The 102,207-nt window shown below is 39.0% G+C and overlaps 1 protein-coding gene across 2 annotated transcripts; it reads left to right on the plus strand.

Moving 5' to 3' along the window:
- The first annotated feature begins 9,825 nt into the window (after positions 1-9,825).
- Positions 9,826-75,117, plus strand: LOC150075831 (DNA primase small subunit-like). Of its 2 annotated transcripts, XM_090387428.1 has the most exons (10): positions 9,826-10,204; positions 18,323-18,480; positions 24,991-25,165; positions 26,402-26,538; positions 36,582-36,643; positions 44,499-44,611; positions 48,473-48,570; positions 60,119-60,321; positions 72,634-72,881; positions 75,019-75,117. In XM_090387428.1, exons 1-9 carry the CDS (start codon positions 10,003-10,005, stop codon positions 72,863-72,865), a joined length of 1,380 nt encoding a protein of 459 aa, XP_090243554.1. In that variant the 5' UTR covers positions 9,826-10,002; the 3' UTR covers positions 72,866-72,881; positions 75,019-75,117. The 2 variants fall into 2 exon arrangements, with proteins under 2 accessions (XP_090243554.1, XP_090243555.1); XM_090387429.1 differs by lacking the exons at positions 60,119-60,321; positions 75,019-75,117 and having other exon boundaries at positions 72,634-72,747.
- Positions 75,118-102,207: the final 27,090 nt, after the last annotated feature.

A 102,207-nucleotide genomic window follows, 5' to 3' on the forward strand; every position in this document is an offset into this window, starting at 1 on the left:
TAATTTATTAGTTCTTTCTCTTTTTTTCACTATGTATCTATATATAATTTTTATTTTATTTTATTTTACTTCTTTTTTCTTTTCTTTTTTAATACTGTTTTATTTTATTTTTATTTTATTTAATTTATTTACTTTTTTTAAAAAAATTTCTGCTCTTATCTATAAATTTTTATCTAAGTTTATTTTATTTTACTCTTTTTTCTTTTTTTCTATTTTTTTAACTTATTTATTTATTTATTTTATTTTTAAATTATGATTTTATTGATTTTTTTTTTCTCTATGCTGGTACCCTAAGTTTGGGTAGCTGTGGGTACAGGATTTGCTGGCACCCACTGGTATAGCACAATCTGCATTGGGTGCTGGACTTCGGCCTCTTGAGGGCAGGCAAAGATTGTAATGGTCTATCGCCACTTGGCTAAGGACATATCTAGTTGTGCCCCACCTCCTCGTGGTGTAGACGGGCACTGGGCATGCTTTCCAGGAGATCGTCTGCCCGGTGGCAAAGAGGCCAGAAACAACTAAACAAGAACACAATATACACAAACATAACACTACACGTTTCTGGCCACTCTACAGAGTTTTGTATCATCACAGAGTAACATGGCTGACATGAACTTATGTTCCTGGAGATGCTGTACAGAAGATACTATACATGTCTACACGATCACGAACGAAAATCCGGTTCAGATCGCTTGGACTCTTCATGTGCTCTTTACTGCCAATGCCTGGTGGCGATCTGTACCGGGCACCCTTGCCTAGTACCGTTACTCCCTTTCCCATGGTAGGAAGGAGGAGGAGACAGTCTTGTCTCCTTTCCTCCCCGGCCAACCCTTATTCTTCTCCTGGTGGGGCTCGGGCCTGCCTCAGTGAACATCCTGGGGTCGCCTTCTCTATCGTCTTCATATTTCTGTCTTTCCCCCAAGCCTTCAGGCTCCCCCCCCTTACTCTGCCTAATACGCCAGCGTATAACCCCACACTGCGAAAATTTAATTTCGTCCAAATTAAACCATATAAATCTCAATTGGCTTTTCTAATTCCAGCGCTCACCCTTACCGAGTTTTTTTTTTTTTTTTAGGCCCTAGTCACTGAAATCTCAGGAAACTAGGTGGCAGGGCCTGCCAGAGTGAAATTTCAAACTACAGTCTACCTGGTCTGCCTCCAAGAGGCAAAGTGTGGGCAACGTTACGCCTCAGTAGGGGTCCAGCGGCTAAACGGCCAGATGAAAAACGATATACACAACACTACACATATACAAAATCCACACACTTTTAAATCTCTGGCCTTCCAAGTGAACTGTACACCTACAATGAAATCAACAGGGAGATAGGGGAGAGACCCCTGGTGCTCCTAGATATCAATACACTTTACACTTTACTCCCAATCGCTCTTCTCTCTGTACTAAGCAAAGTCTTCGAGCAGCTCCTACGTCAAAGGATAGAAACCTACTACAACCCAGCACAGCTTCCTGCACAGAACCAATTGGATTTAGGAAAGACTGATCCAACACTGACACACTTGAAAGAATCATCACCGCAGCTGAAAACTGCCAAAGAAAATACCTTATCGTCGTTTCAGTTGATTTTGTGGGCCGTTCGACACCCTCTGGTGGCCGAGCGTTCTTGCCTGACTGAGGCGATCAAATCTTCGCATGAACCTGTACAACTGCCTGCAGAGTTATCTCACCGAGAAAGGAGTGATGATCCAGGCACCTTACTCTAGAGTTGAAAGACAGATCCACAGATGATGCCTGCAGGGCTCTGTGCTTGGACTGCTCCTTTGGAACTATGTATTGGATGAATTCCTCTCCATGTACCTTTGGGAGCGTCCGGGCACTGGCTTTTGCTGACAACCTAACCCTGATCTTGGAAGCTGACTCAAGGGCTCAGATGGAAACAACTGCAAATGTAGCCGTATCCGTCCTTCAGGAATGGACCAGAAAGCACCACTTGCCAATCTCTCCAACCAAGACTCAATCCATTCTCCTCAAAGGATACCTAACACCCACAAGGCCTGCACAAATTAAAATTAACAACAAAACCATAAAACTGGTCATGGAACTAAAGCACCTGGGAATCATTCTCAATAGTAAACTATCTTTCCTACCACATCTAAACTGCATCCAAACAAAGATGAAGAAATACATAGCAATGGTGGTGAGGATCGTTCGCGGGACTAGGGCCTAAAGTGGCACACTCTCGCCCTCCTCTACAAAACAGTCTTCATTCCAGCAGCTACATACGCCTCAGGTGTGTGGTTTAACAAGGTGACAAAAGCAGCAAATATCAGGACACTCAATGTTATTCACCGACCAGTTCTTCTTACCATGACGCGAGCTTGTAACACCGTCTCCACCCACGCCCTGCAGGTGACCACAGGGGCCTTGCCTCTTGACCTGAAGGTGGTACGCATAGGCATGCTGTATCAGCTTCGACGAGGAAAGAGCATGACATACAGGGACCACATCACAGACCCCGCTGGGAATCGATCTGCAGAAAAGAAGCGACTGCAAAACTACGTCCAATCCGTATGGCAACAACTTTGGATGGAGTCCACAAAAGGGGGGATAACTCACAAGTTCATTCCAGACTTAAAAACAACGTATCCAAAATTGCCTTCGTGGTTCTTCCCGGGACTCTATTCCACTTACTTATTAACAGGACACGGTGCCATACGCAGCAAGCTAACAACACTTGGAACAGCCAACAATCCAATTTGCGCATGTGGATCACAGGAGACCTGGGATCACCTGATGTATGACTGCCGACTCTATGAGGACCTCCAGGGTCTATTGATCACCGAGCTACAGTTTATCCCTAAAGACAGATAGCACCACATCCTAGCGAGTGACATCACCTACAAAGCATTCTCCAAATATGCCCAAAGTCCCTTCACAAGAAGACTGACCTTACTGCAACCACCAAACCCATCTGAATAGACAGCAACCCCTACCATGAAAACTACAGTGCAACAAACCCAAGCAGCAACGGCTTGTTGTCTGGACTGAGGCATCTGACCACAGTAGGATAGGATGATGCTCTCACGAAAATAAGAGCAAACCAGTTTAAGACATACCCATCCCCAGATGCGATTCAAAATCGGATGCGACTGACCACAGAAAGCAACGAAGCCTGGAGTGAACTCCACTTTCCCGACAAGTCATCATGAAATAGGACTAACTGAAACACGACTACTGAACGACCAACAGATCCAGCCAGTAAACTCCACCTCCCGGACAAGAGTGATGAAAACGCGAAAAACGCTGGACCTGACTACCACTTGCAAGGACTACACCCAAGACAGCATGGACAGGACCTGAGTCTCATGAATGACAACTACCTGATCGGACATCTGTGGAGGCTAGACGGATACTATCGGATCTGACAGTGCAGCTGTGCTGCAAAGCGTCTTATTGGCGATCTAAATCGAGCTCCCTGTCTCGATTTACTTTATACCCTCCTCTCCAGCGGGGGAAGACGGTTCTCCATCTTCTCCCCTCCCTGCCACCCCTCCCCATTCTAACACCCGCCATGGATTTCAACTGGAAGAACTAATCATCTAGGATTCTCAGGTGAATTTTTAAAATCTTCTGTATGATAGATTTAAAGAAATCAATGATTGAAATATTTACATATGTAATCGTGCATTTGCTATGGCTGCCATTACATACATTTCTAGGGCGATGATATAGACCACTGTTTACAGCTGCGTTAATTAATTAACTACTTGTTGCTGGTTATACATACTACAATGATATATTATAATGCCTATGTTATCTACCACAGTGTGTCAATTGATTAATTGCAATGATTATGATTTGTTAACTGCTCTTGTACACACGTCGCGATTACAAGCGACTGCCGTTACATTTAATCGCGAAATACTAGCTTAAATAATAACAAATACTGACTTAAGTACATTTACTGAAGTCCATAAATGTTTTAAGACTCATGCCCTATCATATTACTATGTCTTTGTTTACTTTTCAAGCCATCCCTCCACACCACATGGCCGATATTGTGTACACAGAGTAGTGCAATCACAATTTGTGTGCAATTTTATCTCTCCGTTCTCCTAGTGAGGTCGAAAAAGTGGCAGTAGGATATTACTGGAAAGAGGCAGCATTCCTCAATTACAGGCAGCCAAACCGAGTTTTCCAAACCCACTATTTGTACACAAACGGACGTGGGGAAACTCCAACAAAAATGCCAAAAAAGTGTGCACAACAACCGTAGGGAAAGAAATGTACTTATCTCAGTGGAAAAAGAATCTAATAATGAAGGAAATGCACGGAAAACTACCAACAATCCAGCACCAAAGGAGTATGAGCCTCTGGGTGCAATCTCACCAGAAGAACTCTCTATAACACCGGAGGACGTAAGAGCTAAACTTGAAAAATCACAGGAGCCTTCTATCCAACTAGTGGTCATTTTATGTAAAGAGTTCTCGGCAAGGGCACAAGAACAAAAAGACACCAAAATAAAAGATGCGGAGGACCCAGAAGAAGTTCATACAGCTGATGAGACTTCTCTTGATACCTCCACAATAGACCTCGTCATTACTCTTAGGGGCAATCTCCTTGAAACTATGAAAAAAGGTTCTCAAATCACAGAGAAACTGATATCAGACATAGCAGAAATATGGAGCCACCTGAAAAGGCTTCTACTAGAAACAGCGATAGAGAAGAAGAAGCTAAAGACGGCCCTCCAAGAGAAAAAAGTACAACCAAGAGCTATACAGAAAAATACCAGGAAGCAAAAGCAGAAGAGGAAGGGAAAGCGACTCAATCAGTCAAACCAGAGAACTCCCCAGACAGCACCACTGACACTCCATGCCCATAACACGGAGGCCATGCTCACTGCTTGACACCAACGATTATCCACATTAACCCACACACACATACAAGAAATGGATGACTTCCCAAAATTCATTTCATGGATGTACTGGATGCCCGAATAGGCAGAGCAACCCACCTATAACAGAAAAAAATGACGAGCTGGAATATACCTGACTCAGCCCTGCCTCCAAAACAACAATAGTTGTAAGATCACGTAACGAACCAAAAAAGCCACAAGACCACTCAGGCTCCCAAGTAGCAGTCCTTGACTTAACTGATGCAACCAAAGAAACAGAGTCAAAATATACCTTAGATCCCATCTTGCTTGAGGGCACTGCCCTAGAGCAGATGTTGACCTTCAGAACACAGCTCGAGGATTTAATGAAGGAATCCTGTAACAGCATCACCACCATCCTCCGTAGAGACATTGTGATCCTTTGGAACAAATTAGAAACACTCCTACTAAATACTCACGTAGAGTCCGAAAAGAATGCCTCCAAGCTTGAAGCATTCCTTGAAGGTAGGGGCAACCAAATGCCATAGCACGCCCCTACCTATGCAGACATGCTGAGGACCGATAAACAGCCCACTGCGACAACTAAACAAGTCCCAAATAAGAAACCACCAACTAAGCAACCACACGTAGTGGTACTTCGCCCGCTTGACACCAGTGTTCACCAGTCTAGTGAAGGGGTTGAAAACCAAGTTATGACTAATTTGCGAGAAGAATTTAAAACAACCAGAATTAAAGCAATACGTAAGACAAGAAATATAGGTCTTGTTATTGAGACGGAGTCCAAGGAGGAGGCTGAGAGAATCAAACAGAATCCAATGATCCCCACACTCGGCCTAACAGCTGAGCCCCCTAAAACCAGAGGACCCTCCATAATAATCTTTGACCTGGACAGGGATATTATTATAGAACAACTCACTCAGGAGATATATCAACGCAACTTTCTAAACTACCTACCCAACCATAATAATTAGAAACTCATAACACCAAAATCCTCAACTAAGTCCAAAACTGGAAACTCCTACAACTGGGCTGTTGAACTGGCACTGAGCGCATAGCAGTTTCTTAATATGCAGTCAAGAATTTACATCAACTGGGGCAGCCACCCCTTTCGTGAGCACGTGGCTCTACCCAAGTGCTTTAAATGTTGCAGATTTGGGAACACATCCCACACCTGTGGTCAGGCTGTCTCAACGTGTGGCCACTGCTCAGAGAAAGGGCACAATTATAACACCTATCCAAACAAAGCTCAGCAGCCCGACTGTGTGAACTACAAAACCTTGAAGATGGACAGTGCGCATTCAATCCGGGACAACAATTTCCCAGTTTATCAAAAAGCCAGGAGTTACTACCAAACAAGAACCGACTATGGCTCCACACCCTGAAGGATTCAATGCAACTGTGATCAAAATCTTCCAAGTCAACGCACAGCGGGCACGAGTTGTGCCTGACAAAGTTCGGCTAAAAGCGGATGAAGAAAACTCAGATCTCATTATACTTCAGGAACCATATACCCACATGCGCCGGGTCAGGGGGTACCCATTAAGATATAAAATTATTCAGTCGGACGATGACACCCCATGGGCTGCCATTGCAGTCCAAAATGCAAACCTCATGGCAACCAAGATTATCCAACTCTGTACAGGCAGTGTGTGTGGCCACATTATCAGTCCCATTGGAAACTTCTATGCGATCTCCATGTACTGCAGGCCGGGGGAGGACATTGATGCAGCCATCAGATACCTAGAATCTCTCCTGCAAATACTCCCAAATGAGAAGATCGTAGTGGGGGCCGATGTCAACTGTCGCTTCCCAGCTTGGCACAGCTCCACACCAGATAGACGAGGAACAAGAAATGGTCAGCAGCTGGAAGGGTTCCTTTTCAATACTCAATCGTCCAAATAATCTCCCAACATTCTGTAACACCCTGTGGGAGGCAATGATTGACATTTTTCTCTCGACCAGATCCTTCTCTGCCAAAATTACAGATTGGATGGTCTAAGATTCGTGGACCACATCGGACCACCGAGTCATCACATACCAACTGAACAGAAACCTTGCCTGGCAGTGCCCACCCAAACAGATAATACACAGATATGCAATCCAGAAAGCGAACTGGGAGCTCTTCAAGGCTCTGCTGACAATGGATGCAGCAACATTTACACCGGATTACTGCTCTCAAAGGGACCCAGATGAGCTCCAGCAGGAAGTCACAAAGATTTTCACAAATACGGCTGACAAAGCAATAAGGAAAAAGAATCCAATGCCTGGCGCAGTCCCTTGGTGTCAGGACTTGGCCCGTCTACGGCGAGAAACAATTTCAAAACGTAAGGCTTTCCAACAAGCGCGGCGTTCCTGGCCGGCGAATGAGGTGGAAGCCCTAAGAAACGTATACAGAGAGACCCGCAACACATACACAGTAAAGATAAGAGAATGCAAAAAACGCTCCTGGGAAATACTAGTGTCCACTACTGGTAATGACAACCCCTGGGTTAGTGTACAAAGTCACCACCAATAAGCTCCCCAGGGGGGGGAAGTAGTCACCACCAGTACCCCACAAGGTACCATGACTACTTCATGGGAGCAGACTGTCTGCAATATTCGAGACATCACCTTCCAGAAGCCTGCGGCCCCAGTCACAGAGGAGCAATTGCAACTCAATCTCCCAGACTGCTAGTGGAAATGGACATCGTTGAGATTAGAATTGAGACGACGTATATTTGTGAAATAAACTAGGCAGTGGTTGCGAGGTGTAGATCTTTTTGCAGGTGAGCTTACTCTATTAATCTGACAATTCATGGTGTATTCAATAGTAAGAAAAAGTGGGGGACATGCTGTATGAAGTAATGAAAATTTTGGATATGGCGTACACATGTTAAGAATATATCCAGATCCATGACGTAATGTGACCTCAACAATGTCCTCCGCATACACACTACTCGGACTCCCTCTAGTCACTACCTGGCAGAGTAGAGGTAGTAAGATTATACACTAGCCAATCCGGAAGTCTCCTAAAGAGTTACCAATAGGTTTGGTCTGGTGTACTAACTAGCGGCCGGCCTGCGAACTCCGTTTTAGAGCTGTACCCTCGAAATGTAATGAAGTTTGGATCTCACCACGATGTTCATCCTAAACTCAAAAGTCATCAGTCATACTGCATCATAGAAGGGATGGGGAAGGGTTGACCAGAACTTAGCTCTGGAGACTAAACATGGGTTCCACCACTTCAAGCCTCCAATAAGCAAAGTGGTGGTATTGCACCGGTTGATGAGTGTCATCTACCGCCTATTATTGCCTGTTAACACAGAGGGGCGGCATTCCTCCATATGGTGTGGATGCTACAACTCGACCCCTGCTTACGTAGGTTCACACCTGGGTGGTCACCGACAGTGTGCTTGTGCATGGAGGTTATACCCAGGATTACTAACAGCCCCCACCATCGTGAAGGTGCAGAGGATTTGGCTCTCACAGACGGTCCAGACTTCGTCGAAACTGGGTCCACTTGACTTGAATGTGAACCGAATATCAGTTCCATTAGCGTTTTACACTCCCAGGTAGCAAGTACAGCTTGTCTGGCATATTATTATTATTATTATTAGCCATATGGTGCAAGGAAGCCTGAGGCTTATGCTGCAAAAGACAAAAAAAAAAAAAAAAAAAATTCCCTAGTTACCCTGAGAGACAGACAGAGAGAGAGAGAGTGAGAGAAAGAGAAGTAGAAGGGAATCACCAAGAAAGAGAAGAATGATGATATTCAGCTCAGGACCCTGGGTACGCCAAGCCCATACTCACCAGATGTGAGCCCCCGGGGTTAGAGAAAGTCTGTGATAACCTCAAGGACCATGAAACTATGAGTGTACTCAGTCTGGGTGATCACCTTTCATCCCCCGCGGCAATGTGGTGGATCGTTTCTGAGGTCAGATGGCATCATCGACATATATCATTGGACTCTGCGGGCTCCTTGGCGATGTATTTTCTATACTTTATGGTGTTGATCACCTGATCTTGGATGGACAACATGATTCCTTTAGTCTCGGGGAACAGTGTCCCGCTTGTGAACCGTGGATTGGAAGCACTGTTATCGATTTGATCTCGATGGAGGTCATTGTAGTTTCTGCCATGGAGTGTGTTCTTTGCCCATCTTTCTAGCTTCGTTTCTTGTACCGTCTGGGCGGTAGGGGGCTCCTCGCTTAGGTTTGAGTGGAGTGTACCACTTATCTTTCTTCCTTATGGCCTGGTGGAGTGGTGCTGTATTGTTCTCAAAATAATCCTTCAGGTAAACTATCGCTGTTTTCTGTTTCTCTCTCAGGTCTATCAGTCCCCTTCCTCCTTCTTTCCGAGCTATTGTTAATCTCTCCACTGCTGACTTCAGTTGGTGTTGGCGGCTCTTGGTCATCATTGTCCTTGTCTTTCGCATGATATCCTCTAGCTCGAGGTATCGTGCAAAATAATAATAATAATAATAATCTTCTTATTATTATTATTATTATTATTATTAGCTATATGGCGCAAGGAAGCCTGTGGCTTATGCTGCACCAGCCAAAAACAAATTTCCGAATTGCCCCGAGAGAGAGAGAGAGAAAAGTAGAAGTGCATCACCAAAAAACGAGAAGAATGATGATATCCAACTGAGGACCCTGGGTTTGCCAAGCCCATACTCGCCAGATATGAGCCTCTGGAGTTCATTGAGAGTGTAATTAATTTTTGGAACAAGCTACCATCTGGGTATCGTGGAAGTGAGCCTTTGAATAAATTTAGATTTAATGAAGAATTAGAAGGGATGGAGAGATGAGATGGGTAGACTGTTTTTTTTTTTTTTTTTTTTGGCTGATGCTGCCTAAAATGTACAAACTGTATAATGCAATCAATATCCCTCCACTGTAAAGACGTCAAAATTTTACTACAATATGACCATTAGATGGCACTACAGTCGATTGAATTTTCTCAGGCGCGCCACTATAAGTGGTTAAATTATATTTGTCTGGTAATTTAAAGATTAATTTCTTACTGCTCTGTGTGGTGGTTTGCGTCGTGTGCCCTACAGCAGAACGTGTATTTAATTAGTTGTCTGATATGTCTGTAATCGAATAAATTATACACCAAGAACCTTTTAAAAACTCCTCTATAGGTCTCATTTTAGATTACGCCAATCAGTATGCTACATGTAATGAAGAGGGTCCTGGTGAAGAGATTCATCCGATGTATCCATGATGGGAACCTCAAAATGACTTCGGATAATCCTAGTTCAATTAAACATTCCGAGTATTCCCCAGAAACTTTGAATGATTTGCTTCCTGTATATTACAAACGCTTATTTCCTTATGATCTGTATTATAGATGGATGAGCTATGGAAATAGTACGTAGTTGAACAGCTTGGATTGTTTTTAACTGATGTTAGTTTGTATGGCATACTTCATTTGAACAATCATTAAACAAGACCAAAACTATTAATTCCTATAGTCGAAATTAACTATGGATAATTGCACAATATTATCTACTCACATTACTAGTTGAAACGAAATGAATAATTCAGTAGTAGTGTGCTCAGAGACCTAGTTAGGGTGTCAGGGTCTGCCTTCTGGCAGGAAATTCCGCAATGGGGGGGACTTCCGATCCCCCAACAAGTGCCTGTGCATTAATCTATCCCTGCATTTGCCTACTCATGCAGTCATACTTTGTATTCACTGCAAGTTGGAAACAGTATGAATAAATAAAGCATATGCAGACTCTCATACTACAGTCATTCATTTAGTTTCAAGTATTGGTGTGAGAAGAAAACAACCATAACTAAGTGTTCCTACACCTGTGCCAAAATAAAAATTTTAATGCCTCCCTCTCTCATAAATCTTTTAATATGAACATAAAAGATATTTTTGATATGTCTAAAGTCAATACGAATTTTTGCATATTCAGTAAAAGGTGTTTTAAGCGATTTGTTACATTTTAAAATGAGTGATTTTACCGAGCAACAAATTTGCTTCAAATTTTGTTGCTCAGTTTCAAATTAGGGAAAGTGCAATAGAAACAAACCCACAGAATGTCACAAACAGCTTTAAGAGAAGATGCTGTGTCACTCAGAGACTTTTAATTTTTTCACAAAATTTAAAGAGGACTGTTTGTCTGTTAAAGATGATCCTTGCTCTGACCATCCTTTAACTTCAAAAACCAGTGATTCAATCATGCATGATTGAATACTGAACCAGGAATGCTGTAAGCAATTTTAACAGCAATTGCACAGTGCTGTATGAAGACAATCACAAGAAGAGTGGGCATCAGGAAATTGCTACTTGCATTATGACAATGCCCCTATGCACTCAGTGCTTTCCATTCAAGAATTTCTTCTAAAGCACTCTTTTACTGTGGTTTCCCTATTCATCACACTCATTGGATTTAGCTTCCTGCAGATTGTTTCTGTTTTCCAGGCTCCTTGAAAAGTCTCAGATTTGAGACGACCGAGGAAATTATTTTGAATGTGACATGGAAATTATTTGACAGTTACAAAAAAAAACTTATCAGGAATGCTTCCAGAAGTTGCAAAAGTGTTCAAGTGGCCTCCTTGAAGGTATATACAGTGTCGAGGAGATTACTTCAAATTAAATCCAACCAAATAGCTAGTTAGTTTTTTATTTCCCAAATGTTAACAAAGGCCACAAACATTTTTTTTTTATCACACCTGATGTGTGTGTAATATTTTATATATAAATATATATGTATGTACTTAAATGTAGGATTTAAAAATAATATAATTTTATTTTTAAATCCTACATTTTTCACTCCTGGTTTTAATGTGATCAGCCTATGTCCCACTTGACCTATTCTTGTTACTGCTCTTGTGAAGAATATTTTCAAGAGAATCTGGCATTTTTAATTTTATGTTTATGTACAGTTTGAATCCTAAATGCGTAACACTTGGTATAATGCTATAATATATAGCATTTTAAAATTAATGGTTGAACTTTTTCACGGCTACCTGCTTGAAAGCTGTGAAAAAAAATAGGTTTTTGTTTTTGGTTGTTTTTATATGCACTCTACAATGGGGGAGGGGACTTCCTGCCAAAAATTAAGTTAATATTCTGTCAGAGAGAAAAGTTTTTCTTTATTAAAGAAAAATTAAATTTTTTGACAAAATTATGTTTAATGTATATCATATTCAATTCATTTTGATATTTTGCATCACATTAGACATTGATAATAGATACAGAAATGAGATTATTGTATTAATTCTGTATTTCAATTCTTTTCTTTCTTGGAATACAAAAAAACTAACAAATTTACTTCTTATTTATTAACTTTTTTTTTCTCCATCGACTGGTATTGAGAGCGACGCATACATATACCTATTGGATACTCTGACACTGCTTATATGCACCCTGCCTATCAAAGATGAAGTTAATGTTTTGGCAGAGAAAAATTTACATAGTAAAAGAGGTTACATAATGTGCTATATAAGCCAACATACTATGATCAAAAGATTGAATTCAGTAATGAATCTACAAACAACCAACTCACATTTCACCTGCTTGTCACTATACTTTGTGATTTTTTTTATTGAAAAATAAATAAAATATTTTTAATAAAAAATTAGTACCATAATCCACTATTTCGACTCAAGCAGGAGATATACTCCAGACTTACTTTTTTCAACGATTTTCATTAAAAATGAATAAAATGAGAAATGTTTATACCTAAGTTGCAGTAGATTCCTGTTTATCTGATGGCAGATTAACACATTCACTGCTTCCTTGTGCAGCACTGGATTTTTAATACACTTGGAGGAGGAGCCACCCAACTTTTAGAACATTTTCTTCCAATTTGACAGAAGAAAAAAAAATGGTTATATTTTTTAAATAAAATAAATAAATTATCTTTATTGCTACTGGGTATGCTACAAGTACTAGAAACAATAATACTCATCATGGCAACTTGGCAAGGAGTTTTACATTAAGGAAAAAAATGATACATGTGATTAAATTGGGAAATGGAAAAGTTATACAAAAATTAAAACATATATAAAAAATGAAATTATAAAGAGGGGAAAATTAACATCATAGCAAAAATCAAGAACAATTAAAACCAATGGCAGGGAAGTTGAATCAAAATCAAATCAGGGATTTTGATCACACAAACACAGATAAGAAACAATTGTTGCACCTCAAATGCACAGTGCAGTACAGATTGGGTGGCTGGTGTCAACATTTAGGTAATCTGGCACAGTTTAAGCCACAAGATTTGGAAGGAGTTTTTCCAATTGAACAGATGTGATCCATTCTAGCAGAATGCATGATATTTTAATCAATAGCCATTTTCTGCAGGTTAATCCCAGATGTTCGGGGCATTTATCATTTATGTGAACCTTTTTTACCATAATCATTAAATGCCTGATGATGTTTAACTCTGGAAGCCTGGGTACATTTAGCTGCTCAGCCACATCTGGTTCTCAATTGAGAGGGTCGGCAATGCTTTATTTGTGGCATTGTTTCACTCTCTCCAGCAAAAAAGTGATAAATCACTTCCAGAGGTATTCTGTGCACGCATCAAATCTCAGTTTCGGATCAAAATAGACACCAAGGTCCTTATGGTTGATGATCACTGGGATAGGAGTGCCACAAACTGATAGTTGAATTACTTTTGGTCACTGTTTAAGTGAATAAGTCATTATTGCAGATTTAGAAAAATTAACTGGAGACTGATTAATTTAGTCAGTCTCCAGTTAATGGATGGGAGATGGGAAGCATCTAACAAAAAAATAATATTAATAAAATACAATAAAAAATGTAAATAAAATAAAGAAAAATAATAAATTATATAAAAAAAAATGTTGAAAAGAGTGCAGAAAGAGAGAGAGATAAATTAGTGTGATGGGGGGAAAAGACAGATGAAAAAGTCAGAGGTGGACATAAAGCAAAGGCCACCAGAGGAGAAGAAGTGGCAATAGATCAGGATGAAATAAAAGATGGGTGGATCAAGACCCAGAAAACAGTGCTGTGAGTTGGGAGGAATCAGTGGAACCTGAATACTGCAGGGCCTTCCCACTGGTTGAGCGTAAATTAGGAGAAGGCAGGATAAGTAAGTCTGAGCAGGGTTAAGTCAGTGGAAAATAGGGAAGCTAGGATAAAGAGTAGTTTTGAGAGAGGAAGAACAGGCAGATGTGACAGAGTAGTTCTAAACAGGAGTGGTTTAGATCTGCATGATGGGAAAGATCCTGGGTAGTTGTTCTCAAGGGCAAACAATTAAAAAGATGCAGAAAGGATTACAGAATTACAGTGACTATAGGTAGGGAAGGGGGGTTAATTATGGAACGTATTGGAAAGGGGAGGGAGGGGGAATAGGTCCAGGAAGCTCAAATCACCAATGGTGAAAAGAGATGCTGGGGATAATTTTCTCTTGGATGGAGGAAGAGAAGTTGTGAGGTGGAGCAGTTGGGAAGTTAGGTTCGGTAAAAAGCAGTTGTGGGGGTGTTAAGGGTGGTTGGGAGAGAAGTAGATATCAGTCAGTGGGCAGCCCATCCCACCACAAAGTAAACAGATCAAAGTTAGAGGAACAATGTGGGGAAAGAACAGAGTGTAGAGTGTGTTTAGTGTCAAACAGCACCAGGGGTTTCTCCCATCTTCGCGTAGTATACATTGTGTGTGCGACACAGAACACTGTCAATGCCAGAGGTTTAAAAGTGTATGGATTTTATATATGTGTAGTGTCATGTACCGTTATTCCTCTGGTCATTTAGCCTTTGAGCCTCTAATGGGACCCAAAGTTGTCCACACTCTGCCCCATGGAGGCAGACCAGGTACACCAGTATTATAGTTATTTACTCTGGCAGGTCCTGCCACCTAATTTCCTGAGAGTTCAGTGGCAAGGACCTATAAAAAAAAGGGGGGAGGGAGGAAAAGAAATAGGTTTAGCTGAGATAATTAAAAATTGTGTTAATTAAGTTTTTGAGTGAGGGGTACGATTACTAGGGGTTGGTTTGAACACTAGTCATGTAAATTTTTGAGAGCAGGGAGGGAGACTGAAGGCTGGGGGGAAACAGACAAATATGGGGTCAATAGAGAAGGTGACCCCAAGGTGTCAGTGGGGCAGGCCCATGCCCCACCAGAGGGAAGGAGGGATCAGCAGGGGGAGGAGACAAAGAGACCATCAGCTCCCCCTGCTCGGAGAAAAGGGAAGAAAGGACCATGCAAGAGAGCATGGTTTTGAGAGCCAAGATGACCTTGAACATCAAAGCTGTGGCAAGTCTTAGTATTTCCTATTCAGTGTGTCCTGTCTGGTCCAAGAAATGTCACTCATGGGAACGGTGTCCCATCTTCCAGTTTGTCCTAGTCATGGTCTGAGTCTGGTTGCACTTGGGATGCCTGTCCCGTCCAGTTGTCACTTAAAATGTAGAGGGTACGTTCAGTGAGTCTGGTCTGGTTTTGGTGGTCACTCTTGGGACTGATGTCCTGTTCTTTGCGGTGATGATGACATAGTGATTGGTTGGTTTGCACTTTTGTTGTTACAGCCTCGTTCTTCCAGGGTGTGTGATTTCCTTGCAGCAGGTTGACCAGGGCTTGAGATTATATCTAAAGTGGATCCAGTAGGTTAGGATCAGCAGGTGGCAGAAGTGTCCGGTGTCTAGCAAACATCTTTTGAGCAAATTCAGAAAAGGCTGTGTAGGTGATTTCATCCTCCAGTAGGTAATGCTTCTGATTTGTAGGTATAAAATGGAGTTGGGTGACAAGTAAACCACGGAGATCTTTGTACAACTCGTACATAAGATGGTGACAGGACTCCAGGGAGCCACAGGCACACCTTGGGTCATCAATAAATCCCAGTAGATTGTTTGCAGCGGATTGCTCTGTGCCCTGTGAAGGGGTAGGTTGTATATAAGCCTGGGGAGAACCAGGACGGATACTGTGGATATGTAGTTTGTACACTTGCAGGAACATTCATGTAATTTCCCCCTTTGTGGAGTCTGTTCAGCGTTGTTGCCAGATGGTCATCAGATTGGTTTGTAGTCTCCTTTTCTCCATGGATCAGTTATTGGCAGGATCTGTGGTAAAGTTCATTCCACGCTGGTTCCACAGTTCAGATGGTAGAGCCCCCACAATCATCTGAAGCGCATGAGTTGACGCCATGTTACAGGCTCGTCTTATGATCAAAAGGATGTCTTTGGATTATGTCCAGTCTTCTCCGGTTCACTGCTGTTGAGGATTTACAGTACCAGCACCTGAGGCGTATGTGATGATCGGAATGAAGACTGCCTTGTAGAAGAGCGCAAGGGTGTGCCTCCCCAGTCCCGGCGAGTGACCCTGGCGACCATTGCTGTGTACTTTTTTATTTTTGCCTGGATGTTGTTGAGATGAGGGACAAATGATAAATTTCTATCCAGGATGACGCATAAGTATTTTAACTCAGTTTTCAGCCTGATCGTCCTGTCATAAATTTTTATTTGTGGTGGTCTTGTTGGAGTTAGATAGCCTTGTAACAATATGGACTGGGTTTTGGTCAGTGAGATAGTTAATTTGTGCTTCTCAGCCCACATTAGGAGGGTTCCTAGATATCTGTTAGCAAGGTTCTCCATCCGAGTCCTGGAGTTGGCTGTGAGGATCAAAGTGAGATCATCCACATAGGCCTGTGGATGGACGTTTCCAAAGTCCAAGCAAAGAAATTCGTCAAGGACATAATTCCACAAAAGTGGACCAAGAACAGAGCCTTGGGACGTCCATGATAAATTTGGCATTCCACACTGCAGTAGGGGGGCCTGTACTGCGATTTTTTGGTTATTCAGATAGTTTCTGGAGGCAGGTGAAGAGGTTACCTGGCAGGTTCGCTTCTCTCGTGCGAGGATGCTTGGCCACCATAAGGTGTTGAATGCCCACGCAAAATCTAATGAGATGACCAAAAGGTATTTCTGATCACAGTTTTCGGCCAGACCCAGGATATTCTCCAATGCATGGACGGTGGATCTCCCTGGCTTGAAACCGAATTGGTTTGGTGCATGGAGTTGTGCCTGGGTGTAGTGTGCCTCAATTCTTTCTCTAAGCATCTGTTCCATCACCTTGCTCAGGACAAAGAGGAGTGCAATCAGATGATAGGAGTTCGGTAGGTGTTGCGGCTTGGATGGGTTTTTTAATATGAGCTTAATGCTGGCCACCTTCCAGTTTGTTGGGAAGCAGCCAGAGCAGAGGCAGTGGTTATATAGATTCAGAAGCAGGTTTGGGGTGTACCTGCCACCTTCTTGACAATTTCTGGCTCTATCATGTCTATCCCCGGTGTTCTTCTGATTCTGATTTTGTTGACTGCAATTTGGAGTTCTAGGAAAATGAATGGTTCCTCTGTGTGGTTAGATTGATAGGTGTCGTTCCAGGGTGTCTTGGCCATCTAGGGTTTGGAAGGTGGCGTTGAGGATATTATTTATGGATTCCTGCTAGTTTTTGGCCATATTTCCCAGGGGTGTTTTTGTAGATGTCGTCACCTTTCCTCTGGGTAGTTTGTTGGTTGTAATCCTATATATGATACCCCATGGGTCAGTGTTTCCCACTGTGGAAACCAGGTGCTCCCAGGACAGCTTTTTCTGCTGCCTGATCATTGATAGTTGAATTGCAGTGTAGGCATTCCTGGCTTCCTGGTACTGTTGCTGATGATACTCAACCTCTGGGAGGAGCCAGGGCTGCCTGGCTCTTTGAAAAGCACGCCTCTTCTGGTTAGCCTGTCTTCTGAGGACTTCCAGCTCTCAGGACCACCACAGGACTGCACCCAGTCATGGAATATTTTTTGGGATTGTTTGGTTGGCTGCATTTTGATTATTGCTTCAGAAACAACTTGCTGGATCTGGGTTCTGGCTTTCTAGGTTATTGGTCAGTAGACTCTGTGCATTTGTAGTAATGGCTGTTTGAAGCTGTCCCAGTTGGCCTTTGTGGACTGCGTAACAGTGCAACTTTTGGTTGTTGGTTGGTATTCGGTGGATGGACCTCCGCATTTCAAAAGTGATGGCTCGGTGGTTTGGGGTGGTCCAGTCATCCTAGACCATCCAGTCAGTTATGTAGTTGGCAAAAGATCTCGTGGACATAGTGAAAGATCTCGTGGACATCCAGGGTGGACTCCCAGAGAGTTGAGGAAATTTCTGGCATTTACAGAGTACTTACAGAGTTTTCCTCACAAGAGTATTAAAGGCACAGTTGTGGGAAACCACCGGTGGCATCTCACCTCAAACACTATGTACGCTATATGAGAGAGGACAAATGATAGAGAATTTACTTGTTTGAAAGATTTAGATTTCAGGTTGGGACTATTTTTTTTAAGTGATTTTGGAATCTCATATATAAAAGGTTTGACTCTATTATAAGGCTAGAGTATGGCTGTTTAGAATGAAATGACGTCTGTAGCTGATAATGAATAAGATAAATGAGGTGCATATATCTGATAGATAAGATGTAATGTTGAACTGAAGCCACTGAAGGCCTTAATGTTGATCAGTTTTATCTTTTTTACTCATTAGTAAAGAAGAATTACTTCAGTCATCGAGAGTTTGTATTCACAGTAGAAGATAACGTGTATCGTCGTTACCGGTGTTTCACTGATCAGAATGAAATGGAGAGCAAAATTCAAGAGAAGTGCCCCAATAAGCTTCATATCGGAGCAGTGTATACTTCATCGGTATTTCTTTATATTTAATGTTGCTTTATGATAACCTGTTTGAATACACTTAAAAAATCTTTAGTTTTTATGCATTTTTTAGAATGTTAGCAGGTAACATAATATTAGCATTTTTATCAACATTTGTTGACAGTGAAGATTATTTTTATTCTGTGATTTATATATACTCTTTTTTATTTTGGTGTGAAGCAAGAATGTTTAGTATATGAATATAATCTAATTTCATTTAAATGTATAGCATTATATAGCAAGCTAGCATCTTCATCACCTCCCAAAATTAGGCTCATTTCTAAAATACAGTTGATTCTAGTTATTTGGGACACATCGGGACAAGTGCAGTTTGGCCCGATTAAGCGGCTGCCCCAATTATGCGAAGTTTCATGTAAATAGTTAAAAATATAGCTTTACGATTGATTTTTCTAAATGATCAAATCGCATTACGATGGACTCACCATGGTAAAGTACATTCACTATGCGATATATGTAGTAAGCGCCTGTCGTTATAATCATGTTTGTGAATTGAATTTTAATTCTATTAAAAAGTGATTATAATTAGCAAAAATAGGGGAATATTATCCACAGGCTATAAAAGTAAAGATATATTAAGTACAAATTTACACTTTATTGCCTTACCAATTAAAAAATTTAATGATACGTGAAAATCGGAAGAATATTTTCCGCAGGTTAACAAAATAAAAATAAATTTATTCTTACATGCCTAGCTTAATTAATATGTACTGTAATATGTATATACCAACTAGTTGATACACTGAGTGATCACTGAATTATAACCACCTACCTAATACTTCATAGGTCCTTTTGCCCTCAGTACAGCAGCTATCCAATATGGCATTGATTCAACAAGATGTCGGAAACGTTCAGGAGGTTTGGCCAACCAAGCTGTGTGTAATGCGGCCAGCAATGCAGGTATGGTGGTGATTGGTGTATCCAGACGCCTGATATAACTTTCCATAGTGTTCCATAAGTGCTCTATGGGATTGATATCGGCGGAGTTCGGAGGCCAATCGATATGCTAGAAGTCAGAACTGTGTTCCTCAAACCATTCCTGCACAACAAGTGCCTAATGGTTTGGCGCATTGTCATCTTGGAAGATACCATCACCATTTGGAAAAAAAAGTGTAACATTATTATTATTATTATTAGCCATATAGTGCAAGGAAGCCTTAGGCTTGTGCTGCACCAGCCAAAAAAAAAATTTTCTGAATTATCCTGAGAGAGAAAAAAAAATAGAAGGGAATCACCAAGAAAAAGAAGAATGATGATATCCAGCTCAGGACCCTGGGTGTGCCAAGCCCATACTCACCAGATGTGAGCCTCTGGGGTAAATAGCGGGGTGTACACAGTCAGCAAGCAGTTGATGATAGCGGAGACCAGTGATACGTTGTTCCACATGCACCAGGGGTCCAAGTTCCTGCCATTGAAACATGCTCCACACCATACAACCTCCTCCACCAGCCTGCACTTTTGATACCTTGCACGATGGATCAAGAGCCTTATGTTGTTGAACGCCAAATTTTTACACGACCATCCACGGTGTGGAGTAAATAACGTGACTCATCTGACCAGCACACCTTCTTCCAGTCTTCTAATGTCCAACTTGCATGCTCTCTTTTCACCAGGCGAGTCTTTTACGCCGATGAACCTTGGTTAGGAGAGGATGCTGTAGGCGTCGTCTGCTGGTATAGCCCATATATGCGAGCGTGCAATGCATGGTCATGACAGATATTGTTCCAGGTTGGCCCATGTTGTATTGGGTAGTCAACTCTTCACCAGTGCTGCACCTGTTCGCCTGTACAAGTTGTCGAACCCGGCGCTCAACCTCTAACATCAACCTTTCACTGACCTTTGCAGTTTTGTCATCGGGTCGTTGTTTGACCATTTTGATGCCAGTCCTGGTACACTTTAACTACTGTGGCTTTCGAAACACCCCACCAGTTCAGCTATTTGGGAAATCGAGGCACCAGCTCGTGATATATTGTATCATAGTGATACAATTTATTGGTAGAAATTTGGCTTACATTTTCAAATTCTGGCGAAGTCAGCTTGTGAATGGGACAATTGTCAATTAACAAAAGAATTTTTCATCTTTCTCATTTCGTCTTAGGGTCAATTTAAAAATGATAAATTTATTCTTTTAAGCTATAATACTCAAATGTTTCTGTGTGAAGCATAGCTGAGCCTATTCACAAAAGGCTTCACAAGTATAAAATGTGAAGTCTGGTGTCATACTACTCCAAGAGCATTTTAATTGTGATTTCCATAGCCACCGAACTTAAATGGAATTTTAAATTCAAAATACAGTGGATTCCGGTTATTTGGGCCACCCGTTAATTGGGGCAAATCTTAAAAGACAGAACCCAATTGAGAAAATAGCCTGGGTTTACTTTGCTTAATTGGGACAGCATGCCGTTTAATCGGGACAGGAGACTGCAGCACTGGAGATTACCCTACGATTGTCTGCGACCATACCACACGGTTCGGTTGGATTTCTGGAGGTCACAACCATAAAACAATTATCAGTCACCTGTTTATTGGGCTGTTCTGTTAGTGCAATCTATCGTCTGTGCGGGCAGCACGGTGGTATTGTTACCGTCCTCCACACACCGGGTGGAAAAAGCCCGGGTCCGAATCCCGTCGATGAAGTGAGGAAATTTAGTGGGCTTTTTTCACTCCATGGCTGAGTTAGTCAGTCTCAGACGTAGATAGCAAGATTTTTTCCCCAGAAACTGGGGTTTTTCGTCCAGCAAACAGACAAATCGACCATAGAACACACACAATTAACAGACATAAGACACAGCACGGCAGATGAATTTAATTATTCAGGTGGCCTAAATATAATAGTTTTTTTTTTTTTTTTTTAGTTTTTTTTTAGTGCAATCTATCATAAATTGTTAGTAAACTCGATATTATTGAATTTGCGATAATACCTACAGCTGGAATTCTGTGGGTTATTATGGTGAAATGTGTTTACACTTCCATGGAATCTTCAATCATATAAAAAAAATAATTTTCAGAATCTTCTCTTCATTCCTATTTTTAAAGCTTCGTAATTTGTGACTCCGTTCTCACTTGCGTGTATCATGTTATTTGCAATTTGTGTGTGCCATGTTCTTTGTTATTGATTGCTTATCTTTTTACTGTTTTAAATTTTCACCTCCATCCGCAAATGTCAATGAACAGAAATGTCAACTAGTTAGTGTGTACATGTTACAGTACGTATGAATTATTCCAATTATCACATATATTCTTCCGATTTTCACGTATCATTTAATTTTTTAATTGGCAAGGTAATAAAGGGTAAATTTGTGCTTAATATATCTTTAATTTTATAGCCTGTGGATAATATTCGTCCTATTTTCGCTAATTAGAATTGCTGTTTAATAGAATTAAAATTCAATTCACAAACGTCATCACAATGACCGGCGCTTACTACACATCGTATAGTGAACGGTACTTTACTATGGTGAGTTTGTTAGTTTGTTACTTGGTTTTTAGGAGCATTAGCAACTAAGGCCATATTGCTCCGGGATATGCGGTGGTCATTCCCTGACCTTTCCGCATCTTCCGTATTTGGTGGTGACGGGCTCGAACTCCGGTCTAATCAAGAAGCGTGTGCTACGCACTGCTGCTCCTTCCCACCTGGCTACGGAGGCGCCCACTATGGTGAGTCCATCATAACGTGATTTGATTGTACAGTGAACCAATTGTAAAGCAGGGTCCATTGTATTTTTAACTATTTATGTGAACCTTCGGATAATTGGGGCAGCCGCTTAATCGGGCCAAAATGCACTAGTCCTGATATGTCCCAAATAACCAGAATCGACTGTACTTCATGCCAGTGATGCTGAATTTAATAAAAATGAATAACAATCAAAAATTAACATTTTTTGACCTTTTGCTAAGAAACTCCAGTTTTCACCTTATAAAACAGAAAAACCAATCTTTAAACTTCTGTCAGGCACATCAAAAATTTAAGTCAATTTCAGCATATTAGTGTACAGAATTTATTAATCAGGAATTTTTTTTTTTTTTAAAAAAAAAAAAAACCAATAAATATCTGAAAAGGAAATTTTAAAAATTTATTCTTAATTCTGACACTATGTTGGATAATAAGATCAAGAAATATTTTAGAAACAGCTGCAATCTTGTTACCCCAAAAAAAAAAAAATATTTTGGACTGTGTTAAATTTCCTTATTTTAGGTCAAATTTTGGTTGAGAAGGTTTCTAGATAAAGAACTCGGCCCTTTCTAAATAACTGTTTCTGTGAACTGTGCAAGAATTGGCTTTTGGAATTGCCTTAGCCCTGAGTTAGGAGCACATGGTCAAAGAAACCCTAGACAATATTTCAGCAATTCATGCTCTTCATCTACTCCATCCACACAGCTGAAACTCCTAGTAGCTATTTTTGAAAATGTTTTCTTTGATTTCTCCCCAGAAAATTTCAGAAATCTCTGTTAATTATTGCACAATTACAAAAAATTTATAAATTAAGTTAAACCTAATTTATGAATTTTATATACATATGAATAATATATACTTAATATGTGAATTTTATACGCATATTAGCATTAGCATTAGCATTAGTAGAGGCATTTGATGCAAGAAAGCAAGCTTATGCAGCATCAGCCAAAAAAAAAAAAAAATAAATAAATAAAAAATAACCACTTCCACTTCACCCCCCTCTGTTCGTTCAAAATACCTGTCCAGCTGAGCCTTAAACTTATTTAGGCTATCAACTTCCACGACAAGGGATGGAAGTCTATTCCAGCAACCAACCACCCACTGGCTAAAGGCAAATTTCCTCACGTCTATCCTACATCTGTCTTTCCTCAATTTGAATTTATGCCCCTCTCAGGTGATTATTCTGAGCAAGAAGAAGAATCCCATCAGCATTGAGCATGCTCAAACCATTCAAGGCTTTATACACCTCTATCAGATCACCTCGCCGGTGCCTAGTCTCCAGACACTGTAATTTGCAAAACGTAAGCCTTTCTTCGTAAGAGCACCCCTTTGTTCCATTCACTAATCTTGTTGCCCTTCTCTGTACTCGTTCCAGCATCTCTACATCCTTCTTGAAATGAGGCCTCCAGACCTGTATACAGTACTCTAGGTGCGGTCTGACCATTGCCTTATACAAGGGAATAATCACCTCCTTATCCCTGCTAGAAAAATTCCTATATATCATCGACAATACACCATGAGCTACTCTTGCAGCTCGTCTGCACTGCTCAGGTATATATGGATAATATATACCTAATATATGAATTATACACACGTTTTGATTGAAATCTGTCATTTACAATTATTGAGCAAGCTGGCTTTACTGCTGTGTGTTTTCTCCCAATTGGTAATACTCTCTAACTTTATGGCATTGAAGTATTGTCTGGAATATTGATGCACGTGCTTCATGTTTCATGCAGAGGGTACTTCTGTTACTAATAAACTAACATCCAGTTGCATTTGTTGAAGCATGTGAGTTTTTCAGTTTGTATTTCACTTGCCAACAGGTATAAAGGGAATTTTAATTTCAAAAATTAATTTTAAATAAATTTTTTTAATATAAAAATATGGATTTTTCACAGTTGTGTTCAGAAAAGATTGAAAATAAAGGTGGCATCAAAAAAAGTGAACAATTTTTTGAATTATTTTTTGCTGATGTTTCAAATATGGGTGTATGGGGCCAATTTAGTGTGCTTAGAGGATGAACGATCCTTCTCACACCTGATGATGGGTTAAGGTAATTTTAAACTTCAGCAGCTGTGATATTATTTTATGCAGCAGTGTATCGAGGTTTTTTTTTAAATTTTTTTTTAAGGGTTGGTTTAGATTTTGAACTAGCTAATTTCACTGAAACACCATTCCTTGCATAATTTTTCCAATAATAATAACAAAAATATTAAGTGATTCAGGCAAGTTTGGGGTCACTTTTTTATTTAAAATCAGTATAGCATGTATAAAATGATCAGGATGTCTTTCAAAAGGTCTTGTAATATATCCTTCTCCCCAGTTCACTCCTTTCCTGCCCATTGTAACTATCAAAGAAAAGTCATAGTACAGAAAAGGAAATTTTTTGTTTCATGGTTACATTTAGTTCTTTAAGTATTTATCAATATAACACAAAATATATGCCAAAGAAAGATATGGATTGAGGTTAATGTTGGCTATTCCAATCCACCTTTACTAATGTTGTCCACATGATGTCAGTAAAGAGATTCCCAATTTTTGGAAACGCTATATAGCTGGTATATTGGACAAATTTTTATTAGACTTAAGTAGATATTTAGATGAATGCCATTCTGGAAAATTATCTCTTGGCTGATCCTCACTGAACATCTTCCTCGCAATTATAAAGAAGACTGCTTTTATTGTAATTAATTTACATAATATATACATTTTATGTGGCTTTCATAAATCATATAACATTATATCACCATTCAGTCATGTGCATACTTTTGATGATTCATTCAGTTGTGTATTTTTTTTTTCAGCCTCGTGAACGCCACACAAGTTCTGACTTTCAACCTTATGAAAGAGAATTGGTATTTGATATTGATATGACAGAATATGATGATGTACGAACATGTTGCAGAGGTGCTGAGATTTGTGAGAGTTGCTGGCCATTTATTGTTATTGCAGTAAAGGTTTTGGACAGGGCTTTAAGAGGTAAAAATATGCTGTTATTTCTTGAAATAGTTCATTTTAATCAAAGTATAAAAGTATTTTGATTTGCTGCTGTTAGAGAAAGGTGGGAGGTTACAATGGATGGGACACACACTCAAGTCCCCAGTATAGAGGGAAGCTCTAAATGGCAGTGGAGAAAAAAATTGTCAAATTTTAAAATTAGGAAACCAGATTTCATGTAGGCAGAAGCACACCTTTAATTTTTGGGGTGCCCACAAAAAGTTAAAATAGGTCCTATAATAATTTCTCTTATATTGGTAGGTTCCCTTTTGAGCAGTAAGGCTTCCCTCCCCCTTCTTATTTAGATGAACCACACATTGTAGAATTTTGCAGCCAACATACAGTGGTGTAACCTATCACCCTGCAAAATTAAAAAGAAAATGCATCCCAAGAAAATATAAGTAGCAGGGACCATATATCTGTGTAACTTTTCAATATTTTGTATAATATATATATATTTTACCATGACAAATATTAGTGAGGCATTACATTTATATCCTAATAACTCACAAAGCCTGGACAAATTTCATTCTGAAATAACAGATTTATGCAAATGAGTTCATGAGCCACCAAACCTGGTATATTAGTAATCCCTGCAAACATATCTTTCGTAAGGTGTATTATATCCGAATAGCAATAAAGGTGTGACATTAACTCCTCATGTTGAGAATGATACTGTTAATTAGCACTGATGGTTATCAGTTCCCATTTTTGCTTAGTGTCTGATATAAGCCCAGTGAGATTTTTGGGAGATAGGCTTCTGTAAATGACACCCTTCCCACCTAGAATATTCCAGCCACATTCTAGTGGATTAAGATCTAGAAACGTGTCTAGCAATTCCATACAGACTTTATTCTGCCTCTGAAGCTATATATTAACTAGGAGCGCTTCCGTAGCCAGGTGGGAAGGAGCACCAGTGCGTAGCACATGCTTCTTGATTAGACCGGCGTTCGAGCCCGTCACCACCAAATACGGAGTATGCGGGAAGGTCAGGGAATGACCACCGCACCGGAGCAATATGGCCTTAGTTGCTAATGCTCCTAAAAACCAAATAACAACATAACAACATAACATTAACTAGGAGAACTCTGTGAGCACATGTGCCATTATGCATTAAAAGCGATTTCCATATGCATATTTGTCAACAGGTCATGTAGTGTCAATTTATGAAATTAGCAATTTGGCTAGTATATTACAACTTTGATAACTTTTTTTTAGAGGATTATGGCTATGAACATCTACTTTGGGTGTATTCTGGAAGACGAGGAGTCCATTGCTGGGTATGCGATGAACGTGCTCGTAAATTATCACCTGCTGAAAGGCTTGCTGTTGTGATGTACCTTGGAATTGTAAGGGTAAGTAATTTAAAAATTTTATTATCATGAAATACTTCTAGAGGAAGAGATATGACTAAACAGATTTTTTTTTGAGATAAATAATTATGAAAGAAAAAAATCTATTAATAATTTTATTAGTATACTGTTGCTATCTGCAGTAGTTTTAATTCAGTCTGCACATAATATAAATCCTTACATATTTTAAAAATTTTACACTATCTGTATCCATTGTAAATCACATCCTAAATTCCCAGATACCATTTTGAACATTTACTAAACATTCATATTTAACAGATATTTATTCGTCATCATCAGCAGCCATTTTCAATCCACTGCAGGATGAAGGCCTCTCCAGAAACTTTCCAGTTCCTTCTGTTTTGTGCAACGGCCATCCATTTACTGCCCACGAACTCTTGAATTTCATCTGTCCATCTCCGTTATCGTCGTTCAGGTTTTCTTTTAGTTCCTCTTGGGTATCATTTGGTTATTTTCTTAGTCCATCTGTCATCATGTCTTCAAGCTATGTGTCCTGCCCAAGTTCATTTCAGTTCTTTAGTTTTGATAAGAATGTCCTTTACTTGTGTTTGCTGCCTAATCCATTTGTTTCTCTTCATATCCAACAGTCTGATTCCTAATATAATTCGTTCCATTCTTTGCTGTATAATTTTCACTTCTCTTCCATCCTTTTGGTGAGTGCCCAAGTTTCACTTCCATAAATCATGGTGGGGAGTATCCTTGTCGAACTCCTTTCTCCATTTTAAATTTGCTATTGTCTTTGCCTAGTCTAATAAAAGAGGTAGCTTTCTCATGTATTTACTTCAAAATCATAATGTATGGGATGTCTATGCCATGTCTTTCCAGTTCCCAAAACACTTTATGCTGTATGGAGTGAAATGCCTTTTCATAATCCACAAGTTGGTATTTTATATTCATTTTATATACATTTTATATTATATATACATTTTATATACATTTTATATTTTATATACACATATGCTTGCATGTATACCAATGCTAGAAGTATAGTAAATAAATTTGATGAATTTGAAGTGTTGGTCAAGACATCAAAGGTGGATATTGTTGGGATAGCAGAGACGTGGTGTCACACAGATATAAGGAATGCAGAACTGGAATTTGAGGAGTACAATGTGTACAGAAAGGATAGACAGGATAGGAAGGGAGGAGGTGTTATGCTGTTAATTAAGAAAAACATAAAAATCAAAAGAAGTGCACCAAGTTGATATAGATGAACAGTGCACTGTTGAGTCAGTTTGGTGTGACATAAGCACTGCGAAAGCAAAAATAAGAAGTAGGAGTGTGTTACAGGCCTAATGACTCGAATGAGTACAATGAACAATTGTACAGAGAAATAGTGGGCTAATAAATCAGAATGTCTTATAATGGGGGATTTTAACTTCCCAGATATTGACTGGAACTTCTGGGTTGGTCACTCACGCCCTAGTCAGAGTTTTGTGGATTTATTGGATGATTGTTTTCTGCAGCAGCATGTTCGAGAGCCAACCAGAGAGAGAGTAATACTCTTGATCTGGTTATCAGCAGTGATCATTCGTGTATTAAGAATTTGCAGATAAAGGAACCACTAGGTGGCAGTGATGACAGTGTTCTGATGTGGGATTTACTTAAAGATTTAATTACCATCAGGGGTAAAGGAAAGGGTTTTTGCTTCCGTAAAGGTGAATACAGTGGTCTCAGAAAGTTTTTAAATTCTGTACAGTGGGATCAACTGACGATGTTACGAACAGTAAATTCTAAGTGGGAAGCATTCAAGGAATTAATCGTGGATGCTACTAAAAGTTTCATATCTATTAAGAAATATTGTTCAAGGTTAAGGCCTAAATGGTTGTCAAATGAACTAATGAGACTCGTGTAAGACAAGAAAAATGCATGGGATGCATATAAATTATCAAGCGACTCAGAAGCCTATGGCAGATATAAGCTAGTCTGTAATCAGGTCACAAAGGAGGTTAGGCAGGCGAAGGCAGATTATGAGAAATCCTTGGCAAAAGATGCTAAGAAAAACAGCAAGAATTTCTTTACTTATATAAACTCTAAAAGGAAGGGGTTGAATCTGATTGATCCACTTGACATCGATGGTTCGACTATTGATGATCCTGCTCAGATAGCAAACAAACTGAATGAGTATTTTGCATCTACATTCACACATGAGTTGTTATTAAGGGAGGAAAATGCTAGAAGTTTATCAAACTGTAACAGGGTGCTTAATGATTTTGTAATAACTGAGTGCAAAATGGAGAAGAAATTGTTCAAATTAAACATAAAAAAGGCACCTGGGGTGGATGGGATCTATCTAATTATATTAAAGGAGGCATCAAAGAAAGTAAGCAAACCCTTAGCCATAATTATGAGAGCATCCTTGGACTCGGAGAAATTCCCCACGGACTGGAGATGTGCAAATGTATCCCCAATTCGCAAAGGGGATCTAAGTGTGACAAGAGTAATTACAGACCAGTTAGTGTAACTTCTGTTCCTAGTAAAATAATGGAGTGATTGATTAAAGATGCATTGTAGGATCATCTAGACAAGACTGCAGCAATAAGTTAGACACAGCATGGGTTTTTTGAGGGAAAGTCTTGTCTGAAAAATTTGATTGGATACTATGTTGTGGTTACAAAGGAATTAGATGCAAAAAATAATTTTGATATCATATACTTGGATTTCAGGAATGCTTTTGACACTGTAGCGCATGGAATATTACTGTACAAATCGGAGCAGTATGGTATTAAGGGTAAGTTGATACAATGGATAAAAGGGTGGTTGAGTGACAGAAGACAGAGATTGGTAATCAATGGACTCTGTTCTTCGTGGACTAATATTATTAGTGGAGTCCCACATGATTCGGTTTTGGGGCCACTGTTGTTTTGTATATTTATCAATGATATTGATGAAGGTATATCAGGCTTAGTGTTGAAGTTTGCAGACGATACAAAGGTTGGTAGGGTTGTTAATAACAGTGTGCTACTGCAACAGGATTTAGAAAATTTGGGCAGATGGTCTGAGAAGTGGCAACTGAAGTTTAACATTGGCAAATGAAAAGTACTGCATATGAGTAGCAGTAACCCAAGAGAAATGTACCAACAGTGTAGTACTAAACTTAGGATGGTAGAAAATGAAAAAGACCTGGGAGTGATTGTGCAGTCAGATATGAAGTTTCTGAGCAATGCAGACAGCCTGCCAGAGCAGGTCATGAGGTATTGTCAATGATATAATGGAATTTTCATAGCAAGGAAAAGGAGGTGATTATCCCTTTGTATAAGGCAATGGTCATGCCACACCTTGAGTACAGGATTGGAGGCCTCATTTTAGGAAGGATGTAGAGTTGCTTGAACGTGTACAGAGAAGGGCAACAAGATTGGTGAGGAGAACGAAGGGGTGAGCTTACCAAGAAAGGCTTAAGTTCTGCAAATTGCAGTGGCTGGAGGTTAGGTACCTGCGAGGTGAACTGATTGAGGTGTATATGGTCTTGAACGGACTGAGCACGCTGAATTCTGATGGGATTCTTCCACTTTCTCAGATTACGAAACTAAGGGGGCTTAAATTCATATTGAGGAAAGACAGTTGTACAATAGATGTGCAGAAATTTTCCTCTTGCCAGCAGGTGGTTAATTGTTGGAACAAACTTCCATCTGCCATTGTGGAAGTTGATAGCTTAAATAAATTCAAGGAAGAACTGGAAACTGGACAAACGTTTAGAGGGAATGGTTGTGTGAAATTGTTTTTTTTTTTTTTTTTTTTTGACTGATGCTACATAAACTCATACATTTGCTTTCTTGCGTCACATGCCTCTATTACTACCACTACTACTATCCATAGTTTTGAAATGATAGCACATTGCATTCCATTTTGCAGTTTGAGAAACTTTGCCATGTCACACAGCTTCAGCTTCTCAAATATCCACTACCAATTCCTTAAATGCTGATCTCCAGGTAGGGCAAGTTTTTTTTGTTTTTTTTTATGTAAACACCAAACACGAGAGGTATTAGAACCTATAGTACTTAGTACCGTGCTTCGGTTGGAAGTTGAGAATACGAAAGAAGATATTTGTTGACATTGGACTTGAACTTCTGTAGACTGTGATTTTCAGGAAATACATTTAAAGGAAGGTTGTTCTAGAAAATGCCAGTTCAATGAATAAACGAGGAAGATGAAAAGTTGGTTCTGTGAGTTTGAAGTTGGACAGTAAATGGATGTTGGCTGGTGGCGGCACATGTTCGGACCGTTTTGAAAGAGAAAGCGGGAATTATAGAAGCCAATTCAGAAGAACAGTGCCCATGGAAGTACCTGTAGAAGAGGCATGCAGCAGAAACAGTACGTCTATGAGAGAGCGAGCGAGTGGAGAGACTGTTAGAGATAAATCATTAATTAACCTAACTGCCCTCTTCTAAATGGAATCAAGAAGCCTGAGAGAGGTTTTGGGGCACCACTCCAGATGTGGGAACAATATTCCATGGCAGGGCGGATTTGCGATTTATACAGAGTGAGCAGCTATTTGGAAGAAAAGTAACGCCGAGAGCGAAAGAGAAAACCAAGTTTTTTAAATGCAGAGGAAGCAATATTTGTAATGTGCTTGTGCCAAGAGAGATTAGAAGTCAGGGTAATCCCCAAAAGAGATATATCATTCTGCCTAGAAATCGGAGTATCACTAAAGATAAGCATAGGAGCAGAAGAATCTTTTTTGCAAGATATAAGACAAGACTGAGTTTTAGAAGGATTGAAATCAACTTAGTTGATTTCAATCGTTGATCGCCAGTGATCAACGATCACTGGCGATCGTTGATCAGACGGAAGGTTTCTAGGTAGTTTAAGAGTTGGCGGTTAATTGATTTCTCCATTACTTTAGAAAGAGTAGAAGAAATTGCAATGGGACGATAATTGGATGGGAGGGATTTGTCACCCTTTTTAGAAACTGGCTGGATATGAGCAAATTTCCAAGCAGAAGGAAAAACACCTTTGGAATAAGAAAGTGAAAAAGGCGGCAAAGAATAGGAGTAAGTTCAGGAGCACAGGTTTTGAGAACAAGTGGAGAAATACCATCGGGACCTGGAGCTTTCTTAGCATCAAGATTCGTCAAAATGCTTCTGACATCCTTTTGATGGAAGACCACAGGAGGCATTGAATGGAGCGTGTTGGGAATGGTGGGATGTGTTTTACCAAGATCATTAATACATGAGTTGGACGAAAAATGGGATGCTAGCAGGTCAGCTTTATCCTTGGCTGAAGTGGCAACAGAACCATCTGGTTTGGACAGAGGTGGGAGCAGAGATGGGCAAAAGTTGCGGCCAATAGCTTTGGCAAGAGACCAGAATGCTCGGCTACCATTAGGGCAAGAAGCAAGTTTTCTACTCTTAGCCTGTTCAAACTCTAGTTTGTGATTAATAACTGCTTTACAATTGTTGCGAGCTTTGGTGTAGGCAGAAAATGAAACTGGAGAATTAGAAACAAGCCAATTACGATATGCAACATTCTTCTCTTGAACAGCCTTAGCACATTTATTGGAAAACCAAGGTTTAGATTTTAAAGTGGAGTGTGGGATAAACGATTCCATTCCTGCAAGAATAATTTCACTGACACGATCTGAGCAAACGTTGACATCAGAAGTTTTGAAACAGTAATCTGACCAAGGAAAAGAAGAAAAGAAGTCTTGCAGGTCATCCCATTTTGCATTCTTGTAATGCCAAACAACACGAGGTTGGGAATAGCCATGAGATAAAGGTTCCATTGGAGAAGAGACAATCACCAAGTTGTGATCTGAAGTGCCTAAAGGATCTCTCACTTCGACCGTGTACTTAGAAGGGTTGTTTGTGAGAAAAAGATCAAGCGTATTGGCTGTATGATTAGCATTATCTGGTATTCTTGTAGGTAAATGAACAATCTGTGCAAGGTCATTAGTAATTGCAAAAGCCTCAGCATCTCGACCAGCTGGGTCGGTGTGACTAGAAAACGGAAGCCAGCTGGAGTTGTGAACATTAAAATCACCAAGGAAAATTACCTCACTGTTAGGAAAGTTGGACTGGAGAAAGTCAAGTTGCAAAGAGAGGAAGTCAAAGAGGTCCAAGTGATTAGTGGAATTGGGAGAACAGTAGAGACAACAGATGAATTTGACACAATGAGGTAGAGAGATTTTAAGCCAGAGCAGATCAAAGAGAGTAGATTCCAAATTGCCAAGTCTCTGACAGGGAATATCAGAACGGACATAAGTACAAGTACCACCTTTGAGGCGAAAGGAATCATACAGGGAATAATTTGGGAATCTGAGATGAGCAGTAGTTGAATCAACCGATAACTGAGATTCTGTCAGAAAAAGTACATGGGGTTTGGCAGACTGCAAGTGGAAATGGACATCGTTGAGATTAGAATTGAGACCACGTATATTTGTGAAATGAATTAGGAAGTACTTGGAAGGTTTAGTTCTTTTTGCAGATAAGCTTGCTCTATTAGTTCGACAATTCACAGTGTATTCAATAGTAAGAAAAAGTGGGTGGGACATGCTGTATGAAGTAATGAAATTTTTGGATATGGCGTACATAGGGTAAGAATATACCCAGATCCTTGACATAACGTGGCCTCCACAATGCTCCCCGCATACACACTACTCGGACTCCCTCCAGTCACTATCTGGCAGAGTAGAGGTAACAAGATTATACACTAGCTGATCCGGAAGCCTCCTAGAGAGTTACCAATAGGCTTGGTCCGGTGTACTAACTAGCGGCCGGCCTGTGAACACCGTTTTAGAGCTGTACCCTCGAAATGTAAGGAATATTGGATCTCGCCACGACGTTCAACATGACCTCAAAAGTCATCAATCATACTGCATGATGGAAGAGATAGGAAATGGTTGACCAGAACTTAGCTCTAGAGACTAAACATGGGTTCCACCACTTCAAGCCTCCAATAAGCAAAGTGGTGGTATTGCACCGGTTGATGAGAGTCATCTACCACCTAGTACTGCCTGGTAATATAGAGGGGCGGCGTTCCTCCCTGTAGTGTGGGCGTCACACCTCGGCCCTGCTTACATTGGTTCACACCTGGGTGGTCACCCACCATGTACTTGTGCATGGAGGTTATACCCAGGATTACTAACAGTCCCACCATCGTGAAGGTGCAAGCAGAGGATTTGGCTGTCACAGACCGTACGGACTTCGGTGAATTTAGGTCCACTTGACTTGATTGTCACCTGAATATCAGTTCCATCAGCGTTTTAGACTCCCAGGTAGCAAGTGCAGCTTGTCTGGAAAATCTGAGAGAATGTCTGTGACAACCTCAAGGACCAAACCTCTTGCCACAATTTTTCAAACTTTTGAAACTGTGTCCTCATTTTGAGAGGTTGCCAGAAGAGGTCCCACATCTTGGGACATCATGAACATCATCACATCTGTATTTGAACTGCTTATACCATTCAAACACATTGGTATGACTTAACATTTCTTTACCATAAACAGTTTTTAACATTTCATACATTGCTGTTGCAGAATTTCCCAGTTTAAAGTAAAATTTGATATGCGCTCATTGCTCCATTGCAGGATCGTGAGATGGAACATTAATACTACTGATGAAACTGATTTTTACTTGCAACCTGTCAGCCTACTGGACAGTCTCTACCACCATTGGAGGAGGTTTGAACTACAACATGCCGCTTCTGTTTATATTCAAACTCATCAACCATGACTGCAGCTGCACCAGTCCAGGAACTTTATTGCCACACTGCATATATAAATTTGCAAGTGCTCATACCTTGCATTTCTGTGGACATATTGTTAGATAGAGATTTGGTTTTAGATGATGTCCTTAGTAAGCTTTTGACTACTGACAAAGCTTACTAAGCTGCATTTATCCACATTAATCTCTAAGCAGTTATCATTGTATTACACTTTTCATATATAAGTAGTTATCCAAAATATAGATAAAATTTTAATTGTTTGAAGTTATCTGTAAAAATGAAAATTTCATTTTTATTTTCAAATAAAATCCGTAAACTTTACTACTTTCGATTTTCAGTCATAAGGATAATTCTGCTCCCATTGAAAATCTACCAAGTACTCAGCATCAGTTTTCAGTAAGAAAAAACAATTTCTATAATTGAAAATTGAATCCAGTAAAGCTTATGAATTTTACTTGATTTCAACTTCTGTGTTAAAATATTTCCCTGTAATCCTATAGTACCATATTTACTTTCCTTTAGTAATAAAGGCAGATTATTGATGTAAAATATGATCAATAGTATACCTACTGAGGCAGTTTGTATGTATGGCATTATATTTTATTTTCTTTATATTTTTATGTTAAGATAGACAAGAACAGCATTTATTTGCTATTCTTGTCTGTCGGTACTACTCTTCTTACAAACCAAACTCTTATATTAGGGTCATCTGGTAATTTCTTACATATACCATGTGTATTGTGTGTAAATTGCGTGTGTTCTCTGGTCGATTTGCCTGTTTTGCTTTACGAAAAAACCCCAGTTTCTGGGGGGGGAACCTTGTTATCTATCCCTGAGACTGACTAACTCAGCCACAGAGTGAAAAAAGCCAATTAATGTTCCTTGCATCATCGATGGAATTCAAACCCGGGCCTTTTCCACCTGGTGTGGGGAGATTAGTGATGATACCACTATACCACCCATGCTCTTCTTACAGTAATAACATTTGATGTGATCCTTAAAAGGGTTACATTAAATGTTATTAGTTAAATTTATTTCAGTGATCAAAGATTTTATTGCTTTTTTAGTAATTTATATTTGAGACTAATTTTAATTTTCTCTCTATTCTCAAATGTTTGTTCTTACTTGACAGTGAATGCCTGGAAAAATACATCTTAAGCAATTGGAATCCACTATACAGTAAACCCCCGCTATTTGCGGGGGTTACGTTCCTGAGAAATGTCGCGAATACTGAGTTATGGCTCCCATAGTAATAAAGGGGTTCCGTTCCAAAGTATGAAATATATAAGAAAAACTAGTCTAAAATTTTGTCTATGTATGAATTATATGTACCTTCATAATATGACCATTAGAAATGCAAGCATATGGCATCGAAATGAAAATAAGAAACAATTTAATATTAAATGTAATATTTATTAGAAATTTCAAACAAATCTTTCAAACCAGCACCTTTGCTTGCTAGCAAAAGAAACATCCTGCCAGTGCTATCACCAGTTTTGCTAAAGTGTTGATAAAGGAGTTTTGCCTTTTCGCGAATGATGAGTGAACTTAACAGAATTTTATTTTGAGTTCGGTCTTCTATCCACAGATTTAAAGCCTTTTCCATTTTTTCTAATTTAACATCACGAGTTACAGAGCAAATTTTTGAAGCAATTAGCGTGTTTTCATGGACACTACGGCAGATTTTTTCTTCCGATTTCTTGATTGATCGTACTGTTGACTCATTGATTTTATAATGTTTTGCCACTGAGGAGACACTTTCACCATTAGAAATTTTGTCTGATAACTCAATTTTATTCACTAATGTCATCACCTTCACATTTCTTTTTTTATTCGTAGCCATATTTTTGTAGGGGTTAGAAAGAACTTGTCCACAATAAAGTCACTTTCTTCCGTTAACACACTCGAAAAAGTCTGTTTTACACTGCAAAACGGTAGATCTATCATTTTTTAAGCATATCAATTTATAAATTGATAAATTTATTCAATTTATAAACGTATAAATTAAAAGCAAACGACGAAACCTTCCATGACAAGCGCATAACACATACTGAACAAGGATTAGCGAGAAACATCCACGCTCGCGATTTTTTCACCCCTCTCCCCCCCACCCACTGAGCGCTGTTTTGACCGGGAAGATAATTTTAGCCACGCCCATGTTTTTTATGGCGGAAAATATTCACGGCGCTTAAAAATTCACATTTTTTTAGGTTTCATTTTATATTAAATCGGCGATCGCGAATACAGATACCGCGAATAGTGGGGGTTTACTGTACATACTTTAAGTTAAAATGAAATAAATGATTTTTTTTTTCCTAAGCTAATTTATTTATTATGATTGGTTTATTTTTTGTATTTTACATAGAGATCAAAGACTTATGTAAAAAAAAAAGTACATCTAACAGATGATATGCATCCCAGCATACAGTGAGTATCATCTGTTTTCTTTAGTTTTGTATGTAATATATCATTAGATATGAACTAAGTATTTCATATATAGAAGTTGAAAGACAAGGCACAGAGATGCATTAATGTTTATTGTAGATAACATTAGTCATGCATTCAAACTCTAAAGTTATTTCTTGATAAATATGACACATAGAGTAAAATTATAGCTCAGTGATGCAGAAACATCACCTGTTTATGTTCAGACAGCATTCTAACTACCCTTCATTACAACAAACATTTATACTAACACAAAGACATACAAGGTGTTTCAAAAGAATGCGCAAAAAATTCTGAAATGTATTCCAGGATCTAAAATCAGAAAACCTTACATAAACATGCTTGATTCTAAACAATTATGGAATTGTGGCATTTTGAATTTAATAAAAAAAAAAAAAAATGATTTTAGAGTTCTAATGGTAAATAATAAATAGATGCAAACCTAGTAAAATGTGTATGCCTAATATTTTTATCACTTTTTTAGTATTCAAAACTCCATACCCATTTTTAGTATATATAATTAACCATTTTATTTATTTATTATTGAGATATTTCAAGACAATATCATTCAAAATACAGAGGTACCTTTAAATAAAAAATAGCATTATCTCTCAGCTTAGTGTTTATATTCATTATCAGTTATGTTACTCCATCTGGTCCATCTGTAATCAGTATATATTGATATCACTCCCTATCTGGTTCATGTTATGAGATGATTTTTATTCTTAACAAAACTGTAAAGAACAATATGGAAAGAAAAAGACTGGATCATTCTATCATTGCAAGTGATGCAAGAAAGCAAGCTTATACAGCATCAGCCAAAAAAAAAAAAACAGTTAATCCATCTGTACCATCCAAGAATTTGTCTAGTTCTTCCTTGAATTTATTCAACCCAACCACTCCCACAACAACAGATGGAAGCCTGTTCCAATTCTGTCTATCTCTTGGCTATACCAGTCTCATACTCATAATGATAACTACTTAGAGAGAGAGAGAGAGAGAGAGAAAGATTTTTTCCTGTAGTTATTCCAGATTTTTCAGCCCACACAATATGTATATTAACCTGTGAATATACACTACTAAAGATATAATACATGACAAACTGTACAAAGTAGAGAACAGTTATAACTAACACACTATAGCCTGAGTAGTTGGCTCCTCCGTAGCCAGGTGGGCAGGAGCAGCAGTGCGTGGCACATGCTTCTTGATTAAATCGGGGTTCGAGCCCGTGACCACCATATACGGAGGATGCGGAAAGGTCAGGGAATGACTACTGCATATCTCTGGAGCAATGATCCTAAAAACCAAATAACAGCAACAACCTGAGTAGTTATAGACCAAAAATTATATAAAGGATATAGACTAATTTTCTATTGATACCACTGCATATCTATAATTACTAGTCACAACATCTTAAGTTTCCAACATTTGATATCACAATTTATCGTGGAACTTTTCACCATAAACCAGAAATGGAATTAGTTGATAAGAGAAAAAACAAAAACCAAGTCCCCCAAAAAATGGCAGACACTGACTTGCATTTGCTTTATTTACTTGATGCTAATGTGCTTTGTATTCTTTTAACCGAATCCATTTGTGTTGGTGTAACTATCGTATTTCCCCATGTATAAGACACACCTTAATTTTGGGGCCCGAAATTTGAAAAAAAATGTATTACATAAAGTTATTGAACTCAAGTTTTATTCATTTTTATTCATCATAAAATTCATACAACTCCTTATCACTCAAAACTCCCATCCATTAGCTTGTCCGATGACGAATCACTGTCTTCATATATTGCCTCGTCCTCAGTTCCATCTATGGCATTTGAAATGCCACACTTCTTAAATGACTTGACAATGATCTCAATCTTGATATTGTCCCAGGATCTTTTCACCCAGGTACAGACTTCTCCTATAGTTGGTTTCTTCACTCTTCCTGCTGGTGTCAAATTGTCCCCAGAAGACTTCATCCATTGGTTCCATTCGCCTCTCATGGCAGCTTTGAAGGGTTTGTTAATGCTGACATCAAGTGGTTGGAGCTGGGATGTCAAGGTATGACGGCAAGTTTTGTTTTTTGCTCTGCAGCAATCTTTGTATTTTTTGTTATGTGTGCCCTGAACTGATCCAGCACCAATAGGGCAGGTTTGCATAAGAGCCCACCTGGTCTCCTGCTCCAAACTTTCTCAAACCAGATCTTCATCTTATCCTGATCCATCCAACCCTTGTCATGAACGTGGGCAATCACTCCTCAAGGAATGTCTTCTTTTGGCATTGTTTTCATTTGAAAATCAGCATAGGAGGCAGCTTGGTTCCATCGGCACAACAAGCTAGAACAACTCTATAATGGCTCTTTTCATGTCCACTTGTCTTCACAGTTACAGTTTTCACCCCCTCTTATCAACAGTTCTGTTACTTGGTACATCAAATTGAAGGGGACTTCGTTCATATTTGCAATCTGTCCCAACTCAAACTGATGTGTCTTCCGACATTGAATGACAAAATGATGAAATTCAAGGACCTTCTGCTCATAGCTTTCAGGCATCTTTTGGGCAAGTCTGGTGTGTGTATGCATGCTTAGTCCATTCCGTTTCATGAACCTGAAACACCAATTGTGTCCTCCTTTGAAATCAGTAACTTCTTTTTCATTAGCAATTCTTGCCTCATGCTGAACCATCTTTGTGGACACAGGAATTCCAATTGCCCTTTGCTCTTCAATCCATATCTTCAATTCCCTCTCCAAATCAGCCCATTTTGCTGACTTGCCTCTTATGGCCTTCTTCTGCCATGCCGTTTTTCAGTAGGGTTTCTTCTTCCTGTAGCCAGTCTCGGATTGTTTTCTCAGTTGGAGGAGGGCCAAACTTACGTTCAGCAGCACGATTTCCATTCACTTTTGCAAACTGGATCACTTTTAACTTGAATTCAGCACTGTATGAAAATCTTTTCTGAGCCATTTCTGGGCAGAACCTAATATACCGGTAACAAGTGCGAAACAATGAGCGCAAAGACAACAAGCGCGAAAAAGTGGGAAATGCAAGTAAAAAAAATCTACAGCCACTGTATAAGATGCACCCAGTTTTTAGACCTCAAATTTTTCGAAAAAGGGTGCGTCTTATACATGGGGAAATACGGTATATACATTTGTATATAGTTACACACACACATACACGTGCACACACAAATTAATTACACATTTTCTTGACTTATTTTCACTTTGTTTTCTGTGTTGTCATTGCTATTTCATTACATTCTTTAATTGTATTGCTCTACTTAATTATTTTTAGTTTCAACTGTTCTGCAATTACTTTAGTATTTTAATGTATGTAAATAAAATTGCATTCTATTATTTTAACTTATTTTTAATTAGTATTAGTAGTGGCCAATAATGAAAGAAAGCAAGCAAGCTTATACAGCCTCAGCAAAAAAAAAAAAAAAAAAAAAAAGCCACGACAACTCCTATTTCACCTATCCATTCCCTCCAATAGTTTTCCTACTTCTTCTTTGAATTTATTTAAACAATCGTCTTCCACAACAACAGATGGAAGTTTGTTCCAACAATCAATCACCCGTGGCTAAAGGCAAACTTCGTCATGTGTGTGGCCTGAGAAAGAGGAAGATTCCATTCAAAGCCCTAAACACCTCAATCAGATCACCTTGCAAGTGCTTAATCTCTAGACTCTGCAATTTGCAGAACTGAAGCCTTTCTTGCTAAGAGCACCCTTTTGTTCTCTTCACCAATCTCATTGTCATTTCCTGTACTCCTTCCAGCAGCTCCACATCCTTCCTAAATGACACGTCCACACCTGTATGCGGTACTGAAGATGTCACCTGACCCTTGCCTTATACAATGGGATAATCACTTCCTTATTTCTGATAGCAAATTCATGTGTGTCATTGACAAAAACCCATGAGCTGGCCTGGCAGCCTGTCTGCATTGCTTTGAGAACTTCATATCTCACAATTACCCCCAGGTCTTTTCATTTTCCACTAACCTCAGTGCCCTGGTGAGTAGCACGGTTGGTAGGATCGCCGTTCATCCCCAAACCAGATAGAAAATACCTGAGTTCAAGTCCTATCGATGACTTGAACTCAGATTATAATGGATGCGCTATTGCAGATCCGACTGCAATAGCCAATTCTCTTGGGGAAACATTCTCTAACATCTCTGCAACATCTTCGTATTCCCCAGAGTTCCTGGTCCTGAAATATAAAATCGAAAAACAGGCACTTAACTTTAAATCTAAGAACCTTTATCCCTACAATGGGGATTTCACTATTCAGGAACTGAAAAGAGCCCTCGCTCTTTCCAAAGCAAGTGCCGTTGAACCAGATGGCATCCATTATGAAATGATTAAACATCTTTCACCAAAATCTATGGATTGTCTGCTCCTTCTGTATAACAGAATCTTTACTGAAGGGCAGTTTCCGGACTCCTGGCGAAAGGCAATCGTTCTTGCCTTTCCTAAGCCAGGAAAGGATCCAAAAGTCACCACCAATTATTGTCCTATTGCTCTGACTAGCTGTCTGTGCAAAATCCTGGAGAGAATGGTTAATTCTCGTTTAATATGGTATCTCGAATCAAATGACCTTCTCTCCAACATCCAGTGCGGCTTCCGAAGGAACCGGTCCACTTTGGACCATCTTATTAGATTGGAAGCATCCATCCGGGATGCTTTCCTAAAACGCGAACACTTGGTGTCAGTGTTCTTTGACATGGAAAAAGCGTATGACACAACTTGGAGATTTGGCATTTTAAAAGATTTACATAGCCTAGGCCTTAGAGGGCATCTCCCCCTTTTTTTATTCAAAACTTTTTAGCCAATCGATCGTTCCAAGTTCGTGTGGGATCCTCACTCTCTCGCTCCTTTAGCCAAGTGGAGGGAGTACCACAAGGATCAGTATTAAGTGTCACGCTTTTTACCATCAAAATAAATTCCATCACAGAACAACTTCCTCCAACTGTAAACAGTGCCCTCTATGTTGATGACTTTAGCATTTTTTGTCAGTCGTGCAACATGAGGGTTATTGAAAGACAACTGCAGAAAGCCATTGATAGTCTGAATTCCTGGGCACTTGCTAATGCCTTCAGGTTCTCGCCGGAGAAGACTGTTTGCGTACACTTTTGTCGCAAGCGTAATCTTCATCCTGAACCTGAATTAAGGCTCGAACAAAATGCTATTCCAGTAGCAGCGAACACAAAATTCTTGGGACTCATATTCGATAAAAAACTGACCTTTTTGGATCATATTCGTCAACTCTGCACAAAGTGCACAAGAGGCCTTAATATGCTCTGCTCGCTTTCCTCTTTATCTTGGGGTGCAGACCGACGCACCGTTCTACGGCTTTACCGTGCACTTGTGCGATCCAAATTAGATTATGGGTCCCAAGTATATTCTTCAGCCAGAGACAGTGCCCTTCGATGGCTGGACCCTGTCCATCATCAGGCTCTACGTATCGCTACTGGAGCATTTCGAACATCTCTTGTCCAGAGTTTATACGTCGAAGCAAACGAACCACTGTTATCGCTTCGACGTAAGCAGTTGTCTTTAAAGTATGCTTTAAAACTGAAATCCCTGCCAGACCATCCAACATGGCCATTCGTTTTTGAGCCACGATGGGAAAACTTGTACAATACTCGTAAGACTGCCAATCGTCCTTTTGGTATTCGTCTCCAAGAGCTACTCAATGAACTTAATATCAAGGTAGACAAGGTTGCCCAAACACCAAAGCAACCCTTTCCACCCTGGCATGCTCATCTCCCGGCATGTGACTTATCCCTTAGAAATTGGGCAAAGTCGGACACTCCATCATCAGTCTACCTGCAGCTTTATTCAGCACACCGAGCTGAACATTCTGACTTCGCGCCAGTTTACACAGATGGTTCGAAGTCGAAGTCATATGTGGGATCTGCTGCTGTCTGTAAAGACAGCACTACATCGGAGCAGATTCCCTCTGAATGCAGCATATTTACTGCAGAGCTGCACGCTATTGAGTTAGCTTTGGATCACATCAGTAAATGCCAATACCAACGGTTCATTTTATATTCTGACTCTCTCAGCGTGTTACAGGCTTTAATAACTGTAAGATATAATTCTCATCCAGTTCTGTCTAGCATTCAGCAGAGGATTCACTTTCTCCCTGAACGTGAATATGATATCCTCTTCTGCTGGATTCCCAGCCACATTGGGATTATGGGAAACGATTTGGCTGACACCGCAGCCAAATCAGCAATTCTCAGTAATAATCGCTGCCTGTCAGTCCCCTATACAGACTACAGGCAAATAATACACGGGAAAACACATTCCCAATGGCAGGATTCGTGGAATAGACAGACTGCAAATAAATTATATCAAATAAAGCCTGTAATTGAACCGTGGCAGTCTAGTCTGCGCAGGAATCGTAAGGAGGAAGTTGTTCTTGCCCGGACCCCGCATAGGACATAGTCATTTGACACATTCTTTTTTGCTGAGGGCTGATGACCCTCCTATGTGTGAGTCTTGTGGCACAATTTTATCAATTAGACACATTTTAATTGACTGTCCAGATTTTAGCAATATCCGTTTTACCGCTTTTAACCATCTGACTGAGCCTTATAACACTCAGTCAGATTTTATCTGACAATGACAATGTGTCTGCTGTTTTTAGCTATTTTAAATCAATAAAGGTTTTTACTTGTATTTAAAATTTATTTGTTGATGTAATTTCTTTATTGATTTATCATTTTTACATTTTATACCTTGACTTGGTGACCTTAATAATTAGGTCAGTAAAATTAAAAATTTTAAATATCATCTAGTTTTGGTGCATTATAGCCTTAGTTGCTAATGCGCCAATAAAAACCTAACAAACATCTTCTTATCTCTGCTAGTAAAATTCCTGTATATCATTGACAAAACTCCATGAGCTGTCCTAGCAGCCCTGTTTGCACTGCTCAGAAAACTTCATATCTTACTGCTCAGTTACCCCCAGATCTTTGTCTTTTTCAACTACCTGAGTGTACCACATGATTGGTACATTAATTTGGGATTACTCTACCTGTATGCAGTACGTTGCATTTGTCGATGTCAAACCTTTAGCTGCCATTTCTCAGCCCAACTGCCTAATTTTTTTATAGAACTTGTTGCACATACCTTCATACTGTCATTAACCACCCTGCCAACCTTTTTATAAATACAGAAAACAACAATGGGCCCAGCACCGAACCCTGGGGGGACTCCACTGATAACACTAGTCCGCAAAAAGCAGTTCATTGATATCCACTCTCTCTCTCTCTTCTCCCACTCAACCACTCCTTTATCATTAGTCGTAACTTTCGCTTAATGCCATGCTGGCCCCATTTGTACAGCAGCAGCCTTTTATGTGCAACAGTATCAAAACCTTTCTTAAAATCTAAGTATAAGATTTCGAAATTTTATTTTTCATCCAGTTCCTTTGTTACTAAATCATAGTATCCAGTCAAATTTGTCAGTCAAAATTGCCCTTTAACAAAATAAAATAAAAAAATATATATATTATATATAATTTTTCTTTGGCCTCTGTCTTGTTCTTGTTTATTTTACAAATGTTTGTTTTGTTTTTGTTTTTTTTTCTTTATTTTATGCACTGAAATATATGCCATTCATTGTGATACATTACTGTATTTGGCCTCTCTTATTCTAGTATATTTCATACAGAAAATAAATGTAGGAAAAAGTAAAATTTTATAATTTTCTTGTTTTGTTAAACAATATCCACTGAAAAATTGCTGCTTTTATATATTCTTGGAATATAACATTTCTAAATTTATATTTATCTTTTTTTTTATTAACTAATTCCCACTGTGTTCCTTTTGTTTTCAGAAAAGCTTGCCATATTATAGATGACCATTTTGAAGAATTAATGTTGAAAAAACAAAGATTTCTTGACACCACAGAACAGTATCGAAAAATCATAGCTCTCTGTGATGATTATGATATCCTTTTATATATTTATTACTGAGTTATTTTTCACCAAACTGTACTGGTGTGCAAAACTTAAGGACCAACACTGTTTCTAAAGGTTACAACCACAAAATCTTTACTTAAGGTACTCTTTACTGATGAGAGTAGATTCACTCTCAGCAGCGATTCTGGACGTCAGCTAATCTGGTGAGAGGTTTGCACACAGTATCACCCCACAAAAATCACTGAAAGGGATCAATATGGCGGTCTGGGGAGGATACTCCAGATACTGGAAGGCAGTACCGTAACCGGTGCCGGCTAGTGTACTGAAGTAATCCTTCCCCGTGTGCGCCAGTTCCAAGATGCCATTGGCCCGAATTCTTGATTATGAATGATAACGCCACACCCTATCACACTGCAGCTGTTGATGTGCTTTTGGAAAGTGAGGACATTGTTCGTATGGATTGGCCTGCCTGTTTCCTCCGATCTAAATCCCATCGAACACATATGGGACTCTCTGGGGAGATACCTAGCGGCACATCCACACTCACCAGAAAATGTTCAGCAGCTGAAGATGCCACTGACAGAGGAATGGACGATGTTACCGCAAGAACTTATCAGCAACATTGTTCTAAGTATGGACAGGCGATGCAAAGCCTGCATTGACATTAGGAGTGGCCATATCTCCTACTGAAGACCACCTCTTCCCTTTGTTTCATCTTTGGCAGTGATGTATCTGTATCATGGCAGCCAGTGCTATGTTGCCATTTTTGAATAAAGTCCCTCTGTACCATTTTGTTTCCATTGTTTTGTTGGTGTTGTTTCCTTCATCATTTCTGTACCTCACAAGGTTCCTTTGGTATGCTTTTCCCATCTCCAGGCCGCTCCTATGAGAAGCTACAGGTGAAAACCTGACTGGTCCTTAAATTTTGCACACCAGTGTAGGACCATGCTTTGTCACTTTGATATTATTTTTATTAAAATCATGTTTGGTATAAGTTTAATGAATAAATGAAATCCTTTGAAATGTTGAAATTACTGAAACTACATATAATTTAAGTGGAGAACTCATAGTAACTGCAAATGGAACAATCAAAGAAAATAACTGACCTTTAAAGAAAGCAAGTAGTACATTTTGTTGTTGTTGAGAGTTTGCTTAAAGAATCCAAACATCATTATCCAAATCTTTATATGCAGTATATCACTGTGGTAGAAGAAATCAGTCCTAGACTATCAGCCTTTCTTTTCCACTCCGTTTATTGTCTTCCATTCTTTCTGTTAAGTCAGGCTAGTTTCACTCAGGAAGTGTGATAGAATTTATAATATCCTTCGTATAGATCATTTAGATCCTGTATGTTTGAGCAATGCATGGTTTCAGAAAAAAAAATTTTGAAGCATAATGAGGAACCTTTTCGAATTCTTTGTATCTCTTAAAATGTATGGAGAAAAAGTTCTCTTATATGTTACCCCCACATCACACTGTCACTTTGGAATAGCTTTAGCTTTCTTCTGCACAGTGGCCTACAGTTTGTATGGCTACCTCCCAGTAATGGCTGTTGTGTTTGTTATCCGATCCTTCACTGTGAAAAATGGCGCAGATGTGGGAAACCACAGGTTGTGCCTGACCCTAATACTATGCACACTATGTGAAAAATGACTCGTATGGCCAAATATTGTTTTTTAAGAAGTCTTGCCAGTCCCTGACATTGAGCCATATTCTCCATTGGTAGCTTAGCCATCATGATACATTGCCATTTTCCACTAGTTTGGAGAAGTCTGGTTCAGTTCCCTCAATGGCTGGATAAATTTCTAAAGTCCTCTTCAGTTGAGGCTATAGTTTATCATAGCTGGATCGAATAGGCTTCCTCCATGAGATATTCTGAGTTTTTTTTGGCTCAAGCAGCATGCATATCAGCCAACAGACCTGCTTTTAAAGACAACTACACATACAGTTATGAGCAGCAAGCGTGGGTGCCATTAAAATAATAATTTTTTTTTTTTAAATTCTGGCATGTCCACTTAATTTCTCTTTTCAGAATTTTCTATACTGAATGGTAAACTAAACCAGTCCAGTCTTAAGGTTTCTCAAGCCTTTGTGAAAGAAACTATGCTGCCTTAATGTCTCATCCAACACAAAAGTAGATGATCTTATATTGCTCTTTCTATAAACCCCAGATTCCATCACCATTAGTTTTTGGTAGCATCCTTATTGCAATACCCATCACAGCTGTAGAGTAGGGATTAGGTTTTAGAATTTAATGTTACATTATTTCTTTTTTTCAGCTTGCCACTATCTCCAGACAGTTGTTTCTGACCTTCATAATTTGCATATGAATAAATATTCTGTGTATATGCTCCAACAGTGGCATTTTAAAAATATTTACAAATATCCAATCACACAATAATTTAGTGAAAATATATTTTAGCCACTTAAATTTGAGAAATGTCTGCCCCATTTTGGGTTTATTACTTATGGATGTGACCATGCTTAAGTTTTTCCTGATGGCCTTTTTTTTTTTTTAATTGGGAAAATTTCACTTCCAGATGGAAAAGTGGAATTCAAGTCTTATTTATTATTATCCACCAATGCACATTTATGCATAATTTATGCTTAAGTATGCATAAATGTGCATTTTGCAAAGCAGTGACTCAGTGGTGCTTAGTCATTTTTACCTATATCTTTATAACCAATGTAGTATTAGTAGTGGAAAAATAATGCAAGTAAGTTTATAGAGCAGAGCATTAACCAAAAATAAAATAAACTACCCACTCGTTTGCTCATCTTTTTGAATAATTTGTGCAATACTTTCTTAAATTTATTCAAACTACCCACTTCCACTGTAGCAGATCGAAGTTTGTTCCAACAATCCATTATACTCTTCCCGAAAGATAACTTTTGCACATCTATTTTATAATTGTCATTGTCCAATTTAAATTTAATTTTTACCTTATTCAGTTCATTTAAAGCCTTAACACTTCACTCAGGTCTCCTGGCAGGTACCTAGTTAAGTCTTTAAATGAATTGAGCATAGAAGATTGTTTGGGTTTTATTGGCACATTAGCAACTAAGGCTATAATGCACCAAGAGCAAAGAAAGGTACACTTTTTTGTTAAGCATACCCTTCTATGCCTCTGACTAAAGTTGTTTACTCTCCTCTGCACTCATTCTAACAGATCTACATCCTTCCTAAAATGAGGCTTCCAAACCTATATATAGGCTTGAAAGTAATCAAGCTATTGCCTCATACAATGAGAATAATCATGCTTTGTCCCTGCTGGCAAAATTCATGTATCATTGCCATTGACAGAGCACCACTATACAGACAACTATACAGAGCTGTATAGTTATAACTTTCTTGAACATTACTAAATGATATATTAGCATGTTGTGCTACCCCATACAATGGTTACTGGCCATTATTATGTGTCTGTATTCAAGAACTTGCAAGAATGTATCTCCCAAGAACTTACTAATATAAGTACTGGTGGTTCTATATGCCATCACAAAAGCATGTGTTCTCACATTGTTCTAGTTGTCATGGAGTTCTCGGCTTTCATCAGTATCAAATGTATCATCACATCCTCCAGTAGATCAACCAGTAATCCTGTGAATTTTGTTTCCCTACATTGATTTTTGAATTTAACTTATTTAATTAATTAAATTTGAAGGACATGTTGAAGAATGGATTTTCATAATTTTTTGGAGAACAGCAATGACATTGAGATAGGTGTATTGTATCAATGGGAACTATTTCAAAGTAGATCATCAAAATTTGGATGAACATTAAGATAAATAATTTAAAATTATGATTGTTCTCTTTTGAACGGCCTTCATGTAACGGCATAGAACTTCATTATGCTTATGTCCATATACTTTCCTTAATCAATTTCACAGGTTAAAAACCATCTCGAGCAACAGCTTTCTTCCTGTACTACAAGTGAGACTAGATGGAAATCTCTAACAGATGTTATTAACAGATATGTTCACCAGGTATAATTAGTATTTGTTTAATAATATATACCACAACTGAAGATATAACACACCAAATATTTTTAAGTGAAGGGCAAGTAAAATTTCCCTCAATTTTCTAGAGCATAATTATTCATAGCATTTCCTTATACACCAGAACCTCATGAATCCAACAACATTGGAACTGAGCTCTTGCCAGATTTCTCAAACATAAGACTGTGGAACTGGAAGTGGTAAAGCTTGCAGTTCATTAACTATTGTAGAAAGGTTATGCATTGTTTCAATGAAGCAGCAAAGTAACATTGCCATTTTGGCAGTTATCGTGAAATGTATGAATAATTGGTAGTTAATTAGTAATAATTAATTGGTGAGGTAATAGATCATTGGTTGGCTGACCATGGAAAGGAACTTTTTCTATAAGGATTTATGTATAGATTTTTTTTAAATATAGAGCACACACAATAGAAAATTTGGTTTTGATTAGTTTTGAGAATTTTGCAAACCTAATACCCAAGGAATTGTCTATAACAGGGGTTTCCAACCTACGGCCCGCGAGACGATTTCATCTGCCTCATCAAAATTTATTCTATAGAAATCTTTTTTGGAAAAGATTTCTTTTCCAAAAAAAGAAATTTCGCATTTTCATTTGCCATGTTAATAAATATTTTGATTCCAAAAATATTGAAAGATCTATGCAATTTCATTTGTGTTATTCACCAGCAATCGTTGTGCAGTACATTTTTGTCTTCGAACTCAATCATGTCGACTAATTATATTGTGAATTTTATACACAAAAATGGCCTCAACCGTCAGTTTAAAATTTTCTTGGAGCAAATCGAAAGCGAATATGGTGATTTGTTGTACCACACGGAGATACGATGGTTGAGTCGTGGTAATATGTTAAAAAGATTTTTTCAACTCAAAACTGAAATAGACATAATCATGAACAAAATACAAAATATTAAAACTGGTCTCAGAACTAACAGACTCTAAATGGTTATGGGAACTTACATTTTGAACAGATATTTGTGAACATTTGAATACATTGAATAAAAAATTCCAAAGTCGGGATCAACTTGTAAATGACTTGTACTACAATATTAAAGCATTTCAGACAAAATAAGAATTATTTAAAAATCAAATTGAACAAAATAATTTTTCCCATTTTTTGTGTTGTGAAAGTTTATATAATAATGTGCCCAGTTGTGATTTTTCTACTGACAATTTTGTTCGAAATCTTGAATTATCGATGGAAGCATTTGTTGATCGATTTGTTGATTTCTAAAACAATAGACTGTGGAACTGTCTATTGTTATTTACATTATTTCAGAATCAACTTGATGTAAATGTTTCACAAATAGGTAAAGATCTACAATTAGAAATCATAGATCTTTAAAGTAATGATAACCCGAAAACATTATTAAAAAATGAAACATTAATTAACTTTTATAAAATTTTGACAGAAAACGAATTTCCAGAATTAAAAAAATTAGCAAGAAGAATAATTTCTATTTTTGGTAGCACTTACCTATGTGAACAAATATATTCAAAAATGAAATATATAAAATCCAAGCATCGATCAAAAATGACAGATGAACATTTGCAAGACTTTTTAAGATTGGGAATGTCTACTATTAAATCTAACATTTCAATTATTGCTAAATCAAAACACCTACAAACATCTCATTGATTTGCTATTTTTGTAATATTAAATCTGATTATAACAATAAAAAATTATGATTTTTGATATGACTATGGCTTTATTTACAATAAATATCCCGTGTTTATAATTTTTTATAGTTTTTCTATCTTGTACACCCCATTTGACCTGGTGAAGTCGCTAAAATTGCGTTTTTGGTTTACAGTGCTTTTAGTCATCAAAATTGCACTGACTCCGGCCCGCCATTTGTTATGAATTTTCTATGTGGCCCTCCGATAAAAAAGGTTGGGGACCCGTGGTCTATAACCATGGAACAGATGTGAAATGTGGAGATCAAGAAATTTCTTATTCTCTCTCTCTTTCTCTCTCTCTCTCTCTCTCTCTCTCTCTCTCTCTCTCTCTTTTTTTTTTTTTTTTTTTCCCACAGCACATGACAATATACAAGTGCTTCTTGTTTGTTTTGGATTCTCTTCATGGAGGAAAGGATTTATGGGATAGAAGTATACAGTGTGATTCATGAGGAAATGCATAATTTGGAAGCTGATAGTAGTCATTTCACTTAAAAAAAAAACATCATTAGCATTAGCATTAGTAGAGGCATATGATGCAAGAAAGCAAGCTTATTCAGCATCAGCCAAAAAAAAAAAAAAAAAAAAAAAACACACCACTCCCATTTCACCCCTCCGTTCGTTCGAAATACCTGTCCAGTTGAGCTTTAAATTTGTTTAGGCTATCAACTTCAACAACAAGTGATGGAAGTCGGTTCCACCAACCAACCACCCGCTGGCCAAAGGCAAATTTCCGCACATCTATCCGACATCCGTCCTTCCTCAATTTGAATTTATGCCCTCTGAGGTGATTATTATGAGCAAGATGAAGAATCCCATTGGCATTGAGCGTGCTCAAACCATTCAAAGCCTTATACACCTCTATCAGATCACCTCGCCGGTGCCTAGTCTCCAGACTCTGTAATTTGCAAAATTTAAGCCTTTCTTCGTAAGAGCAACCCTTTCTCCATTCACTAATCTTGTTGCCCTTCTCTGTACCCGTTCCAGCAGCTCTACATCCGTCTTGAAATGAGGCCTCCAGACCTGTATACAGTACTCAAGATGTGGCCTAACCATTGCCTTATACAAGGGAATAATCACCTCCTTATCCCTGCTAGAAAAATTCCTGTATATCATTGACAAGACACCATGAGCTACTCTTGCACCCATCTGCACTGCTCAGAGAACTTCATATCTGCCTGCACAATTACCCCCAGGTCCTTTTCATTCTCCACCACTGTCAGTGTAGTACCGCAGAGTTGATACGTTGCTCTGGGGTTACTGTTTCCCATATGTAGTACTTTACATTTGTCAATGTTAAACTTCATTTGCCACCTCTCAGCCCATCTGTTCAACCTTTCCAGATCCTGTTGCAGCAGCATAGCGTCAGTAGTGTCCTTAACAACCCTGCCAACCTTTGTATCACCTGCAAACTTGGACATTAAACTTGATATCCCATCATCAATATCATTCATAAACACCGAAAACAACAACGGACCCAACACTGATCCCTGAGGAACTCCACTAATAACATTAGTCCACGTTGAGCAGTGTCCATTGATTACCACTCTCTGTCTTCTGCCACTCAACCATCCCCTTATCCATAGCAGCAATTTGCCTCCAATGCCACACTGCTCCAATTTGTGCAGCAGTCTTCCATGTGCAACAGTATCAAAAGCCTTTCTAAGATCCAAATATATAATATCAAAGTTATTCCCTGCATCCAGTTCTTTTGTGACTACATCATAGTATCCAATCAAATTGGTCAGGCAAGACCTGCCCTTAACAAAACCATGCTGCGTCTGAGCTATAACTGAATTCTTGTCTACATGATCCTGCAGTGCTTCTTTAACCAGTGCTTCCATTAATTTACCTGGAACAGAAGTTAAACTAACAGGTCTATAATTACTTGTGTCAGCCTTTGATCTTCCTTTGTGGATTGGGGTTACATTTGCACATCTCCAGTCTATGGGTACCTCCCCTGAGTCCAAAGAAGCTCTCATAATTATGGCTAGGGGTTTGCTTACTTCCTTTGCTGCCTCCTTTAATATAACTGGATAGATCCCATCCACCCCAGGTGCCTTTTTTATGTTTATCCTCAACAATCTCTCCTCCACTTTCCTCTTAGTTATTACAAAATCATCCAGCTCACTGCCAATGTTTACTTAACTACATCATTCTCCTTCCTGAATAACTCCTCATGCGTGAATGTAGATGCAAAATACTCGTTTAGATTGTTAGCCACCTGAGCAGGATCCTCAACTGTTGAACCATCAATATCCAGTGGACCAATCTGATTCATCCCTTTCCTTCTTGAGTTTAAATATGTAAAGAACTCTTTTCTGTTTTTCTTTGCATCCTTTGCCAAGGATTTTTCATAGTCTGCCTTTGCCTGCCTAATCTCCTTTGTGACTTGGTTACAGACCAACTTATATCTATCATAGGCTTCCATGTCACCCATTAATTTGTATGTAGGCGCCTCCGTAGCCAGGTGGGAAGGAGCAGCAGTGTGTAGTACACGCTTCTTGATTAGACCGGGGTTCGAGCCCGTCACCACCAAATACGGAGCATGCGGAAAGGTCAGGAAATGACCACCGCACCGGAGCAATATGGCCTTAGTTGCTAATGCTCCTAAAAACCAAATAACAACAACAACAACAACAACAATTTGTATGTATCCCATGCATTTTTCTTCTCTGCCACATGTCTCATTAGTTCATCTGACAACCATTTAGGCCTAAACCTTGAACAATATTTCTTAGTTGGTATGTAAAGCCTGGTAGCCTCCAAGATTAGTTCCTTGAATGCTTCCCATTTTGAGTTTGCTGTTGGTAACATCATCAGTTGGTCCCACTGTATAGAATTTAAATACTGTCTCAGACCATCATAGTCGCCTTTACGAAAACAAAAACCCTTCCCTTTACCTCTGATGGTAGTTACCTCCTTGAGTAAATCCCACATCAGTACACTGTGATCACTGCCACCTAGTGGTTCATTTATCTGCAGATTCTTAATGCATGAAGAATCACTACTGATAATCAGATCAAGAGTATTGCTCCCTCTTGTTGCCGCACGAACATGCTGATGTAGAAAACAATCATCCAATAAATCCACAAAAGCCTTGCTAGTGTGCGAGTGACCAACCCACAAATTCCAGTCAATATCTGGGAAATTAAAATCCCCCATTATAAGACTCTCTGATTTACTGGCCCACTCTATTTCTCTGTTCAATATCTTATTATACTCATCAGAGTCATTAGGCCTATAGCACACTCCTACTCTCAATTTTGATTTCCCTATGCTTATGTCACACCAAACTGACTCGACACTGCCCTGTCCATCGATATCGACTGGCTTCACTTCCTTGAACTTTATGTGTTTCTTAATTAATAGCATAACCCCTCCTGTCCTGTCTATCCTTTCTATACACATTGTATTCCCCAAATTCCAGTTCCGCATTAGTTATATCTGTGTGACACCACGTCTCTGATATCCCAACAATATCTGCCTTTGATGTTTTGAGCAATACCTCAAATTCATCAAATTTATTTACCAAACTCCTAGCATTGGTGTACACGCAGGTATACATGCACCTGTTTCTATTCTTAGCAACCCTAACACAACCCATGTGTTTACTTGTACCGCAATGACTCCCAGCAGTCTCTGAAATATCCTGCATCTTGTTTTTCAGGCTTCTGCTCATTTCAATAGAAGCAGTGCAAGAATCACTTCCACCTCTGCCAGTGGCTACTGTTAATCTATTAGTCCTTGTATCCCCCCCAACTAGCAGTTTTCCGACCCACCTAACACTGCCTCGACAGCATCAGCAAAAATTCTTGCACCCTTTCTATTTAAGTGTATCCCATCCCTGTAGAAGCAATCTCTCCTGTTATCATGTAAATATGGATCTGATTCTGAATGATTACAGGCTGTTTGAATTTTAAAAATAGCATTCTGAAGGCGCCTCTGTAGCCAGGTGGGAAGGAGCAGCAGTGCGTAGCACACGCATCTTGATTAGACCGGGGTTCGAGCCCGTCACCACCAAATACGGAGCATGCGGAAAGGTCAGGAAATGACCACCGCACCGGAGCAATATGGCCTTAGTTGCTAATGCTCCTAAAAACCAAATAACAACAACAACAACAACAACAATTTGTATGTATCCCATGCATTTTTCTTCTCTGCCACATGTCTCATTAGTTCATCTGACAACCATTTAGGCCTAAACCTTGAACAATATTTCTTAGTTGGTATGTAAAGCCTGGTAGCCTCCAAGATTAGTTCCTTGAATGCTTCCCATTTTGAGTTTGCTGTTGGTAACATCATCAGTTGGTCCCACTGTATAGAATTTAAATACTGTCTCAGACCATCATAGTCGCCTTTACGAAAACAAAAACCCTTCCCTTTACCTCTGATGGTAGTTACCTCCTTGAGTAAATCCCACATCAGTACACTGTGATCACTGCCACCTAGTGGTTCATTTATCTGCAGATTCTTAATGCATGAAGAATCACTACTGATAATCAGATCAAGAGTATTGCTCCCTCTTGTTGCCGCACGAACATGCTGATGTAGAAAACAATCATCCAATAAATCCACAAAAGCCTTGCTAGTGTGCGAGTGACCAACCCACAAATTCCAGTCAATATCTGGGAAATTAAAATCCCCCATTATAAGACTCTCTGATTTACTGGCCCACTCTATTTCCCTGTTCAATATCTTATTATACTCATCAGAGTCATTAGGCCTGTAGCACACTCCTACTCTCAATTTTGATTTCCCTATGCTTATGTCACACCAAACTGACTCGACACTGCCCTGTCCATCGATATCGACTGGCTTCACTTCCTTGAACTTTATGTGTTTCTTAATTAATAGCATAACCCCTCCTGTCCTGTCTATCCTTTCTATACACATTGTATTCCCCAAATTCCAGTTCCGCATTAGTTATATCTGTGTGACACCACGTCTCTGATATCCCAACAATATCTGCCTTTGATGTTTTGAGCAATACCTCAAATTCATCAAATTTATTTACCAAACTCCTAGCATTGGTGTACACGCAGGTATACATGCACCTGTTTCTATTCTTAGCTACCCTAACACAACCCATGTGTTTACTTGTACCGCAATGACTCCCAGCAGTCTCTGAAATATCCTGCATCTTGTTTTTCAGGCTTCTGCTCATTTCAATAGAAGCAGTGCAAGAATCACTTCCACCTCTGCCAGTGGCTACTGTTAATCTATTAGTCCTTGTATCCCCCCCAACTAGCAGTTTTCCGACCCACCTAACACTGCCTCGACAGCATCAGCAAAAATTCTTGCACCTTTTCTATTTAAGTGTATCCCATCCCTGTAGAAGCAATCTCTCCTGTTATCATGTAAATATGGATCTGATTCTGAATGATTACAGGCTGTTTGAATTTTAAAAATAGCATTCTGAAGGCGCCTCTGTAGCCAGGTGGGAAGGAGCAGCAGTGCGTAGCACACGCATCTTGATTAGACCGGGGTTCGAGCCCGTCACCACCAAATACGGAGGATGCGGAAAGGTCAGGAATGACCACCGCATATTCACGGAGCAATATGGCCTTAGTTGCTAATGCTCCTAAAAACCAAATAACAAACAACAAACAAACAGCATTCTGAATGGTAAAAAATAATAAAAATAAGCATACACTTACCGAATAAAGTGTTATTCATGTTTACAATTAGCTCTCAAAAATTCCATCCTCAAACTTAACCCACATCTAGCAAGAGTTGCAGGTGCAGCTTTCTGAACTTCATGGGCCTGCACTAGTTTGAACAAAAGTTGCTGACCAAGCATAACCTCCATTGCAATGATTACTGTAGCTAACACTGTGCAGGTGATGATTTGTATGCTGGTTCATAGTGCCTGTCATGTTTTTTAACGTGGAATATGCCAATTTTGTGTATGTTTACATAATTTGCGATGTCTGTTTGCAGTACTGCTGCTGTCACTGAATGCCAGCAGCATTTCTAAAACTGAGAATTCCAAGTTGAAGAGTGTTTAGTAGTTTCCATACTTTGCAAGAAAAGAATTCATTTCCTAGTGATCATACCATGCATTTGAGCTAAATGTGCCTAAACAAGAAAACCTTATTAACATGTTATAGCACAGGTCTTTATATTCAACAGAGTATGGAGTTATTTTTACTGTACATATAATACTCTTCTGTGCACCTTACTTTTTTTTTTCTTGATGTTGGATATACTTTACAGTATTTGTAATGCATTTGTTTTTTGTTTTTTTTTTTGGGACTTGATTACCATTTGGACAGGTTACCTCCTGTCCATATGGTAATCAAATCTTCTGAGCTCCTGCCGTAGCCATTGATTGCAACTTTGGTCCATTCACACTTTTACAGTCTGTGAAAGTATGAATGAACAGAAGCATCTAAAGGTAAAATTGTGTTCATTCACACTTTTACTCTAATTCTTGCATTGTTGATCTTGATAAATCTCCTACCATACTGGACACATTCTATTTAATGCCAACCTTAGTTTTCCATCAGAAAGAGATTATACGAATCCTGGACAATCTTGATTTCACGGAGTCTGTAAGGTCTGATGCCATTCCTTCACCTGTTCGTAAAACCTGTGCACCAGTGGTGGCTCCTGTTTTGTATTGCCTGCTTACGTTCTCTTTTATCACTGGTGTCTTGGCTTCTGCATAGAAATTTTCTCATTAAAAGCCCCTTCTAATTATCACACAATTGTGCTTAATCACAACTCTTCCCAATCCACTGTTGATATCTTGGCCATGTTATCCATCTGTGGAAACTTTCAAGAAAAAGTTTGGAAAAGCTCATGCATTTGACTAGACATTTCTATGATTTTTGATTAGAGTTGATATTTTTGATTAGAGCAGGTGGTAGACCATAACATATTATGGTCTACCACCTGATTTTTACAATAAGGTAGACCAATCTGACTGCTTACTGTGTGTGTGTGTGTGTGTGTGTGTGTGTGTGTGTGTGTGTGTGTGTGTGTGTGTGTGTGTGTGTGTGTGTGTGTGTGTGTGTGTGTGTGTGTGTGTGTGTGTTGGTAAATGGTTCTCAGACATCTAATTTCTTAACTGATGTTCAGAATTTGCCAAAGTTTTGTTGTTTGCCCATTATTCCTGTATGTTAATGACTTCTCATTGATTATAAATCCTGTCTGTAACAATGCATTGCAGTTCAACAAACCTTGCTCTGTGCAAATATCCATCTCTTCAGATATCAATCATCAGTTCCTTAAATGCAGCTCCTCATGTAATTTTTATAGTGGGGAAGAGAAAACTTAGTTAAGATAGTCCTTTTGAAACCCACTCCTTTTGTATTTTTCACAGAAAAAAGAACCTGCTGCTGCTCCTCCCACTCTGAGTTCAGCTGTAACACAACTCAGCTTTTCTAGACAAAAAGACATCTTTACTGATGTTAACCTTGGCTTCTAACGTTTCTTGGCTTAAGCATATTGCAATTATTGCTTTCTCTTCAATGAAAAAAACTAGGCTTTCCCTTTTTCCTTTAGCATTACTTTATTATTAAGAAGCTGTCAATGCTACCCATGTCTTAAATCTACCATCCCATACCATGTAATATTGCTCCCACGTGTAGAATGGGAATTGACTCTATCCAAAACAAAGAAATCAAATTAATTAATGATGCCTCTCTTACAAACAAACTCTCTCCACTCCTTATCACACAGATGTTTAATTTTTGCTGCATGCTTTTTCTACAGATATTTCGACAATCACTGTTCTTCTGAATTAAATTAGTGTCTGTAATTGAGCCCCTCTTTCAATATCCAATCATAGTTTGGATGATTGGATATTGAAACCTCCAACCCAAGCACGGTACTAAGAACTATAGGTTCTAATTCGTGTTTCGGGTTTACATAAAAAAAAAAAAAAAAAAGTTTAACCCCAAATGTATATACAGTCCATTCCGGTTATTTGGGACACATCGGAACTAGTGCATTTTGGCCCGATTAAGCGGCTGTCCCAATTATCCGAAGTTTCACGTAAATAGTGAAATATACAATGTACACCCACCCCTTCAATTGGTTCACTGTACAATCAAATCACGTTACAATGGACTCACCATAATAAAGTACCGTTCACTATACGATGTGTAGTAAGCGCCAGTTATTAAGTAGCAATTCTAATTAGAGAAAATAGGAGGAATATTATCCACAGGCTATAAAATTAAAGATATATTAAGCACAAATTTACCCTTTATTACCTTGCCAATTAAAAAATTAAATGATACGTGAAAATTGGAAGAACATACATGATAATCGGAATAATTAATACCTACTGTAATAAGTACATACAAACTAGTTGACATTTCTGTTCACTGACATTTTTGGGTGGGGATTAAAATTTAAAACAGTAAAAAGATAAGCAATCAATAACAAAGAACATGGCACACACAAATTGCAAGTAACACGATACACGCAAGTGAGAATGGAGTAACGAGTTACAAAGCTTTAAAAATAGGAATGAAGAGAAGATCTGAAAATTAAATTTTTTATATGATTGAAGATGCCATGGATGTGTAAACACATTCCATCATAACAACCCACAGAATTACAGCTGTCGGTATTATTGCAAATTTAGTAAGATCGAGTTTAATGTCCATTTATGATATATTTCATTAACAGCAAAGCCCAATAAACAGGTGACTGCTAATTGTTTTTATTGTTTTATGGTTGTGACCTCTAGAAATCCGACCGAACTACATGGTACGGTCGGAGACAATCGTAGGGTAATCTTCAGTGCTGCAGTCTCCTACCCCGATTAAACGGCATGCTGTCCCAATTAAACGAAGTAAACCCTGGCTATTTTCTCAATTGGGTTCTGTTTTTTAAGATTTGCCCCAAATAAACAGCTGCCCCGATTAACCGGTGGCCCAAATAACTGGAATCCACTGTATATATTCCAACTAGATGGTAGTAAATACGTGCCATTTAAATACATTTGCTGTCATTTCATGATACCTCTTTCCTTATACAGTAATTGTAATTTAATATATAGTTTCTACTTTGTTAGTACTATTGTAAAATGACTTAGAAATTGCTAATAATTCTGGAGTAGTTTTCTTAACAGTTGAAATCCATGTGAATGCTTTTAGCATAGAACTTTGCTAGAATAACTAGCAGTATTGTACATTGATAGTATTGTAACATGTGGAATGCCATAGTGAAGGATGATACCGTAATAGCTTAGTCAACAATCAACAGCAATTTCACATTTCTTGGCTCTTGCTGAAGCTTTTTCAGGTGAGACAAGGGCTGAATAAAATGAAAAGCATCTCCTGGACTAGAATTTTGAAAACGGGCAGAACATATTAAATGCTGTAGACTAGCCTTCTGCAGATATTTTTAAGAACGTCTCTGTGAATAGAATTTATAGGTTTACTAGTGGATGTAAGAGTTGACTGTATAGATTTTCACTGAATTTATTAAAAGAATGTAGTCAATAACTACAATGATAAATTGTACTTTTCTGTTATTAATTAACTGCTGCTACTTTTTCCTCAACCATTGTGTGTTTTTATAAACTGTTTATTCTGTTAATGCTTAGTTGTTTAAATTTTTCTACATTTTTTTGCTAATATATTAATAGTATCATTAATTTAAAAATATATTTGAAATTTTTATAAAAACATAAGCAATTGTTTTATACCAAAGATTCATATTGTAATCTTGCAAAGAAGATTGTTTCTATGCTGCAGAAAACATTGGCAGGATGAATCCAGAAAAAAAAATTAAATTATTTTTATACTAAAAAAAACACTTTTTTAATTAATAATCACAGCTCCACTACTGCAGTTTTAATATTTCTTATTTTCTCCAGAAAGAAAACTGGAAGAATCGACGTTTTGTAAATGAAATTATGTTGAAGTTGTGCTATCCTAGGTTTGATATTCCTGTAACAAAAGAAATCAACCGGATATTGAAGTCACCATTCAGTGTGCATCCAAAAACTGGTCAAATTTGTGTACCTTTTAGCATAGAAAATTTAAATAAATTTAATCCATTATCAGTTCCAACAATCAGGTTAGTGATAATATTTATTTTTGTAATTCATTTTTAATTGATGTTAATATTTATTTAATTATAACAAAAATGATTTATTTATAATGAGTAAGTTTTAAGAAATCACACTTTACCAATGCATATTGTTTTAGTTGTACACACTCAACAACAGGTCACTGTGCAATAGTTAGCATTGCAATACGATTATGGGGAATGCAAGAACAATATACCAAATGACATTGTGCTGCACACTCAGACACATGGGGTTCCACAGCAGACAATTGCTATGGAACCCAATATGTCTCATCACCTCTAATCATCATCGACAACGAATGCCATGGTGTCAACAACACTCTGGTTGGACATGGAATACTGGAAATGTGTGCTGGTCAGAATGGTCCCAATATGATGCAACATGCCAACAGATGCCTTCGTGTGTGTTGCAAAGCAATATGAGTCCGTGGATCCATTATGCATGGTGCTAATTATCCATGCAGGTAGCAGTGGTTGCTTAATATAGGGCATATTTTTCTGGAAAGTACTGGAACCCCTTGTGCATATTGAACCAATGTTTCACTGGCAATCTGCCAGTTGCTCTTAGGAAACCATGTGCACCTTGCCATATTCCATTATTTCCTAGACTATAATGCTGCGTGTTATCAGGCTTGCACTGTACACAAGTGGTTCAAGGGACACAGTGAAGATATCACCCATCTTGATTGGACTCCAAATTTGCCTGACCTCAATCCAATCGAACACCTGTGAGATGTTTTTTTGGAATGAAAAGTGAGACGTATGGACACAACTGTGATCCCTCTGACACCATGGAAAGCAGAGAGTGCACATGAACGGGCAAAGATTTTACTGCTTCAGCTAATAGAGAAGTTTTTCTTAAATTTTTGCTTTTTTATTGACTTAAATTGCCATATTAATTTATTTTCTAGAAGTAGCTTTATATTTATAGTAATGATACTTAGTTTAATTTGAACTTAGATAGAGATTTTGTAGGTTATTACTTAGTATTGGTAAGGGTATCTAATCCACGCATTGCACAAGGTTTTGCAATATCCCGCAAACACTAAAATTATATTTAGCCATTTTATTGACTTAATTATTATATTAAATTATTTTCTATAAGTAGCTTATAAACCTAGTCAAGCTCTGTGGTTTATTTTGAATTTAGATAGCGCGATTTTGAAAGTTAATTAATACTTAGTGTCCATAGATTTATCGATCGTAACTTGGCACCATTATTATATGATACATCATATATCCCGAACTAGATAGCGTAAGGTTTAAAGTAAAACTAGATAGTGAAACACATAGACTGTATTAGAAATCTGTTAGCTTAGTATAGTACAATAGTATCAATTAATCAGTAAAATTAACTATTATTATTAAAGTTCATTGTCACTTAAATTGTACTTTTTTTAACTAAATACATATAACGACCTAGATTTTAAAAATATAATGTTATAAATTAATACATATAACTTGACAGGAGATAAGAAAGTCATATAACGTGACTCAAACATAAATACTCGATACTGAAATACAGTGGATTCCTGTTATTTGGGCCACCAGTTAATTGGGGCAGCCGTTTATTTGGGGCAAATCTTAAAAAACAGAACCCAATTGAGAAAATAGCCAAGGTTTACTTCACTTAATTCGGACAACATGCCGTTTAATTGGGGCAGGAGACCGCAGCACTGGAGATTATCCTATGATTGTTTCTGACCGTATCACGTGGTTCGGTCAGATTTCTGGAGGTCACAACCATAAAACAATTAGCAGTAACCTGTTTATTGGGCTTTTCTGTTAGTGCAATCTATCATAAATGGATAGTAAACTGAATCTTATTGAATTTGCAATAATACCGACAGCTGGAATTCCGTGGGTTATTATGGTAAAATGCATTTACACTTCCATGAAATCTTCAATCATATAAAAAAATTAATTATATCCTGAAAAAGGCCTCTGAGGTTGGGCAAATTCATATTTAGCAATAAATAGACTCATACACCAACCATGAAAATATAAGTATTTTACTGTAACTAAAATATTTACAAATAAAATAAAAATTTATTTTTATTTTATTTGTAAATTGTAAAATCTGAAAAAATTAATTTTCAGAATCTTCTCTTCATTCCTATTTTTACAGCTTCATAACTTGTTACTCTGTTCTCACTTGCACGTATCGTGTTACTTGCAATTTGTGTGTGCTGTGTTCTTTGTTATTGATTGCTTATCTTTTTACTGTTTTAAATTTTAATCCCCACCCAAAAATGTCAGTGAACAGAAATGTCAACTAGTTTGTATGTACTTATTACAGTATGTATTAATTATTCCAATTTTTATTCTTCCGATTTTCACGTATCATTTAATTTTTAAATTGGTAAGGTAATAAGAGGTAAATTTGTGCTTAATATATATCTTTACTTTTATAGCCTGTGGATAATATTCGTCCTATTTTCGCTAATTAGAATCGCTGTTTAATAAAATTAAAATTCAATTTACAAACGTGATCACAATGACCGGCGCTTACTACACATCGTATAGTGAACGGTACTTTACTATGGTGAGTCCATTGTAACTTGATTTGATTGTACAGTGAACCAATTGTAAAGGGGGGGGGGTGTACATTGTATTTTTCACTATTTACGTGAAACTTCAGATAATTGGGGCAGCCGCTTAATCGGGCCAAAATGCACTAGTCCCAATGTGTCCCAAATAACCAGAATCGACTGTATATATATATATATAGTGTTATAACTGCATTGGGATATAAGTTTAGTGTTATATTTTCTATTGAAATTTTATTTGAAATTGAATCGAAATCATGACTCAGACCAGAACAGCAAAGCAAAAGGCTCAAACTAATGGGAGTGCTGTGGCTTACCTTGTGAAATGCACTGCTTGTCTGATGTTTGTGGAGCAATCAGGAACAGGACTTGATATTACCAAAGGGTATGTCTTTGTGTGTGCATGACGTAAGGAGTGTGAGGAAATCAGGCGGCAACTCAGCATTGTTATGGGCCTATATGGTAGCTTGAAGGACAGGGTGGATGCCCTCGAAGCATTTAAATTGAGGGGCCAATCAAGCTCTCAGCTGCACACATCAATGCTAGAGCTTGCACTTGAACATCACGCAATACAGTGGCAACCCCCAAGGCAGAATGCGCTGGTCCCAAAGGAACTAGTTGTTGTTAGTGACTCTATTGTCAGGGAAATGGGGAACATATTGTGCAAAAACGATAGGTGGACCAGGAACAGGGTATGTCTACCAGGAGCAAAGGTTGATGACATTGTAGCAGATATAATTTTTTAAGGGCACAAAAGGTGATATAGTTGTACACGTTGGCACTAATGATATTAGGAGTAGGAGACCGGCAGAATTACTTAACAAGTACAGGTCACTGTTGAAAAAAAGCCGTGAATTAGGGTTGAATTTGAAAGTGTCTGCAATTCTGCACAGACACGATAGGAGGGAGTATATGATGAGAGCCCTGTCAATCAATTCGGCCCTGGAAAGATTGTGCAAGGCTCGAGGGGTAGAATTTTTTTCAGCCTGGTCTGTACTTGTTAACAGGAGAGACTGCTTCTACAGGGATGGGATACACTTAAATAGAAAGGGTGCAAGAATGTTTGCTAATGCTATCGAGGCAGTGTTGGGTGGGTCGGAAAACTGCTAGATTGAGGGGATACAAGGACTAATAGATTACCAGTAGCCACTGGCAGAGATGAAAGTGATTCTTGCACTGCTTCTATTGGAATGAGCCGCAGCCTGGAAAATAAGATTCAGGATTCTGATGAGTATAATAAGGAACTGTACAGGGAAATAGAGTGGGCCAGTAAATCAGAGAGTCTTATAATGGGAGATTTTAATTTCCCAGATATTGACTGGAATTTGGGGGCTGGTTACTCACACACTAGCAGGGCTTTTGTGGATTTATTGGATGATTGTTTTCTACATCAGCATGTTCGGGAGGCAACTAGAGGGAGGAATACTCTTGATTTGATTATCAGCAGTGATTCTTCATGCATTAAGAATCTGCAGATAAATGAACCACTAGGTGGCAGTGATCACAGTGTGCTGAAGTGGGATTTACTCAAAGAGGTAACTACCATTAGGGGTAAAGGGAAGGGTTATTGCTTCCGTAAAGGCGACTACGATGGACTGAGGCAGTATTTAAATTCTATACAGTGGGACCAACTGATGATGTTACCAACAGCAAATTCAAAATGGGAAGCATTCAAAGAACTTATCTTGGAAGCTACTAGGCTTTACATACCAACTAAGAAATATTGTTCAAGGTTTAGGCCAAAATGGATGTCAGATGAACTAATGAGGCATATGGCAGAGAAGGAAAATGCATGGGATACTTACAAATTAACACATGACACAGAAGCCTATGATAGATACAAGTTGATATGCAACCAAGTTACAAAAGAGGTTAGGCAGGCGAAGGCAGATTACGAGAAATCCTTGGCAAGGGATGCAAAGAAAAACAGCAAAGAGTTCTTTACTTATGTAAACTCTAGAAGGAAGGGGATGAATCAGATTGGTCCACTTGATATTGATGGGTCAACTGTTGATGATCCTGCTCAGGTAGATAACAAACTAAATGAATATTTTGCATCGACATTCACACGTGAGGAGTTATTCAGCAAAGGGAATGCCAGAGGTGTATTCAACTCTAGCAGTAAGCTACAGAATCTTGAAATAACTGGGAGTAAAGTGGAGGAGAAACTGTTGAAGATAAACACAAGAAAGGTACCCGGGGTGGATGGGATCTATCCAGTTATATTAAAGGATGCAGCAAAGGAAGTAAGCAAACCCTTAGCCATAATTATGAGAGCTTCCTTGGACTCAAGGGAGGTACCCATAGACTGGAAATGTGCAAATGTGACCCCAATTCACAAAGGAGGATCAAAGGCTGACACAAGTAATTATAGACCTGTGAGCTTAACTTCTGTTCCAGGAAAATTAATGGAGGTACTGGTTAAAGAAGCACTGTAGGATCATTTAGACAAGACTTCAGTTATAGCTCAAACACAGCATGGTTTTGTTAAGGGGAAGTCTTGCCTGTCCAACTTGATTGGATACTATGATGCAGTCACAAAAGAACTGGATGCAGGGAATAACTTTGATATTATATACTTGGATCTTAGAAAGGCTTTTGATACTGTTGCACATGGAAGACTGCTACACAAATTGGAGCAGTGTGACATTGGAGGCAAATTGCTGCTATGGATAAAGGGGTGGTTGAGGGGGAGAAGACAGAGAGTGGTAATCAATGGACACTGCTCATCGTGGACTAATGTTATTAATGGAGTCCCTCAGGGCTCAGTGTTGGGTCCATTATTGTTTTCTGTATTTATAAATGATATTGATGATGGTATATCAAGCTTAATGTCCAAGTTTGCAGACGATACAAAGGTTGGCGGGGTTGTTAAGGACACTACGGACAGTATGCTGCTGCAACAGGATCTGGAAAGGTTGAGCAGATGGGCTGAGAGGTGTCAAATGAAGTTTAACATTGACAAATGTAAAGTACTACATATGGGAAACAGTAACCCCAGAGCAACGTATCAACTCTGTGGTACTACACTGACGGTGGTAGAGAATGAAAGGGACTTGTGGGTGGTTGTGCAGGCAGATATGAAGTTCTCTGAGCAGTGCAGATGGGCTGCAAGAGTAGCTCATGGAGTATTGTCAATGATATACAGGAATTTTTCCAGCAGGGATAAGGAGGTGATTATTCCATTGTATAAGGCGATGGTCAGGCCACACCTAGAGTACTGTATACAGGTCTGGAGGCCTCATTTCAAGAAGGATGTAGAGCTGCTGGAACGAGTACAGAGAAGGACAACAAAATTAGTGAATGGAATAAAGGCTTAAGTTTTGCAAATTACAGTGTCTGGAGACTAGGCACCAGCGAGGTGATCTGATAGAGGTGTATAAAGCCTTGAATGGTTTAAGCATGCTCAATGCTGATGGGATTCTTCCTCTAGCTCAGAAAGATCACCTGAGAGGGCATAAATTCAAATTGAGGAAAGACAGATGTAGGATAGACGTGTGGAAATTTGCCTTTAGCCAGCGGGTGGTTGGTTGGTGGAACAGACTTCCATCCCTTGTGGTGGAGGTTGATAGCCTAATTAAGTTTAAGGCTCAGCTGGACAGGTATTTTGAACGAACAGAGGGGTGAAGTGGAAGTGGGTTTTTTTTTTTTTTTTTTGGCTGATGCTGCATAAGCTTGCTTTCTTGCATCAAATGCCTCTACTAATGCTAATGCTAATATTTCAGAGACTGCTGGAAGTCGTTGCGGTACAAGTAAATACATGGGTTGTGTTAAGGTAGCTAACAATAGGAACAGGTGCATGTATACTTGCGTGTACACCAATGCTAGGAGTTTAGTAAATAAATTTGATGAATTTGAGGTATTGCTCAAAACATCAAAGGCAGATATTGTGGGGATTTCAGAGACGTGGTGTCACACAGATATAAGGAATGCAGAACTGGAATTTGGGGAGTACAATGTCTACAAAAGGGATAGACAGGATACGAAGGGAGGAGGGGTTATGATATTAGTTAAGAAATACATAACATCCAAGGAAGTGAAGCCAGTTGACATTGCTGGACAGAGCAGTGTTGAGTCAGTTTGATGTGACATAAGCATTGAGAGATCAAATTTGAGAGTAGGAGTGTGCTATAGGCCTAATGACTCTGATGAGTATAATAAACAACTGTACAGAGGAATAGAGTGGGCCAGTAAATTAGAGAATCTTATAATGTGGAATTTTAATTTTTCAGATATTGACTGGAATTTGTGGTTTAATCACTCACACACTAGCAAGGCTTTTGTGGATTTATTGGATGACTGTTTTCTACAGCAGCATGTTCGGGAAGAAACTAGAGGGAGTAATACTCTTGATCTGATTATCAGCAGTAATTCTTCATGCATTAAGAATCTGCAGATAAAGGATCCACTAGGTGGCAGTGATCACAGTGTGCCGAATTGGGATTTACTCAGAGGGCTGCAATCAGGGATAAAGGGAAGGGGTTTTGCTTTTGTAAAAGTGACTACGGTGGTCTGAGACAGTATTTAAATTCTGTACATTGGGACCAACTGATACCAACAGCAAATTCAAAATGGAAAGCATTCAAAGAATTAATCTTGGAAGCTGCTAGGCTTTTTCATTCCAACTAAGAAATATTTTTCAAGATTTAGGCCTAAATGGATGTCAGATGAACTAATTAGACATGTGGCAGAGAAGAAAAATGCATGGGATACATATAAATTAACAGGTGACACGGAAGTCTATTATAGATATAAGCTGGTCTGTAACTAAGTCACAAAGGAGGTTAGGTGAGCAAAGGCAGATTACGAGAAATCTTTAGCAAAGGATGCAAAGAAAAACAGCAGAGTTCTTTACTTAGAAGGAAGGGGATGAATCAGATTGGTCCACTTGATATCGATGGTTCAACTGTTGATGATCCTGCTCAGCTAGCTAAGAAACTAAATGAATATTTTGCATCTACATTCACACATGAGGAGTTATTCAGGGAGGTGTATTAAACTCTGGCAGTAAGTTATATGATCTTGTAATAACTGAGAGTAAATTGGAGGATTAATTGTTGAAGATAAACATAAGAAAGGCACCTGGGGTGGATGGAATGTATCCAGTTATATTAAAGGAGGCAGCAAAGGAAGTAAGCAAACCCATAGCCATAACAATGAGAGCTTCTTTGGACTCAGGGGAAGTACCCATGGACTGGAAATGTACAGATGTGACCCCAATTCACAAAGAAGGATCAAAGGGTGACACAAGTAATTACAAACCTTTTAGTTTAACTTCTGTTACACGGAAATTAATGGAAGCACTGGTTAAAGAAGCATTGGAGGATCATCTAGACCAGCCTTTCTCAAAGTGCCATTGGCAGGGTCAATGGCACTTTGAGAGCACATTGGCAGGCTGGACCTTTCCCAAGGTCCATTGGCAGGCTGCAAAGATTTCCTGGTGAGCCATGAATTTTATTACTAAATAAATATTTATCAGTATATCCCAACTTCCAATTTTCATTCGACTTAATTTTTAGTTGGAATCAGTTCAGGGCTGGCAATAAATGCAAAGCCCACAATTTTACACTTCGATGCATTTGTAGGCTTGGCTCTGGTGGTAAAATATGACATATCTTTAAATGTGAGTTATGGAAGTGGCTAGTGGGCCACTGAGTTATGTGCTTTGTCCAAGTGGGCTGCGTTGGACAAAGTTTGCGTTGTCTGCGTTGCTCAGAAAACTTCATATCTGAAGTATCTGTAGTACCACACAGTTGGTATGTTTCTCTGGGGGTTACTTCTACCCATATGCAGTACTTTGCATTTGTCAGTGTTAAACTTCAGTTGCCACTTCTCAGCCCATCTGCCCAAATTTTCTAGATCCTGTTGTGGTAGCACACTGCCATTACTGTCATTAACAACCGTGCCAACCTTTGTATCATCTTCAAACTTCAACACTAAGCCTGATATACCTTCATCAATATTTATCATTGATAAATATACAAAACAACAGTGGACCTAACACTGAACCCTGTGGGACTCCACTATTAACATTAGTCCACGGAGAGCAGCACCCATTGATTACCACCCTCTGTCTTCTCCCACTCAATATTGCATAAAATAATAAGTCAAAATAAATATGAAAATTAATCTGAAAAATAAATGTAAAAATAGTAATGCAAACATCAGTGGCAGCAAATTTGCACATTACACTAAATGTTGCATAAAATAAACTATGAAACTAAAGTAATTGCATGCCAGTAGTATGGCAAAGCAGTAGAACAAAATAATACATAAAGAAAAGAAAAAAGGGGGGAGCAAAATAATGAAGAAGAGGGTATTGTGGAAGGATGCTCCTAATATAATTTAGAATTTGGAAGTAAATTAAAAAGCACTGTGAAAGCCAATTAAAAAGAGATTTAATGGTGCCCCTGACAGCACCAGTGTCCAAATTGTGCGAAATATTACCAAAATGGAAATGAACTACCAATAATATACAACCAGTTAAACTAAAAATTTGCCATACTACTGGCATACATTTTACTTTAGTTCCAATATTTTATTTTATGCAACATTTAGTGGAATGTGCATATTTGCTGCCTATGCATATAATTAATGTTTGCATTACTATTTTTAGATTTATTTTTCACATTAATTTACATATTTATTTTGACGACTTGATGTCTCTTGTTAGTCACAATATTCTTCTTGCTTATATGATGCTTTTATGAAGAATGCGCTGGGACTACATTTTTCAACCTTTAGTATCTTGATTTTGCCTAACTTTATATTTTCATTATCTTCCCTCGTATAATTCTCTCGTATATCTGCAGATAAACGAACCACTAGGTGGCAGTGATCACAGTGTGCTGAAGTGGGATTTACTCAAAGAGGTAACTACCATTAGGGGTAAAGGGAAGGGTTATTGCTTCCGTAAAGGCGACTACGATGGACTGAGACAGTATTTAAATTCTATACAGTGGGACCAACTGATGATGTTACCAACAGCAAATTCAAAATGGGAAGCATTCAAAGAACTTATCTTGGAAGCTACTAGGCTTTACATACCAACTAAGAAATATTGTTCAAGGTTTAGGCCAAAATGGATGTCAGATGAACTAATGAGGCATATGGCAGAGAAGAAAAATGCATGGGATACTTACAAATTAACACATGACACAGAAGCCTAGGATAGATACAAGTTGATATGCAACCAAGTTACAAAGGAGGTTAGGCAGGCAAAGGCAGATTACGAGAAATCCTTGGCAAGGGATGCAAAGAAAAACAGCAAAGAGTTCTTTACTTATGTAAACTCTAGAAGGAAAGGGATGAATCAGATTGGTCCACTTGATCTTGATGGGTCAAGTGTTGATGATCCTGCTCAGGTGGCTAACAAACTAAATGAATATTTTGCATCGACATTCACACATGAGGAGTTATTCAGCGAGGGGAATGCCAGAGGTGTATTCAACTCTAGCAGTAAGTTACAGAATCTTGAAATAACTGGGAGTAAAGTGGAGGAGAAACTGTTGAAGATAAACACAAGAAAGGCACCCGGGGTGGATGGGATCTATCCAGTTATATTAAAGGAGGCAGCAAAGGAAGTAAGCAAACCCTTAGCCATAATTATGAGAGCTTCCTTGGACTCAGGGGAGGTACCCATAGACTGGAAATGTGCAAATGTGACCCCAATTCACAAAGGAGGATCAAAGGCTGACACAAGTAATTATAGACCTGTGAGCTTGACTTCTGTTCCAGGAAAATTAATGGAGGCACTGGTTAAAGACGCACTGCAGGATCATTTAGACAAGACTTCAGTTATAGCTCAGACACAGCATAGTTTTGTTAAGGGGAAGTCTTGCCTGACCAACTTGATTGGATACTATGATGCAGTCACAAAAGAACTGGATGCAGGGAATAACTTTGATATTATATACTTGGATCTTAGAAAGGCTTTTGATACTGTTGCACATGGAAGACTGCTACACAAATTGGAGCAGTGTGACATTGGAGGCAAATTGCTGCTATGGATAAAGGGGTGGTTGAGGGGGAGAAGACAGAGAGTGGTAATCAATGGACACTGCTCATCGTGGACTGATGTTATTAGTGGAGTCCCTCAGGGCTCAGTGTTGGGTCCATTATTGTTTTCTGTATTTATAAATGATATTGATGATGGTATATCGGGATTAATGTCCAAGTTTGCAGACGATACAAAGGTTGGCAGGGTTGTCAAGGACACTACTGACACTATGCTTCTGCAACAGGATCTGGAAAGGTTGAGCAGATGGGCTGAGAGGTGGCAAATGAAGTTTAACATTGACAAATGTAAAGTACTACACATGGGAAACAGCAACCCCAGAGCAACGTATCAACTCTATGGTACAACACTGACAGTGGTAGAGAATGAAAGGGACTTGGGGGTGGTTGTGCAGGCAGATATGAAGTTCCCTGAGCAGTGCAGACGGGCTGCAAGAGTAGCTCATGGAGTATTGTCAATGATATACAGGAATTTTTCCAGCAGGGATAAGGAGGTGATTATTCCATTGTATAAGGCGATGGTCAGGCCACACCTAGAGTACTGTATACAGGTCTGGAGGCCTCATTTCAAGAAGGATGTAGAGCTGCTGGAACGAGTACAGAGAAGGGCAACAAGATTAGTGAATGGAACAAAGGGGTGCTCTTACGAAGAAAGGCTTAAGTTTTGCAAATTACAGTGTCTGGAGACTAGGCACCAGCGAGGTGATCTGATAGAGGTGTATAAAGCCTTGAATGGTTTAAGCATGCTCAATGCTGATGGGATTCTTCCTCTAGCTCAGAATAATCACCTGAGAGGGCATAAATTCAAATTGAGGAAAGACAGATGTAGGATAGACGTGCGGAAATTTGCCTTTAGCCTGCGAGTGGTTGGTTGGTGGAACAGACTTCCATCCCTTGTGGTGGAGGTTGATAGCCTAAATAAGTTTAAGGCTCAGCTGGACAGGTATTTTGAACGAACAGAGGGGTGAAGTGGAAGTGGTTTTTTTTTTTTTTGGCTGATGCTGCATAAGCTTGCTTTCTTGCATCAAATGCCTCTACTAATGCTAATGCTAATGCTAATGCTAATTTACAGCACAATATAGTGTTAGTTGTTGATATGCCTAAAACCATACAGCAACAACAAAAAAAAATTCTGTTTCCCGATACTGCAATTTGCAAAACTGAAGTCTGTCTCAGTAAGTGCATCCTTTTGTTCCCTGTTCCCCATTAATGTCATTGGTCTTCTCCACACCCTTTACAACAGATCCACATCCTTCCTAAAATGAGACTTCCAAACAGTACTCAAGATGTAGCCCAACCGTTGCCTTATCCAAATGAATAATCACCTCCGTATCTATGCCAGCAAAATTCCTGTGTATCATTGACAAAACACTATGAACTGGCTATCAACCCATATAAACTGCTTGTAGAACTTCGTGTCAGACTACACAATTTCCCTAGATATTTTTCATTCTTCACTTTCTTGAGTGAATTGTATTATACAGTTGGTATTCCATTCTGAGATTATTGTCACCCATATTATTATTATTATTATCAGTTTATGTATCTAACACCCGTGTACAGACATTATGGGTAGCAATAATTGACGTTAAACTTCAATCATTTCTCAGCCCATCTGCATATTTTTTCTAGATCTTGTTGCAATAGTGTACCCTGATTACTGTCATTAACCATTCTGCATATTATATCAAAAATAAAATTTTGTTGTAAAAATTTGTACATTTTATATTTTCAGTCAACTTTGTGATGAAATTAATGCCCATGATGCCCAAGCCAAAATTATAGACAAAGAAGATAAGGTCGATAATCAACCTATGAATGAAAGCATGCAAGAAAATAATAGTAGTCCCAAAATAATATCTGCTGAGAAGACCATGTGCTATAGGAAAACAAGTTTGAAAGAATCGGTGAAAGTTTTTGAAGATTTTGTCTGTGGTCTTGAATCGACCTGGCAAGGGCAAGGATAGTTAGCAGAACAGAGTGGTAAGTCTGAATGTGAAATTTATTTTATCATATTTTTGATAAACAGACTGAGAAACTTTTCACAATAGTTCCTTATATACTAAATTTTTTATCTTGTAACTTGGTGAAAAAAATATACAGATTGTTTCACTAATGTTGAAACTTACCACATGAAAGCAATGCCCATGTATAACAGATTTTATACCACTGTGTGCCCTTCTGTGGACCGTTTTTGGACTATTCAGGTTCAAAATTTTGGAGTTTTTCCCTTTGATAAGTGTTTAAAACATATCCACTTGCAAAACTTCAACCTTCTAGGTCAAAATACTTAAGAATTTAACATGACAGACTTCTTAATATAGATAAAATATTGTTAATAAAAAATGCTGCATATAAACATATAATACTTATATCCTCCTGGATTTTTAATAAAAATTGAAATGCAACGTGTACTTTTGTGGATCTATAGCAATTTAACAAAATAAACAAATAGCACAACTTATATCTCAGATCGGATGTGGTCATCATCTTTGTAATGTACTTTACTTATTTCCTCCTAGATTTTAACCACAATTAAAGGCTAACACATATTTCACATTTTTGCTATGATTAATAGAATAAGAAAATAACAATTCATGATTTATATATTTAGTAAATTTATAACAAAAATACAAGTTCTTCAATATGTGTGAACTGAAAACATTTCTGCACATCTATCATATTGCCCATTCATTCTTCCAATGAGCACATAGCAACAAACATAATATCCAATGCTTCATTTCTATTAGTCTGATTTTAATAAAATTTTGGACTTGACAAATTTTTCTAAAAGGGTAAGGTCTAAAATTTCATGCCCCACTGAGAGTCAGTTCATTACATGTGAACAGACAGAAAGCTAGGCACTCCACGTAAAACTTGGGAATGATAAACCAAAGACAATGAAAAGCAGTTCTTATCATAGTGGTAAACATACATAATAAAGATGTTAAAATCTCCTTTTGAGTGGAGTCACTGTTGCTATGATTAATAGCAACAGTGACTGAACTGTTGGAGTATGCTGCTTGGCAGCATACTCCATCTTGGTTACAGAATTTTGTTGATAGGATGCATCAAAGGTTTTATATATAAATTATCATTGGTGCATGTCTTATTTTTATATATTTAATTTAATGTTATTTATTTTTCTATTAAAACCTTTTTCTTGTGAAAAATATGCTGCTCAGCACTGTGTTTTGCATGTGAAAAGATTTTACATGCAAAACATTGCACTATAACAAAACTGGCAGTTTTGTTATAGTGCAACGTAAATTTAAAATGAGATATCATTACAGGAAAATAAACATGGAAGAAACATTTTTCACACAAGCTAAGGCAGACTACATGTAGTTCTTTGTTTGCTAAAAGAACATTTTAACGTTAGGGTCATTTCTGATCAGTATCCCAGATGATATGGGATTGGATGGTCTTGCCCCGACCATACTCACTGGATATGAATCCTTGTGATTAATTCCATTAGGGATTTCTGAAGGACAGTAATTACAGGAAACCTTTGAAGAACTGAAAGATGAAATCATAGCTGCTGCAAAAAAACTCTTACTGCAGCTATAGTAAACTTCACTTTACATTTACAAATAGTCTTGGATGCATAGGATTCATGTAGTGAAAATGTTTTTCCTTGAATAATAAACTAATAATGTGAAACTCACTAGTATTAGCATAATAGATCAAAAAATATAGGCATTTAAAATTGTTGGGCTTTTCTTGATTACCTTGTCAATTAATACTTCATAAGTCTTTCTCTCAAATAATTAGGGAAATGGAGAAATAAGAATAAATTTGAATTCAAGAAATTAGCATTACCTGATTTATTGAAAATATCTTGCTAGTCTACAGTTAAATCATTAAAATAGACAGGAAAGCCTGAAAATTCTTTGATGTAAATAAAACTGCCAATTGATTCATGGAATACCATTCCTGTGTCTAACAACTTTTCATCACATTGAAACTTACCGGGAAGAATATGATGTATATGTGATATACACAGCTAATATAACCGAAATTAATCCCTTAAAATATACTTTACCCAGTTTTTATCTTTTTTCTTTTGCTTGCCTGCTGTTCAATTTCATTTTAATTTTGTTCTCCTTTTTTTTTTCAGATTCAAGAATGAATTTTGAGAACAGTTAATGCAGATCAGAGTTGTGTGTATGGCAACAAGAAAGCCAGATGCTTTTATTACTATTAATTGAGAACTGACACAAAAAAAAAATAAAATTAAAGAAAACTACTTATGTGTTTCTCATTTTCATGTAGATTCAGTATGTCCTAAGCTGTCAACTTCAGCTATACATAGAGTCAACTTATTCTGGAGATTAATAACTCACTGGCTAAAGGAAAACTTACTACAATCCAGTATTTATTCTTCTCCCTTAGTTTGAATTTATGCCATCCAGTTTCTCGCATCCTTTTAATACCTTGAAAATTTTCACTTTCATTCATTGTAATATCCACCTCCTTTTTCTTATAAACCTTATTGAGATCCCCCCTCCTAGGATATCTAATTACAAGTCTCTCCCTCGCATGGGTACTCTTTTGCTAATGTTTTCAAGCACATTGTATAAATTTGGATCCTTTCAAAGCGTTATGTCTCATTTTAGGTGAGGCCTCTGTACCTGGGCACAGTATTCCATGTGCAGTTTCACAACTGCAAACAACTACAGTTTAACCATAACCTCCCTATCTGTAGTAAGTAATTGTTCAATAAACGAACAAGATGCCATGGTCCTACTTGAATGGGTTGAGCACGCTGAATTCTGATGGGATCCTTCCACTTGTTCAGATTACGAACCTAAGGGGGCATAAATTCAAATTAAGAAAGGACAGATGTAGAATAGATGTGCGGAAATTTGCCTTTAGCCAGCGGGTGGTTAATTGCTGGAACAAACTTCCATCTGTCGTTGTGGAAGTTGATAGGTTGAATAAATTTAAGGAGGAACTGGACAGGCATTTGGAGGGAATGGTGTGATTTTTTTTTTTTTTTTTTTGGCTGATGCTGCATAAGCTCATACACATGCTTTCTTGCATCACATGCCACTACTACTACTACTACTACTTGCCACCCATTTGCACTGCACAGCAAGTTTCATGTTTGCTTGAATCATAACCTGCAAATGCTTTTCTTCCCCTACCATTTTTAATTTGACCACCTCTAAGAGTACAAGTTATTTTAGTTGTTATTTCCCAGGTGAAACTTTGTATTTTTGCAGCCTTAAAGGGCCAGTAGAATGTATCAGGTGAGAATTTTTTTTTTAGATGAACTGTGGCATCAGAATGTTTCCCCACTGGTAATAAGGGGCCCAGTTTGATCCATAAAAACATCCCACACTATTACAATGCCACCACTGGCCTATACACTGCTGACACCTGACAGGATGGGTCCACAAACCCATGCTTTTTTCCCTATATTCTGTCCCTTTTATTAGTATGAACAGCACAAACTGGGTTTTGTCAGACCTGACAATGTTTTTCAGTCATTCACTCTTAAGTGTTGATTTTTGCAAGCTCACTGTAATGATATCTTGTTTTTTTTGCTGACACAAGTGGAGTCTGTTCAGTTGCCAGTTGCGATCATCCATCCATGACAAGGAAAGATGAGTTAGGTATTGTGAAATGCCTCTTTGGTTGCCCCTGTTGTACTGGGTTGTTATTTGACTGACTGTAAACTTTCTGTTACCCTGTACAAATCTTACTCTCTTACATCAGTGAGCTGCTTCCAACTGCAGGATCACCTCTGACTGGATGTTACCTTGTTCCTGCATCAATCTCAATACACCTGAGAATCATACATGCAAACCCCATCATTACCATGCTACATTCAAAATTACTTAAATATTTTATCTTCCCCCAATTTCATACTGAGTTTTAGACATACAGAATTTCTGTATATATCTATGTGTGCTTTATATCACATGGTAAAAACACATGATACTGTTACTGATGAAGCAGTACATTATTTGAAAAGGGTAGCTGTACCTAATAAATTTGCTACTCGTTATATAGTACCATGTATATGTTGAACATTCAGAAGAGAAAAGCAACTTGTTGACATGGACTTGAATTCATAGACTTGAATGCACTCATATATTTCAGGAAATAGAGATGAAAAAGAGGAAAGTTAGTCAAGTGAGCTTGCAGTTGGACTGTGAACAGATTTTACCTAGTTGAAGTACATGTTTGGAAGAAAGGTGGAATTGCAAATGCTAATTTAGAAGCGCAATACCTGTGGAAATATCTAAAGAGAATATAGAGAAGGCATGCAGCAGAAATTTGACATCTGTGATAGAATATATAAATATCTGTTTAGAAATAAAATAGAATCAAGAGAAAACCAAAAATTTAATGTTTTCAAGCAGATGAAGCAATTTGTGAAATGCCAAGGACAGTTAAAAGTCAGGATTATCTCTAATGATATGTTGTCTAGAGATCTGAGTGGTGTTCAAGAGGAGAATGTGAGCATTAGTCTTTTTTCCAAGATGGGATACTGAATGCCGAAGTTAATTGAGTTTTCTTCACACCATAAACACCATTTAGGGAATTAGTATTGTATATTTTAGAACTTGCAGCTGTTCGTGCAGGGCAAGGACTATTGAACTAGAAAGTTTAATGCAGATACTAATATCAGCAAAACTGTGGATAGGATTTATAGCAACATGAGGTGATTAACATACAGTAAGAAAGGAGTGGATGAAAGAACAAAAGCTGGATCCACTGTTGCACTAATTGATATATTAAAAAAATATTTGGCACTAATGATATTAAGAGTAGGAGACCGGCGGAATTACTTAACAAGTACAGGTCACTGTTGAAAAAAAGCCGTGAATTAGGGTTGAATTTGAAAGTGTCTGCAATTCTGCCCAGACACGATAGGAGGGAGTATTTGATGAGAGCCCTGTCGATCAATTCGGCCCTGGAAAGATTGTGCAAGGCTCAAGGAGTAGAATTTTTTTCAGCCTGGTCTGTACTTGTTAACAGGAGAGACTGCTTCTACAAGAATGGGATACACTAAAATAGAAAGGGTGCAAGAATGTTTGCTGATGCTATCGAGGCAGTGTTAGGTGGGTCGGAAAACTGCCAGATTGGGGGGATACAAGGACTAATAAATTAACAGTAGCCACTGGCAGAGGTGAAAGTAATTCTTGTACTGCTTCTATTGGAATGAGCCGCAGCCTCGAAAATAAGATGCAGGATATTTCAGAGACTGCTGGGAATCATTGGGGTACAAGTAAACACATGGGTTGTGTTAGGGTAGCTAAGAAAAAGAACAGGTGCATGTATACTTGCGTGTACACCAATGCTAGGAGTTTGGTAAATAAATTTGATGAATTTGAGGTATTGCTCAAAACATCAAAGGCAAATATTGTGGGGATATCAGAGACGTGGTGTCACACAGATATAAGGAATGCAGAACTGGAATTTGGGGAGTACAATGTCTACAGAAAGGATAGACAGGATAGGAAGGGAGGAGGGGTTATGCTATTAGTTAAGAAATACAAAAAATCCAAGGAAGTGAAGCCAGTGGACATCGCTGGACAGTGCAGTGTTGAGTCAGTTTGGTGTGACATAACCATTGGAAGATCAAAATTGAGAGTAGGAGTGTGCTATAGGCCTAATGACTCTGATGAGTATAATAAGAAACTGTACAGGGAAATAGAGTGGGCCAGTAAATCAGAGAGTCTTATAATGGGAGATTTTAATTTCCCAGATATTGACTGGAATTTGGGGGCTGGTCACTCACACACTAGCAAGGCTTTTATGGATTTATTGGATGATTGTTTTCTACATCAGCATGTTCGGGAGGCAACTAGAGGGAGTAATACTCTTGATCTGATTATCAGTAGTGATTCTTCATGCATTAAGAATCTACAGATAAAGTAACCACTAGGTGGCAGTGATCACAATGTGCTGAAGTGGGATTTACTCAAAGAGGTAACTACCATCAGGGGTAAAGGGAAGGGGTTTTTTTTGTAAAGGCGACTACTATGGTCTGAGACAGTATTTAAATTCTATACAGTGGGACCAACTGACGATGTTACCAACAGCAAATTCAAAATGGGAAGCCTTCAAAGAACTTATCTTGGAAGCTACCAGGCTTTACATACCAACTAAGAAATACTGTTCAAGGTTTAGGCCTAAATAGATGTCAGATGAACTAATGAGACATATGGCAGAGAAGAAAAATCCATGGGATACATAAAAATTAACACGTCATACAGAAGCCTATGATAGATATAAGTTGATCTGTAACCAAGCTAAAAAAGGAGGGTATGCAGGCGAAGGCAGTTTACGAGAAATGTTTGGCATGGGATGCAAAGAAAAACAAAGAGAGTTCTTTACCTATGGAAACTCTAGAAGGAAGGGGATGAATCACATTGGTCCACTGGATATTGATGGTTCAACTGTTGATGATCCTGCTCAGGTGGCTAACAAACTAAACGAGTATTTTGCATCTACATTGACACATGAGGAGTTATTCAGGAAGGGGAATGCCAGATGTGAAGTAAACTGGCAGTGAGCTAGATGATTTTTAATAACTGAGAGGAAAGTAGAGGAGAAATTGTTGAGGTTAAACATAAAAAAGGCACCCAGGGTGGATGGGATCTGTCCAGTTATATTAAAGGAGGCAGCAAAGGAAGTAAGCAAACCCTTAGCCATAATTATGAGAGCTACTTTGGACTCAGCGGAGGTACCCATAGACTGGAGATGTGCAAATGTGACCCCAATTCACAAAGGAGGATCAAAGGCTGACAAAAGCAATTATAGACTTGTGAGTTTAACTTCTGTTCCAGGAATATTAATGGAGGCACTGGATAAAGAAATATTGCAGGATCATATTGACAAGACTTCAGTTATAGCTCGGACACAGCATGGTTTTGTTAAGGAAAAGTCTTGCCTGTCCAATTTGATTGGATGCTATGATGCAGTCACAAAAGTACGGGATGCAGGGAATAACTGATATTTTATATTTGGATCTTAGAAAGACTTTTGATACTGTTGCACATGGAAGACTGCTGCACAAATTTGATAAATTTGAAGTGTTGGTCAAGACATCAAAGGCGGATATTGTTGGGATATCAGAGACGTGGTGTCACAGAGATATAAGGAATGCTGAACTGGAATTTGGGGAATACAATGTGTACAGAAAGGATAGAAAGGGAGGAGGTGTTATGCTGTTAATTAAGAAAAACATAAAATCAAAAGAAGTGCATCCAGTTGATATAGATGAACCGTGCCTGTTGAGTCAGTTTGGTGTGACATAAGCACTCCGAAAGCAAAACTAAGAGTAGCAGTGTGTTATAGGCCTAATGACTCGATTGAGTACAATGAAAAATTGTACAGAGAAATAGAGTGGGCCAGTAAATCGGAATGTCTTATAATGGGAGATTTTAACTTCCCAGATATTGACTGGAACTTGTGGGTTGGGCACTCACACACTAGTCAGACTTTTGTGGATTTATTGGATGATTGTTTTCTGCAGCAGCATGTTCGAGAGGCAACCAGAGAAAGTAATACTCTTGATCTGGTTATCAGCAGTGATCATTCGTGTATTAAGAATTTGCAGATAAAGGAACCACTAGGTGGCAGTGATCACAGTGTACTGATGTGGGATTTACTTAAAGATTTAATTACCATCAGGGGTAAAGGAAAGGGTTTTTGCTTCCGTAAAGGTGAGTACAGTGGACTCCGACAGTTTTTAAATTCTGTACAGTGGGATAAACTGACGATGTTACCAACAGTAAATTCTAAGTGGGAAGCATTCAAGGAATTAATCGTGGAAGCTACTAAAAGTTTCATACCTATTAAGAAATATTGTTCAAGGTTTAGGCCTAAATGGTTATCAAACGAACTAATGAGACCCGTAACAGAGAAGAAATATGAATGGGATGCATATAAATTATCAAGCGACTCAGAAGCCTTTGGCAGATATAAGCTAGTCTGTAATCAGGTCACAAAGGAGGTTAGTCAGGCGAAGGCATATTACGAGAAATCCTTGGCAAAAGATGCTAAGAAAAACAGCAGGAATTTCTTTACTTATATTAACACTAAAAGGAAGGGGATGAATCTGATTGGTCCACTTGACATCGATGGTTCGACTGTTGATGATCTTGCTCAGATAGCAAACAAACTGAATGAGTATTTTGCATCTACATTCATTCATTCACACCTGAGGAATTATTAAGGTTTGAAAATGGCAGAAGGTTATCAAATTGTAGCAGGATACTGAATGATTTTGTAATAACTGAAAGCAAAGTGGAGGAGAAATCGTTGAAGTTAAATATAAGAAAAGCACCTGGGGTGGATGGGATCTATCCAGTTATATTAAAGGAGGCAGTAAAGCAAGTAAGCAAACCATTAGCCATAATTATGAGAGCATCCTTGGACTCAGGGGACATTCTCACGGACTGGAGATGTGCAAATGTATCCCCAATTCACAAAGGGGTGTAATTGAAGGGTGACACGAGTAATTACAGACCAGTTAGTATAATTTCTGTTCTGGGTAAAATAATGGAGTCACTGGTTAAAGATGCATTGCAGGATCATCTAGACGAGACTGCAGCAATAATTCAGACACAGCATGGGTTTGTTAAGGGAAAGTCTTCTCTGACAAATTTGATAGGATATTATGATGTGGTTACAAAGAAACTGGATGCACAAAATAATTTTGATATCATATATTTGGATTTCAGGAAACTTTTGACACTGTTTCGCATCGAAGACTATTGTGCAAATTGGAGCAGAATGGTATTAAAGGTAAGTTGCTACAATGGATAAAAGGATGGTTAAGTGGGAGAAGACAGAGGGTGGTAATCAATGGGTGCTGGTCTTCTCGGACTAATGTTAGTGGAGTCATGCAGGGTTCGGTGTTGGGTCCACTGTTGTTTGTATATTTATCAATGATTTTGATGAAGGTATATCAGGCTTAATGTCGAAATTTGCAGATGATACAAAGGTTGGCAGGGTTAATGACAGTAATGGCAGTGTGCTACTGCAACAGGATCTAGATAATTTGGCCAGATGGGCTAAGAAGTGGCAACTGAAGTATAAACTTGACAAATGCAAAGTACTGCATATGGGTAGAAGTAACCCCAGAGAAAACATACCAACTGTGTGGTATTACACTTAAGGTGGTAGAAAATGAAAAAGACCTGGGAGTAATTGTGCAGTCAGATATGAAGTTTTCTGAGCAATGCAGACAGGCTGCCAGGGCAGGTCATGGGGTTTTTGTCAATGATATATAGGAATTTTGCTAGCAGGGAGAAGGAGGTGATTGTCCCTCTGTATAAGGCAATGGTCAGGCCACGCCTTCAGTACTGCATACAGGTCTGGAGGCCTCATTTGAGGAAGGATGTAGATTTACTTGAGCATGTACCAAGAAGGGCAACAAGATTGGTGAGTGGAATGAAGGGATCCTCTTACCAAGAGAAGCTTAAGTTCTGCAAATTGCAGTGGCTGGAGACACCTGTGCGGTGATCTGATTGAGGTGTATAAGGCATTGAATGGGTTGAGCACGCTGAATTCTGATGGGATCCTTCAGATTACGAACCGAAGGGGGCTTAAATTCAAATTAAGAAAAGACAGATGTAGAATAGATGTGCGGAAATTTGCCTTTAGCCAGCGGGTGGTTAATTGCTGGAACAAACTTCCATCTGTCGTTGTGGAAGTTGAAGGTTGAATAAATTTAAGGAGGAACTGGACAGGCATTTGGAGGGAATGGTGTGATTTTTTTTTTTTTTTTGGCTGTTAAGCTCATACACTTGTTTTCTTGCATCACATTCCACTACTACTACTACAGATTGGAGCCATGTGGCAATAGAGGCAAATTGCTGCTATGCGTAAAGGGATGGTTGAGGGGGAGAGGACAGTGAGTGGTAATCAATGGACACTGCTCATCGTCGAAATGTTATTAGTGGAGTCCCTCAGTGTTCAGTGTTGGGTCCATTTTTGTTTTCTAAATGATATTGATGATGGTATATCAAGCTTAATGTCCAAGTTTGCAGACGATACAAAGGTTGGCGGGGTTGTTAAGGACACTACGGACAGTATGCTGCTGCAACAGGATCTGGAAAGGTTGAGCAGATGGGCTAAGAGGTGTCAAATGAAGTTTAACATTGACAAATGTAAAGTACTACATATGGGAAACAGTAACCCCAGAGTAACGTATCAACTCTGTGGTACTACACTGACCGTGGTAGAGAATGAAAAGGACCTGGAGGTAATTGTACAGGCAGATATGTAATTTTCTGAGCAGTGCAGACGGGCTGCAAGTGTAGCTCATGGTGTCTTGTCAATGGTGTACAGGAATTTTTCTAGCAGAGATAAGGAGATGATTATTCCCTTGTATAAGGCAATGGTCAGGCCGCACCTTGAGTACTGTATACAAGTCTGGAGGCCTCATTTCAAGAAGGATGTAGAGCTGCTGGAATGAGTACAGAGAAGGGCAACAAGATTAGTGAATTGAACAAATTGTTGCTCTTACGAAGAAAGGCTTAAATTTTGCAAATTACAGTGTCTGGAGACTAGGCACCGACGAGGTGATCTGGTAGAGGTGTATAAAGCCTTGAATGGTTCGAGCATACTCAATGCTGATGGGATTGTTCCTCTTGCTCAGAATAATCACCTTAGAGGGCATAAATTCAAATTGAGGAAAGACAAATGTAGGATAGATTTGCGGAAATTTGGCTTTAGCCAGCGGGTAGTTGGTTGGTGGAACAGACTTCCAGCCCTTCTTGTGGAAGTTGATAGCCTAAACAAATTTAAGGCTCAGCTGGACAGGTATTTCGAACGAATGGAGGGGTGAAATGGAAGTTTTTTTTTTTTTTTGGCTGATTCCGTATAAGCTTGCTTTTTTGCATCATATGCCTGTTCTAATGCTAAGGTAGCCGGAGACTTATGCTGCACCAGCCAAAAAAAAATTCCGGAGTTACCCTGAGAGAGAGAAGTAAAAGGAATCACCAAGAAAAAGAAGAATGATGATATCCAGCTCAGGAACTTGGGTGTGCCTAGTCCATACTCACCAGATGTGAGTCCCTTGGGTGATACATTTGATGCGTTTGGAAAAATTCTTAATTAGCATTGTTAGGTGGGTGGCAATGATATCCTTAAATTGTAAAATGTCAATATTATTGTGACTAACAAAATCAGAAAAGCAAGGGAGAATTTCAGTGTTATTACGCTCAAATTCAGTTTTCCAAATATTAAGCTTCTTTTTGAAAGTTTCTATTTTATCACTGAGTATTAATATATCTGTTGCCTGTCCTTAAATAATTAAGTTTAAATCATTAAGTTTTTCAAATATATCAACAAGAAAACTGAGTTTTCAAGCCATTTTTGATTTGTAAACTTAGCAAGGTTCTGATTTTTATCCGATATACGCAATAAAACTTCAAGGAAGAGTTTAATTATGCATGAATAATGCATAGAGTTGCCTCTATGCATTATTCATGCGAGTTGCCATGGTATTCACAATATGAGATATAATTAAAACGATGAATTAAAACTTCCTCGGTAGTAGAAATGGTGTGTGTTCATTACCCTTGCATAATTAAACTCCTTCATACTCTTCACACATTTAGCAAAGAAATATCTTTTAGAATAAAACTTCATGTTTGAGATCATAAAGACATCCAAAACATCACGACTGGACAACGATCTCACTCTCGTATATAAAAGAAGTGTTTCATAAGTGAATCCCATTGCATTATAAAGTATAGTGAAAAGTTCAAAACTGTGTGCAAATCAGTTTGCATTTCCTTCTCTACTAATGATTCCCTATGTATAATGCGATAATTAAAAATTATATTTGTAGCAATTTCTTTAATTTGCCTTTTAAATCTTTATTTTATCCTGTTAATGTAGCCACAACATCTGTACAAATCGCAAAATTGGTCGACATTTGATTATTTTTTAAGGGCACAAAAGGTGATATTGTTGTACACGTTGGCCCTAATTATATTACTTAACAAGTATAGGTCACTGTTGAAAAAAATCCGTGAATTAGGGTTGAATTTGAAAGTGTCTGCAATTCTACCCAGACAAGATAGGAGGGAGTATATGATGAGAGCCTTGTCGATCAATTCGGCCCTGGAGAGAATGTGCAAGGCTCAAGGGGGAGAATTTTTTTCAGTCTAGTTTGTGCTTTTTAACAGGAGAGATGCTTCTACAGGGATACGGTACACTTAAATAGAAAGGGTGCAATAATATTTGCTGATGCTATCGAGGCAGAGTTAGGTGGGTCGGAAAACTGCTACCTTGGCGGAATACACGGACTAATACATTAACAATAGCCGCTGGCAGAGGTGAAAGTGATTCTTGCACTGCTTCTATTGGAATGAACAGCAGCCTGGAAAACAAGATGCAGGATATTTCAGAGACTGCTGGGAGTTAATGCGGTAAAAGTAAATACATGGACTGTGTTAGGCTAGCTAAGAATAGGAACAGGTGCATGTATACTTGCGGGGCTCCTCCTTAGCCAGGTGGGCTGGAGCAGCAGTGCATAGCACACGCTTTTCATTAGACCGGGGTTCGAGCCCATGACCACCAAATACGGAAAGGTCAGGAATTGACCACCGCATATCCCCGGAGCAATATGGCCTTTGTTGCTAATGCTTCTAAAAACCAAATAACAGCAATGTATACTTGCGTATACACCAATGCTAGGAGTTTTCTAAATAAATTTGATGAAATTGAGGTGTTGCTCAAATCTTCAAAGGCAGATATTGTTGGGATAACACAGACGTGGTGTCACACAGATAAAAGGAATGTAGAACTGGAATTTGGGGAGTACAATGTGTACAGAAAGGATAGACAGGACAGGAAGGGAGGAGGGGTTATTCTATTGGTTAAGAAACACAAAATCAAAGGAAGTGCAGCCAGTCGACATCACTAGACAGTGCAGTGTCGAGTCAGTTTGGTGTGACATAAGCATTGGGAGATCAAAATTGAGAGTATGAATGTGTTATAGGCTTAATGACTCTGATGAGTATAATAAAAAATTAGTACAGGGAAACAGTGGTTCAGTAAAGCAGGGAGTCTTTTAATGGGGGATTTTAATTTCTCGGATATTGACTGGAATTTGTGGTTTGGTCACTTACACAGTAACAAGACTTTTGTGGCTTTATCGGATGACTGTTTTCTACAGCAGCATGTTCAGGAGGAAACTAGAAGGAGTAACGTTCTTGATCTGATTATCAGTAGTGATTCTTCATGCAATAAGGATCTGCAGATAAAGGAACCACTAGGTGGCAGTGATCACAGTGTGCTCAAGTGGGATTTACCCAAAGAGGTTACTGCCATCAGGGATAAAGGGAAGGGTTTTGCATGTGTGTGTGTGTGTATAAGATGATGCTTAAACACACACACACACACACACACACACACACACACACACACACACACACACACACACACACACACACACACACACACACACACACACACACACACACACACAATCATATGCATTTTCTTGCATCACATGTCCAACTGTGAGGGGCCCATCAAGCTCTCAGCTGCCCACACCAATGCCAGAGCTTCCACTTGGTCATCGCGTAACACAGCGGCAGCCCCCAAGGCAGAATGCGCTGGTCCCAAAGGAACTAGTAGTTGTTGGTGACTCTATTGTCAGGGAAACGGGAAACATGCTTTGTAAAAAGGATAGGTGGAACAGGACCAGGGTTTGTCTGCCAGGGGCAAAGGTTGATAACGTACAGCGGATATCATCCTTTAAGGGCACAAAAGGTGATATAGTTGTACACGTTGGCACTAATGATATTAAGGTAGGAGACCAGCGGAATTACTTAACAAGTACAGGTCACTGTTGAAAAAAAGCCGTAAATTAGGGTTGAATTTGGAAGTGTCTGCAATTCTGCCCAGACTCGATAGGAGGGAGCATATGATGAGAGCCCTGTCGATAATTCGGCCCTGGAAGGATTGCGCAAGGCTCAAGGAGTAGAATTTTTTTCAGCCTGGTCTGTACTTGTTAACAGGAGAGACTGCTTCTACAGGGATGGGATACACTTAAATAGAAAGGGTGCAAGAATGTTTGCTGATGCTATCGAGGCAGTGTTAGGTGGGTCAGAAAACTGCTGGATTGGGGGGATACAAGGACTAATAGATTAACAATAGCCACTGGCAGAGGTGAAAGTTATTCTTGCACTGCTTCTATTGGAATGAGCCGCAGCCTGGAAAATAAGATGCGGGATAGTTCAGAGACTGCCGGGAATCATTGGGGTACAAATAAACACACAGGTTGTGTTAGGGTAGTTAAGAAAAAGAACAGGTGCATGTATACTTGCGTGTACACCAATGCTAGGAGTTTAGTAAATAAATTTGATGAATTTTAGGTATTGCTCAAAACATCAAAGGCAGATATTCTGGGGATATCAGAGACGTGGGGTCACAGAGATATAAGGAATGCAGAACTGGAATTTGGGGAGTACAATGTCTACAGAAAGGATAGACAGGGTAGGAAGGGAGGAGGGGGTTATGCTATTAGTTAAGAAATACATAAAATCCAAGGAAGTGAAGCCAGTCGACATTGCTGGACAGTGCAGTGTCGAGTCAGTTTGATGTGACCTAAGCATTGGGAGATCAAAACTGAGAGTAGGAGTGGGCTATAGGCCTAATGACTCTGATGAGTATAATAAGAAACTGTACGGGGAAATAGAATGGGCCAGTAAATCAGAGAGTCTTCTAATGGGAGATTTTAATTTCCCAAATATTGACTGGAATATGTGGGCTGGTCACTCACACACTAGCAAGGCTTTTGTGGATTTATTGGATGATTGTTTTCCACATCAGCATGTTCGGGAGGCAACTAGAGGGAGTAATACGCTTGATTTGATTATCAGTAGTGATTCTTCATACATTAAGAATCTGCAGGTAAATGAACCACTAGGTGGCAGTGATCACAGTGTGCTGAAGTGGGATTTACTCAAAGAGGTAACTACCATTAGGGGTAAAGGGAAGGGTTATTGCTTTCGTAAAGGCGACTACGATGGACTGAGACAGTATTTAAATTCTATACAGTGGGACCAACTGTTGATGTTACCAACAGCAAATTCAAAATGGGAAGAATTCAAAGAACTTATCTTGGAAGCTACTAGGCTTTACATACCATCTAAGAAATACTGTTCAAGGTTTAGGCCTAAGTAGATGTCAGATGAACTAATGAGACATATGGCAGAGAAGAAAAATGCATGGGATACATACAAATTAACACATGACACAGAAGCCTATGATAGATACAAGTTGATCTGTAACCAAGTTACAAAGGAGGTTAGGCAGGCGAAGGCAGATTAGTAGAAATCTTTGGCAAGGGATGCAATGAGTTCTTTACTTATGTAAACTCTAGAAGAAAGGGGATGAATCAGATTGGTTCACTTGATATCGATGGGTCAACTGTTGATGATCCTGCTCAGGTAGCTAACAAACTGAATGAATATTTTGCATCGACATTCACCCATGAGGAGTTATTCAGCGAGGGGAATGCCAGAGGTGTATTCAACTCTGGCAGTAAGCTGGAGAATCTTGTAATAACTGAGAGTAAAGTGGAGGAGAAATTGTTGAAGTTAAATACAAGAAAGGCACCTGGAGTGTATGGGATCTATCCAGTTATATTAAAGGAAGCAGCAAAGGAAGTAAGCAAACCCTTAGCCATAATTATGAGAGCTTCCTTGGACTCAGGGGAAGTATCCATGGACTGGAGATGTGCAAATGTAACCCCAATTCACAAAGGAGGATCAAAAGGCGACACAAATAATTATAGACCTGTTAGTTTAACTTCTGTTCCTGGAAAATTATTGGAGGCACTGGTTAAAGAAGCACTGCAGGATCATCTAGACAAGACTTCAGTCATAGCTCAGACACAGCATGGTTTTGTTAAGGAAAAGTCTTGCCTGACCAATATGATTGGATACTATGATGCAGTCACAAAAGAACTGGATGCAGGGAATAACTTTGATATTATATACTTGGATCTTAGAAAGGCTTTTGATACTGTTGCACATGGAAGACTACTGCACAAATTCGAGCAGTGTGGCATTGGAGGCAAATTGCTGCTTTGGATAAAGAGATGGTTGAGGGGGAGAAGACAGAGAATGGTAATCAATGGACACTGCTCATCGTGGACTAATGTTATTAGTGGAGTCCCTCAGGGTTCAGTATTGGGTCCATTATTGTTTTCTGTATTTATAAATGATATTGATGATGGTATATCAAACTTAATGTCTTAGTTTGCCGACGATACGAAGGTTAGCAGGGTAGTCAAGGACACTACTGACACTATGCTACTGCAACAGGATCTGGAAAGGTTGAGCAGATGGGCTTCGAGGTGGCAAATGAAGTTTAACATTGACAAATGTAAAGTACTACATATGGGAAACAGCAACCCCAGAGCAACGTATCAACTCTGTGGTACTACACTGACAGTGGTAGAGAATGAAAGGGACCTGGGGGTGGTTGTGCAGGCAGATATGAAGTTTTCTGAGCAGTGCAGACGGGCTGTAAGTGTAGGTCATGGTGTATTGTCGATGATATATAGGAATTTTTCTAGCAGGGATAAGGAGGTGATTATTCCCTTGTATAAGGCAATGGTCAGACCACACCTAGAGTACTGTATACAGGTCAGGAGACCTCATTTCAAAAAGGATGTAGAGATGCTGGAACGAGTACAGAGAAGGGCAACAAGATTAGTGAATGGAACAAAGGGGTGCTCTTACGAAGAAAGGTTTAAGTTTTGCAAATTACAGTGTCTGGAGACTAGGCACCGGCGAGGTGATATGATAGAGGTATATAAAGCCTTGAATGGTTTGAGCATGCTCAATGCTGATGGGATTCTTCCTCTTGCTCAGAATAATCACCTGAAAGGGCATAAATTCAAATTGAGAAAAGACAGATGTAGGATAGATGTGAGGAAATTTGCCTTTAGCCAGCGGGTTGTTGGTTGGTGGAATAAACTTCCATCCCTTGTCGTGGAAGTTGATAGCTTAAATAAGTTTAAGGCTCAGCTGGACAGGTATTTCGAACGAACAGAGGGGTGAAGGGGAAGTGGTTATTTTTTATTTATTTATTTATTTATTTTTGGCTGATGCTGCATAAGCTTGCTTTCTTGCATCAAATGCCTCTACTAATGCTAATGCTAATGCTAATGCTAACTAATGCTAATTTGCCTAGTTCTTTCTTGAATTTATTCGACTTCACACTTCCATAACAACGAATGGAAGTTTGTTCCAGTAATCTACCATCCCTGCTCAAGTGTAATCCGAGAAAGAGGTAGAACAACATCGCATTGAACTTATTCAATTTATTCAAAGCCTTAAACACCTCATTCAGATCACCTCGAATATGTTTAGTTTCTGAAGCTGCAATTTGCAGAACTAATGCCTTTCTTGGTAAGACCACCCTTTCATTCCATTCAACAATTTTATTGCTCTTTTTACTGCATCAGCAGCGAAAGGACAATGATCTACATCCTCCCTAAAACGAAACCTCCAGACTTGTATGCAATACCAAGATTTTGCCTAACCATTGCCATGTACAATGAAATGGTTCACCTCCTTGTCCCTTCTAGCAAAATGCCTATATATCATTGATGAACACCCCATGAACTGTCCTGGCAATCTAGCTTCCTTGCTCAAAGAACTTCATATCCGACTGCACAATTACTTCCAGGTGTTTTTCATTTTTCACTATATTGAGTGTTGTAACGCAGAGATCGTATGTTAATTTCGATTACTGTTACCCATATGCAGTACCTTTAAATTGTAAATCTTAAAATTCAATTGCCATTTCTCAGCCCATTTGCCTAATTTTTCTGAACCTTGTTGCATGATAGCTGTCATTAGACAACCTACCAACCTTTGTATCATCATCATACAAAGACATTAAGGCTGATATACCTCCATCACTATCATTAATAAATTAAGCGAACAACAATGGGCCAGCACTGACCCTAAGGAACTCCATTAATAAAATGAAAACACGAAGATCACTGTCTACTCTCTGTCTTCTCCCAATCAACCATCCCTTTATCCATGGCAGTAACTTATCCTTAATACTCCTTTGCTCCAATTAATACAGCCGTCTTTTAGGTGCAACGTTATGAAAAGCTTTCCTGATGTCTAAGTATATAGATAATAATATAATATGGCCGTCATTCAGTGTAGCCACGTGTTCTGGAGCTCCTGAATGTTGAGTTATTTTAATGTGTTTAAAGTGTTTTCTTCCACCGGAAAAGTTTGCCAGCTCAAAGAACTTCGCAAGAGGATTACGTGGGTGAGAAAATTTTGTTATTACGAGGGTTATCTTATCTGTACTCTCTCGTCATCTACCTAATCCCTTTAGGCTTAGCATTTTGCTAACGCTTCGCTGAAGTCATACACGCATTGTTGACAGTTAGGCCTAGTGGATATTGCTGGGAATACGATACGTACATAAAGTTTTGAATTGGAGCAAGCGCGTGCGCGTATAGTGTGTGGCAGCTTGCGAATGAGCTCCGATTAAAGTAATAGATATAGAGTGCATGCGCGAGTAGTGTAAGGTCGCCCTGAACGAAGTTCTCCCTATATCTTGCAATAATACAGTGTTTCTTATTCTCGCAAGTATGCAATTTATATCAGATGGTTCGTCTCATCGTCGCAGATCCCATAGTAACGTCTTCTGAATATGATTGTTTTCAGGTAATCGTCTATATTAATTTTATTTAAGACTATCGCTAAGTACAGTATATAGAAGTCGCTCAAAGCCTATCTAACCCCGTTTCTGAATGCGAGAAGAACAAGGTCAAAGGTAATACGCTAATTCCCAAGAGTAACCTGCTAAAGGGTAGTAAAGTTAATCCTTGCCTCCAGCTAATTTTACGGAACGTTCCCCTGGTTGAGCATTTTTTTGATCAAGCAGTTTGTGGAAACTGAACTTAGAGCTTTGGAAAGAGAATACTCAACGGAAAAAATGCCAAATAATCAATTCAACTGCGCTATCTGTAAGGTGGTGAAATCAGCTGTATTTCTGAGCTGTCTTTCGTGCAAGAGGGGATTTTGTAAGCCGTGCAACCCCACAGTGTTATGGAAGCTGAATAAAGAACGGCGAAAGGTGTGGACATGTGATATTTGTAACAGAACGAGCGAAATCAACAGAGAGAATGAAACCGTAAACCCACGGAAAGCAGACAACAGTATCCAAGACACTGACCTCGACAAATTCACATCACTGACATCATTACCGCCTGCCGAACCTTCTGACTGTGTTATTACTAACGAAAACGGAACAGAGATTGCTTGTAATGGCTCTAACACAAAAACTAGTATGCCTGAAAGCCCGATGGCCAATACTGACCAAGTAATCACTAACGATTTAATTAGTAGAAGCCTTATAGAAATCATCACTGAACACACGAGAACTATCACAGCCCTACAAACAGATAATGCAAGGATTACGTTAGGTAAGATGGAAAGAATTTTTGAATGCGTCGCTGATCTCTTCACCGAAAACCAGTTTCTGCGGGCTCAAAACTTAGAGATCCTGCAGGAAGTATCTCATCTGAAGAGACAACTTGAAGAACTTAAGAGCATGACTATGAATAGTTTCACTTCGAAGCTAGGCCAAGGTGCAGGATTCCCATTCACCTCTTCTATACCCACCAATGGGATGACACATAACGAGAATGATGTAACAGCATACAATCAGACTTCCGCACTGAAAAAGAACCCAATGCGGAATCAAAAAGAAACCTATGAGGTATCAACTTATGAAAGTAACGCTGCAAGTGTAGATCCCCTAGCTCTCTTTACAGCAGGCCGAACATGCACACCTCGCCAGCTTGACGCACCGAATCAAATTTTGAATAGATCCATGATTACAAATACCATTCATCCCAATTCTGTTAGTAGACACTGTCAGGAAACTCCTACAGAAACTCACCTTGGCCCCCACTCATGGGCTGAGGTTGTCGCCGGGCCGTCCCCTCACGTATCCAAAGGAAACACAACGAAGGAAAAGCGCCAAACGGCAAGGATGGTACCTGAGACACGAAGAAACAAGAGATCGAGAAGATCATATATAACTGGGACTGCCCCAACTTCTTGGCTCAAGACTACTGGCAACGTAGCACACGTCGACCAACAACCCACTCGCAAAAGCCTATTCATCTCACGATTGGCTCCACACACAACCTCTGAGCAAGTTAAAAATGGCATAAGTGATCATTTGAATATATCCGTTGATGTATACCAACTACCCACAAAATGGCCTTCTTATTCATCTTTCAGATTAGACTGCAACAGTACCCAATATAAAATCCTGTGTCAGCCATCCACTTGGCCTCAAGGGCTCCTCATCAGGCCCTACTTTCAATCCTCGCCGCCCACCAGACTTCAGAGGCACAGCCAATCAAGCCACGGTCACATTCAGGGTCCAGTCAACCCCACTAGCTGACTCACTACCGAAATCATGAATGGAAGCCAATTCAAAATAATTCCTGTTAGGATATCTGAAAGAAACGCCTTAAAAAAAGAGAGAAAAAGACCGCAGAGGATACTAAGGAATATCCCCAGACATAATAGCATCTCTATATTCTATCAGAATGCCCGTAGCATCCGTAACAAGCTTGAAACTGTAGAAGAGCTTCTACTTTCGCACAAGTTTGATGTGCTCTGCATAACAGAAACCTGGCTTGGCCGAAATGAGGAGCAATTTCCATATGCAGTGTCGGCTGGATATAATGTGATTCTCTGCTCCAGACAGGACAAAAGGGGAGGTGGAGTGGGACTCTTCTACAAAACACCGCACATAATTGTTACTAAGAATTATAATAGTCAGTCCACTAAGTTCGAAGGGCTAATTGTGTCATGCGTATTTAAATCTGCTCGCATTGATTTTGCAGTTATATACACCCCTCCAGGACCCGATGCTGAAACCGTCGACGAGATAACTAATTGGCTCATTCATGGGCTCCATCACTCAGCAAGGCATGTTATCTGTGGAGACTTTAACTTCTCCCCTCAACTTGTTCATCTTCAGTCCAGATTGCTAAATAACCTTCACCCATTAGGAATCCATCTGATTAATAATCTCCCGACCAGAGGTGATCACCATCTTGATCTTGTGCTATCATCAAGCAATTGTGAACTTGATTCTACAACAGAAATAGCTTTTCAATCTGATCACATGCCAATTTTAATTAACTTATATTTTCCGACTCCAAATTACAACGTCTCGACTCGGGTCCACACCAAGATAATAACGAGCCCAAAATTACTCAACATTACTAAATGTTTAGAAGCAGCCACTGCAATTCCTTGGAATGCACTTGAGCAATGTGATAATCAACTTGCCTTAGACCTTTTAACTCGCTGGCTCATCACAATTTCTAATTATGCAGCCTCAAAGAAAATAAGGATCTCTGAACGTACGAGAGGATGGTGGACTCCTGAGCTGAGCAACAGTTTTAAGCTTAAACAGGTACTGTACAAACAGTGGAAAATGACAGGACTAGTTCCGGACCGAATTGCGTACTCCAAAGGACGAGCAAACTTCAACCGCCTCAAGTCTCAAGCCATAAAATATCACATTGAAACCACACTTCATAAGGGCTGTCCACCATACCGACAGAAATACTGTGAACTCCCTCCACAGTTTGATCCCGAAAGGTGGATGGACTTTATTGCACGAGTTCAGCGAAACCAACATGAGCCCAGTGATATTCCCATGTCTGATGATGATATGCCCAGAGACGCACTTGAAACCATTGAATTAACAAGACAAGACCTTTTATCTGCGATTAATAAGTTGCCTGCAACTGGTACAGCGGGAATCGACAAAGTACCACAATTTATCATTAAATGTTTGAGCCCATTTCTAAGTGATCCCCTCCTAATAATTTTCAATAGCATATTAAAAGGAGAATTTTTTCCTCCAATATGGAATTTATATTCTGTTAGGCCACTCCCAAAAGTTTCCCAGCCAACTGAAGCCAGGCACTTTAGACCCATCTCTCGTTCCTCGTGTCTATTGAAATTACTTGAAAAAACAGTACTGAAAACACTTACCACGCACATTCTCCCGCACAGGCCCCAGCAAATTCATTATTCGTTGCAAGACAGATCAACAGTTCTGCAACAACCTGATTATGACTACTAATGCAATCCTTGGATCATTTGAGGAGAAAGAAGAAATGGCAATCACATATCTTGATCTACAAGCTGCGTTCGATAGTGTTCACATCCCAGCCTTGCTCAAACTACTTCGAAATTACTATCACATCACTGGCCCAGTATTGAAGTTTCTGACATCCCTTCTTCAGAATAGAGTCATCCAAATGTACATAGGAAAACAAAGGTATACTAGACAAATACAAACAGGCGTTCCACAAGGAGGAGTCCTGTCCGGAATTCTTTTCACTGCTATCATCTACCCACTAATACACAATAGAACAGATATGATATCATATGCAGATGATTTAAAGATCTTCACAAAAATAAAGTTGACCGATGAAGCCAAAAATGCCACAGTAACCATCAACAAGACTTTATCAGAAGTACGGCAGTACCTCACGAATTTTGACCTGCAAGTGAATCCTGAGAAATCTGCCATCATGGTATTCTCTCTTAAACCCATACCAACCACAATTCAGCCTGCGATTGACGGAGTCCCGATCCCCTGCGTTGAAAAGCAAAGAGATCTGGGTGTAATCTTCGACAGAAAATTACGATTCCATCATCATATAGACGAACTCTGTGCTAAATTCAACAAGAAACGGTGGGTTGCCAAGCAGCACTTGCTACACATTGACAACACAAACCTGATAAAAATGTACATCAGGATGATGGTTTTTGGAAGTATACTGTATGGAGTAGAGTTGTGGGGCTCAGCTGCAGACACCACAATTAAACCATTAAAAGCCGCTGAATACTGGCTCCTGAAGTGGGCAACCTGGAAGTGTCATCTCCCACCACAGCAGCGCACAACACCGATGGCCGACGCGCTGAATTTAACCAGGTTTTCAGCATTAATGCACGAGAGAAGACTCATCTTCACCGTAAAAATGATTTCCGGGAGAGTCTCAGCACCCAACGTTTGGGACACCGTGTGCTGGCGGATTCCCCAACCAGGTCTCCGCTCCACTCCCAAGCTTCTTGCTCTTCCTTCGAGACTACATTTGAAAGATCGGTTCCTCCCTTATCAGAAGCTCCATCTGGTTCAATCCTTGGATGCTGACTTATTTAAAATCATAGATGATAAAAAGTATAGACGGATCATCCTAGATCTGCACGTGGTCTCCACAACTACCAACTGATCTCAGATCGGTTTGGCGGGGCAAGAGACTCTCAGAAAACTGGACTCGAGGAAAATCTTTTGTTATCACAACTTGTTATTTTTGTATTAGTTTTCCTTTCAAGTCAATGTTATCTGCTATGAGTACTTTTTTTTTTTTTTTTTTTATTAATTAATCTTTTAATTTTAATTAATATTTTAATATTTTAATTTTAATTAATTTTTTAAAAATTAATCTTTATAATTCCGGCGAGGTTATCTCTGCCGTTTGTTAACCCCTGGCATGGTGCCGTGAAGGGTATTGTATGGTCGTGGTACCTGCGTGTACCGATGTACTGTACAATAAAGATCTTATTTATTTATTTATTTAAAGATCTTATTTATATGATATAAGAATTGTATTTTGCAAACAGTTTCTTTTTCTTTCTTTTTTTTTTTTTTTTTTTTTTTTTGACGTGGATGTATGCTATTTCCGCCACTGGTGAAAATAGAGACATTAATGTGCTACCAGTGTCAGTGGCGTATTCAGGTATCATCGTAAGGGAGGGCATGGTGCAGATTCAGGTTTGTAAGGGGGAGGCATGGCGACCAGGCTTTTGAGTTTTTTTAGAAATCCTCCTGCGTTCGTCTTCTTTAATTTCAAAATTTTGGGTTAAGTGGAGGCATATGCTCCCTCTGCTCACCCCTGAATACACCCCCTGATCAGCGTGTGGTTTGCATAACTTTCAAAATGGTGACCGATGGCGGTGCAATAGCAGAGAGTGATGATTATTGGTTGCAATAATCTTATTAATTTTCATTGTTAATCAATTGTATTCAAACGGAAATCACGCTCCAGACTAGAGCAGCAGAGCAACGGGCAAAGTATCAAGAGTGCTGTGGCTTAGGAGAGAACCAAAGGGTCGATTCTCCAGTGCAACACAGCCTAAAATAATGCGTAATTTTGGAAATGTTTGCGGATTCTGCAACAAGATATGATCTAGCCAAGGAGGATGTCTTTGTGTGTGGGCTAGGTGCACGGAATGTTAAGAAATAAGGCACCAACTCAGTGTGCTAATGGGCGTTTGTGAGAGTTTGAAGACTATTAAAGTCTAGGACCCATCAAGCTCCTAGCTGCCCAACTCAACATCTGAGCTCACTCTTCTGTATCAGACAACACAGCGGAAATCTTCAAGGCAGAATGCGCTGGTCCCACAGAAGTTAGTTATTGTCGGTGACTCTATTGTCAAAGAGACAGGTACTATATTGTGCAAAAAGGATGTCTTCGCAGGCAGCACACTGGAATCGTGACCCTCCTCCCCACCCCGGGTGGAAAAGGCCCGAGTTCAAATCCCTTCGATGACGCAAGGAACTTTAATGGGGAATTTTTCGCTCCGTGGCTGAATTATTTGGTTTCAGGTGTAGATAGCAAGGTTTTTCCCGCAAAAACTGGGTTATTTTCGGCAAGCAAAACAGGCAAATCAACCAGAGAGCACAGGCAATTTACAGAGACAATACACATGGGTAGATGTAATCAATTATGGATGACCCGAACATATTAATTTGGTTTTTGTGCAAAAAGGATGTCTGCTCAGGTTGCACAGTGGTATCGTCACCATCCTCCGCACACCAGGTGGAAAAGGCCTAGATTCGAATCCTCTCGATGACTCGAGGAACTTTAATGGGCTTTATTTACTCTGTGGCAGAGTTAGTCGGTCTCAGGCATAGATTGCAAGATTTTTATCCACGGAAACTGGAGTTTTTTTGTCCAACTGAACAGACAAATCTACCACAGAACACACACAATTTGCTGACATAATATATAACCCCGTGGGCTCACATTTGGTTAGTCTGGGCTTGACAGACCGCAGGTCCTGTGTTGGATACCATCATTTTTCTCTTTCTTGGTGATTCCCTTCTACTTCTCTCTCTCTCTCTCTCTCTTAGAGTAATTCAGAAATTTTTTTTGGCTGGTGCAGCATATGCCTCAGACTTCCTTGCATCATTTGCATCATATAGCTAACAATAATAATAATAATATATGGGTATATGTAAGTAATTACCAGGTGAGACTAAAATAAAAGTTTGATTTTGGTTTTTTTTTGCAAAAAGGATAAGTGGAATTGGACCAGGGTATGTCTGCGCCAGTGGCCAAAGTTGATGGCATTGTAGAGTAGAATCATGTTTTAAGGGCACAAATGGTGATATTGCTGTACACGTTATCACTAATGATATTAAGAGAAGGAGGTCTTCAGATTTACTTCATAAAACAAGTCGATGTTGAAAAAAAAGTCGCGAGTTACGGTTAAAGTTGAATAATAATTTGAATTTGAAGTTGGTCTGTGCTTGTAAACAGGAGCAATCTACAGCGATGCGATACAATTAAATAGAAAGGGTGCAAGAATTTTTGTTGATGCTATCAAGGCAGTATTAGGTGGATAGGAAAACTGCTAGCTTGTGGAGATTCACAGACTAAAAGATTAACAGTAGCTCCAGGCAGAGGTGAAAGTGATTCTTGCACTGATGATGTTACCAACGGCGAATTCTAAATGGGAACCTTCAGGGATTTAATCTTGGAGGCTACTAGGCTTTTCACACCAACTAAGAAGTATTGTTTAAAGTTTAGATCAAAATGGGCGTCAGATGAACTAATAAAGCTCATGGCAGAGAAGAAAAACATATGGGATGCATATAAATTATCAGGCGAAACAGAAACCTGTGGCACATATAAAATAGTCTGTGATAAAGTGACAAAGGCGGTTAGGCAGGTGAAGGCAGATTACGAGAAATGTTTGGCAAAGGATGGAAAGAGAAAAACAGCAAAGGGTTCTTTACTTATGTAAACTCCAGAAGGAAAGGGATGAATCAGATTGGTCTACTTAACTTAGATAGTTTGACTATTGATGATCCTGCTCAAGTAGCTGATAAAGTGAATGAGTATTTTGCATCTACATACACACATGGGGAATTATTCAAAGAAGGTTTTGGCAGAAGTTTATCAAAATCTAACAGGGAGTTAAGTGATTTTGTAGTAATTGAGAGCCAAATGGAATGGAAGTCGTTGAAATTAAACATATGGAAGGCACCTTTGGTGAATGGGATCTAACCAGTTATATTAAAGAAGGCAGCAAAGGAAGTAAGCAAACCCCTAGCCATAGTTATGAGATCTTTCTTGGACTCTGGGGAGATCTGCACGAACTGCAGATGTGCAAATAAATTTTTCCCCATTTCCCTAATGTTTCCTCAGTAATTTCGGACCTGTTAGATTAACGTCTGTTCTGAGGAAAATAGTGGAGTCTCTGGTTAAAGAAGCATTGCCGGATCATGTAGACAACATGCAGTAATAATTCAGACAAATCATGAATTTATTAAGGAGAGGGCTTGTCTGACCAATTCGATTGATTACTATGACGTGGTCACAAAGGAAGTGGATGTAAAAAATAATTTTTATATCATATGCTTTTATTTCAGGAAAGCTTTTGATACTGTTGCTCATGGAAGACAACTTTACAAATTGGAGCGGTATGGCATTAAGGGCAAGTTGCTACAATGGACTCCTAATGATCTAAATTTATTAGTGGAGTCCCCCATGTTCGGTGTTGGCCCGTTGTTTTTTTGTGTATTTATCAATGATATCAATGAAAGTATATCTGACTTAATATCCAAGTTTGTAGATGATAGAAATTTGGCAGGGGTGTTAACCACAGCAATTGCACATTACTACTGCAACAGGATCTAGAAAAGGGGCAGATGAGCTGAGAAGTGACAACTGAACTTTAACATTGACAAATGCGAAATACTGCATATGAGTAGAAGTAACCCCAGAAAAACGTACGAACTGTGCTGTACTAAACTCAGGATGGTAAGAGAACAAAAAATACCTGTGGGGGGGGCTATTTTGCAGTCAGAATAAAGATTTCTGAACAGTGCAGACAGGCTGCCAGAGCAGGTCCTTGTATATAATTGCCTATGGTGGCACCTAGACAAATGTCCATAACCACAATATATTCTGTATAAAAAACAGGCCACTCTGCCACAAGGGGGTAAAACACCCACAAGGGATATTTTCCACCTGGTTGCTGATCCCTAGGCTCATTAGACCCAAGCGATGGCCACCAGAGGGTGTCGAACTCCCCCTCAAAATCGACTGAGACGTCGAGGAGGTGTTTCTTTGGCAGTTTTCAGCTGCGGTGATGATGCTTTCAAGTGCGTCATGGTGGATCGGTCTCTTCTAAATCCAAATTGGTTCTGTGCAGGAAGCTGTGCTGAGTTATAATAGGTTTCTATCCTTTGACGTAGGAGTTGCTCGAAGACTTTGCTTAGTACAGAGAGAGAGAATAGCGATTAGGCGGTATGAATCAGGCATGTGTTGTGGCTTAGTTTGGTTTTTCAGAATCGTTGGCAGTTTTCCAGTCTGTGGGAAAGTGGTCGCTTTGGAGTCTGCGCGGTAGCACAGTGGTATCGTCACCGTCCTTCCCACACCGGGGAAAAGGTCCGGGTTCGAATCCTGTCGATGACGCAAGGAACTTTAATGGGCTTTTTTCACTACGTGGCTCAGTTTGTCGGTCTCAGGCGTAGATAGCAAGGTTTTTTTCATATCGTAGTATGAAAAACTGGGGTTTTTTGTCCAGCAAACAGACAAATCGACCATAGAACACATGCAATTAACAGACATAAAACAGCGCGGATGAATTTAATTATTCGGGTGGCCTAAATATAATAGTATATAGTTTTCTTCATCTGCCTTTTTCCGTATCTGGCCTGCCACAGCTTTGGCCCGATGCACATTGATCTGCATGAACTTGATGCACGTGTGGTTATATTGCTTAGGCAGCATACCCATATTCAATTCTCTGCTGGTGGGTACTCTTGGCTTTACTGTATACTGGGCATTTACTGTCACGAATGGAATAGGTGTGTGAACGTTTCAGGCTTTTTGCAGTTTGTGCACGTTGATTCTCGTTTCTTGTTGGGGCAGTTGCAAAGTTGTGTCCCTTCTCTGCACAATGGCTGCAGCTCAAGATTTGGGCACATGTGTGGGTTTTGTGTCCGAAGCGACAGCAGCAGAAGCACTTGGGTACTGTTATATGCTCTCTGCACTGGTGCAATCCCCAGTTTATGAATATTCTTGTCTGCCATGTGAGAATCTTCCATGCGTCTGGAGTAAGCTCTACTACCCAGTTTATGGAGTTGCCATACCTGCTTCTTGTCTCATATTTAGAGATAATAACACTCTCTGGGTCTTGGTTCGGTAGGTCCTGTTGTAGTTTGCATCTGTATTTTACATCGAGATTGTGGCTGGACTAAGATTCTTGTCTATGTCATAAATGGCTATGGAGGGTCATTTCTTCCTGGGTTGGTTGTGCTGTGAGGCCAAGTGTTGAGATTTTAGTATTACACAAGCTAAGGTTGGCGTCATGGCTGGATTCAATTTCAATAATCACCCCATGATATTTAGGTAAAAGTGAAGTGTAAAGTGTGTTTGGGGGTAAAACGGCACCAGGGGTTTCCCCAATCTCCGCATAGTTTAGATTGTCAGGTGATGCAGTATGCTGTAAAGGCCAAAGATTTAAAAATCTGTGGATAATGTTTAAGTGTACTGTTTTGTACCATTGTTCCTCTGGCCATTTAGCCGCCGGACCTCTGCTGAGACCCGACGTTGCCCCACTTTCACCCCGTGGAGGCAGACCAAGTACCCAGTATTCTAAGTTCACTCTGGTAGATCCTGCCACCTAGTTTCCTGAGATTTCAGTGGCTAGGACCTAAAAAAAAAAAAAAAACGCGCGCGCAGTTTAAATTCGATTGCAAGGGGATGGCGCTGAGCATGAAAGAGGTCAAATATTTGGCGAAAAAGTTTTGGTTCGAACCGCTAATTTGTAGGTTGAGAGGGAGGAGAATGATAGGAAGAAATGGGGTAAATAAAGGAGATGTCCCCAGCAAAAATCAGTGGGGCATGCCCATGCCCACCAGAGAGAAAAGGGGGGGGGGGTGAAAATGGAGAGGAGACAGGTAGGACGTCACCTCCTCCCTTGACGTTGTGGGA

This window comes from Mastigoproctus giganteus, chromosome 13 (genome assembly GCF_048544385.1).
Source record: "Mastigoproctus giganteus isolate SK-2022 chromosome 13, ASM4854438v1, whole genome shotgun sequence".
Taxonomy (NCBI): Eukaryota; Metazoa; Arthropoda; class Arachnida; order Uropygi; family Thelyphonidae; genus Mastigoproctus; species Mastigoproctus giganteus.

Coding starts and splice junctions, on each gene's coding strand:
- LOC150075831 (XM_090387428.1), top strand. CDS start 10,003: ATGCTACATGTAATGAAGAGGGTCCTGGTGAAGAGATTCATCCGATGT. Junction 10,205..18,322: donor ATGGATGAGCTATGGAAATA/GTACGTAGTTGA, acceptor TTTACTCATTAG/TAAAGAAGAATTACTTCAGT. Junction 48,571..60,118: donor TTAACAGATATGTTCACCAG/GTATAATTAGTA, acceptor TATTTTCTCCAG/AAAGAAAACTGGAAGAATCG.